This window comes from Pithys albifrons, chromosome 8 (genome assembly GCF_047495875.1).
Source record: "Pithys albifrons albifrons isolate INPA30051 chromosome 8, PitAlb_v1, whole genome shotgun sequence".
Classification (NCBI taxonomy): Eukaryota; Metazoa; Chordata; class Aves; order Passeriformes; family Thamnophilidae; genus Pithys; species Pithys albifrons.
The window spans coordinates 36,351,032-36,495,210 of NC_092465.1; the positions used below are offsets into that span (position 1 = coordinate 36,351,032).

Below are 144,179 nucleotides of genomic sequence, written 5' to 3' on the forward strand. Positions count from 1 at the left end.
GATTTCTGGGACCAGTCTGCCTTGGTTGCATCACCATGAAAACAAGAGCTGTGTCTGAGGTGGAGCAAACTGCACTTTGAGTTGTCATTATTACCCTTGGGCAGCACTCCTCTGTAAGTTCTGAGTTTTAGTTAACTAAGGGCTTTCTGAAATTGCCTTTTGGAGTAATGTCAGTCTCTTTCAGACACCACAAAAGTTTTGTCTGTTTCTTCCAAGTCAGCTGATCTAAGGGGAGCTGCTAATCCCAGCGGCAATGAAATTTGACCCATCTTTGAGATGTTGATTGTTTTTCTCTTGCTGAAGATAAGAGCCTTATCTTCATCATGTTTGGGTGAAGCTGCGCTCCAGTATTCCAGACAGCAGAAGAGTGTACCCTGAGCTGCTCGAATCTTAGGAAAAACTATAAGATCCTTGAAAATGGATTTTCTCTAACCTGGGAATAGATATCTAACAGTCTTGTTGTCAAGCATTTTATAAACTTTACTGGTCAAAAGGCTGTCTTGATTACAGCTTATAGACAAAATGTGAAAAAGAAGTGAGGTGCCAAGTTAGAAAATTCAGAATTAACACTAAACTTGCCTCCTTTTTTACATTGCCTTGTTTGAAATTTTCAATTACTTTTTTACTAGTATTTTTTCCTTACAAAATGAAAAGTCTTTATTAGCTTTTAAAACTCGTATGTAGGATGTTAATTGTCACAAAACCCATTAATTGATCATGAACACTTTTGTATGCTCTGGGATTTACTACCACCCCTGGGTAGTTCAGTTGTTTTGAGGCATGTTTCTTTTGTTTCATGAAACTGCAATAGGGCGTGAGGGTTTGTATCCAGAGCAAAATATTTACCTGGTAGAACTGAATTGCTCTTGGCTCTCAGCCAGACTGAACTAATATTTTTGAAGAAAAATGAAACTACATCTCAGTTTGATTCTGATGCTTTTTGAAATTTCAATTAAAATACAAAAATTAAAATCTTAATTTTTTGGGTTAACTGAAATTTGCTTTTTGCTTTGTGTTTTGAAAACAAAACACCCACCCCTCAGAAAAAAAAAAAAAAAAGGAAAATTTTAATTTGAAAGAGGAAAAATAGATATATTTTTTTAAATCCTGAAATAGTACAAGTGACTACTTTCAGTACTTAATAGAATCAGATTTTGAGCAACTTCATTTACAATATTTCTTTATGCTTTTTTGTTTGTTTGGTCTCCCTCCAAAAAGTGACATTCAATCAGATTCAGGAGGAGGTTTCAAATTATAGATAATGTATTTTCCATCCAAAAGTATGAATGTATCCATGTTTGTTCAGATTGGGCTTTTGTCAGTCAAAGACCAAGAGGAGAACAGGCTGAATTTTGGAATTTTGTATCTCAAGCCAACCATGAAATTAATGCATTTCATTCCAAGCTCTTTGTGTTTTCCATTAGATTGCATTGGCTCAGGGCTCAGATCTGGGTGTTCTCCTTTACCCAGAAACACTTGTTTTCTGTGAGTGAGGATAGACTGCAGGGTTAGGACTTAGGAATAAGATTTCATTGTACTGTTAAGCACAGATTTCATACTGTTTTTCATATTGATTATTCCCTTCTGCAGGAAATAGTTAAGGTTTGGTAGGTTTCTTGCCATTTTTAGCACAAGGGGTGCTCAGAATCTGTCCTTGCAGGACAAAATCAAGTAGAAAAGTATATGAAAACAAAGGGAAAAGATGCAAAGACAAGAATTAATTCTGCTTTTCAGGTTGACTTTTACAATCCAACTACAGCTACTGATAAACTCTTTGCAGCTTTATCTTTGGAAACAGATGAAACTGTCCTTGTATTTCCTCCATGTTTAGCTGAGTCTTTGGCTGGTAGGTAGAGAGGATGACAAAAAAAATGAGTGTGAAGATAGAAAAAGGCCAAAAAAAAGAAACATCTGATCATGTAACTGGCCTAATATGAACTTGCCATCATTATGAAGGCTGTGAGTTAAAGTTTTCCAGATGTTCTCCCTACCTATTTTTACTCAGCCACGTTACTCAATACAAAACTCGTTTTGTTCAACATGAGGGCCCTTCTCAGAGACACTTGTAACTGAAAGGGAAGAATTTTGGAAACTCTGCAAAGTGAAATGGTCAGTGAAATGAACAATGGAAAGAATGGAGTAAGTGAGTTGTAATGGGAAAAACTAAACTTCTGTGGACAGGGAGGGTGAATTCTGTCCTCTGAAGTGTGCTCAAGGGAAAGCAGCTTCAGGAGTGTGGTGAACTGGGGAGTCGTGTCACGTAGTTGGGAGAATGTTACTCCTGCAGAGAAACTGGGGAAAGAAACAGAGAGCAAAAATCCAGGTCTCTGGTGTAGAAAGGACTTGGGACCAAAGAGGATTGGGCAGTTTGCATCTCAGGAAGGCACCGAGTTGGATGGAAAAAACCTGCAAGCAGGAGCACACATCTAAGGGCACAATGGGCAGATAGGAGGAGTCTATTTTTAGTTCCTGTTCGTGCCTTGACACTTGGAATTGTTTTCCTCTAAAAAAATAAATTATCGAAGTTTATATTGAATCATTCCTGTCACAATCATGTGAGTTAGTAAGGCTGAATCAAAATGCAGTACCTGAATCTGAAAATATGCTACAAACTGCTCCCATTAAAATTTAAAATACCCTTTTCCCCAAACCTCCTCTAAAATAGAACATAGTGGAAAAAAAACCCAGGTTCTGGCTGTCACTTAAATAACAGAATTCAGGAGAGCTGATGTGTAAGACTTACACTTGATTCTTATTCCTTTCACCTTCTCTTTGCATATACTCAGGTGAAGATCAACCCTAGTTTTGAAATTCTCAGCTTTTCTTGCTTTGAATCACAGTTACCATGTTTTCTAAACAGTCTGGGGTGTTCTTGAAATGCTTCATTGGATCTGAGATTGACTCAAAACAGCAGATCTGAAAGTGTAACTGAGCTTGATTTCTGTCCTGCAGCAATGCAGGAGGTTTGGGTGATGGGGCATGTCTGGATGTTGTTAGTTCATTTGCATGAGAACAAGAGAACTTCAGTGTATTCCCCCACTGCACACTGCAAACAAAGTATATTATGATCTCTGGGTAATTTAGTTTCATAAAGTTGTTGGCAGTAAGCTGTGAACATAAATTATTATCTAGCTCTGCAGTGATCTTGCTTGATAAACTAACACCTGTGTAGTTTGATTGCTTTTAGCAGAGCTTCCCAGCTGTGACAAATGGCTCATTTTGGGAGCTCTCATTTTGGGGTGCCCATTCTGGGGCACATACAGGGCCCCAAATGCTCTTAGCACTTCTTTTCTGAAGGTGAAGCATTTTGTTTTAAGCCTCTGAAAATGTAGGCATTTATCTTTCTTTGAATCTCTTAGTTCTGGAGATTTGCAAGGCCATAGACCACTGATTTTGTTTGATTTTTACAGTACAGTGGGATTGTGTAATTAATTTTGTTTCTGGTGTTTTGCACTTGTGAACAGTAAGAAAAAGCTCCTCATTTTAATGACCACTTTGCTCTCCTTTGTCCTACTCCCTCTCAGTGTACAAAGATGTAAATGAACACGAAACAAAAGGCACTCTACCTTTCTCTAAATACATCAGATGTGATAAAGAAGCCAGAGCTACAAGTACTTCTTCCCTTTCTCCCCAGCATTTGAGCTGTGCTTGTCTGAGTGAATCTTCTGCTTTCATGGCTTTACATTCCTGATTTTTCTGATATGTGTCCTTCCTCCAGAGCCCTTGCCCAAACTTTCTTTCCTGAATAGGTGATGCAATTGCAAGTCACGTACTCGCAGGCAAGTCTTAAACTCAGGCATTGTGGCTGTATTTCCATAAAACCTTTGGTCTCTTCTCTTTTTCTGCTATTCTGTGCTTAAGTTTCTTTTTCCTTATTGATTCAATGTTTTCCTGATTCTGCCTCTTCTGGTCTTTATGTTAAGGGAAGAGCATACTTAAAATCTATCCAAACCTCAGAAGGATTCCAAACCACCCTTGGCTTCTCTAGGGAATACCTGTTATATTTTCTGGCCTTAAAGTGTCAACAGTTCATGACCTCTTTTTACCAAGTTAGCAATGAAACAAATAGGTTAGATGTTTTCTCCTGGTTTTGGCAGAGGAAAACTTCTTCATCATGGGGGAGTCTTTAAGAAGGCAGATGGTTCTTATACTGGAGGCATAACCTTATAATCTCAGATGGTCTGAGGTGGGCCTAATCAATTTGTGCAATAAAACATGGATGGAAAAAAGGAAGACAGCAGGGTCAAATCTATAGCAGTAGTCAATGGAGCATCCTTGGGAAAGTAGTTTTTTGCCTGTCATTCTGTCATTCCCCCATATAGCATTTAACCCTTAAAATGTACAGCTGCCACATTAGATCTGCATATATGTACTGCAGATCCCTGATACACTGAACCCAGTTCATGATGTGGTTTTGCAGCCGTTTGCACCTGCAAGATCCCACTCTACCAAAAGGCATGGTCCAGTTTTGCTCATTTCTTATTCCCTGTGTTCAGGAATGGCCTCATGGTGAAAGAAATAGGTGGGTTTTTAGCTGGATCCAGCAGTCGAATGGTGCAGCTACACTGAAACTCACGTGGTAGAAGAGGGAAGTGAGGAATTAGCAGTTCAGGTGCTGAAACTGCCAACATGGTTTGATTCTGGTTCAAACGTGTATACCCAGGGCCAAAATTCACTCCCTGGTGTTGCAGAGAAAAAAATGAAGTGCTGAATTTTCCCTTCAGTGTAGCCATAACAAAGGGTAGAGCGTGTCAACTTCCAAATGCTGTGGATGACACCTGAGGCAACGTAAAGCTGACATAATGGGAAATGTGACTTTGTAAGAAAGCTGGGTTCTGAACTGCACTTGTGGGCTCATGTGTGCTTGTATATTGAGATGACCTTCCTAGTACAAGGTGTAGCTCTTTGAAATCCAAAAATTCATTTATAAGCATGTCTTTTCTTTCTGGGTCACTACAGGCTAGAGCCAAGCAAATAGAGGAATAACTAACAAAAACAGTTCCTAGTGCCCTGTATTTATTTTTTCTGTTTGTCTGAAATCACAGTCTCTCAAACTCCTGTGTATCAGAATGATCATCCCAGGGTGATGAGGGAGCTGGCAGAAGAGCTTACCAAACCACTCTCCATCATCTTCCAACAGTCCTGGCTCACTGGGGAGGTCCCAGATGATTGGAAATTGGCAAATGTCACCCCAATCCACAGAAAGGGCTGCAAGGAGGATCTGGGCAACTACAGGCCTGTCAGCCTGACCTCGGTGCCTGGCAGGGTTAATGGAGCAGATCATCCTGAGTGCAATCACACAGCACCTTCAGGGTGGACAAGGGATTAGACCCAGCCAGCATGGGTTTAGGAGGGGCAGGTCCTCTCTGACCAACCTGATCTCCTTTTACAACCAGATGACCCACCTGGTGGATGAGGGAAAGACTGTGGATGTGGTCCATCTAGACTTCAGCAAGGCCTTTGACACTGTCTCCCATAATATACTCCTGAAAAAGCTGGTAGCCCATGGCTTGGACAAGTGTACTCTGTGCTGGGTTAGCAGCTGGCTGGAGGGCTGGGCCCAGAGAGTGCTGGTGAATGGAGCTGCATCCAGCTGGTGGCCGGTCACCAGTGGTGTTCCCCAGAGGTCAGTGTTGGGTCCAGTCCTGTTTAACATCTTTATTGATGATTCAGATGAGGGGATTGAGTCCATCATCAGCAAATTTGCTGATGACACCAAGTTGGGAGGGAGTGTCGATCTGCTGGAAGGCAGGAGGGCTCTGCAGAGGGATCTGGATAGACTGGAGAGATGGGCTGATTGCAATGGGATGGAGTTCAACAAGGCCAAGTGCAGGTCCTGCACTTTGGCCACCCCAACCCCATGCAGTGCTCCAGGCTGGGCACAGAGTGGCTGGAGAGCAGCCAGGCAGAGGGACCTGGGGGGACTGAGGGACAGGAAGCTCAACATGAGCCAACAGTGTGCCCAGGTGGCCAAGAAGGCCAATGGCAGTGACCCTTCCCCTGGACTCTGCATTGGTGAGGCCACACCTTGGTTATTGTGTTCAGTTCTGGGCCCCTCAATATCAGGAAAGATACTGAGGTGCTGGAGCAGGTCCAGAAAAGAGCAATGAGGCTGGAGAAGGGACTGGAGCACAAGTGCTGTGGGGAGAGGCTGAGGGAGCTGGGGGTGTTCAGCCTGGAGAAGAGGAGGCTCAGAGGTGACCTCAGCACTGTCTGGAACTACCTGAAGGGAAGTTCTGGCCAGGTGGAGGTTGGTCTCTTCTCCCAGGCACTCAGCAATAGGACAAGGGGGCACGATGAGCTCAAGGTCTGCCAGAGGAAATTTAAGTTAGAGATCAGAAAAATATTCTTTCCAGAGAGAGTAATCAGGCATTGGAATGGGCTGCCCAGAGAGGTGATGGATTCCCCATCCCTGGAGGTTTTTAAACTGAGGTTGGATGTGGCACTGAGTGACATGATCTGGTAAATGGACTGGAGTTGGCCCAAGGGTTGGACTTGATGATATTGGAGGCCTTTTCCAACCCAATCGATTCTATGGTTGTCAGGTATCTTCTTGTAGGAAAAATGGTTATGTTTTTCTTAAACCACACTGAAGTTATCAGGTAACATTGTTGGTTTGCTTCTCCCAGATCTGCACAGCTGTAAAGCCCATGTTAAAGCAGTGAGGTTCTCTACACCTGATCTGTGTTCCACCCAATCTCTGTCTCTTTCAATTATCTGGATTCAGGCCTTTCCCATGTATTTCTCACCCAGGTCTCCAAAAAGCTCTCCACATTACACAGGGTACCCAAACCCATTGCTCTCTCTTCCCTATCTTTTACTGTGTGCATGACTGTCCAACCTGGGGCTATAATGAGCTGCATAGGAAGTATTTTTGTGGTAGTGGTGTCAATTTAGACTAATCTCAAATCACCATATACAAAGAAGTCATAATTATTACTGTCAGTGATTAGAAAAATCCTTTACAGAAGAATGTTTCCAGCTGCACAAGAAAGTCAGTATATATATATTGGGTTTATGGCTCTGAGCCAATTGAAGCTTTGATCTCCTGGCTTTCAAAAGATGCCTTGACATTTTAGTTCTTTAAGAATAATAAATGGGCATGCTTCTCCCACAACTTTTGTCTTAATTAGGTATTTTCATCCCTGGATAATGAGGAGCATGATTCTTTATGAAGAGTGTAGTGTAGAGTTATAGGGAATATATGATAGTCACAAAGGTCTGTAGTCAGTTAGGAGATAACATATGGAACATTTCACCTTATTTCAGATATTGGCCTTTGAAATGTTACCAAAAGATTATGTTCTCTTGCATCCATTTATTTTTCCTGGTGAAAAATTTATTTTTCTTTTAATTTATATTTCATTTATTTGAGGAGGGATAGCATTTTGGAACACTTACAGTGCTTCTATTGACTGCATAATCTCCAGACACAGAATAAAAAAACTATGCCTTTCCACAGAATTTGGTCTTCCCACTTCACTTCCTTTAGTGCAGGTTTGCTTGTAGCAGCCACAGGCTGTGCCACCAGCAAGCATGCAAATGCCACATTGGAAAGCACTCAGAAGCACACCATGAACAGCCTGGTCCCTGTGCAGTTAGGAATTATAGAATGGTTTGGGTTGGAAGGGAACCTTGAAGATCATCTCGCTCCACCCCCCTTTCATGGGCATGGACACCTTTCACTAGATCTTCCACTCCAGGCCCCGTCCAACTTGTCCTTGAACCCTTCCAGGGATGGGGCCTCTACAGCTTCCCTGAGTAACCTGTGTTGGTGCCTCACCACTCTCATAGGGAAGAACTTTTTTCTTAATATCTAATCTAAACCTACTCTTCTTCAATTTGAACCCATTCCACCTGGTTTTGTCACTCCTGTAGTCTTGGGGTGATTTCTCTAGCAGGCCTTGCTGTCTTCCAGCTGGTGTCTGGCCTGTGTTGCAACCTCTGCAGCAGCAGTCAGAGACCTGCCTGAGTGAGGTGTTGCAAGGGTGCCTAGGCAAGCACTGCTCTGAAGAGAGGTGGGCGGAGGTGGGGCTGCACCTGGGACTTTTAACAGCAGAATAAATGGGAAGATGTAGGGCAGTGCTGTACAGTCAGGCCAGCACACCTGTGCCTCTGTTATCTTTCCCTGTGATCTGCAAGAATATATTGCCAGCATCAGATCTTGAAGAAATACATACAAGCAAATTTTTGTTTTCTCTTGTGTTCTTCAAACTTCAGTTACCAACCAGCAGCTTTCAAGATGGCAAGAATTTCGACAGCTTGCAAAGTGATGAAGACTCTGAAAGGCAAACTGAAGTTTTGCAACGTGTCTGCTGATCACTGGAGTTTTCCAAGGACAGGTCCCAGGCTGCTGAGCATCAAGGTAACAGTGCCTGAACTACTGTGGTTTAACAGATGTGTTTGGCATGCAGAGATAGCTTGCTGCAGATAACAGGGCTTACCTGTCATGATGCATGAACCAGAGGAGATTTGTCTGAACTCTAAGCCAGGGGGTTGCTTGGCTAAATGGTTTTACTAGCTAAGCACACACAGTTTTTGTGTAGTCTGGAATGGAAATTATAGAGTAGATTGCCCCAAAAGGTGGAATTTCAGGGTTTCAGTCAGTTATTATCTGTTATTGTTTTAGAACCATCCCACCCTTCTATTTGATACCTAACAGAGTGGATCTTTCAGTCCGTATGAGCATAAATCGGTTGGATATTTAAAATCATGCATCCCTTGAATCATGTGCCTAATCCTATTGAATCCATACAGAATCTGTTCTCAGTGTATTGGAAACCATGATGGCTCTGAGATTAATTGAAGAAGTAGACATCTCTTTGTGAATGCATCAGGGTGCCAGTTCTTGATTTACTGAGGCTGAGACCCCTCAGTTTACTTCCCCAATTTTCTTCTGCACTTTGTTACAGGAATTGCATTTGGCCAGTTTTGCTGATGTAACCTGGATGGGTGTGGCAGAGTATAGGGGTGAAATGGGACTCTCTGTATGAGCTCTGTAGCACTGGCAGTGTTCTATCGGCATGAACTTTGCATTGAAAAGGCACTTTTGCACTTGTATCCTGTTGAATGAACAGTGTAATAGAATTAGCAACTGGAGGAGTGGTGTTTCAGAGGGTGGTAGGAAGGAACATTTAGAGACTTGGGCTGCAGGTGCTGCTTACCTGGCAGGGTTTAGAGGGCTGATCAGTATAATTTCTGTCTGCTGAGGACTAGGGTTTTGCACACCTGTCCCACTCATTTTTCAGGAGTTCTTGGAACTCCAGGCAACAGACCTGACAGAACAAGGGGGAATGGATTCAAACTAACAGAGAGCAGGAACACATTCTTTACTGTGAAGGTAAAGAGGCACAGGGTGCCCAGAGAAGTTGTGGATGCTCCATCCCTGGAAGCATTAAAGGCCAGGGTGGATGGAGCTCTGAGCATCCTGTGATGACAACAGAAGTCCTGCTTGTGGACTATAAAGCCATCATGGTTGTCATTTTCCACAGCTGCACCATTTGAAGTGGAAGTAGTGCTCTGACATGAGTATGAAGTTCCTTGGTTGTTCCGCAGGCTGGGGAAACTATCTTGGTTTGACAGTGACCACACATTACAACTGTCAGAGCCCTCAGTTGGGGCACTGCTGTCTTCTCATAACTTTCAGGGCAGGCACCTGTATGCCAGCTTCTTTTGTTCCATTTTGAAATCTCACCACTGGGCTATAAAGTGTCTCTTGGTGTGACAAAACAAATCATGACAGTTTGAACAATCTCTTCTCTGTGGGTTTTGCTTCAGATTGAAACGGGATAGGAGAAAATGGAGACAATTCCACTGCCAGTATTTCTGGATGAGTGGAACCTGTGAATGCTGTTGACAAGTGTCACAGTGTCTGGGGGACAGTAGCCCAAGATTCATACTTGGCTTCCTGGTTTATGACTGGGATGGCCTGTAGCATCAGTTTGCTCATACTGTGCATTGTGGAACAATAGTCCATGTGTGTACACTCAAGTTCACCAGAGTTTTAGAAACTCTTGGGCCAATGAAGCAGGGCTGAAGAGTTCTGCTGGGATGCCAGCCTTGCTTGTCTCTGTTGTCTCTGATACCTCTCTTGCTTTTTGGAGCTGGTTCAGTTATTTCTGCTGCATTCTGTAGGGCATGGCAATTGAGCATTTTGATTCATGGAAAAGTGATTCAAAGACACTTCAATCTGTGGTTATCAGTCTGCTGCAGGAAAAGGCATCTTCCACTGGTAAAGCCTTGTAGCCCATGATTAGGATTGTTGGTCCAGCTTTTGATGATGAGACACCCTCTTTCTTTACGTATCCTGGGTTAGTTCTGGTAGTCACCAGTAGGGTAGATCTGACGTATTCTTATAGTCATGGATTAGCATTTGAAGTTTGGATTTAAAATCCTGAATGACAGATTGATGGTGTAAGGTACATGTTTTGTCACTCATTGAGGAACTAAACAGTAACAGATCTACAAAGTCATATCTCATAACACTGAGGCATCCAGTTAAGAAGTTTCATGCACATGCCTACTCTGATGGAGTTACAGTAGTATCTACCTGTCTCTGCTTGTAAAGCTAAAAGGTGATCACTTAAAGCCAACACCACCAGTGCTGAAGGCAGGGAGAATTGCTAAGAGAGAAATGACAGGTGAAACCCTTGGGAACTATTTTAACCTCAGTCCCAGCAATTGCAAATACACTCAAGGTGGGTTAAAGTTAATTGGACTCTCTTTCAAGGTGTATGACAGGATCTCTTGCAGGGCAACCAAGATCTACTGTGTATCTGAAGTGCTGGGTCTGCTGGAGCATTTGTACCTGCACTGTGACTACCTGACTCACCAGGTGCAGTGCCAACCAGCCCCAGATGTCTCTTTTCTAACAGTTATTATATGACAGCTTCTGCCCTGGCATTGACAGTGGGCAAACTTGTTTCCTTTTTAGACTTAATTATTTGAGTTCCATACCTGAAGGAGTTTGTGCTATCCGAATGGATGGAGAGTAAGAAGGTTGAGACCTGGTGTGGTTTAGGAACTTGTGGCTCTCGGAATACAAAAACTTGTCTGGGGCATTTGCTTAAAGACAGTGACAGGCTTACACACCACTTTTCCTTGGCACATACAGAAGCAGAAGAGAGTCTGTAATATACATATGCAAGGAGTAAAGCACCAGGCCTGAAGAAAAAATAAGTAATTTTGAAAGATTTTCATAGTTTTGCATAAGAGTGTGGGAGTTAAGTGTCTGTATTCTGTGCAGGTAAATTCAGCCTATGTGGGGAAACACCACTGTAGGTGAGTGCTCTGAGATGTAGGGATTCACCAGTCCATATTTCCCTATTCCATCCAATCCTTCAGTTCTAAAGAAGAGATGGAATATCTACAAGTGAAAGAGGGGCACAGAGAGCAGACCAGGGGCACCTTGGGACTCTTGTCGGGATGTTTAGCATCACTTGTTTGGGGGTAATCAAGCTTCTTTGTAATTCAGGAATGGGCAGAGACTGTGGTTTGAAGCTGTTATCATTTAACACACTTCTGAGGCCAATGTAGTTAAATGGGGATGTAGAGAGTAGTATAAGCAATAAATAGCTGGCTTGTAACAGTATAGCTGACTCAGTAAAGAGAGGATTGGGAGAGCTATAAAAACACCAGCAATGAGCTAAAAATACAGTTAGAAATGACAGGGAGAGGAGGAAATTTTTTTGAACAGTGGTTTAAGAAACTGTATCAGATTACTATGAAAGAACTTTTCAAATGTATTTGAGGCAGGTGGAAAGTAACTGGGAAAATGACTGAGGGATGTGGAGAGTTGGGTAAGGAAGTGAAAGTTGAGTCATAAGCTACTCCACTACTCTCCCCTTGGAGGTGAAAATTAAGGGGAGGTAAAATGGGGCCTGTTCCCATAGAGATGGGCCAACTTAGTGAACTCCTACTGTGGGGGAGAGAAGGGATGCTCGTTTTCTTGGGTGCTCAGTGACTTGTGCAAGGTGCCTCATCTGTCTTCGTTCCCCCTCCTCCTTTGGTTTTTGCAATGAACAAATATTTATGGCATTATTGTGAACAGCCTTAAGGAGAGTTCAGGTTGTAGAAGCTGTGACTTTTCTACCATGTGTACATACCTGTGTTGAATTTCTGTCTTTCCTTTGTGTTTGGCTTGGATGGTAAAGGAACTAATCCAGAGTTTCTCCCTCAAGGCAGCCTAAGTGTGAATCTTTTTTGGTCTATCCCAAGACACCAACCTTGATTCATTCTCTATTCTTGCCCTTTCTTCTTCTCTTAATGTTAGGCAGAAGAAAATGTGCCATAATAAAAATGTATACATACACACAGACACATATATACATATATATACACACCCACATGCACACACGTACATAGATATAGATATATATAAAGAGTTGGCAAAGGAATTCTTGACTGTTAGTGATATCCAGATAGATTTCCAGCCTGTGGTGTCAAAGTACTTGCAAGAAAGCTATTTCTTTGTTGCTGGTTATTTTTTCTGGAGAGAATGGATGTAGCACAGTCCTGGCACCAGCTTTTTATTGTAGAAGAAATCTGGTGGCTTTTGGCTTCTCCTGTGCTTCTGATATGTCAGCAGTTCCATAGCTAGCCAGATGTATGAGCCAAGAAACATGAGGCAGAGACTGTTGCTGCATGGAAACATGATCTGTCTATTGTTATCTTTTGACTTGAGGGAAATAAAGTGGCCTGCTCTTGAACCTGAGTCTCAGCTGTGTCTCTGCCATATGTCAGTGCTCATACTGGCTTCAGTACTTGGCACACTTGTAGTCCTCCTGCAGTTCAAGGTTCAGCTTCACCTTGCCAAGATAAACTGAGAGATTTCTTTGGAGGAGAAAAAGTGGACATACTTGACTGGTTACTCTCTGACGTAAGAAGGAAAATAGAACTGTTCACTTTACAGTACAGTAGTTTATAGAAGACACACATTGAAAAGCAAATTGAACTGCAGATATTTTGAGATTTTCCAGCTCTTTATCTTCCAGTTTGTAGATGGGAAGTGCTACTACAGCAGGGAACTAACTGGAACTAATTTAATTTGTTTTTTTCCTTTCTTATTATGTTTGGTTTTTTTCTTAACTCTGCAATCCTTTGTTTACTTCATATGTGAAGTGTTCAATGAAGTGGGACCTGAACTAGTTAACTCTTCATGTTGCTTTGACAAAATACACAAAATCTAGCAACATCACAGCAAAAGCATGGCTCTTTCTGTTAGCCATCTCCATCCTCAAGTCTCTTGAAAAATCCTGCAGTCTCTCTAGAGCATAGGGCACTCTGCTAAATGTGAAACTGCTGATAGGCAGGGAAAGAGAAATCAGATTGCAAACAGCATGTCTTACATTGGGGATGTGTGGAAGAAACATTTAGATTACAACAGAGATTTATCTGAGACTGCATGGGGATGCTTCTGAGAAGGAGGGGGACAAAGGGATCTTTGGACTGTGGCAGGGTTTTGTTGATAAAGCAGGCAGGAGAAAAGAATCCAGAGTAGTTGTGAGAAATCACAAGGATTTGTCTGCATGTTCCTGCACAAAAAAAAAAGCATTTTCAGCCCTGAACCTCTTGAGACCTGCAAGCCTCAGAGAGGGGAAGGGACCCAGCCTGGGCAGACAGCTCTGCTGTCTGCTGGCTTTTCAGTTTGAGCCTTCTATTGGCAATGAGAGGGGGAAGCTTTTACACTGTGTGGAGGGGAAGGGCACAGCAGTGACAAAGCACTGCCCACATGATGTGCCCAGGGAATGGTCAAGGCCAAGCTGTTATCTGAGAGTCCAGTGATATGCTATGCAGTTCTGTGATCGCCCTGCCCTCTGTTTGTTTAACTCATGTTCAGTCACAAGGGGTCTGAGTTTGTTGATAGCTCATGTGATTTTCTTAAATGAAACATGAGAATCACAGAATCAGCTAGATTGGAAAAGACCTCAGAGATCATCCAGTCTAATCTTTGATCTAATGCCACCTTGCCTACTAGACCATGGTACTAAGTGCCACATCCAGTCTCTTCTTAAATACCTCCAGGACAGTGAATCCACCACCTCCCTGGGCAGCTCATTCCAGTGTCTGATCATCTCTCTGTAAAGAATTTCATCCTAATGTCTATCTTAAACCTCCCCTGTCACAGCTTAAGACTGTGCCCTCCTGTCCTACTGCTGGTTGTCTGGGAGAAGAGACCGATCCCCACCTGGCTACAACCTCCTTTCAGGTAGTTGTAGAGAGTGATGAGGTCTCCCCTGAGCCTCCTCTTCTCCAGACCAAAGAACCCCAGTTCCCTCAGCCTTTCCTCATAGGACTTGTGCTCAAGTCCCTTCACAAGCCTAGTTGCTCTTCTCTGGACCTGCTTCAGCACCTCAATATCTTTCCTGAACTGAGGGTCCAGAACTGAACACAATACTCAAGGTGTGGCTTCATCAGCACCGTGTACGGGGGAAGGATCGCTTCCACAGTCCTGCTGGCCACACTGTTCTTGATCCAGACCAGGATGCCATTGGCCTTCTTGGCCACACTGCTCATTCATGTTCAGCCTCCTGTCAATGCAAGGCTCCAGGTCCCTCTGCCTGGCTGCTCTCCCGCCACTCTGTGCCCAGCCTGTAGCGCTGCAGGGGGTTATTGTGGCCAAAGTGCAGGACCCGGCACTTGATCTTGTTCCACGTTATACTGTTGTAATCAGCTCATCTGTCCAGCCTGTCCAGGTCCCTCTGCAGAGTGTTTCTGCCTTCCAGTAAGTCAACACTCCCTCCCAACTTGGTGTCATCAGCAAATTTGCTAATGGTAGACTCAATCCCCTTATCTAAGTCATCAGTACAGATTTTAAACAAAACTGGGCCCAACACTGATCCTGGGGGGTTGCCACTAGTGATGGACCACCATTGGATGCAGCACTGTTCACCAGCATCCTCTGAGCCCAGCCAGCCAGCCAGCCAGCTCTTAACCCAGCACAGAGTGCACCTGTCCAAGCTGTGGGCTACCAGCTTTTCCAGGAAGATGAGAGACATGTCAAAGGCTTTGCTGAAGTCCAGATAATGGTTAACATCTGCACTGGAAATGGAAACAAGAATAATTGCTTCCAGAATGTTCAACAAACCAGCCACTTAATTAATACTTTAATTAATAAATCAAGGAAGGGAGGGAAACATTTGAACATCTGTCCTCTGCTAGACATGAACATGCAGGCAGGTTATGGCTCAGAGATGTTTATTCTGCATTACTTGAATATGGTATGGGGACTTTAATAATACAGTGGGGGCTTCTGTTCAACAGACATGTTTTCTGTGTTGTCTGGTGCATGGAAGGACAGGTGGGCTGTGGTGGGAGGAAGGCCATGCAGATTTCTGTCAAATACTTTATTGAGGGTGAGGCTGTAAAGCTCAGACTGTTTGCTTTGTGGTTTAGCCCTCAGTAGTTAAATGGATCTTAAAGACTTTTCTGGTAATTCCATCATTGTGGACTTTGCTTCCTAAAGGATTCTGCCTGGCAGTGGTGGCAGTTAGGACTGCAATTCAGGAGATTGCCCCAACATGTTCCAAGTGATGAGACTTGCTTGAAGTGGAGTAGGGATTCAAATCTATGGCCTGCTGGGGGATGGAATCCAACCCCTGACACCAAGGCTGGGAGAAACTGGTTCTGGCAGTCAGTGTCCCATGTGGACAGTGTGGGTTGGGTTTTTTTAGGCACCAGATCAGTAATTGTTGGGTTAGAACCACCTTGAAGGGGGTATATGTGTCTGTGTGTATGTCATGTGTGCATGTGTGTGGAGGGGGAACGGATGGATCGTACCTCACGGAGGTGAGGTGGCTCGTATCTCTCATAGCAGGCCCCTGGAGCCCACCTTAGGAAGCCCTGGAGCAGAAGTCAATCAAAAGCAGCTGGGCAAAACTTCAATACATCACACCTCCTGGAGCTCCTAGCCCAGGCTTGGATTGGCAGGGATAGTGAGAACACTGCACCTCACCCTGGCCTGGAACCCCAGAGTGGCCAGTGGCTCAGAGGTCCTGCCTGGGGGTTGAGGCTACAGGGACCAGAGCCTATAAATCCAAAGTCTGAGCCCATTGCATTGTGGCTTTGGGAATGGGGTGTTAACAATTCTCAGCAGGCTTCTAAGAGGGCAGAGGTCCTGTCCAAAGCCCAGTCAGAGGCCCACAGGCCATCTCTGTGCTTTGCCATGCTTTACGTGTGTGGCAGCTTTCTGTAGTGAGAGGTGCAGTGAGATTAGGGAGCTGACCAACCTATCACTTTAGTTTGGTCTAAACCTGGGGGATTCAGCTGCAAAAGTGCTGTTTATACCTGGGAAGGGAGGGGATTTTGGTGGTGTTGACTAAACCATCCAGTGGCATGGGACAGTTTATAAAATGATGGGTAAACCTTTGGAGAATGACTGGATGTTTGACATTAATGAAGAAAAAATGGCAAAGCTTAAAGCATTCCAGATGCACAGAGTTCAAGTGCTTGGCAGTGCAGTTTGATTTTAAGTGCATTTTGCAGTACATTAATAATTGATCTGTGTGGTATTTGTAACTGCAGAGGGGCTCTAAATGAACGTTTCTCATGATGGTTACAAAATGTTGAACAGTGGGAATGAAATTTCTCCTTGCTGTGATTGTTCATGTAGTTTACAGCTGATGGAAAGTAGCTGTCCTGCTCCTTTCTGCAGCAAATAGATCTTGATTTTTCCTTTAAATGTCCCAGTAAGAGGAATTGTTCTGTAAAAAAAGCCAATAGGAAGCTAAATCACGGTGACAGATGCTCCCTGTGGACACTCTTGGGACATCGTCTGTGGTGCAGACCATGAGGGCTTTAGCACTGGTGGTCACTCTGCTGAAGCTGTGTGCCCAGGAGGCAGCTATGCCTTCCATAAGTGGAAGTTTCTCAGGGCCCTAAAGGGTCATCATCCAAATTCCTTCAAGCCCTAAAATTTGTTGGCAGATCTGTTTTCAGCTTTGCTTATTCTTTCTCTCTCTGAGGGAATCTCCCTACTCATTCTTTCATTTCTGCCGTGCATGTAGTCATTTTTATTAGAAGCTACAGTTCTGTGATGGTTTCTCATCCAATGCCTAGACAGGCTTACTTTCAAAATGAGGCCAAAGAGGATGTGTTTAGTCTGGTATGTGCAAAGATCCAGCTGTGACACTGAATCCCTTAAGGACTTTTATAAAATTACCTCTGTGTCCCATTTCCCTTGGCTGTAAAATATTGAAGAAGCCTGTAAGAGATCCCACAGTTAGTGCAGGACTCAGTTCTGCTAAATACTCTGGCAGAGGCATGATTTCCTGTAGACTGCTTGTTTAATAATTACCTCTTCCAGGACAATTTATGCCTCTCCCTGAGGTAACTGAGACCGTGAGTGTCCAGCTGATCTATGAGTTGTTCTGGTTTTGTATCTGTCACCAACTATGTATACCCTTACTTTTAGCAGCTTAGCTGTACAGTGCAGTGGAAGTTACAACAGCTATCAAAGGTCAGAGCTCAGAGCTGGATGTGAGCCAGGAGACTCAGCAGCAAGTCTTAAGCAAACAGTGAGAAGGGAGTCACAGGGTTATGATGTTGGTTAATTGCAAGATATAAGAAACTAACAAAGTGATGTGGAAGAAATGAACAGTGATGTGGAAGTGTAATCACACAGGAATAGCAGCATGTGCTCTGCTTGCAGTGAGGTTTGCCAGCTCATTAGGAGCATAATGACTCCTAAGTGTTAAAAAGAAAATTTCCATTGTAAGTCTGGTAAAAGAGATGGTATCTTGGCAACTGGTAATGGGAGAGGGGTGGGAATACTTAGTGTGAAGCATGAAAGGCAGGTGTCCCAGGTGGTACCTGTATAAACATCAAGCTTTTTCTTCCTGTATTTGAGTCTCTTCGTGTGCCTTTCTGTAGGTGCAGACAGCAAACCTGGTGCTGGAAGATGGGACAAAGATGAAGGGCTATTCCTTTGGCTATCCATCCTCCACAGCAGGGGAAGTTGTATTCAACACTGGTCTCTCCGGGTAAGGCAACAGCAGATGAGATACAGGCATCAGTGCTTCTCTGGAAGCTTGTTAAAGTGTCAAAGCTGCATTTTTCAAACTTGTGGGGTCCTCATCCAAGCAGGTACTTTTATATATAATGCTACATTGTAGTCCAGGGATACAGAGACACACATAGTTAATGAAGAAGCTTCAGACAGTTCTCCTGGGTGATAGTATATATGGTGATAAGGACATTTAAAGACTGATCCAATTATGACAGTGAGGTATAGAGAAATGTGATCACTTCTCCCTGAAATGCAGCTATTGCAGAGTCAGAGGAGAGGACCTGTCTGTTCTCTCTCCAGTGCCCAGATCAAATATAGAAGTCTGAAGCATCTGCAGCCTTCTCGGTAATGGAACTTAGCCTCCAGTTTTTAAATCCCAAGGTTCCCATGTTGGTCCCCTGTTATGACCCATCCCTTATGACATTTGTTGGCTCATACTACAGATAAGGATACATTGAACTTTGTGCCCTTTCCAGCTAAAGGGTAGGACCAGTTAATTTCCTCATAGCAGCCTTCACAGTGCTATGCTTTGCATTGGTAGGTAGAATCATAGAATCACAGAATCAGTTGGGTTGGAAGAGACCTCCGAGATCATCAAGTCCAACCCTTAATCCAACACCACTTTGATTACTAGATCATGGCACTCAGTGCCATGTCCAGTCTTGCCTTAAAAACCTCCAGGGTTGGAGAATCCACCACCTCCCTGGGAAGGCCATTCCAATGCCTGACCACTCTCTCTGTAAAGAACTTCTTTCTCATATCCAACCTAAACCTCCCCTGGCAGAGCTTAAGACTGTGCCCTCTTGTCCTACTGTTGGTTGCCTGAGAGAAGAGACCAATCCCCACCTGGCTACAACATCCTTTCAGGTTGTTGTAGAGAGGGATAAGGTCTCCCCTGAGCCTCCTCTTCTCCAGGCTAAATAACCCCAGCTCCCTCAGCCTTTCCTCATAGGACTTGTGCTCAAGCCCCTTTACCAGCCTCATTGCTTTTGTCTGGACCCGCTCCAGTACCTCAATATCTTTCCTGAACTGAGGGGCCCAGAACTGAACACAACACTCAAGGTGTGGCTTCATCAGCACTGTGTACGGGGGAAGGATCACTTCCCTTGTCCTGCTGGCCACACTGTTCTTGATCCAGACCAGGATGCCATTGGCCTTCTTGGCCACCTGGGCACATTGCTGGCTCATGTTCAGCCTGTCAATGCAAACCTCCAGGTCCCTCTGCCTGGCTGCTCTCCAGCCACTCTGTGCCCAGCCTGTAGCGCTGCAGGGGGTTATTGTGGCCAAAGTGCAGGACCCAGCACTTGGCCTTGTTGAACTTCATCCCGTTGGAATTGGCCTGTCTCTTCAGACTGTCCAGGTCCCTCTGCAGAGCATTTCTGCCTTCCAGTAGGTTGACACTCCCTCCCAACTTGGTGTCATCTGCAAATTTGCAAATTATGGACTCAATCCTCTCATCTAAATGATCAATAGAGATGTTAAATAAAGGTGGGTCCAGCACTGATCCCTGGGGACACCACTGGTGACCGGCTACCAGCTGGACACAGCCCTGTTCACCAACTCTCTCTGGGCCTGGCCATCCAGCCAGCTCTTAACCCAGCACAGAGTGCCCCTGTCCGAGCCACGGGCTACCAGCTTTTCCAGCCGTATCCTGTGGGAGACAGTGTCAAAGGCTCTGCTGAGGTCCAGATAGACACACCCACAGCCTTTCCTTCATCCACCAGGTGCATCACCTGATCATAAAAGGAGATCAGGTTGGCCAGACAGAACCTGCCCCTCCTAAACCCCTGCTGGCTGGGTCTAATCCCTTGTCCACCCTGAAGGTGCTGTGTGATTGCACTCAGGATGATCTGCTCCATAACCCTGCCAGGCACCGAGGTCAGGCTGACAGGTCTGTAGTTGCCCAGGTCCTCCTTGCAGCCCTTTCTGTGGATTGGGGTGACATTTGCCAATTTCCAATCATCTGGGACCTCCCCAGAGAGCCAGGACTGTTGGTAGATGATGGAGAGTGGCTTGTTAAGCTCTTCTGCCAGGTGTCTCATCACCCTGGGATGGATCCTATCTGGTCACATAGACTTCCGAGGATCCAAGTGTTTTAGTAAATCACTAACTGTATCCTCCTGGAATTTAGGGAGTTATTCAGCTTCCTGTCATTGTCTATCAGCTCCAGAGGCCAGTTGTCCTGAGGGCCACCTGTCTTGCTGGTGAAAACTGAGGCAAAGTAGGTATTAAGTACCTCAGCCTTCTCCTCGTCTTGATTAAATATGTTCCCCCTCGAGTCCAGCAAAGAATGGAGGTTTTCCTTGCCCCTCCTTTTGTTATTGATGTATTTATAGAAGTGCTTTTTGTTGTCCCTAACAATTGTTTTTAAGTTGCACTTTTGTCTCTCTAATTTTCTTCCTACAAGACCTAAGTCCCTAAACTCTTCATGAGTAACTAGAAAGGTGTTGATTATACACCAGTGTTTTGGCTACTGCTGAGCAGTGCTGGCAAAGCACCAGTACTGTCTCTTAACATTCCCTCCGCCCTTCCTCCCCCTCCAGCTGAGGGCAAGATCCTAGGACGGGACACAACCAGGCCAGACCCAAACTAACCAAAGCAATATTCCATACCATATGAAGTCAGCTCAGATATAAAAGCTAAAGAAAGGAGGATGAAGGGGGAGCATTAATTGTTTACAATGTTTGCCTGCTTAGGAACTGCTCTGCTTGCTGAAGCCCTGCATTATGGGAAGTGGATGAACATTGCTTGCTAATGGGAAATAGAGAATAAACCTTGTTATTTTCCTCTTTGCATGTACACACACAAACTTTTGCTTTCGCTTTAGTGAACTGCCTTATCTCAACCTATGAGTCACTTTCCATCTTATTCTCTCTCCTTTGTCTGGCTGGAAAGGGGAGTGATAGAGAGGCTTGGTGGGCACCTGCCATCCAGCCAAGGTCAACTCACTACACCTAGCATGGTTCTCTGTCCTCTTGAGTGGTACAAGCCAGTGGCTGATTTAGGATGGCAGCCAAAAGTTGCCAGTGCTTTTTTTTTGAACTTCTTGAACAGAAGAAATCTGCCCAAAGGAATGAAGTTTTTGGTAAGGACAGAGACATGTCCATAAGGAGGTCAGACAGCTCTAAAGTTGTTGGTGCTTGAGTTTTTTTCTGCAGTCATTCAGAGCTGTCCTTGCTCAGCTGCCTTGTGTTCTCCAAGTTCTTTATTTTGGAGAAAGTAATACTCACAGGATTAGTTTTTAAATTATCTCCTTGATGAGAATGTTAAATTGCTGCAGAGGGGAATCTGTTTGCAAAGTTTTGCACTAGGAGGCAATTATTTAAATGTTTGGACAGTGTTAATTACTGGCTGTGTTAATATACCTCCCAATGAGCCACTGTTTAATATAGATCATAATGATGGAGGGCAATAGAGTTCCCTCCTTAGTGATAGACTATGGGCAATAAACCTCAATCACAACACAAAAGTCAAGGAGGACCTGATGAATTAATTTCTCCTCCACATGCTACTGTGGCAGCAGAAGCTGTGTTTGTTTTCTAGTGATTTGGTGAGGATGCCTGTGAAAGTGAGATCTCTTCTGTGCTGGGAAGCATATGAGCATGGAGGGAAAATTCAAAATGTATTGTTGTATCTTCAGAGTCATTTCCAGAACGTGACCTTGATTGATTCTGAGAAAAGGAAGATAAAGAGTTAGCAGCATTGTTGCAGAACATAAAAGGGGTAGATTTGTTACCAGGGGCTGATGTCCATTGAAAGAAACACTGTAGCTCTGCCTCAGGCTCCTGAGCACAGAGATTGAGACCTGTGTGTGCAGAGGAACACAGCGGCCTCTTCTCGCTGACACAGGAAGAAGTTAAATGCCTGTGTGAAGGAGGGCTGGGGCATTTTCCAGCCTGCCTGGGCACAGCAGTTTGTCAGGATAGGGAGCAAATGGTTAGTGCAGGGGTGACTTGGGCATGGCTGTTCAGCCTCAGACAACTGCTTCCTGTAAAGTGGATGTTTCCAGGTGCTGAGTGGGATCAGCATGGACTCTCCTGGGGTGATTAATACGTTGCTCTGTCATAGACCTGGAAGGCAAAGCACTTTACATGTGTACAGTTCTCAGGCTTGAAGTAGCTAAACTTGACTGAATTGTGGTCATAATACTCTGGAATAGAGGGCAGGAAACACTCTTTTGGGGTTGAAAAGTTGAATGCTCATTAGAAAAGCATGAGGATGAACGTTTCAGAAACATTTGCTCAAAAAATAAACCTAGTGTTGCAGCCATCTGTTCACTATAGGAACAAAAAGGAAAAGAGGAGATTTCCGATTAAGAACAATTACAACCCATAAAACATTCCCATATTTGAAATGGCTCAGTAAATGCATTTGCCTCCAATAAGTCTCTGTGTGTTTCCTGTGCTATTTTCATGAGGGAATGGATTGATAGGAATTTACTGAAATCAGAAAGGTCTTTGGGCAGGCACAGTAAGGATTAGACCTTGCAGCATCTTTAGCGCTCGTGTTTCCGAGCCATGCCCAGATTCACCGGCTCTCTGTCCTTGTTTGCTGATTGCAAAGGACATGCAAAGGTTAATTACATTAGCTTTTGTCAGTAACAGTCTTCTGGAAGCATGACAAATGGACTTAGAAGGAGAGAGCAATGCCAAGCATGCACATGCCATGTACCCGGTACTTACTACAGTTCTGTGATCACACTACACTTTCTGTGGTTGTTTACCTGCAGCAGGAAGCATAGATTGAAACAGCAGGAGAGGCTTACCTGAAAGTATTTCCTGGCCATTGTTCATTTGACCTGTTATTTTTCACAGCTGACTGATGTACTCTGTTGTCTCTATCTACCAGAAACCATTCTGGGTTTTGTGAAGAGTTTCCCAGTGTCTGACAATTAATCTCCTAGCAGTGAGTCTGGTGTTCCATAAAAATGTCTCCTGTGACTTGCTGATATGTGGTAGATGGCAGGAGTTGCCAATTATGTATTGTTCAAGCAATCATGACAATAATAAATTATATTTTGTATAGGGCATATTCATCCTGAAGTGCCTTTATGCATTTGGCTCGCTATTTTTGTTGAAAACTTCATCTATTGCTAAATTACAGCTGCTTTCTGATTGAAAGACAGCAACTGTTTAATGGATTGCTGCAAAGTATGGAACAGCACAAGAGAGAAAGTGAAGGTCTGTGTATTAATTTGAAGCTGAAAATAGAAGCATGTAGACCACATTTACACAGTCCCTGTATTTGGAGTTGAAAGAGAGACTGAATCTTCTAGATCCAGGGCTGACACTTTGCAGAAGCCTAGGTTTGGTCCTCTGCTGAAGCAAAATATTCCAATGTGCTTTTAGACCTGTCCTTCCTGAGGAGGACATTCAGGCAAGGGCTTGAAGAAATTGCTTCTCCTTGGAGTTCTACCTGGGCTAAAGACAGGATATCCTCTGGGGCTTTGTTACCAGGGTGGAATGTTGAATCCCAGAGCATTGTCTTCAACTTGCCTTCTTTGGGGATACACAAACCACCTTCTAAGCACTTAAGAGTCTTGTCATAGGAAATATATGATGTCCTGTGGGTGGGAAACTGGAGACTGCCTATAAGAGAGGCCAGGCCTCTGCTGGGACAAACGACAGAAGTGGGATTTTGTTGACAAAGCAGGCAGGAGAAAAGAATCCAGAGTAGTTGTGAGAAATCACAAGGATTTGTCTGCATGTTCTTGCACAAAAAAAAAAAAGCAGTTAAAGCCCTGAACCTCTTGAGACCTGCAAGCCTCAGAGAGTGCCACATCCAGTCTCTTCTTAAATACCTCCAGGACAGTGAATCCACCACCTCCCTGGGCAGCTCATTCCAGTGTCTGATCATCTCTCTGTAAAGAATTTCATCCTAATGTCTATCTTAAACCTCCCCTGTCACAGCTTAAGCCCATGCCCTCTTGTCCTACTGCTGGTTGTCTGGGAGAAGAGACCGATCCCCACCTGGCTACAACCTCCTTTCAGGTAGTTGTAGAGAGTGATGAGGTCTCCCCTGAGCCTCCTCTTCTCCAGACCAAAGAACCCCAGTTCCCTCAGCCTTTCCTCATAGGACTTGTGCTCAAGTCCCTTCACAAGCCTAGTTGCTCTTCTCTGGACCTGCTTCAGCACCTCAATATCTTTCCTGAACTGAGGGTCCAGAACTGAACACAATACTCAAGGTGTGGCTTCATCAGCACTGTGTACGGGGGAAGGATCACTGCCCTTGTCCTGCTGGCCACACTGTTCTTGATCCAGACCAGGATGCCATTGGCCTTCTTGGCCACACTGCTCATTCATGTTCAGCCTCCTGTCAATGCAAGGCTCCAGGTCCCTCTGCCTGGCTGCTCTCCGGCCACTCTGTGTCCCGCCTGTAGCGCTGCAGGCAGTTATTGTGGCCAAAGTGCAGGACCTGGCACTTGATCTTGTTCCACGTTATACTGTTGTAATCAGCTCATCTGTCCAGCCTGTCCAGGTCCCTCTGCAGAGTGTTTCTGCCTTCCAGTAGGTCGACACTCCCTCCCAACTTGGTGTCATCTGCAAGTTTGTTAATGGTAGACTCAATCCCCTCATCCAAATGATCCATAAAGATATTACCCAAACCAAAGCCTTTTCTTCTCCTCAGTGTCAAATGTTTAACCACAGATGAGAAAGCCAAGACATGTTCCACAGATGTGTTTGCTTTATTTCTGAGAACGCTTTCACATGAATACTGTTTCTCTGTTTCTGTCATCAGGAATTCAGACCTGTCTTGTTTTCACTGGCTCTTTTGTTTTCACTTTGACTCCAGACCAATGTACTTTTCTTCTATTGTTTCTTCATCTAGATACACTGAAGCCTTGACAGATCCCAGCTACAAAGGACAGATTCTTACCCTGTCTAATCCCGTAGTTGGGAATTGTGGAGTTCCTGACACAGCTACTTTGGATGAATTTGGCCTCAATAGGTTTCTGGAGTCTGATGGGATCAAGGTAAAAGTGGGAGATGCAGAGTTTATAAAAGAGTGGTGCCAGCAGCCTGACTGTGTGTGTAAGAGTTTACTTACTGGCTCCCTTATTCGAGTTAGAAGGAATCAATGATCTTCAACCTTTCTTTTTCTTCTAGGTATTGTCCTTTGGAGTAATGGTTGCATAAGACTCCGTCTTGGTTTCTGTGCCAGGACTTGTGTCTTCTGAAAGCTCTGTATTTCCTATGAGTGATAGACATGCTACAGTTTTTGTGAACTGCTGTCCTGGATGGCTTTTTTTCCCCAGATTCCTCTCTGCCTCATATATTTATCTGTGTTTGGGCAGGACTGGTAGCCAAAAGAGATCAAACACCAGAAGTTTCAGCATACTGACAGTCTTCTCTCTGTGCCTGTGCTACCACAAGGAAGGGGAGGTGACAGTTGTGTGGAGAAGGAACCAGAATTTACACCGTGGTGCCGGGATGTTGGTTAGGAGCATGGCTATGTCCAGGCACTGATGGCAGTACTGAAAAATGAAACAAACCCATGTAGTTGCAGAACCAGTGAAATGCTTTATCTGTTCTGAGGTGAAATGACTATTTTATACACTATCTAACACCACTGGAAAATGAAGCTGTCTTTTGAAATGAAACATCACTTAAACGTGAAAAGTTTTCTTACACAAAAAATGAATCAAAACATTTTGTCTTAAATTTCCATCTTTTTTTTTCTAACAAGAAGTGTTTTCTCAGTTCTGTACAATTTGCAACTTTGGTTACCTGGAAGCCATGTTTTTCTATGAATTTCTTAAGCACAAAAGCCCAGGTACAATCATGACAGAGTGTGAAGTGTGTCTGTGATAGGATTTATGGTGAATAAATAGTAAAAATGGAAGGTACAAGGCAAATACAAAGTGATCCTCCAATGCAAAATTATGTTTCTTCTATCCACAGGTGTCAGGTTTGTTGGTGCTGGACTACAGCAAAGAGTACAGCCACTGGCAGGCTGCTAGGAGCCTGGGAGAGTGGTTGCAAGAAGAACAGGTAAGCAGTCTAGAGGTAACTACACTATGAGAACTGACCTGTATAGGAACATGAGCTTTTAATTTTGTGCTTTTCAGGGCAAAAACTAGATTTGAACAACTAAGCTATTTATGAGTGGGAGAAGGGATGAGAAGTGAACAACTTGAATTGAGGCAGCCTTCGTAATACCTCTGTTAAGAGCTGGAGCTCCCTAAATAAGGCCAGGCTGCATGGGGCTTTGAGCAACTTGGTCTAGTGGAAGGTGTCCCTGCCCATGGCAGAGTGGTTGAAAGAAGATGACCTTTAAGGCCTCTTCGAATCCAAATCAATCCTTGATCCTGTGACATGTTCTCATGAAAGTGGTCTGGCTGCTCTCTTCCTCTGTCTTAGCTGCTTGTTCTCTGACTTAGCATTGTGTTTTCTTCAGGTGCCTGCTTTGTATGGAATTGATACCAGAATGTTGTCCAAATTAATTCGTAACAAGGTATGATCTGCTTCCCTTGATCCAGTTGCATTAACCTTGCCAGTGCTGGGCCTTTTTTCTAATAGTGCAGTAAGCCTGGGCTGCCTTGACTGCTCAGATCCATCTGCTCTTGCAAAGGCTCTGTCTCTTCTGTAATGCTGGGCAATGTTCTGATCCCAGGGAGCTCCCTCTCCTTGGCTTTGCTCTGGGTTTCCTGTACTACATAAGTGAGCCAGCTGGTGTAAATGAAAGGCCTCTGGTAGTGTCAGGCACAACATGTTAACTGTAAGAGTCAGAGAGAGCAACAACTCTGTGAGATATAAATGGATTTCAGTTTATAGACAGTGCTCCCTTTGGTCAATGGAAATTCTGCTCCTCTGAGACAAAGGAATGCCTACAATAACATAAGCTGGACTCCTAACTTGGGCTGTTTTCTTTGGCTGAATCTTGATAGTATTTTTAATAGTAATTACTTTGGTTTGGTTTCCAAGAACTGGCAATTGAAGGACATGAGCAGGATTATGTTATGAAATGGAGGTTAATGTGAAAGGACACTTCACACTGGCTGAAACAGTAATTGAAGCCAGTCTGAATTAAATGTGCCTTTGAGGCTCTGGGAAGCTGCTCTTTGCTTTAGGTGATCAGTTTGCAGCCTGCAGTCAAACCTCACACCCCCTTTTATTCCACAGAGCAAAACAGGAATGACCCAGCTTGAATAGAACATTTGTAGAACTTAATTCTTGTGGCAAGATTTGGCATTATTCTACTCTTACAGATGGCACACAGATGAATTTAACACAATAAAAAATGGCAATACTTCCTTAAGAAATAATAGATCAATATTCCTTTTATCCAAAGGAAATACACTTTCAATGGTTTTTATGTAATTTAGCAGTGTATGGTAGTAATGCCCATTATACTGTGTTAGTGTACAGCTTTTAAAATAGTGCACAATGACCTTTTCACCCAGTCTGCTCAGGCTGAAAAAAACACTTAGTATTTCACTCCATGTGTGTTTATAAATTGGGGGTAAGAATTGGGCTTCATTATGGTAAATGCAGAAATGAACTTGTTAAACTGAGCTAAAGGTAAATGCAGGGCACCATTTGGCTGAATGATCTGGGAGCAAAGTAAGACCCAGATTCTTGCCAGAGAGCAGGGGCTAATTTAGAGCTTTGTCAAGAGCGTTTATAGGGCTCAGGGCATGGTGGCACTCAGCAATAAGGCTCTCAGGCACCATGGCTTTCAAGTACTACTCCCAAGAATCTGACTTGTCGAAGACAAGGACATTTTCAGCTCTGCTCCACGCGAAGTTTGGAGCAGCTTTGGGTGTAAGGTGCTAATCAAGGAGACATAGGACGCCAGCCACTGTTAAGAGCAAAACTCTCTCCTTAAAACTTACCCTTAGCAGTGGGCGTGGCAATGCAAGATGTAGGCTCTTGAAACAAAGAATTACACTCAATAGCATAAAGTTATTGAGCAGAACATTCCTTTATTACAGCACTAGGAATATGGGAGGTAATCCCACCAAAGATATCTTCCCCAAAACGTAGGTTTTCGGGGTACAAATACATAGTTAGAGTTGAAACTCCCCTCCCCAAGTCCACGTCCGGATTATGTAATAGACCGTTTTTTCGAGTTCCTCTGGCTGTGCTTTCCTGGAGCAAGGCAGCCATCTAGTGCCCTTTCTCTTCAACGATGTGTTTAGTAAGGGGTCTTTTCACCCCAGATGTCTTTGAGAAGTCTTCATCAGGTGTCCGTTGTTTGACCTTTCTTCATGGCATGCATTTGTGCTTGCGTGGTTTAATTTTGATGACTCTAGTGTTGATTTCATAGCTCTAATGAGCTACAATTGTCTTTTGGCTTTATATTTCTTTAACTGCACCATGTTTACCAATTTAAGTCTCTAGGACAGATAGGACACTTGATTTATTTCTCACAGCTGCAAGATTAATCTTTTTCACATTTTTCTTTATCCAAAGCTCAGCTGGTTAAAAAAATAACTATAATATGTTAGCACCAACTATGCTAAACAAGGTTGGATATAAAAAACCCAAATCACCAAATTAGTACAAAAATACAAAATTAGTACAAAATCAAAAGATCATATGATTATATGGGGAAAGGGATAGAATCCATTTTCTGGGGCTGTGTCCTTTTTACAGGGTAGGGTCCCTTTTTCACTCTTTCTTGCCCTAGGAAAATGGCAAGGATACTTCAGGTATGGTAAACCAGGGAAGTATCTCATAGGAGAGTCAATAAACCCAAAGAGCAATCCCAGTGTGGGTGTTAGTGAGATATCCACAGGCTGAGCTAAGTTAACATATTTGATCATGAACCTGGTTTATGACAGAAGTTACCACAAAACAGTGACTTCCTCTGTTTTACTTTCCCCTTCCATCCTTAAAAAGTTCTGTACTGCACACTCTGTCCCCATACGTAGAAAAGGTTAAACCTACATTAATTCCACTTACTCCAGGAGTGAGGCAAAGCCAAAGCATAAATTACTTTTCCACTGAGAACTTTAATGGAACAGTACACTGCTAGTAGAGCAAGAGTGTCCTACCTTCAGCCAGGTGGTAACAGCAGTACAGAGCACAGGTTGCTGGAGGTCATTTTTATTTTTAACAATTTGCTCAGAAAACAGCTGTGCTGACCTGTCTCCTGCACAGATTTGCCTTACACCAGTTCTGCTGCTTTGTAGCTGTCCACATGAGTCCGTTTGTGAGTTTCCGAAACTAAAAAACTTCAAACATCTTAGTGGATTACTCCCAGATCTACACAACAGTTATTTGGGGATCTGACAGCAATTCAATTTCATGTCACTACACAGCTTGCCAGACTGCCTGTTAACAAATTTTACTGCTAATAATGCCTCTCCCCTGACTGAGGGGTTATAAACAGATTTTTGATACCAAGGAAGGCTCATAAACTTGTGAAGATGCTAAAAAGGGTTATAAGCTGCCAAGAAAGTGTGTTTAAACAGCTGTTCTGGTTGCTGTGCCTGTCAGCACCTTGTCCCGCTGTTCACAGCTTCTACTTTGCTCATTCTCTTTTTATTTTTCTGTTGTATTTTCACAGGGCACTGTACTTGGGAAGATTGAATTTGAAGGTCAACCTGTGGAGTTTGCAGACCCAAATAAGCAAAACTTAATTGCAGAAGTTTCAACAAAGGTGAGAAGTTCTTTAGTATCAAGTCTTGTTATAATCTGATAATGACAGAGGAGCAAAGAGAGCTCTCTGTGGATTGCAGAAAGAATTTTAGGTTCAAATATTCCCTGAAACAAGATTAAAACTCAAACAACGTTAAATATTGGTACCAAACCCTGATATTTTTATTTTATTAATTGTAAAAGAGACAAAAAGAAAGCAAAGGAAAAACAGAGAGATGTTGGAAAAAGCCAAGGTTACTTTAAAAGCATAGGACGGTTCTACCACCATGTTCCACCTTTCTGCTGAGATGGAGTGGCGGGGGTGAAGCAGTTTCTGCCTTTCTTTTTCTGTTTTTCTACCACTTGTGATGGCTATCTTCTGGCCCCGTGGGGGTCTGGCAGCTTGTTAGAATGCAGCCTTCTGGAATGCAGCTGCCATGCATGGTCTCTGTTGCTCACGTTTTAGCCGCGTTCCTGTTGGGCACCCGCTGGGCAGTGCAAAGTCACGATTCCGGAGGTTTCGGCTCTCAGGACTAAGGTGGGGTGCAGAAAAAGGGTTTTTCAGAACTCAGGTGTGTAGCATGGCTGATTTCTGAACTCTCCAGGCTGGCAGCACTTCAGGTTGTGACCATAGGCTTCACCGGTGGTGGTGAGGAGAGGTGGCAGTGGGGGGGAAAGGTCCAGTCTCTGAAGGCAGAGAGACTTGCAGATCAGGTGCCTCTCTTCCTCTTCTCTCCTCTTCTGCTTTTGCACAGTTTTTGCTTCACTTTGTATGAGGTTTAAGACCTTTTGCTATGGTTCATTTTGCACAGAGCCTTCAGGTGTCCAAAGAGATAACAAAACCAGACACAATGATAATGACATTTTTTGAAGCATTTTTCTTATTAGTAGTTTTCTACAGAGCTCTACGCTCCAGGTGGTAACTGGTCCCCATTTGCTCTGGAGATCAGCCATTTTTTCTAAACAAACAATGTGGGGATGCTTTCTAAACCATGCACCTTTCTAGACCTTTGACTGACTGTCATCTCAACATCCTCCTTGTAGAATTTCTGTGGCTCCTTACTTGCATTGTTGAAGATAAAAAATTAGCTGTGTTGAGCTAGATGTGCTCTGAACCATACTCTGATCAGAAGATTGTGTGTTAGAGACAGGACTAACAAGCATTGGGGATACAGTTAGACCTGGTATATGGTGGACATAAGAAGAATTAATTAAAAGAATGGTTGCTTTTCTTAAATAAATTTCAGGAAACATTTGGCACAATTTTGTTGGGGTGGTTCCAGAACTTATTTCTAAATTTTAAAAGGAGACCAACTTAGGAAACCCCTGGGTCTAATATGACTGCTGTTAGCTGCTTTTCCCATACATCTGTACAGATCAGCAGTTAGCTGTTAGTTGGACATGCAAGTCTTGTTTGACCACAAGCTGAAAACAAAATTACAAATCATGAGGATATAGCAAAACAGGCCCATACTAAATAAAGTAACTGTTGTACCAATTCAAGGGCTGATATCTTAAACTGTGGCCCCTTTGGAGATTTAACTGGGGATAAAGTATACCCTGGGTATGATGCTGAAATTCGTGGTAAATCCCAGTTGATAAAGAACTGCTCAAAGAGTTTTGCTCTGTTAAGCATCAGGTATTTGTTTTTATTAATGCTGCTGGGAGAGACGGGTTAGCTCTGCATGACTCACTCATCCTCCGGTGCTGCGGTGCTGTGCAAACTTACATATTTTATACACTTCTCTACTACATATGCAAAGGAGTGGGCTAAGGAATGTAATGCATATGCATGGGTAAGTGAGAACTCTCATACAAATGCATAGCTGGGCGTAACTGGGGCAGTGCCTTGGTTTGTGCCTGTGCAGTTCTTTTCTTAGGTGGTAGTCTTGTTTACTTCAGCCTCATGAGTGGTTGTTTCAAGGGTTCTTCCTCGCTTAAACTTTTGACCTGTTCTGCTTGACTCATGCTCTGTTATGTCCTTCTCCTTTGGAAGGTCCCTAGCTTGTTTTATCAGTTCTCCAGCTGCTTTAGCTGAATTCTGATTGGATAGCCTTGAATAATGTCCTGATTCAGCAGGTGGGACCAGTTTATCACTGTGTGGGGGTGATCAAAGCTGTGTATTCTACCCCCTCTAGTCATTTCCCAAGAACAATGGGCCATTTGCAGCAGCTGCCCAGGGCACACCTGACCCCTCAGGTTGTGAGCTGGGTGTGAAAGACACCTGTGAGATAAGAGCTGTGATAACTCCCCTCCAGGGAGTCCTTAGCACCTTCACACCCAGCCTGAGGGGGCATCTGCTAATGGGTCATCAATGGTCCCAAAATACCTCATGGACTCATAGAGTTAGATCACCTATTGTGTGACTCCCTGCCCTGGGGGAGGGACTGGGTGCTCCCACCTGGACCTGGGGGTACACATCTTGGGGTAAGAAGACCTCAGGGGTCACTCGTCAGATCAAGAGGAGGACCAAAACCTCAACAGGAGGAGACCACCACTTTCAACCAGACTGTGACCACCACTCTCCATCAGACTGTAACTGTCAGCTGCACCAACAGGTTTTCCACTTTGGACTTTTACTCTGGACTTGGGGGAACCACACAGGGTTCAGCACAGGGGCTAACAAACCCCTTTGTGCTTGTGCCCCAGGGTGCTGGGTTATACTTCTGGGGTTTTGTGGGTTAAAACCAATTTTTTTTCTTTGTGCCATTGCATTTATTTTGATATTGTTATTAAATTGTAACTCTGACTTATAATCTCTTTTGTGTTGCATTCATTTCTCCTGCCGGTTTACCTTTGAACCTGCACAATTAAGTTCTATTTTATCTGCCAGGCCTTGCAGCTTCTTGAAAAAGATATGTTTGCAGCCAGTGAATTCCATAGCTGGTAATTTTTCACATATGTACAGTCCCTCCCTCCCCCTCCCCCTGCCTTAACCAAAACTTAAATCTTATTACTAAAATCCCCAAAGTTATACCAAAAGCCTAAAATGAAAATTTAAGCCAAAGTATCTTATTTATACAGTTTCTTATCAGGTACTTAATCCCACCAGCTGAAGTAAGAACTGTGTGTGTGAGTCCCTTTTGCAATTTCCATGGTTACTATGGTGTTTGCAGCTCCTTCAAGACCAGTGAGGCTCTTGAATCGCTCTGCAAATAGTTGCTTGTGTACTGTTTTTTACACAAGCTGTTGTGTTAGTGTCATGGGTGGAAAGCAGTCTTGAACAGACAGGTCAGTGAGCAAGTGGGAATTTGAAGCAGTCTCCATCCAGGCTTGGATTTACAGTAGTAACTGGTGACCTGGAATGCAAATCTCATCTTTGGGGATCCCACAAATTCATGCCAAGCCTCCACTGTATTTTGAGTCATGGCATTGTTGCTACACAGAAGGATGGCAGTGACTTGATCTAGAACTGCAAAGTGCAGGTGGAGTCATTTGGAGCAGTATCTCAGAAATAGGTAAGGTTGCTGATGCTAAACTCTGCAATTACTAAGACAGAATTTCTGTAAAGGGGGTGAAAATAGCTTCTAAAAGGGAGATATAGTAAGATTAATGGTGCTTTGGTGGTCTCATTATGTTTATAACTTCATCTTTTAAGCTTAAAAAACAACATCACAAATAAGGCTGTAAATGAAGTAAGCTATTTAATGTTGATAATTACTGAACATTTGGACTGTTTCCAAACAGTGATGTTCATGTAAATCAGGATACAGTAAGATCAGGAATCTACTTATCAATGATACATTAGGAGTGATCAATTTTTTAATTATTTTTCACCCCCATTTTTTTAAATGCTCGTGATACAGACTGTGTTTGGTAACATTACCAATCAGGGGTACGAAATGCAGAAAACTGCCAGTATTCTGCAGGAACTTTTGGAGGGGTTTTTTGGTGCATGTGATTGTCAGGGTCAGAGCAGATAAGAGATATTTAACCACTCCAATCTAAAACGTTACTTCTCTCCATACATGACATGCAGTCCCACGTCCTCTGTTCTCAGCACTAGTGCCAGCAGGAGTTTCTCCTCTCCCTGACTGCTGGCTCGCAGCCTTCCCACATCATCTTTTCAGACTGAGTTTTCTGTAGGCTGTGCAGTGAACAGGTGAGGGAAATCCTCTAGCATTAGAAGGAGTAGATTTTAACAGTTCTCTGATTCAACACCCATTCTGGTTTCTGTGTACACATACTCTTGGCCAGATGAAGGGGTTGAGTCAGGTCTCTGCAGTTTACAGAGTGAAACAAGTGGGGGAACAGTTGTGGAGACAGCAACACCTAAAATTAGTCTTGCTGCTGAAGAAAATGTAACAAATCATTGCTAATAACTGGGCAGGGAAGAGTTTTAAGAGTGAGACAATTAAAGTACCTCAAAGTAGTTTTACCCCACAGCTCCCTCTGCCCATGAGAAGAGCCAAGAAGAACCTTTGAAGGCAATCTTGGCTTCATCATGTTTTGTGAATTTTTAAGTATGTATGTTGTGAGGAATTGAGGGGGGTCTTCAAAGCCCTTTTTAAAATGGGGAGTGAGTTTTTCTTAAAGGTCTCTGACACACAACACTAAGCTTCTGTGGGAACTGAGCACCTTAATCTTCTTGAGATTTTGGAAACCCACCTCCCAGAAGCCTGAAGGACATCAGTTAGAAGACCTGTATGGTATGATTCCTGTGCAGTGATAGAGTTCTACCATGGACGGTGGAAGCAGAATCCACTTGTGTCTGAGTGACTGTGAAGATGTCAGGCACATATTACAATTCACTCTGTCAGGTAGGAGTAACTTTTGTTTTATTATTAAATCCCTTGGAGTGAATTGAAGTGAATTGATACTAGATGAGCAGTTTTTACATATATATAATATATGGTTTATTTTAGAACAATTTGGTTGCAAAGGAAACAGCTATATAGCCATTTTTGTTGTTATTATCTATAGTAGCTTCTCCACAGACACCCCCTTTTAGCAGGGGAGAAGTTTGTGTGCCCCCGTGAGGCTGTGAGATATGCTGGTGGTGGTTTGTGCCTCCGGTCTCCCATGCCAGACAGGTCTCAACTAAAGGGTCAGACAAAGTGTGTCCATGGGCAGGATAGGCTTGCTAGCCCCCTGGCAACCATTCTAGGAGAAGGACAACTCTAACTCCAAACCCAGACAGATGGAGCTCACTTACCCCTGCAAGGCTATCCATCTAAGAGAAGGATACTCTAACTAAACCTGTGTCCTGAGGACTTTGCTGTTGCCGTCCAAGCTCTCCGGGCCGTGGCAGATGAACCTCAGGAGTAAAGGGTGGGGCCAGTTCTGCACACGCTGTGCCTCACCTAAAATATCCACTGCACACTGCACAGGCTCAAAGGACATATCCACATTGTAAAGCCCTGTAGTGACAGGTGAGGAATGAAATGGCAGGTGATAAGGTGCACTGGAAACCACAGACCCAACCCTGCAAGCAGGCGGTTCAGGACACTGGTCGCTCGAGACTGACCCTGGAGAGGACAGTCTGGTTTGGCAGCATTCTGAATGACCAAGCAGCCTTTTTCAAGGAGACCACTACTTGCTCCACACAGAGAGGGGCCTAGAAAAATGGCCTAAACAAAGCTCATCTCCACCCTTCACCCGGTTGGCTAATCACAGCCAAAGGGCAACTTCTGATGCAGTCAAACAAAGACAAAGAGACAAAGCCATACACCAGTTTTGCCAGCTGACTGGCAAGGTCAAGCACTCCATGCTAAATTTCACGAGCTTGTTGTGCGTTGCTGGGAACAAGGGGAACTACCACCAGATCTCCGTGGTGCAGCCATGATCATCCTGTACCAGAAGAAAGGAGAAAAATCAGACTGCTCAAATTCCGAGGTATTACTTTGCTCTCCATTGCTGGTAAAATCCTTGCAAGAATATTCTGAACAGATTAGTACCCACTATTGCAGAAGATCTTCTACCTGAAAGCCAGTGTGGTTTCAGAGCCAATAGGAGCACCACAGACATGGTGTTTGTTCTCAGACAACTGCAAGAGAAGTAGGAAAGGGAACAAAGGATTCTATGTAACTTTCTTTGACCTCACCAAAGCTTTCGACACTGTGAGCAGAAAAGGCCTGTGGCAGATCTTGGAATGTTTAGGATGTCCCCCCAAGTTCCTCAAAATGATCATCCTGCTACATGAGGATCAGCGTGGACAAGTCAGATATGGCGATGCACTCTCTGAGCCCTTTCCAATAACCAATGGTGTGAAACAAGGTTGGGTTCTTGCCCCAGCTCTATTCACAATCTTCTTCAGCATGATGCTCCAAAGAGCCACAGCAGAGCTCGATGAAGAAAACGGCATCTCCATCCGATATCGTACCAATGGAAGCCTCTTCAGCCTAAGGTGACTGAAGGCCCACACCAAGCCCCTGAATCACCTTGTCCGTGAGCTGCTTTTTGCTGATGATGCTGCCCTCGTTGCTCACACAGAAGCAGCTCTGCAGCACTTCACATCCTGCTTTGCAGAGGCTGCTGAGCTTTTTGGGCTGGAAGTCAGTTGAAGAAGACAGAAGTTCTCTACCAACCTGCACCTCAGAAAGTCTTCCATCATCTCCCTATCACCACAGGTGAATCAGAGCTTAAGTCAGTCCAGCAGTTCACCTGTCTGGGAAGCATCATTTCCTTGGACAGTTAAGATTGACAGAGATAGAAAACAGGTTAGCAAAGACATACAGAGCTTTTGGAAAATCCCATAAAAGAGTCTGGTCCAACAAACACCTGAAGAAAAGTACAAAGATCAGTGTCTACAGAGCCATTGTACTGTCTACTCTTGTATATGGATCTGAATCCTGGGTCATCTATCGCCACCACCTGAGTCCTCAAACACTTCCATCAGCGCTGCTTCCGTACGATCCTAAACATCCACTGGACTGATTATGTGACTAATATGTCTGCTCTTGAACAGGCAGGGGGCACCAGTATCAAGGCCATGCTGATGAGAATGCAGCTGCCTTGAGAGGAGCCCCGAAGAGGAGATACAAGGACTCCCTGAAACAATACCTCAGCCTTGGCCATATTGAGTACCATGGTCCACTCTGGCCTCCAGCTGGAAGACATGGAGACACACCATTCATAATGCTGCTGCTTCTTCTGAAAACACACACAGAATCAGTCTCGAGCAGAAAAGACAATGCAGAAAGAACTGTGCCTCGTTAATGTTGCCTAAGGAGTCTTTCCACTGTGCCTTTTGCAACCAGACTTGCCAATCCTGTATTGGCCTTTATAGCCACCAGCACAGTTGCAGCAAGCATGGATAGAGCCCTTCCCTAATCTTCATTCATGAAGCCTGGCCTTGATGACCTATATATATGACGGCAATATAAAGGCATAGAAAGCCAGAATTTAGGTGTTTTGGTTGTAACATAGTCACCAAGAGAATGTGTAAGGGAAAAGAGAGAAAGAAAGAGACAAAAGAATAAAAATTTTATAGTCACCATTCAAAGGTCTCTGGCAGAGTTGGGTTGTTGTGGTCACTGGTGTCTTGATCCATCAAGGAGTGGTGGGGGAGAGAAGTCCATAAAACATACCCTGAGAAACCCTCCTGGTGCCTCCTTGTGGGTGTGTGTGTGTGGTTTGTTTTCCAGACACATGATGTTTCTGCAGGGGCTGGAAGTGCTGGGTTTTCCAAAGTCATTCTAAGCTTGGGGGGCAGTGAATGGAAAGAATATTGGCTTTGAAGGCACCCCTGCCAAGAAGCCCCCTCCAGGACAGTGATGGGTGTGTGGTTCATAGGAGGTAAATATCACACACCTAGAGAGTGCCACTAAGTCTCCCTTAGAGAAATGTCACACGGGGAAAGAAGCATCACACACCCAAGACCTCGGCCCTAGGGCCTCGCAAATCTAACATTTGTGGCTTCTTGTCTCCTCCCCTCAGCCTTATCTTCAATGTCCTGGCAGCAACTTCTTTGGACAGTGGTTCTTACACAGGCCATGCTCTTGCATCCTAGAAATCTTTGCATCTCAGTCTTTGAAAAAATAAACATTCAAACAAGTGAGTTAGGCTAATACAGAGGGAGGAGTTGCAATATTCTGGTAACAAACTTCATTTTGAGGGGATGACTACTTCTGTCTGGTAGCAATTCTCCTATGAAAAGATTCAGTTTGTCACCCTGCACCAGCCATACTGGATATGGATTTTATAATCTTTTCATAAGGGAGTCCAGATATGAACTATAAATCCCAGGGAAGCAGATTAAAAAGCAGTTGCTTAGAGTTTTGGGGTTTTTTAAAGGCTTTCTTTTTTGTGATGCCCAAGAGAAAAGCCACTTTGGGGAAAATACATTTATCAGTATCAGCTTTCAGCAGCTGAGCATAATTGAAGGTAAGCACAGAGTTTGTTTTTAGCAGGAAGAAGGCAGCCTTATTATGTGCTTATTGATAAATAACATCCCAGCCTTGTGCTCCCTGCAGTCATGTAACAAGTAAAATAATTCAGCAAGCTTCAGAAAGCAGCTGTCCATAAATAGCCTTACATCAGTGGTACTGCTGTCTGATGGTGTGTCTGCATGGTGCAGTATCAAGGCACATATACAGTGGTTTGGCTTCACTCTTTTCTGTTCTGGTTGTGATGAATAGGTAGCTCAGTGTACAAAGCACCATGGTCAAGATTTGGGACTAGCAACAATTTAGTTTGTGGAATAGGTAAAGGAACAGCAGCTGGAAGAGGAGGAGAAGTACTGAGATAAAACTGTCAGGTCCACATGAACACACAGCATGCTAAGTGATGTGCTTGGCCTGGTCTGTACTGCCATGATGCACTGAAGGCTGCTCACAGGATATTTCTAGCTGTGGTGTGCTTTGGTCTTACTGGGAGGGTTGGGGTGGTGGTTACTGGGATGGATCTGTAGCTGGTGCAAAGCAACCTTGCTCCACTGGCATCAGCTTAAGGACTGAACTCCAGCTGAAAATCTCTCATCAGGTATCTAGCCTGGTTTTCTGTGAGAACTGGCTTTCTTCTATACTGCTAGTGAGGTGAAACAGGAAAAAAATCCTGTCTTTAACTATGGAAACAAGTGATTACTCAGGAATTGGTTTATTGCTTTAATCAATAGTATGTAAAACAACATTACAACTTCTGCAGAAAAATGAAGTCAGCACTAATGTCTGCACTGTTCCTTCAGATTTTCATGTAAATTGATAAGAACCAGTTGTTTGTGTAAAGTCATTCTGTTCCCCACCTTTCCTGTATTTCGGGGATAGGGCATCATCTGTCATTTACAGGATGATCTGTCTTTTTATAGAGAGTCAAGGTTTATGGCAGAGGGAATCCAATTAAAGTTGTAGCTGTTGACTGTGGGTTGAAGCACAACATTATTCGTCTGCTAGTAAAGGTAGGTCAGTGCTTGATCTCCCTTTTCTCTCGTTTTGCTTTGACAAAAGCCTCACCTGTACTCACTAACTCTCCTTCCACCTGCACACATCTATTCTAGTAGCAGTTGCCCTCCTAAAATCAGGTACAATTATTAGGATGATTTTTATGGACTAGAAATGTTTTCTGGACTTGATCCACTGTACTGAGTAGATAAGAAAGAGGACCTCAGTCGTGAGAAGAACCCCTTAAAGACGAGTCTTTAAAAGATAAGGCACAGCTTCTCTAAAGAATAACCAAGGAAGATCACCCCAGCATTGTAAGAAATGAATAAATGAGGGGAAAAAAGCTTTAGTGGAGGTGGTTAATATTTGAAACAGGCCCAAGAAAATTGTGGAATGTTCATCCTTGAAGATATTAAAAACACAGCTGAACCAGGCTCTCAGCAACCTGCCCTAAAGTTGAAGTTTTCTCTGCTTTGAGCAAACCTCCTGAGGTTCCTCCATCCTGAGTTATTCTTTGACTGTAGAATTCCGTGAAAACCTTTTCCTGTTTATAGAACAGTGATGCACCAGTCCTCACTTCTTTAGCCACACAGGAAGAATGAAGGCAGTGTCCTCTCACTCCCTAGATGACAGGGTTTCTCTGATTCTGTTTTTTAATTAATGTGAATTTTTGTCTCAATTTTATGTGCAAGACTATTTCTGGCATGCTATAGAAAAGAGCTGTAAAGCCCTAATTTAGAAATCAGGATGAATGCACTGTGTAAAAGTGAACATATTTTACATGTATACATACACTGAAAAATAAATTCAACCTTTGGGACATGAAAGCATAGAAACCATCTCTGACACAAGGTCATTTGTTTCTCTTCTGCTGTCAGTTGTTGTTTTCTAGTTGGTTTCTTGTTGGTTTGTTTGTTTGGTGTTTGTTTGTTTGTTTGTTTGTTTGTTTGTTTTTAGCGAGGTGCAGAAGTGTGTTTGGTTCCTTGGGACCATGATTTCACCAGCATGGATTATGATGGGCTCATAATTTCTGGAGGACCAGGGGATCCCATGAAGGCCCAGGAGGTGATTCAGAATGTCAGAAAGGTACAATGCAATAGCCATAGACTGATTATACTTGCTTATATGCTTTTTTTTTTTAAAGTGCCTGAAATCCAAACAATTGGTTGTATTAACATGTTACAGGCCAAATGTTGTTCAGTCATTTTAGCTGCCTGGGATATCCCTTGGGTTGCTCCACTGGGAGTTGTCTCCAGCCCGGCAGTTACAACGAGGCTATACAGACCTTGGAGAATAATGCATGGTAAACATGATGACCACAACTACCTTAGTGGTGCCTTAAAGTACCCCGTGCTCTTTCAGGACCTCTGGGGATTAGGAAAGAACAGCACTGAATTCAGGGCTCCCACTTGGAATAATGCTGCACACTAAATGGCTGTAATGCAGTGTCATTTCTTATTCCCCTCAACTAGTCTGACATTAGGCTGTGCTCTCAGGCTTCCCTCTAAAGCAAGGGAGAGGAGGAAACTTTCCTTCCTAGGCTGTTGCCACTCTGGCATTCAGATTTTTCCTGAGTCTGTGAAGGAACCATGTGAAGCATGGTTTATAATGGAATTGCTAAACAGAGACACTCAAATATCTCTCGAAAACCTTTTCATTTTAGGTCCTGGAGAGCAACCGCCCAGAGCCCCTGTTTGGAATTAGCATGGGACATCTAATCACTGGAATAGCAGCTGGAGCCACTTCCTACAAGATGCAGATGGCCAAGAGGTGCGGCAGCTCTTCTGCTTTCCAGGGCCTAGACAGACCAGTTCAGCACTGTGAAAGGCCAGAGAGAAGCAGTGCTTTGCTGCTGACCTGCCTCAGCAGCAGCCAGCATGTCAGTAACATTACTACCTCATCCCAGCCATTCTCCTTGCCTTTAATTTAAACTGTCATGTCATGCACTACTGTTTTTGAGGGTGTTTTGAAAGTACCTGATATAATTGATTCCCCTCAAACTGAACAGTAGAAAAGTTTCTGCTAGCTCTTATTATTTTCATAATAGCTGCCAGTATTGAACAGCTACAATTGAACTGTTGTGTGTAGCCTCTTAGGTACCAGTTCCTCCTAATTGTGGCACTTGGACACATCTAACATTCCTATTTTCTGACTCTTTTTTCTTCCAGAGGCCAGAACCAGCCCACCCTGAATACAGTGAATGGACAGGCTATCATCACTGCTCAGAACCATGGCTATGCCCTCGACAGCTCTACGCTCCCACCTGGCTGGAAGCCGCTTTTTGTGAATGCGAATGACCAAATGATTGAAGTGAGCTTATGCTTTATTCCAGATACTTGCACACAGAAGCCTCTTGTGAGCAAAGACTCTCTGGATTTATTTAATCTCCTGGAAGTTTACTGTCAGATTACAGTTAGAGCTGAACTCGATGATCTGGCCATCTACTTTACTTGGAGCCTTGTCTTAAAGCCCACAATGGGTTAGCCTTTGCCACTGTTTTCTGTACCAGCCCAAAGTGTAGGATTGTCACAGTGACTTCAGGATTGCCCTTTAACAGCTGCCTTATTCATTTCCAGGATTTGGTGGTGCTCACTCACTTACCATTGCCTCGGTGCCACAGCACTGCAAGCCTGTTGCCACCATTTTGTTGTGTTGGTTCCGTGTTGCTGAGCACAGAAAAGAAAATCATTGCAATCTAATTTGGTTTGCTATTGTAAATAGAATTTCAATGACTAAAATCACGAGGGAGATAGGCTGCCCTTAGAGAACAGCTTACAGGATCTAAGGTAGAAGTCAAGTGACACCCATATTTGAGACAGATCTCAGGCTTTGTAATTGCCCATTTTAAATCTATTCCATGAAGCCCAGTGTTGTGGAAGTTAGTGAAAGCTTTTTAACTATCAGGAAATCATTGGAAAAAGGGTATTTTCAAAAGCTGTTTCTCCCCTAGGAATATGCCTCTCTCTCTTGTTTTGTATAAATGCCCCTCATCAAGTCTGACAGATTGAACAGTGTTGCTCTGAACTACCCAGCTGATGATTTTAGAATCAGTTTTGTTTGTCAGTTGTTGTTTTCTTTATCCTTACAGATATGTCTAAACAGAGACATATGTTACCAAAGAAAATTAAATGAGTTTATTTTAGCTATGTTGATGAACTGAACCCTCTAGTTTCCAGGCCTTTCACGTTGGCTTTAGCTGGAGTTTGGAGACACAGGTGATAAGGTTGGACATGAGTCTTCTTGACCTAGTAGTGACCTTCCTTTATGTGAACTAAAAAAACATTTCTGTGCACAGCAGCAGTCTCCTAAAGCTTCACAGACAGACAAAGGACCATGTTGGTTTAGCATGGGATGCACAAACAGGATAAGGACTGGATAGGGTGTCATGTGCGGTCTGTTGCATTCCTTGGTTTGAAAAAGAAAAAGCGTTTCTTGTGGCTGACCTGACCCATCACAGTCAAACAGGGCCAACACAGGTTTCCAAATATTGACTAGCAATGAAGAGAATCTAGTAGGAACATGAGCATTCAGGGAAAATGTGACAGACTGAAGGAAGTCTTTACTCTGAGGGCATAAACTCACACCATAATGGATCAGTTGTGGTCAGTAGCTCATCTCTCATTCCTGTCCTAGGCCAACATCCCACTCTGCAGCTCTGAGAGATGCTGTGGCTCTTCATAGACTGTTGGGACTCCTTTGTTCATTCCTAAGGGAAGCAGGTTGTATCAGGATTATTTTTCCCTGGATTTCCTCATGAGGGACTTCTTTACCTCATCTGGAGTTGGGGATCATGAGCAATGACATCTATAGGGTAGTCTCTCAGTGGATCATGCTTCTTGGTGCTATCAGGCCACTCAAACAAAAAATCATTTTTTCTGGCTCCAACTGAAACTGCATGCACTCTTTAAACTCAGTTTAGGTCCTTCGTAGCTATTGTTTGTCCACAGCAGTAGTTCACCTTCATCACTCTGTCCAATCCAGGCCAGAGATCAAGCCCCTGTATCAGCATTTAAAGTGAGTCATGGAAATCAAAACTGTGATCAAAAACCATTTCTATGTGACAGAATCAACCAAATTGGGGTGATAAAACCATCCATTTCATTACAGCCTTCTCCCAGGTGATCCTTTTTTGCCAGCTTTCCTTCTCTGCCCAGTCCAGGATTGACTCTGGAGGGTGACCAGTGTATCTACTCTGTTAAGTTCTTCCAGCTTAGCAGTGTTTACTGTTGCAGTGAAAGCAGTCTCTCCAGTGTGCCCCTTGTCCACGCACAGCTGAGGGTTACACAGGCACTGGAGCGTTAGCAGCAGAGCAAGAGCCTCCATGGCTTTTTGGATGAGATATGGTTTGAAGATTGTGGATGAAAGGGGTGTAAATTTGACAGGCCCTGGAAATTTACCAGTCCTTTGGCCTTCAGTGCTTACAGGGTTGAGGTGTGGCTTTCTCTTGGCTTGTTTGCTTGTCAGGAGGTGTCTAAGAGAATTGCTTTTATTCCTGCAGGGAATGATGCATGAGACCAGACCAATTTTCACAGCACAGTTCTATCCAGATGCAAATCCTGGGCCGAGGGACACAGAGGTAATGCATGAGGGCTGATCTGTGCTTCCTTACGGGTGGCCTGGGGAGTGCAGACACGTATCAGCTCCAGTGAGAAGTCTTTATGTTGGTGATGGCTCTACGTCTTGGTTTTGGAAATTTCAGGATCCTAACAGAGGGTCCAATCACACATAGGCTTGTGTCTGCTTAGCTTGATCTGCAGCTAATTACAACCAATAAGGCATCTACAGACTTCTGTGTGCCTTGGATCAATGATTCCATTAATGGTATGTGTATGCATTGAGTGCTGGTGGGATTATCTCTGTGTTGGAAGTTACTGAAGTGCTTCAGCTTTTGCAGGATCAAGCTCAAATCTCTTGCAAAAGGAATAGGATTCCATCTTAACAGAAAAAATACTAGCCAGATGCCTTGTAATAAAATCAGTAACTTTCTAATACATTTTAGTTCCACTTTCAAATTTTATAATTACTGCAGAGTTATGTCAATGGATTCACACTTCCTCACTCTGGTTCTCCTACGTGAAATCAAATTTTAATCCCCCATCTGTGACTTTGTGCAAATTATGTAACAACTGGTTGCATAGTCAGAGAGTATGACTGAGCAGCATCAGGGGATGTGAAAGGCAGAGGAGACCTGTCTGATATAAATAAACTGTTTAGCATTTCCTGAGAGAGGAAGATGGGAGAATACATAGAAGTGCTTATTTTAATCTTAATTTGATGATGTTGATTAAATCTGCAAATAAATCTCTTGATGTCAAGAAGTTTCATAGGAATCTGATTGACTAGAGAATCTCAGAGAACTCAAAACAATCCTCACTTGTGTGTTTTTTTCAAGTCTGTGCACTCCCACTGCTGGGATGGGTTTGATAACATAATGCATGTCCTGATTGGCTTGTAGGACCATCCATACTTTAATAGATAATTCCCAGCAGTCAGTCTCAGGGGCTGCATGGCAGGACCTCTGCAGGTGTGGGTCAGGTGGGAAACCTGTCCCACTGTGTGTAGCTGCCTGCCTGCCTGCCCTGGCTGGAGAACACTTTTCTGACAGCTGCTCTGGGACCTCCTCTGGAAAGACAACACTGATTTAGCACAACTGATGTTTAGATATCCCTTTTCAGGTCCCTGCTCTGTAGCAGGTCCCATTCCAGATGGTTCTCTGAGCTAGTCTAGTGTATGTTCTTCTGTGTTTTAGCATTTAAAGCACGTTTACAAGTTGCACTGCCAGCCACAGAGACGCAAAGCTCACAGACGTGATCGATGAGTGTTTTCTTCCTGATTATGACCTCACTTTCTTGAATACATTTTTGTCAGAGGTGTCAAAGTTGTTAAATAAATTTCAAATAATTATTTTCTCTTCTCAGATGGTGTAAATCTACCTGCTGAAGGCAGCAGAACAGAGCTCTTTGCTTGAGCTCACAAATGGCCTGTTTTTTCCTTCTTTTCTTGGTATTTATTTAGTTCCACTTTGGTGGTTAAATACATGTGTTTATTTTTCCTAGTTCCTGTTTGATTCTTTTATTTCCCTGGTTAAGAGTGGGAAAGGCAGTACCATTTCCTCAGTCCTGCCCAAGGCTGGAGTGACAGCTTCCAAAGTGGAGGTCAGTATATAGATAATTGTTTTTCATGCCTGTCAATGACGCTGGGACCTCGTTAATTCCAACTGAACCCACAGCACAAAATGGCACGGAAAACTGGTCATGGAAGTCAGAGGAAGCTTCCCTTATAAAAGTCCTGACAGCTGCTTGTCTCACAGTCATCAGGCCTCTCTCGTGTTACTAAGTCCCTTTTCTCTGAGAAAGATTTATATTCTGAATTTTCATGGATTTTTCTTTGCAGTTCTCCTAAGGAAGGTACTCTCATAGCAGTATAATGAGGTGCCCTGGGATAATATGGTCATAAGATTTTGTGCCTGTAGCATAATGTTGGTGCTTGGTTGCTAGCAAAAAAGTCTGAAAATTCCTGGTGTGAGATGAATTTCATGCAGTTTTGCTATCTTAGAAGGCAGCTGGACTTGGTGGGCAGCCAAAGCGAGGCACAGTTATCTGTAAACACATGATACATTAAAATGTTTATTGTATGCCCTATGCATGAGTCAACTGTTTCTCTGACCAAAGATATATGAGAGAAGTCCAGTAGAAATACTCTTAGGAGTAAAAGTGCAGTGGCTTTTCTTCTCATTTTAGAATTGATGTTCTGTAATTTAAGACTGTTCAATGCTGCACAGTCTCTGTTCAACATCCACAACGACAGGACTCATTTTTTTCATGTTGTTTTGACACTTGTAGGTCTCCAAAGTTCTCATTCTAGGATCCGGGGGCCTGTCTATTGGTCAGGCAGGGGAATTTGATTACTCTGGATCCCAGGCTGTGAAAGCCATGAAGGTGAGGAGATACTCTGAAAATATTAACCTCATGTAGCTTACTTTCTTTTCTCACAGCTAACCTCTAACTATAGCAACAGTGGGGCAGGGAAGCTGGTGAGGATAAATAACTACAGGGAAATTTAACCCTTTTTGTTGGTGAACTTGTATCAGTGAAGTAAGTTAGAATTATCTTCCAAAGAAATATATTCTCGAGGTTTCCACTGCAGTCTTTGAGCAGTTTGTTATTTGTGATGTTTGCCTGGACACTCCAGGCTTCTCAAACTAAATGGAGAAGAAGAGGAGGAATATAGTCAACTACACCTGAGCTGGAACTATGGAACTTCTGGACTATGTCAACACACTGCATGGTAGATAACAACAGCTGAATAGTTGGCTGCTGCTGTATAAAAGATTTTGAACCCCTTACCAAGGCGGGTTTTCTAAATGGTATTTATTTTGAATGGAACAAACTTTTTCAAGGTCAGGTATGTCAGGTTTTGTTTCCAGAACAGGTCCTAGAAAGGATAGCAGGGCAAAGGGTCATGCTAGGAGAAGGTGTAGAAGGATAGAAGTGTACTGCAATGGGGTTACTACCGGTAATGTAAGAGTTACCTGGGCCCCCAGTTTCTGTCTAACTTCTTGTGAAGAAGGAGGAGAGCTTGTAGAAGTATGACAGTTTCAGAGCAGAAGTAAAAAGGCAGAAATTGAAGGAAAGGGTTGCAAGGGCAAACTACAAGTGCAGAAAAATCCATAGTCCAAAACAATGGGGCTAGAGGGTGTGATATCTTTTCCCTCACCGCTGTCATGGAGACTACCCAGTTTAGGGTCATTTATCTAAACCTGCTATGTTTTCTATGAGGATTTTATATGTTTTTTCCCTTCCCTCTTTCACACATTTCCACGGAGTGTGCTTCAGTGAAAAAAAATCCAGTTTCTCACGGGGAAGAAAGGCCAGCAGAAATTTACAGCTAGTCTTTAAGACAGTATTTTAAGTAAAGAAACAAAGGAGAAAAAATGTTATCCAACACCTGAATTATGCACTCAGAGCTCTGAGTGAGAATCCCACTGCTTCAGGTGAACTGTTTCTTTGTTCCCCCAAACCAGTGACACAAACAATCACAAATTTTGAACAAACACAGGAAAGTCCTATGGCATTTTCATGAATATTGTGAACTGGGGGGAAACAGCAATTTCTCTGCTGGTCCCAGCAACACTTCCTGTAAGTAGCATTTTCTCCAGAGATGGATGACTTAATCTACCAGGCTTATTCCTGTTTCTACTCTATTTTAAATATTGTAACCATTCCTGTTTTTAATGGGAGTCACCATTCTTTCTTAACCTTTACAACTTCCATATAGCAAATCTTTCTCTTGAAATGCATTTTGCATCTATAATTAGTATTGTTTGCAAATGATTTTTGTTTGTAGAAGTTTACAGCCTTACAAGAAGTTGATGAAGATTCCAATGAGTTCCCTTAAAAAAACGAGATCACAGCCTTTGCACTTTCCAGTCCACCTTTTCAACAAACCAGTAAATCACTGTTTTGTATCTATTTGTGGTTGACACTCATTATTAGCAAAGCTTTGTTGGTTTCCTCACTCTGTGCTAATATTCCATGAAGGATCAGAGTTGATCTGCCCAGCTCTGGCTCAGACTTTTCTAATAATGAGCAAATTGTGGTGAACTTCTATCTGTAGCCAAGAGAGTGGCAAAACTCCCACTGGTATCACAGGAAACAGAAAAACTTTATTATCTCTCTATCTCAATTTCTTATCTGTGACAGAGAAAAAGCAGAGTAAAGTTTTTGCTAACCTTTGCCTTGTGTACAGAGGCAGAGTTTGTCTTTTAATATGTGCAAAATCAAATAAAAAAAGTTATGGGACAAGATTTTTAAAGTCATAACACTGGGAAAATTAAAGTATGTTTAAGTAAAGCCAAAGCAAAAAGTGTATTTCTGTTACTATTACTAGTTGATACAAAAAAATCTGAGAAATACTTGGATACCCATGATCAAAGACCTACTGCTTGGCAAGGAAAGATTGGCTTTTGATTAATTTTTTTGCTTTGGCACTTTTAATCTGATTTCCAACAGAAGACAGACGTGATTATGCTGAACTTTGTTCCTGTCTCCTCTATGTAACTCCTAAAAGTGTTAAACAATTTCAACAGATTTTCTGAATTGGGTGGGAATGCTAATTTCCACAAGAATCACAGACAGCAGAGGCACAAAAGTAAGGAATTTATATTAGCTCAGCCTCATACAAGAGGCCAGAAATCTCTTATGGGACAGGATGTAAGGAATGAGGCTTTTTTAATTCTGTTGTTGGTAAACTGCTTGTTGAACCCCATCTCTTGCTACTGCTGTTAGCTATTCTATACCTGTATTTAATGCAGATTTTAATTTTTCAGGAAGAGAATGTGAAAATTGTCCTCATGAATCCCAATATTGCTTCAGTGCAGACCAGTGAGACTGGCTTAAAGCAGGCTGATGCTGTCTACTTCCTCCCCATCACTCCACAGTTTGTCATAGAGGTTATCAAGGCTGAGCGTCCTGACGGAATTATTCTGGGCATGGGTGGCCAGACTGCTCTCAACTGTGGTAAGTGTGATACAGGTGCCTTGGCCCTCCTTACTGGCAGATTCCTTTTTTTTTTAATCAAATAACAAGTAAAGTAATAAAGAACAGGACCAGAGGAAATGGCTTCCAGTTACACAAGGGAATGTTTAGATTGGATATTAGAAAAATTTTTTTCACTGAAAGGGTGGTAAGGCATTGAAACAGGCTGTAGGTGTTCAAAGGCATGTGGATGCGGCACCTGGGGACATGTTTTAGTGGTGAACATGGTTGTGCTGAGTTAAGCTTAATGATTCTGTGATCCTACCACATGTTAAGCAGAGTTTATTTGTGCAGGCATGTGAGACTCACATGCCTCATACCTTGCATGGGTTACTAAGAGACACAGGTAGAGACTTGGGAGGTGTGAGTCCCTGCTAAGCTGTGAACATAACATCTGACTGCTGGGTTTGATATTTGAAAATGATTAATATGTCCTGCTTCTTGGCTTAATTCTTAGTTATCATAATTGGATTTGGGATATTCAAACCACTTTGAAGCAGAGATCATTTAACTTCTTGGGCCAGTATTCATCTGTGCAGCTTTGCTCTGTGTTGCAGGTGATGGCCAAGCAGTAACTGTACTAATATCCCATGTTTTACTGGTTTGAGGACAGAAGATTTCATGTTATATTTCTGAGATCTAATACTGAAAATGAATAATAAAATTACCTGTTGATGAGGCCAAACAAGTAGTCAGCTAGTCAGATACCTTTTGAATACTTTCTTCTTTCTAAATTTTTGAAGTTTTCTGGATTCTTTGCTGTGAGAGTGGTGAGGCACTTGAACAGTTGCCCAGAGAAGCTGTGAATGCCCCATCCCTGGAAGTGTTCCAGGGCAGGTTGCATGGGGCTTGGAGCAAACTGGTCTAGGAAAGGTATCCCTGCCCATGGCTAGGGAGTGAAATGAGAGAATGTTTAAGATCCCTTCCAACCCAAACCATTCTGTGATTCTAATGTTATGACTCCTCACTTACTATTAACCCTCAAAACTGTGTCTTTGTTTGCTCTACAGGAGTGGAACTCTTCAAGCAAGGAGTCCTGCAGCAGTATGGTGTGAAAGTTCTGGGTACATCAGTTGAATCCATCATGGCTACAGAGGATAGAAAGCTCTTTTCTGATAAACTGACCGAGCTAAATGAAAAGTTTGCTCCCAGCTTTGCAGTGGAATCGGTAAATCAGATAATTTTGAAGATGTGATTGCTATTACCCATTTGAGTTAGTGAAGGTATTTCTAGTTTTGTTGAGTGAAAGCTGAATGCAGCTGTGGATTCTTTAGTGTATATTTTTGCATCATCACTTCTCAGGGATCGATGCTGGGTCACTGATCTAAAATGAGGGAAAATGCAATTAAGCTCTTGGAAAGCCTCAGCTAATTTACACATTGAGAAGAAAAGTAAATTTGGTTGGGGTGACCAGTTCTGCAGCACAAAACTATGTAAGATGTCAGGGGTACTTTTCTATTTTTAAATCTTCCACAAGCTATTTAGACTTCAGTGTTTAAGTCCTCCAAATCAGCAGTAATGAAATATTTCTTGAGGATGGGAGTATGAAAACAAAAAATTGATTCAGTGGAAAGTCCATTTGAGTTTGGAGAAAACTGAACAGGTCTGAAACCAGGATGTCTGTTGGAGGGGTTGTTTATGCTGAAGTCTCTGGAGACAAAGTAGATAAGGAAAATGGCAAAGTCTGTGGGAAGTCAGCAAGGAGTTCGCACATAGCTAAAGACAGAAGTCACCCCCCTGAGTGGATGATCCAGTTTTCTGCTGTTTGGCAGAAAAAAGCAATTTTAAAAAAGTCTTTGGATGAAGTCCTATATTACAAAAACTTTTATTATTTTCGTTTTATCTTTGGGCAGCTTATTGTCTTAGTGATGGGATTTCCAGTTAATCATGTAACCAGAGTTGAAAACTTTATTCATCTGAAGTTTTATCTATCTCTGAAATGTATTCCCCTCTTCTTTAAGGTTGAAGATGCTCTGAAGGCAGCTGAAAATATTTGCTTCCCAGTCATGATACGTTCTGCCTATGCCCTTGGTGGTCTGGGGTCAGGCTTATGTCCTGATAAGGAAAGTTTGCTGGACCTTGGTACAAAGGTTTGTCTGGAATTTCAAGCTCTGGGAACAGAACTGAACATATGATTTTCTTAGACACTCTTCTAAAAATCACAGGCATTGGAATTGTACATACCCTACCTTTCACCTTATCTGTAAAATGCTGCCCTGATTCCTTCTATTGCCTTCTTTTCATAATTCCTACTGACTTAGGGAATGAAAATGGCTAAATGACAGATCTGTTAAATTCATTACAAACAAGTCATAATTTGAACAAGTTTTTCAGCAATTTTGGTCTGAAATGAATCATATTGACCTATACTCACCTACTTTCATGAGTAAATGGCACATGAATGAGGTCAAGAAAGTTGTAACATTTGAAATGCTGAGTTCTAATGTAGTCTCAGGGACAGAAGAGCTGGGAGCCTTAGGCCTCTGCTATGTTTGCTTCTAAATGTGGTGTTTTGGCTAGATGAAAAGCTCATGTAGAGGTTTAACAGGATGACACTTCATAATTTGACATCTACCAGCCATCCCTGACTGTGAGGACAGCTCTTTTTCTTTAGGAAATCCAGGATTGTTGTTTAAGAATTTGCTGTGAAAAGTAAACAGATAATTGGGGAAAACAAATAAAAAACTTTTTCCTTGGCAAAAAATGCAGAATTTTAGGAAATAAAACCTATCCAAGGGTCTCTAAAATTACTGTGTTTGTCTTTTCCTGGTTTGCTGAACCTCTTAATCTTTCATGTCTCTCTAGAAAGAAATACCACTGATGATGTTTTTGTGTTCGCCTACCCGGCTGCCTCGCAAACACACTTTGGGTCTAGTGTGCCCAGTGCTGAACAAACACTGCTGGGGCAGGGTCAGCCGTGGGCAGCTCAGGGAACAGGACTGACAGACGTGGGAGGAGGTAGTGGGTGCAGTAAAACCCCATCTTACAGACTGACAGTGAGTTGGAAACACTAGGCTCACACATAGGCTTTGTTTAGAGAAAGCAAAAATTCACAGGAAATGCTGGGAATGCAGCTGCGTGAAAGGTTTATATAAAAATATTTTTCAATGGGAAACCCATTTTTTCAGTAGGAATGCCTGTTATTAATCAGCATGCCTTGATTTTTTTTTTAAATGAGCCTGCTGCCTTCCAGCAGACCCAGATTCCTGTCTGCAGGGCTGCTCCCCAGCTACTCCTCTCCCAGTTTATACTTGTGCTGGGCTTATTTCATCCTAGGTGCAAAATCTGGCATTTCTACTTGTTAAATGTCATCCCATACCCTAATGCTCCAGTTGATCTGGACCCCTCTGCAAGGCCTCCTGTCCCTCAGAGCGAACAAAACCTTCCAGTTAAGTATCGATATTTCAAAATGTACAGTGAAAACCCATTTGAGTTTTGCTGAATTAACTTACATTTGGATGCTCATTTTCACAGCCCAGCAGAAACTCTGTTCTCTTCAGTTATGATCTGTAGTAATTCATTGAACAGCCTTTACAGGTACTGGATTCTTAACTGTTTATAGTTCAGATAACAGACCATAGCTAGTTCAGGTAACCTGGCATTTAGTTCATGTCTCCCGAGCCTGCTCACTGAGTGAAAAAAGACAAGGGACACAGGAGCAGTGAGGATTGTCTTACAAATGTGGCTGGGTGTTCCTGCTACATCACCACAAATTCAGTGCCTGCTTAGGCTGGGTGTGGAATGCCATTCCTCAAACTTTTTTATTTTTTTATGTGTGATTTCGGCAACTGAGCGAAGGGCAACATTTGAATAACAGCTTGATCTAATGACCGAAGGGACCAGACTGGAAACAGAGTTAATGGACAACATTAAAACAAGAACCTTTACTAAAGGATGGATTGATAGTGTGTCCATTGCCTTCTTGGATTTTTAGTGTAAATTGATTAATGTTTTCTATCTAGTATTAAGGCCACTTATTCATTTAGATTATGCTCATTTACCAGCAAACTGCATTTTTCATTTTTGCCTCATGCACTGAATGCTTTCAAGATTAGTTTAAGAATAAATCATGACTCTTGCCTCTGACTAGTATGCCAATAATAAGCCGCATTACTAGTGCTATTAATTGTGGACTGTTTGCTGGCACCCACACTCCCCATCAATCTGTCAGTTCACATTCTGCAGTGTGTTCCTACTGAAGTCCTTGGAGCTGCCCACATAAAAACGTGTGTCTGTCGCATGATTGAAGCATTAGATATTTTTGTATTACTGTTTGTTATTTATATGCCACTGCAAGCACACCTTCCCTACCTTTTTTTCCCATCATATCACATAATAATACCTTTCAAAAGAAGCTGAAGCGATTTAAAACAAAAACAAAAACAAAAAAAAAAAAAAAAACAACAAAAAAAAACAGAGAGAGAGAAAGTGTTTGTTATCAATGGTATAAACTTTACATCTTTCATCTTTCAATTTTCTTGTTGGTCCGGGATGTTTGGAGATAAGTCCCAAAAATCTTAATATGGTAATATGGAACATGTTCTAATAAGGGATTTGGTGTTTTTCTAGGGGGGAGGGGTTTTTTTGCTTGTTTTGTTGGTGTTTCATTGGTGGGGTGTATTTTTGTTTGGTTGGTTTTTTTTTTGTGGTGGTGGGTTTTTGGTTTGAAGTCTTCCCTTCCCTTCCCTTCCCTTCCCTTCCCTTCCCTTCCCTTCCCTTCCCTTCCCTTCCCTTCCCTTCCCTTCCCTTCCCTTCCCTTCCCTTCCCTTCCCTTCCCTTCCCTTCCCTTCCCTTCCCTTCCCTTCCCTTCCCTTCCCTTCCCTTCCCTTCCCTTCCCTTCCCTTCCCTTCCCTTCCCTTCCCTTCCCTTCCCTTCCCTTCCCTTCCCTTCCCTTCCCTTCCCTTCCCTTCCCTTCCCTTCCCTTCCCTTCCCTTCCCTTCCCTTCCCTTCCCTTCCCTTCCCTTCCCTTCCCTTCCCTTCCCTTCCCTTCCCTTCCCTTCCCTTCCCTTCCCTTCCCTTCCCTTCCCTTCCCTCCCCTCCCCTCCCCTCCCCTCCCCTCCCCTCCCCTCCCCTCCCCTCCCCTCCCCTCCCCTCCCCTCCCCTCCCCTCCCCTCCCCTCCCCTCCCCTCCCCTCCCCTCCCCTCCCCTCCCCTCCCCTCCCCTCCCTTCCCCTCCCCTCTATTCTCTTCTTTCTCCCATTTACTTTACTGTTTATATTCCCAGGCATTTGCAATGACTAACCAAATTCTGGTGGAAAAATCAGTCGCTGGCTGGAAGGAGATAGAGTATGAAGTTGTGAGAGACACTGCTGATAACTGTATTGTTGTTTGCAGTATGGAAAACATCGATGCCATGGGAGTCCACACAGGTAGGCTTGGACACAGGGGCAATTGCTGAAAATGTCTCATTAACTTTTCCTATGTAGTGCCCTTCTGCCTGCTGTTCTTGATACAGTTTTGTGATTGATGAAGAGGGCTCTATAAATACTCTTCTGATCTTGGATGAAGCCAGCTAGGGTATGAAACAGATATTGTTGAGCTAAATCAACCTCATTTCTAGCAGCAGATTGGTAAAGACAGTGACCTGTGAGACCAGAATTTACTATTTCTGAGCTGCTTCTCATCTTCCTTCACTTCTACCTTATGACAAACAGGAGATTCTGTTGTAGTGGCTCCAAGCCAGACACTCACTAATGAGGAGTTTCAGATGCTGAGGGATCGTGCCATCAAAGTTGTTCGACATTTGGGCATTGTGGGAGAGTGTAATATCCAGTTTGCTCTGCATCCAACTTCCCTGGAGTACTACATTATTGAAGTTAATGCCAGACTCTCCAGAAGTTCAGCTTTGGCCTCCAAGGCAACCGGGTAAGATTATTTAAAAAACCCCAAATGCTACAGAACAAACAAATGAATAAACAAAACTGAGGGGAGTAGAACAAAAAGAGGGAATTACAATAATGGATTTGAATCCATTTAAATATGTGACAGCTAAAAGGAAGACAAGTTCCTGCATCTGCTCTCCATGCAGTTAAAACATGGAGTTGTAGGCTAAATTTTCATCAAGGAAGAACGAAGTTGGCTCAGGGAGAACTCTGGAGTGGTCAGGTCAGTAGGCAGCAGATTGCTACATGAGAAGCTTCTAAAACAGTTGTTGTCACCACATGCTATGATTGAGCCTTGGAGAGCCAGTCCTACTGGGAGATGGAGGAAGGGGCAAGTGAGCTCTTCAGGAAGGGGCAAGTGAGCTCTTCAGGTAAGTGAGCTCTTCAGGTCCCTGCTGATGTTCTTATTTACAAATGGAAAAACTCCCAGGAGGTGTGTATGGGGGAACCTAATAGCTGTCCTTGCAAAGCACATCCACTGTATCCATATGTTGGCTACAAATCACCCCTGGAACCCAGAAGACACAGTCTGTCAGACTGATGCAAGTGGCAGTGCTGACTACTTCTGTTTTGTTGGCTAATCATAAGCTAATCAAGGTAAGAATGGTCAGAGCATTCTGTTTAAAAATTGGCTTCTTAATTGCACTTTGCAGAGACTGTTGAGAGGCACAAATTAATCTCTAATTTGCAGTTCTCAGTGCCTCTTGTGGTTGTTGAAGAGCCATAGCAGGCTGGAGATAAGCCATGATGTTGGTCAGTGGGCATTTTATTGCTTCCTTTTTAGATGACAGACTTGCAGCAAAACATACCTATAGGTGTGTGCTCACTGTGGGTGTGACAGCTACTGAAAGTGGTGTCTTTTTGGATAAAAAAACCAAGGCCCAGGTCTAAGGAGGTGGATCTGCAATGTGTTGAGGTGGAAGGCTGGATGGGTCATTGGGTCGTGCTGTGCTTGAGCATAGGAACCTTCCATTGTATTGAGGATGCGCAATCACTTCACATCTGTTTAATTGGATCCACTTCTAGGATTTGCAAAAAGGAGTAATTCTTACTCTACTGTTCTCTACTTCTGCTCTATGGCAGGTATCCATTAGCCTTCATTGCTGCCAAAATTGCCCTTGGGATTCCCTTGCCAAAAATCAAGAATGTGGTGACAGGAAAAACCTCTGCCTGCTTTGAACCCAGCCTCGATTACGTTGTTACCAAGATACCTTGCTGGGATCTGGACCGTTTTCAGCATATGTCCAATAGGATTGGAAGTTCCATGAAGAGTGTAGGGGAGGTGAGTGCAAGACTCTCCCCTTCTCTTTCATTTCACCACTTGGGAAAGTAATTTCTTTATCTTGGAAAGCCTCAGAACATCTATCTTCAAGGGCCTAATGAATTTGAGGGTATTTATTCAGCTCAAACAATTTTTAACCAGTACTATAATTAATTGAAATGCGTTAGGACTGTGTAATCTTGGGTATCATGGTGTGGATTCATAAATGGTTTGACTTCTAAGGGAAGAGATGACTACCTGAGGTTGACTTCATTCTTAACATTTCAGGACTCAGAGTAATTTTTCAGTTTGAGGTACTTTAGTGATGGTTAATTAGAGTAAAACCTCATGAGTTGTAGTCTGTTAAGATTTTCAGTGATGCTTATGAACCACACCTCTCAATTGTTTCCAAGTTATTTGTCCTCTGTGTTAAAACCATGTGCCAGATCTCAGCCTACTTCTCCTCTTGAAATTCAAACACAATCTGTAATCTTGCTCTGAGGTTTTGACTTCTCACAGTGATTAAGTCTCTTATATCAGAATTTAAGGTGTCTGGACAATTACAGTATTTCAGACCATGTTTTAAGAGAAGAGAAATGAAGCAAAATGGGTAAATTACCCACTTAGTTAATTACATATCATCTACAGAAGCAAAATAATTCTGTGTTATTTCTGTTGCCTTTTTTCCTAATGCCTTTCAAGTAGCTATTTTATTAAATTATTTTTACATGTAAGACCTTCCTAACATCATTGTTGTTGTGAGACAACTTGCAGGACTGGAAGGATTAATTAGAATTTGATTTTCCATCCGCAGTTTTGGCTTTTCATGGCAATGAGGTGGGGTTGGTTTGTTTTCAGTGAGCTACTGCTTCCCGATAAGCCTCTCTTCATGGGGGTCTGGGGAATGTTCTGTAGAGCTGGGGTTCCTGAATACAGTTGTCTTGTGCAGCTGCAAACACTTGCTGGCCATATACATTTGTAGGAGGAAGTGTCAACTCCTTCATATGTCAAAGAACTGCCTGAACCTGTGTTCTTCTCCAGGCAGGATGATGAGTAAAGACAGGAGAGAACTACAGAAGCAGTCAGTGCTCTAACGGTGCAGGTCTGTGACTGCTGCAGGGTGAACATGAAGCAAGAATGAGGAAGCTTAAGGGATACAGTTTGCAGCTGGTAGAGGTACTGAGCAGGAAGGTTAGTCTGCAGGACCTGTGAGCAGGAGGGGCAGTCCTTGAAGCAAAGCGTTTCTTTCCACTGTGTCTCTATTATAGTTGACAGTCATCTCCTCAGGCTTGAACTTGAAGCCAGATTGCAGCACCTACTGCACTTTTATTAATTGAACAGTCTGGCCTGATCTGGCTTTTCCTGAGCTCTGTTGTGCTAGGCAGTGGGCCAGGAGCTGTGAGAAAAGAGAAAATGATGGTATTTTTTTCTTTTGACATTTTTCAACATTGTGTTTGAGAAGATTTTTATGCTGTTAGGGTTTCACTGCACTTGGAAATAAATATGTGACGTTTGAGAAAGGGCTCTGTTACCTTGCAGATTGCCAGAGAGAAGGGCTTGTTTTCTCAATAGATGTGATGTCAAGACTGAAGGAGGGACACTTCAGTGCTGCTGTGCCAAGGAGGAGTAATCATTTCAGAGAGCCCTCACCGGGGAAAGTTACTGTTAAATGTAATTTGAAGGAAGAGGAGTAGGTTCCTCCTGAACCTTAAAATTCCCACAGCAAATTTCTATCTCTAACAGGTTGTTAAGTAGAATTATCTTCCTATATTACTATTTCCATGCTGATAGATAATGGTTCTTCTCTGTCAAAATGCTTCAAAGCAATTTACGGGGAAGAGCAGCGACTTCTTGTATTTTACAGACAGGGAGACAGAAGCAGAAGGGAGTTGCTTGTCTGGAACTCCCTAGTGATGACATAGGCAGAGTCAGACCCAGAAGTGGGACTCCCAAGGCTCAGTCAGCTGCATTTGTCTTAAGGCCATAAAGACTATCATACAGAGGAGTCCAAAGTGTGTCATCTTTCCGTATGTCTGCCTTCATGGTTTCAGCTTGCACTCCTCTGTTAATGAGGGTACAGCTCACCACAGCTAATGTGTAAATGCTCTCCATTACAGGTCATGGCTATCGGACGCACTTTTGAAGAGAGCTTCCAAAAGGCCCTGAGGATGTGTCACCCTTCAGTAGATGGCTTCACTTCACATTTGCCTATCAATAAAGCCTGGCCAGCCACTGTAGATCTCCAGAACGAGCTCTCGGAGCCATCCAGCACTCGAATATATGCAATAGCCAAGGTAACAAAGATAAAAAGACCTGGACCTTTGTCCCTTGAAAGCTACCAGCTTGGGTCAGCTGAGGTCACAGAGTTTTCTTCACTCCCTTGCCTTCCTCTGCCAAGCACAGTGGCATCCTATCCCTGTATAGAATCCTTGCTGATGCTTCCTTCATCTTCCACGTTCAGGTAATGTATTTGCCTTTTTGTAGTACAGTCTTAGCCAATGCTCAGGTGCATTCCTGTCTCCTGATACTTCAATTTGTAGCTGAGCACTGATGGAGACCTGGAACACTTTCCTCTCCTATAATATTATATTTGTTGGTTAAACACTGATTAATGTTAAGCCCTGATTTACACTAGTGTAAGTGCCAGTCAAAACTGGCCAGTTTTGCAGATTTCAAAGGTTATCTTTTTGACAACTGAAAGAAAGAATGATAAAGAATAGCAAGCTGCAGTTTGGGAGAGCACTGTCTATTTGCAATGGTTGCATTGGTACAGGTTTGAAACTAAAAACCCAAAACTACAACTACACAGCTTTATGTTTAATTTCACAGACAATAAATCCTCTGTTCTTTGAAAGTCTTAACTTCCCATAGCATTCTTTTAACCCCTCTCCTGCCAAACAGATCAAATCACTTCAGCCCTCAAGGTGTCTGGGTAATGGGGAGGGTTATTGTTAGGGGACCTAGGGTGTGAAATTATTTCTTCCTTTGTCTCCTCAGTGTTGGACTGTGTATATCACATGGTAAATGTGGGGTTAGTCAATTCAGAAGGTAGGTGTGAGTTCACATTTCGTTTTGCTGCAGCTAACTTTTCCATCTGTCCATACCCTCTAGGGAGAGAAGGGCACAGTTGATGTTTATAGCTCCTACTTGCCTGTTGGTTTGCGTTTTCTAAGATTGCAAACTTTTCTAGCAGGGAATTACTCCTTTTTGTGCCTCTGACTTTGTGTGGTGGAGTCTTTAAGCCCTTTGTATTGGTGTGTAGGAACATCTCATTACATCTCCACTTGAGTGTGGGGAGCTGAGGCTGTGCGGTGTTTTCTGGCTTTTCACGTAGCTGTTCCTTTTATAAATGGCCTGAATGAAGAGCACAAGTAATGGGAACTGACTGAAGGAACACGGCTCCCCAGGAAACACACACAGACACACAGACACACACAGACAGACACAGACAGACACAGACAGACAGACAGACACAGACACAGAGACACACACAGAGACACACACAGAGACACACACAGAGACACACACACAGACACACACACACACAGACACACACACACACAGACACACACACACACAGACACACACACACACAGACACACATACACACACACACACACACACAGACACATACAGACACACAGACACATACAGACACACAGACACACAGACACAGACACACAGACACACACACACAGACACACAGACAGACACACACAGACACAGACACACACACAGACACACAGACACACAGACAGACAGACAGACACACACACACAGACACACAGAGACACACACAGACACAGACACACAGACACACACACAGACACACAGACACACACACACACAGACACACACACACACAGACACACACACACACACACACACACACACACACACACACACACACACACACACACACACACACACACACACACACACAGTGGTGGTCACCCAAAAAGCCTTTATTTCCTTTTTCGAGCAAGTTTTAAGGGCTCAGATAAGGGAGTGGCTTACAAGGGGTGTAAACTTGGGAAAGATTGGGTAATACATTGGTGAGTGGCCGTTAACATCCAATGAGAAAACATCTGAGGGCAGGGTTCAAGAGCCAGGCAATGATAGGCTCAAGAGGCGGAGACGGGCAGCCCGGGGGACCAATAGTGGCTTAGGGATAGAGGCTGGACAGGCAGAAGAACTGGGTGCCTGTCCGCCCACGTGGTCGCAGTGACAGGGTTCTAAATATGGTCGTTGTGGCTTGCACCTGCCAGCAGGCTGCAGACACCGCGGTCCCGGCGCGCTGCTGCCTCCCGCGCCACTTGCCCAGGCGTGGTGGTGTTTCCCAGCGGGCAGCCGGGGGATCTGCCACCTCCGTCACTCCTGTGGATGGACGCACCGCTCGTACGGGTGCGGTGGTGTTTTCCCAGCGGTGGCGGGGTAGTTTGCCGTCTGCGCCGCTCATGCGGTGCGGGCACTGCCCACACAAGGTGCGGGAGGGGTCCTCGCCACTTCCCACGGCAGTGGCAGGGGTCGGGGCGGCCCCCTGGGAGCACCGCGCAGGCGGGACCGCTCCAGCCTGGGAAGGGTGGCTGGCACCGGAGCCTCCCGGGACCGGAGCTCATCAGGAACACTTCAGGGGGATACATGGGGAAACAGGGAGATACAGAACCGTGGTGTGGGAAGGGATACATAACTTCTCAGGATTCAAACACATACAGAGAAAAACACATTAAGCTCCAACAACAGGTCCCGTATTCCCACAATTCCCCTTTTTCTGTTTTCTACGGCAGGGAATGCTTGGGTTGACCTACAAGCTAGAACACAGCTTATTAAACACAGATGTTGGCAATGAACACAACTATAAACAAACTTAAAATAACACAAACATTTTTTTGAAAGAGGGGAGAAAAGCTTTTCAACAAAACCCCAAAATTTTATTCCAGGAGCAGGTGCAGGAAAAGGCTGTCTGGTGTTGGCAATGCAGAGCAGGATGATGAGGCTGTCAAGGAGTCCAAGCTGAAAGACATATGCTTAAGACAAAAAGTGGTTAACATAAATGATAATGCAAACACAGCTAACATAATATCAGAGAAACAAGCCTATAATTCAAATGAACCATTTCTTCACTCCTGTAAAACAAAAGGTTAAGCTTCTTTTAGAGTCAATGCTAGAATATAAACAGCAATTAATCAGGCATTGATGATAGTTGCCAGTGTCTTTTTGTTCTTAAGCAGGTGCTGACTGTTGTTTTTAATTTATCGGTAGGTGGGCTGTACTTGAGGACTCTGGGGATTCCTTGCTGAGATTCCTGGGTCCAAAATGCTTTCTTGTTCTTCTCATAAGTGGTGGTTTGGGGTGAATCCAGAGGCTGAAGCCAGCTTGATAGTAGCTTTAGGTGATAAAGGCTCTCCTTTTTATCAAATAAAGACCAGCAATTATGGGTCCAATGCAGCCCTTTTGGGCATTTGGGGCATGGGCTCGGTGGTACTGGAGGTGTTTTCTTTTTAAGGTCAGGGCAGCCCTTTTTAAAGTGGCCGGTTTGCTTACAGTGATGACATGCAGCCTTTTCTTGCTGTGGAGCTACTAAGGCTTTAACCATTAGGAAGGTGGTGTGGCAGTAAGGCTCCACCCAGCTCTCAAGCTGTTGTTTTCAGTGATTTAAGAATATTTTATTTTCGGTAAAGTCCAGAAAATCTGGTCAATGGGCGCCACCATCTTGGAATGGATGTTTACAACTGGCACTTCCACCCTTCCAGGGGGAGAAGCTACCATTGCCCGAACTGGAAGTAGCCCGGTTGCCATGTTGTTTGTAGTCCTGGGGGCTTTCTAGTACTCTGTCCTCCCAGAGGGGGCAGCCAGAGTCAGAACAGGCACGCAGAGCTCAGACTGGTCCTGGCTCGGCTCTGCCGTGGCATGGGGGTGGGGGGCATGCAGCGTGGGACCGCCCTGCTTTCCTGGGATCAGGGGCTGCCAGGCTCCTGCATGGGTAGTCACACGGTGCCCTCTTGTGAATCACGACCAGTACCGTGGCTCCTGTGTGCCACGTGGTGCAGGGGAGGGGAGTCGTTTGGGCATGAATTGCTGCCATTTTGTTTTTGTCTGTCGTGGTGGGAATCACCATCTTGGCTTTGTGAGGGGAGCCAGGCTGCACATGGTGATGGTGTAAAGGTGTTTTCTTGTCCCAATGGCACAATGACCACAAATGCTATCTTACCCTTCCCAGTGTTCCTCGGTCAAAATCGTAAGAATAGCCTGCCAAGCCACAATGGCTTCTGCTGCCTGTTTTTTGCCCTGTTGAATGGCTTGCCAGAGCTTAAAGACGAGTTTATCCCAATCAGAGTGGGTGATTTTTTGTGGGATTACATAGTTGTTTTTTGCAACCCACTTAACTAATGATTTAAGAGAAGCCTTGTCAAGAGGGTGGCCACAGCCATGGATGATATATTTAAGCTGGCTGTACCCCTCTTGCTCTTTTTTTGGAAGTCATATAGCAATTGTGGGGCTTAAAATGGATTTTGGGGTAAAAGGGATGCAATTTTCTCACGGTTGTGGACCCACCTTTTCTGTAGGTCTGTTCTTTTTCTCCAGTCTCACTGCTTGGCTGTGAGGTTTGCTGTTGGTCCAGGGAGCCTCACCGCTCTGCCGCCCAAGCCCGTAGGGTGTGGGGAGTGTTCTTCACAGAAGAATTCTCTTTCCAGTCCCTGTATGGGGCAACAATTAATGGGAACTGACCAAGGGAACACAGCTTCCCAGGAAACACACACATACATGATAGTTGTGACCCAAAAAGCTTTTATTTCCTTGTTCGAGCAAGTTTTAAGGGCTCAGATAAGGGAGTGGCTTAGAAGGGGTGTAAACTTGGGAAAGGTTTGGTAATACATTGGTCAGTAGCCATTAACATCCAGTGAGAAAACATCTGAGGGCAGGGTTCAAGAGCCAGGCAATGATAGGGCCAAGGGATGGAGACAGGCATCCTGGGGGACCAATAGTGGCTTAGGGATAGAGGGTCGATGGGTGGAAGAGTTGGGTGCCCTTCTGCCCACATGGTCGCAGTGATGGGTTCTAAGCATGGCTGCTGTGGCTTGCATCTGCCCGGCAGGCCACAAATGCTGTGGTCCCAGCATGCCACCGCTGCCCATGCCGCTTGCGCAGGTGGCCGTGCTGCACAAACAGGTGTGGTGGTGTTCTCCAGCCGTGGCAGTTTGCTGCCATGCTGCTCCTGCTGCTCCCACACTGCTCCCGCAGGCACAGTGGTGTTTTCCCGGCAACGCTCCGCAGCCTCACCAGGAAAACAATTCAGGGGGATACATAGGGAAAGAGAAACACAGGGAGATACAGAACTGTGGTGTGGGAAGGGATACATAACTTCTCAGAACTCAAACCCATACATTAAAAATGCATTAAGCTCCAACAACAGGTCCTATATTCCACACACAAGATGCTCTATAAATGTGTGGCTTGGCCAGCTGTTGACTCTTTGCTTTTCAAGCTGAGGAAGTGCATGTCTTCATCTTTCAGCAGCTGTGTTTGGTCTTTATTGTAGCTTTTTCTTTCTGAGGGAAAAATCTTGCAGCTTGTCTCTCTGAGTGGCTTAGACAGCTTTAGGAAAGGCTAATCTTAGCATGTTGTCAACGCAGGAGATGTGGGGAGATGAAGGTCTGTTTGGGTCCCACATTGGTGGGAACATTGGGTATTCCCAGCTGCTGATACATCCACCTGGAGGTGTCAAAAGCAAGATAAAAGTCCTAATCCCTCCCAACTGCCTCTGGCTGACATAGCACACTAATTCATCCCCATGAACAACTGAGGCAAGCTGTGTCCACCAGAGGTGCTTCTGGCAGCTGGGACTGCTTGCTTGAAAATCCCTTTCCAGCTTTCTGACATTTAAAAGCCAACAGATAGTCCCCATTAGACATCAGCTTTATTTGGAAAAGGATGGAGCTTTGTTGTATGTCTTCTCCCTCCCAAACCCCAGTATTCAGTTCTCCAAGGCTCTTACTTTTTTTCTCTCCTTTGTCTGTAGTATGATGACAACAGTAACTGTTCAGGTGCAGGGGAAGGGAGTTCAGCTGCCATTCAGAGCTATTGCTGTTGTGGTGGGGGTCCCTGTTGTCATGTAAAAGAGGGCACTGAGAGAGGCTGACTTAGATGAGACTTGCTCCTTGGCCAGAGTGGCTGAATGCTGCAAGGATGAAACAGCCTGATGAGCAGGAATGCTTAGGTTGTGTCAGATCTTTCCTGTGCCTCTTAAGATTGTATACAGTTGGTCTCTGAAGACTCAGGTGGTGGATTTGATCCATGCTCTGTTTCACAACAGGGCCCAGGTCTCCTAGTTGTCTGCACTACAGATGTGTACTGTGCACTTGTGCTGCTTTCCACAGGCAGACAAATACTTTCTTTGGTGAGGAACAGTGAGGGAACTGAAGGAAACAAGGGTGCTGGCCCTAGAGAGACCATGGGCAGCTGAGCTACCCTCCATTGCTTGGCCTAGAGGCCAAGTTTCTTCCATGACTCTTGGTGTGAAGGCAGTCCTGTAAACCCCTTGGTTTCCCAGCATGGGACCAATCTCTAGTCTGTGGGATGCTCTTGAAGGTGAGCAGGGCTCTAAAGTTATGCTGTCCTGCTGTGGCTCTTTCCTCCTCCTTCCATGATGTGTTTAGGCTGTATCTTCATGTAGGTTTGAATACAGTAAAGCCATCAGAGTGTTGTCCAGGGCTCTGATCAAGTCCTAAACAGTGCTGTCCTTTTTTGGCAGGCCTTGAATAACAAAGTCCCTGTGGATGTCATTCACAAGCTCACAGCCATTGACAAGTGGTTTCTGTATAAGATGCGCAGCATTGTGAACATGGAAAGCACCCTGAAGGAAGTGAACAGGTAAAAAAAGCCAACAGCTTTGCCCTAGGACACAACAGTCCTTCTGGGAATCCTTCTGCTGGGAAACCTATGGTAAGCACAGATGCAGTCAATGCTGAGGATTTCATTCCAGTGCCTGGAGTAAGCAGTGGTATCTTAAAACCCAGTTTACTGCCTTACACATTAAGCAGAAATTTCTGAATACACTTTTTTTGTTAAAGTAAATGCTTTGAGTACTGAGACATCTTGACTGTTCTCAGGGATTATGGAAGTTCCAGTTTATTTTGGAAAATCCTTACTGCATCTCCGAGACTAAGACTGGGAATGTGGATGGTCTGCAAGGAGTAATAGCAGGCTGCACTCATGTACTTAGGACAGAGTTAGCCTTAAAACTCAGCACAGGACTTGTCCTGACTTACTAGACTTGGAGGCCACACACACTGCATTTTATTTCCAGTCTGGACTGTTGATTTTTAAGCTTTTCTGCCTTGCTGTGATCATAAGGTGTGTGTTGCTTTTGTACCACATTTTCAAATGTCTATACTTCCAGACATATTTAAATACAAATCTTCTTCTTCCTTCAAGAAAAATGACCATATAAAAGTGATGCCGTGACTGCCCCAAAAGCAGGACTCCAAGCCAAGTTAATGTGGGATAAGATAAACAGGTACATTCTTTAATGTCCAGGCTTAGGGCTTTTAGGAATACATGATGACATCTTCATGCCCCCTTTCACCAGAACACTGATTTCCATGGGTTTTATAATATTGCTTACTTAATCCCCAGTTTACACATCTCTCAGTCTAGCCCCAGTCCCACCCCTGTGCTATCCTCCAGGATTTTGGGCTGGGGTCACTGGAACCCTCTGTCTTCATCAGTTCCTCTTCCTTGGGCTTTGGAGTTCTTCCAGAATTCTGAGTTCTGGGTCACTCTGACGTGTGTTTATGTTTCATTCTGTAGGCCTTTCTGATATCCTCCAATCTTGTACCTTGAAAAAGAGACTAAGCAACTAAGAGAATTTGAGCTATTGATAAATGCTGAGGGTTAGGATGTATAAACAATGAACTTAGGCTGTCACAATATTAGCACGTTATATCTACATTTGCTACAGTTACTGTGTTCCTAAAATCTACAAAATGTGAAAATCAAAAGCCAAAAACCCCTTGGGCATCAGAAGCAAACAGGAAAGCTGGCAGTAAATTAAAGTGCTGGACTGTAGTTTCCATTCAGCCTCGTTCTGACTTGAGTTTTCCCTTCATGGTTTTGTGAGTCTGGAAGAGCCTCCTTGCTGAGTTATTGGTTGTATGTTGGCAGCTTCTCTGCTTCTGGTACCCATTGTACTCACACATGTCACCACATGATGGCACTGGGAGAGCACCAGAGCCAGGGCATTAGTTAACCTACCATCATTTGCATTTTGACTGGCTGGTTTTATTGAGCAGCCCTTGCTCTCCCTTGTGCCCCAGAACAAGCTGGATCTGAAGGTAAACAAAAATGTGGAGGGAGATGTCGAACAGAAGGAGTAGCTTGATTATTTTCAGAAACCTTTTGTATGACTGCACAAATTTTTGCCCTCTAACATCTGTGTCACGTTGCATTGGTCTCTGGCCCCTTAAATATGTATGTGCAGCTCCTGAGGAAGCAAAGTAACATATCAAGAATAAGCCTGAGTTCCTCACTGTTGGAGTCGTGTGCTCTGGGCTGAGGCACTTGGGACCCCAGAAGCTGGCCACATCCTCAGCTGGTATAAATCCAACATCACTCCACAGAGGCTAATTTTGCCAAACTGTCCTGTATCACTGAGGTTGCTTTCCCTTTCTCTGCAGTGGACAGCAAGTGATTAGACTGCTAGTTCTGTGATCAGTAGCTGGTACCACTTCCCATAGTTTTTACTCCTTCTGGTGACCTAAGCAGCAGGCTGTACAGTCAAGCAGCCAAAGAGAGCCCTCAGGCAGTATTCAGCCTTGCATTTGTATCAGACACAACGAATGTTGCATTCCTTGGAAGTGGATTCATGCAATTCAAATCAGATTGCTAGTGGTATCATAGAATCATCAAATGGTTTGGGTTGGAGGGACCTTAAATATGCACTCATTCAACTCCCCTGCAGGGACACCTCCTACTAAGTGAGGTTGCTCAGACCATCTAACCTGGCCTTGAACACCTTCAGGGATGAGGAGGCCACGGCCTCTCTAGTTAACCTGTTTCAGTGCCTCACCAACCTCACAGTAAGAATATTTTCCTAATATCTCATCTAAAGCTAATGTTTGCCAGTTATTCCCCCTTGTCCCATTCCTACATGCCCTTGTAAATATTCCCTCTCCATCTTTCTCGTAGGCTACCTTCAGGTACTGGAAGACTGTAATTAGGTCACCTCGAAGTCTTCTCCTCTCCAGGCTGAACATATCAAGTACCTTCCTCTCATTCACTACTTTGGCAGATTTTCCCTCCACTATCATTACTCACACCTTTCCAGGGAATCTGTTTTACCTCCCCACCTGCACTGGAGGGGAGGAATGGACTATCTGGCCACATTACATTGATGGCACATTGGCACAAAGGCAAAAAGCCAGGGAAAAACACTTGTGACCTTCACTAAGAAACTAGTTCAGTGAGCCACATCAGGAAACATCTCTGAAATAGCCAAGGGAAAGCTAATTGAGTGATGCAAATGAGACTTGGCACACATGTGCTCTTCCTACAGCCAGCTGTTTCCAGTTCCCGGCACACCTGGCATGAGTTCTAGCTGTGCTACAGGATAATTTCCAATTGAAAAGAATTAACTGTGATGCAGTCATTGCTTTAAGTCTTTCTGTTGAAATATAGTTCACCCAGAACCAGAAAGAGTTGTCCTGTTCCTGGGCATTGTTGCTTTTACAAGCTGTTCAGGCCAATCCAACCCTTCCTTTTTGTCTCCGGCTGTGGTGTGGTGTTCTTTGCAGTTAAGGTTTTGGATGTAGTTAGGGTAACATTTCTGCCAAGAGTCTTGATTTGGGTCCTGCAGAGCTGTTGTAGAGACTGGTAATAAGGAGATGGTCGCTGCCAAGGGGAAATTTAGAGCTAGAACAACTGGGTATGACAGACAGATAGGGAAGGGGGTTCAGAGGCAGGTGGAGGCCTTAGTGAACAATTCAGCAAGCAACTTTCACACACCACATGCTGCCTTGCATCCTCACCATGTGCAGTGGTTCAGTGGTGAGCAGAAGACCTCACTGATACATGCAAGGAGTCCGTTTAGATGTGAGAAAGGTTGTGTGGGATAATGTAATGGAGGGAGAACTTTCTGACCTATAAATGTGCATTCTCTGTGGTGTTGAGGCAAGGACAGCCATTTGCAGAGACAGTAGGGACTGGGGAGGACATTCTGCCCTCTTTACTTTTGTCCCAGTGAACTTCTTTCCAAAGAAGACTGGACTTGTTGCTGGTGACACTCTATAGCTTTGTCATGCTTCAGCAGTGTTTCCATTTGACTCTGCCTCTGGGCCCTCTAGGGTGGAGAAGGAGTTGTTTCAGGTTATGTGATGGGGCTGCAGGAAAGCAAATGTCCTGAGTTGGAATGGGAAAAGAAAGTAATTTGGAGAGTACTTGTGAGAATATCAAGTAATATCACAGATGTCAAAGATGTGCCTCTTTTCTCCTGTGACCTACATACTTTTCATTTTAAGTGGAAACTTACAGTTACCTTTATACCTGGATGAAATATTTAACTCCAGCCTGCCCTACCACGCACATGCATACACACACATAAAACCACATACACATACATGGAAAGGGCAAGCACCATCCTACGTGGTCAGTCCATGAATAGGTGATGGTGTATGGAACAGTGTCACTGCAGTAGGACCTGCTTTTATCAGGAAATTCTTTCCCTAGATTTGGCCTTGCCAGTCCTGTGAGCAAAAACTGGGGGGAATGGCCTTGCAGTGTTCATCACACTGACAGCTCCTGAAGGAGATGGAAATTTGGACAGACCATGTCCGAGACAGTGAGAAGTGAGAGGAGACTTTAAGGCCAGAGTTTATGGACCCAGTCCAGAGTAAATCAGATTTTAAGCAGGATCCAGTAATGCCATCATGCCCAGGAGCACAGCTGAAATCCAGACTTGGAAGGAGCATTTGGGTTGTGCTTGACACAAGACACTGGTGACCTGGGGGAAAGGGAAAGCCACTCTTGGAATTTGCATCTTTGCAAATGTTCTTTGACCATTTGCAGTGAAGATTTGTTTGGTTGTGGCATCTGTTTCTGATTTTGTGGTACTATGACTGTATGCAATGAGAATGTACAACAAACATGATTAAACAGAGATTAAAAGGTAGACAGCTATGGTGAAATCATCACTTATGCCTAAGTGAAGTGGGGACAGAAGTCTAGTTGAATATCAGATTTAAATATTGATAAAGTAAAATTCAAGTGAGAAAATAGGAACATGATAAATCCCCATTTTGAGAAGAAAATACAGAGTTGGTGAGCTTGCCCAAGATCCCAAAGACAGCCTGGCAGTGCAGTGAATTGCACTCTGTTGCCTTCAATCTCAACTCTCCAAAATAACCTTAATAAAAATTATGGCATCAGTCATGTTTTGATAACTTTATTTTCCTCCTTTGTTTTGGAGGAAAAATGTCCTTGCTCTGTGGGTGTCGAGTGAAAATACCTCCTGGCCTGTGGCTTGCATGAGAGGGGTAAATGCAGGCCTGAGTATTGCTCTTGTTCTTAAAGAGACACTGGTTAATAGAGGGGAAAGCAGACAGAAGTGGAAGGGTGAAGACCTGCTTCAGCCCAGCATTTGTAGCTGGGTGCTCTGCTTAGAGGCCTGTGAGAGAAGACATTATTGGAAGTTTTCAGATCTCATGTCCTTGGGTCCACGGAAGGTGTGCTTGGAAAGCTGCTTGCTGGAAGCATGACTTAGACTTAAACATGACTGTGGTGGAGTAGCCACAGAAACACAGGTGCTGGAATGAAAACCTGGCACCAGGCAGGGGAGCTGGGAAGCAATGCTGAGAGAGAAGCTCAGACAGGCCATCAATAAGCTGTGCTCTTTTGCAGAGGTTGCTGTATCCCTGCTCTTCTCAGCAGTGTTTCTGTTGACCTGTATGCTTTTGGGACAAGTCAGAGCATGTCAGGCAGGTCTTGTGTGGGCATCAAGCAGAGCTGTCACTGACATATTTGTAGACTTGTTTCTAGCTAACTGGAGAGATTGCTTTTGTCTTCTTTGTAAACCATGGGACAGGGAAGATTCAGGAACATCTTGGGAATGCAGTACATCATGTGTGTGTGTGGCTCAGGTTCGCGAACGCAGATTTGGGCAGGGCTGTCCCCACGTGCCCTTCCAGCCTGCGCAGTGGATTTTAGGTGAGGCTCAGTGTGCGCAGAACTGGCCCCACCGTTTCAGTCCTGAGGTTCATCTGCCACGGCTGAGCGAGCTTGGACAGTGACAGTGAAGTCCTCAGGACAAGAACCTACAGCCCCCGGCATTTCCCAGGAGGTCTCCCATCCAAGTACTAATCCGGGGCTGACCCTGCTGAGCTTCCGAGATCTGACGGGATCGGATGGCAGGGAGGCATTTGACTACCTAGTACATCATGTGAATATGGTACAAACAGCTATTTAGCACTGTTGGTTTTGCTTTGTGTGGATCTGACTTGGGACACTTTGTATTTGTCTTATAGCATCATTGGTAATAATTTCACAGTTGTGTTTTCTTTCAAAGCATCTGTAAATTTGTGAAAACACAACATGCATGTTTTTCTTGATACCAGGGATATACAGGCATCACCAGAAAAAGCCATTGGGGAATCTTTCTAACCAGTATGTACAATACCAGGAGAAGGGAAGTCTGTGCCATGGCATCCCAACAAAGACTTAAAAGCTCTCTTTTATTGGTGGTAGAAAATAAGCTTTGAGGAAGCATCTGTGTCCTGACCCATTTCTTGACTATGTTTTGGTGTAAGCTTCTGTTTAAGTGCATCACTTACTGAGTCACTCAGTGCTCTGAGTGAGTCATTCAGGTCTTAGGGCACAGTGCAAGTTTCATGTTACTTAAAACAAGATGTCCATAATGGGAGTTATTAGCCAGGTGACCAGAATGTTAATTGCCGATGCTGGAGTGACAGTTACTAGGTGTGTGAGATTTGTTGTTTTACTGCTCCTGCTTCCTTGAAAGCTCCTTTGACAACTTTGTGTCAGTTATCTCATGCCTTTCTCAGGAGGACAAAGCTGATAACAATCTGTTTCCTTGAGAAGAGAACTGGGGAAAGAATTTATATACTGATCTCATTATTTTAATTGTAGCATGTTCAAAATCTTGTAAATATCAGGAGTGATCAAGGAAGCCACTAGGAGCCTTGAAGCAGAGCAGGACTATGAGGAAAGGAGAAAGAATAGGTCTTTGCATGTATTCTAGCCTGAAATCAAGCAGGCATTTGAAACTCACCACACCTATGACTACTGAGAAATGAAACGTGCTCTCAGAACTGGGAATAAGGCATTTTGCTTCCAGTACTTCTTGCTTTTAGTCCACTTTGCTTGCCAAAGTGAAACTGGTCTTTAGGTTTAGTCTGGGCTTAAATCCCTCCAGAGGAGCTGAGTTCAAGACAGGTGGGTTGGACTGGAGTTTTCTCATCTTTGCAGCTGCTCTGTGCATATCCAAGCCACTTGTGTAGCTGCTGAGATGAGGCAGAGGTGACCTGCAGTGTGAGTGTCATGGGTGGGAATGGAAGGCTTAGACAAAATTTATGAAAGAAGCCCTGCTGTTGAGTTACGAGGTGCAGAAAGGACTCTCTTGCTTTCTAAATCCTTCTCAGAGGAGTCTAGGTGTAACTGAATCTAGCCTTAGCCTCAGATTATGTCAATGGTTTGAATTCAAAGAATGACACAGGTGTTTGTACCACTTTTGTCCTGTGGGTTTTAATGATTGGCAAAGTGAATATACAAAATTAATATAAAATGAATAATTTATTATTAAAAATGGTCAAAAGAATTTAATCAGAATTATTTACTACACAATATAAAAGCTAAAACTACTAGTAGGATAGTATAAGATAGGATGGTGAAATGTATTGAAGCAAGTATTTAAGCAATTGTATCAAAGCTAGCAAAAAGAAATTATTATAGAGATTTGATGTAACTCACCCATACCAAAGCTCATGGGGAGATGTCTCTTGCTCAGCCTTGAGGAATATCCTTGGAGAGCATCCTCAGCCAAGGAAGGAATCTCCACATATACACCCAAGAAAGGTTATGTCAGAAGAACCTGACTGTATGAAAGAAGACTGGACTTGTATAGTATAAAGTGATTGACTGGTAGTCACAGATCTATAGGCCAGCAGACGGGCTTATCTGTCAAATCCTGTTTCAAAAGCAAGATGTATATTTGAAGTCTAATGATCCAGGATGATTTTAGCATAATTTAACACCAAGATAGCATCCTGGCTCTAGCAGTTGAGCTTGCATGGTAGCTTTCATGGTGGCTTTCATAGTATGCATTCTCTGATTGGGTTTTTAGATCATATCAGGGTGGGGTTATCCTGCCACAGTGAGCCTGTGGGCTTACAGGACACTTGATAACTGACACAGTAGCTGTGTCCCAAATGCTCCCAGCTCAGGCTTTGGTCTCTGTTCACAAGATATTCCTGATCCTTTTGATCAAGACCCATTCACATTTGCCTAAGTAATATGTGGATGGGCATAAATTTGGCAACATACAGAAAAGGAAGCAGATCCTGATTTGATACACAAGAAAAAAAGTGTTTCCTCCCATCTCAAGCTGGGACTTCCTGCTGGCAACTTTATTTAGCATTACTCCTGAACTGCTGTGTAGAGGAGGTTTGGCCTGATCCCTTATGCACAACACACTAGCCAGAGAGCAGACAGGCAGGCAAGGTCACGGTGACCTTGAGGCAGCCTGAGAGCCAGGTACACAACCTCAGACCCGGGGTAAACATTGTCTCGCTGGCGCCAAGGGGGTCGTGGCTGCCTCCTGCACGCAGCTTCTCCCACCAGTCAGAGCAGACCACTGCGGTGTGGGCAGCGACTCCCAGCCTATCAAAAGTTGTTGTTGTCCTCGTGTTCACTCCAAAAACCTAAATAACTTGTTTACCCCCGAATAAAGTTTGAACGTTCCTCATTTTAACCTTAGCACGTGGCTCTGTCTCTATGAGAAAACACACATGTGATTAGAAGCCCGAAACCCGGGGTAACGTCGGGGCTGCTGGCGAGGACGAGAAGACCCCTCTCACAACTCCCTTTCCCAACACTGCTAGATCAGATGAAGCTGGTGAAGTGTAAGAGAGGGCCATGCTAAATAGAGCAGGCTCTCCTGATAATTGCAATGCTGCCAGTGTTCCTACAGTCACTTAATAGATTTACCTGAGCCCTCTGTGCCAGGTGAAAATTTCCTATTTAAGGGGAACTTACTCCTTTTCTTTTTATCATTTATTACTAAAGAAGTGAATGGATGGAGTTCCAAAGATGACAGGATGGCATTTTAAACTAAAAGCAACAACAAATCAACACTGGAAGCTGAAATAGAGTCACAAGCAAGGTTGGGGAAAGGCTTGTATTGTTTATAAACTGCAAAATGTGCAAGGGACTTTAGCTTTCTGAGAAAGTGAACAGCCACTTAATGATTATGGCACTGTACTAAAATCTAATCATCTGGTTTTGAGGCTCTGAAACTCCTGACTTTCATTTTGAAAGGCAAGTGTTACAAAAAAGAAGCATTAGAGAAGTCTGAAATCATGGCCACTTAATCCTCCCTTGTTTCAGAATTGATCCTAAACCAGTGAGGGAGTTTAGTCTTTGGAAGACTTTTTACTCCCTGTCGGAAATGTAAGTGTTGCTTCAAGGGCAAGAGGGAAACAGCAAGGTAGGACTGATTCATTAATTTGGGAATAGCCAGAAATGAGAATTTTTTTCTTTTTATGTCTGTATTTCTGGTGAACTTGAAGGGTTATGTGCACTCAGACATTCAAAAAGATCAGCCTGATTCTGCCTCTTGTTGGCCTTAGTGTCTCCAGCAAGTCTAAAAGTCTGTCCTTGAGCAAAGGCAGTGGGAATGCTGAATCTTAGAAACTGACACCCCTGAACCTCTATATGTTTCAGTTTTGCTGTCTGCAAGATAAGCATACTGTTTGCATGCTTCTCTATATTATTTCCATTAAAGTCTACATATAAATGCTAAAAGTTATCTTTATTAGTAAATGAAAATTATTCTATTATAAATGTGTAGGTCCCATACACATGAAGAGGCAACCTGATTTCCATACCAGTGCTAAGGATTTGCAGTTCCCTGATCCAGCTCCCTTTAAACAAGATGGAGCAATTCTGCTGGCTCCTGTTATGTATTGGGAGTAGCAAAGGAAACAAATGCATGGAAATAAATGCACAGTTTCATTTCCCTGTTAGAGACTTGGGTTTTCTTTTGCATACTGGTTGTTCTGTACAAGAACAGTTACCTTTCTGCATGGATTAGTAAGTGGCCTAACCTAATTTAAGATGCTAGCCCTAGGCAAATGAATCATGTAGGGAAATAATCACTGCTTTTATTTACCACCCTGCTGGGGGAGTGACAGTGAATGATATTGTTATAATGAGGTACAAAAAAAGGAGTGGAAAAAACTGCAAATGAAGACAGTTTTCAGTGTCTGTCAGTAATCAAATGACAGCCAGCTATGTATGGTCCTGAGGCAGAAGGGAGAGAGGACAAGAGAGTAAGCACCACTGAAATGGGCTTGTTTTCTTGGGGTCATGTTGTAGTTTGGAATTATTATGTAAATTCTCTCCCCTGCCACTAACTGCCCATGTCAGTAGTTAACAAAAAAGTAGTTAACTGCTGATCACTTGGGTGGGGGCAGGTTTGTCTCCTTTGTTCTTGGGGACGACACACAGCTGCGAGTTGGGGTGTGTGTGTGGGCGGAGGAGAAGCCGCTTGCTGCTGCTGCCCACCCGGTACTGCTTCTGGCCGCTCACTGCTGCTGCTGCCGCTGCCACTGCCGCTGCCGCTGCCACTGCCACTGCTACTGCTGCTGCTGCTGCTGCTGCTGCTGCTGCCTGCCCCAGGACTGCTTCTGGCCGCTCACTGCTGCTGCTGCCGCTGCCACTGCCACTGCCACTGCCACTGCCACTGCTACTGCTGCTGCTGCTGCTGCTGCTGCTGCTGCTGCTGCTGCTGCTGCTGCTGCCTGTCCGGTACTGCTTCTGGCCCCTCGCTGCCGCTGCCGCTGCTGCTGCTACTGCTACTGCCACTGCTACTGCTACTGCTGCTACTGCTGCTGCTGCTGCTGCCTGCCCCGGGACTGCTTCTGGCCGCTCACTGGTGCTGCCGCTGCTGCCGCTGCCACTGCCACTGCCACTGCTACTGCTACTGCTGCCGCTGCTGCCTGCCCGGGACTGCTTCTGGCCGCTCGTGTTTCTGTTTTCTTGGACAAGGAACACAGGTGAAAGAGACAGAGTTCATCTGAAAGCTCACCACTCATCTGTCTCGCTGGAGAGGGACTGGAAACTCACTCCGCAGCCAGCCGGGCTGTGACACTGACACTGCTTAAGTATAACTTTCCTCCCGGAGGAAAACCTGCTGGGGTTTGTTGTTGTTGTTGTTTTTTCTTTTCTCTTGTGGTGTTGGGGAAGCGGTTTGCACTAGTCTGTTTATAAATAGCAGTTAAGAACAGTTATCCTTCTTGTATTAAATTCCTTTTTTTTTCCTTAAATTTGATAAAGAGTGGTGTGATTATTGTAGAGAAGGCCCCTTTGGTTTTTTCCCCTCAAACTAAGACAGGTCATCAGGTCTGGTCACTCATACTTAAGGAATGCTGAGTCTTGGAGAGAAATTGACTGTGTCAGCGTCCTTTGTAGCTGGTCATGGCCAGTGGCAGTTTTGCCAGAGAACTGGTGGATTTCATTTCATTTGCTCCTGTGAAACACCCACCCCGCCTTCAGTTCTGCTGTCCACAGTTTGTGTAAGAAATCCTGCCTCTGAAGAAAGCAAAAAGGGCTGAGGGGAAGCAGAGGATTTTGTGGTGGTTGTGTTAGTGCATGGGAACCACAGTCCTGAATGTTCTGTGGTGCTACAAAGTGGATCTTGCTTTGCAATATCTGAAACCTGAGAAGCTCAACCTACTGGATTAGGAAGGACTGTTTCATAGAATCATAAAATGATTTATGTTATAATGTACCTTAAAGATAATCTAGTTACAACCCCCTGCTATAGGTAGGGCCACCTTCCACAAGATCAGGATGCTCATAGCCCCGTCCAACCTGGCCTTGAACACTTCCCTTCCACAGCTTTCCTTCTGACTCCAACAGAGCGGATTTGCTGGAGTAAGAAGGGTGATGTGATGAAGGGTTCTGGAGAAGATCCAGGGTATAGGTGGTAGTACTCCTGCCTAGGGTTCTCTGAGGGCAGAGCAGGTTTGTTGTGGTGCTAGACTGGGACACAGTGTGGAGGATGGGAGTTACAGTGAGCATTTTGGGAGACAGTGTGGAGGGTAGGAATGACAGTGAGTATTTCCTTCCTGCAAATCCTCTCTGGCTTTCTGCTGTGCTATTGCTGACAGATGGAGTGCCCTGTTCTCATATTAAAATGCTGGGAGAGGTGGCATTGGAGAATTCATAAGTGCCATTGGGGAATTCATAGAGCAAACCCCACCTTACCCAGGGATTTGAGCCCCTGAGTTTGTGGACTCCAGTTCTGCTCTCAGAACAGCTGGTTTGACACTCGTGTGATCCTCACAGGTTTAACACTAGCCTGACTTCACCAAGGGCAGCAGTGCTGCTCTTGTGCCTAAGCCAGTGTGGAAAATATAACCTGATGACTCTCTTTCATGCTTCTGCTTCCTGACACATTCCAATGGAACTGTCTTGCGCCTCTTATCCCACTCAAATAAAATAATACTATTTATTTAAAAGTACTGTCAAGCAAAGGACATAATTCAAAGCTCTGATTTAGGGAAATTGCGTGTTTGTTAGTAATTTCCTTTTTGCTGATTCAGAGCTTGCTTGTTCATAAGATATTGATTTATTTAAGTAGGCAAGGATGCTCTTGGCAATGATGATGTAAAGCAGACCATGCTGATAAAAATACATAGGCTTTGGTATGTTTTTGCAAACCCTAGGCTTAGGGGAGGTATCTTAGAAACGTGGAAAAGTGGAAAAAAGAGTAGGAGAGAAAAGAGTGGAGAGAATAAAGAAGGAATAGAGAAGATGAAAAAAGTCAAGAGCAAAACGGATAGGAAGATGTTGATCTGCAGAGATGGCAGGGGGAAAACAATGTGTTTGAAATAAACAAAAAAATCATAGGACTCCTGAAAAGCAAAACCAGGAGAACAAGAACGTACGGAAGTATTGAGAGATCCTGATTGCAAGTATGAAATCACACAAGGTGCCCCTGCTTTACCTGATCTATCCCCCCTCTCCATTTTTCTAATGCAAGAAGCAGCACAAATCAGAGGGAAAAAGGTACATCGAGACTCTCAGAAGGAAAAAGCCACCCTGTATGTGAGCCTTTGAGGGCCATTTCTGCTGTGAGTCTCTGAAGTCAGAAGCTTTTTCCAAAGACTGTCTATTTCTGAAGTAAGGCAGAGCATCCTTAAAAACAGAAAGAAAGACTTGTTTGGGACAAATTGTAGTGTTTTGAGACCAGTTGTCTCCCAGCTTAGCAGGGTTGGGTCACAGTTATGCCTCTGAGTGGCTTGTCCCAGAGCTTCAGGATTTTTATCCCTTTGTGTGGAGTAAGTAGCTGCAACGAGAGGCAGGATATGCATTATCCAGCCCAGTCTGGTGAGGGCTATATTTTAAAATTTAGACTAGGAGGAAGAATTTAAGGAAGATATTAAGTCAAAGTTTGGGCATGAAGTTATCCAAGAGAGGAATCAATGCAGGTCCTCTGTGGAGGCTGAAATGGTAAATGACCATATGATTGTTGTGCATACAGTGAACTTGTACTAGCCTGATAGAGAGTGCTGCCTGGGAGATGGTGGACATCATCATGAGTCACTCATTTCTGTCTCAAAAATGCAGAAAAAGAAAAGCTTTACCTCATAGGTATTTGTGGGGGGCACCTAATGCAGAAAAAGTCCTTCGTGTGTGAGTCTTCTTACTTTTCTTGCCTTCATGTGCCTAATCATATTGCAACTCTATGCAGTATAGAGGACATAAGCTCTAATGTACCTTACAGGTATTCCTGTAAATCTTCATGCATGGGTGTTTTTCTTATTTAATCTCAGTGAAACAGTTCCAGAAGAGACATTGAAAAAAGCCAAACAGATTGGGTTCTCTGACAAGCAGATTGGGAAGTGCCTGAGGTTGACTGAAGTCCAGTTCCGTCAGCTGAGACTGAGGAAGAATATAGTGCCCTGGGTGAAACAGGTATGTGGTCCTGGTGCAGGCTTCCAAGAATGCAAGGGGCAGGAAACCTCTGTGTCTTTAGAAACAGAGGCTCTGTTAACATTCATAGGATTTTTGACGTTGACATGAGGAGAACACATTTCACCCATGTAGCTGTTCCTTCTGCACTGCAGGCATCAATGTAATGTCATGAGCATTCCCTAAGAGAGACTCAGAATATTCTTGTTCATATTCTGAGTGGCTGAGGAGGAAACACAGATATGTGGCTTCAGGAAAAGGCTGAGAATGTTTGCCTACCATGGTGTGACCATGGAAAGCATAATATGTCTTCTGTCTTGCTAGTAACTTTTTATAGGCTAATACTTTAATTGAAGTCTGTTATTGTTATGGGTTCATTTGCTATTTGCTTTGATAGCATGAGCCTAATGAAGTCATCTGGTATTCAGGAATGCTGCATTTAAGGGATATTTGTATTAAACTGCCACCTGTGGTTTTTCTGTCCTTAAAGGGAAAAAATCCCAACCCAAACTACTGAATGTTTCTGTAAAAGCTTGTCTGTATCCTCAGGCCCAATTCCAGCATATGTTTCTTCTTGTGCCATGAAGTATGTCACAATATTAGCAACAGTAATGAGCAGCAGGCACTTAACATGGTGCTGGTGACATAAGGTCACATTCTGCATTATTCACTAGGATTTGGACAGCCAGTGAGGATTCCTGAAAGTACTTGAGGTTTGGACAGAGTTTTAAATGGTATAGCATATAAAAATTCATGTCAAGACTGCTTTAATATTGTTCCCTATTCAGTATTCTGTGCAGAAATGTTTCAGGTGATCATTCAGGGAACTCCAGCAGTTGCTGGTGTCCTAGATGGACTAGTCACCATGTGTAACATGCAATGAGTAGTTGACACAAATAGTTTGTAAACCACATAGTAGGCAAATTGTTCTGGCCTCTATGGTGACTAATTATGTAAGAAGTCATTGAAAACTACATATGAGGGGTAGTTGAAAATCACTCTTGCTTTGTGTACCATTTAATTATTAAAGCACAAGTTATACTGTAACATAAATACACAGTAATTGTGCTGCTACTCACCACCATCTCTGAGTAATATTGTGTGCGTGTTTGTGTTCAGTGTTGGGAGTAAGATGGAGTCAAAAGTAGAGTATGAAGATTCCATATGGCCCAGCTAAAGAGGGCAGGAGACCTGAAGGAATGGAGATACGTGTAATTAATGCTGCCAAACAAAGTAGTGAATGAGGGCCTTGGTGAGTAGAGAAAGTTCCTGGACTTGTGTAGGTGTTTCACCAGAGAGATGCAGAGCTAAAATTGCAGCTTAGAAAGAGAGTTGTGTTGAGTAAAGTGTAGGGTCTGGGGGAAAGGTAAGGCATATGCTGCACAGAACAGTTCAGATCACCTTCATGTGAGGGGAAAACAATAGGACAGAAATAGCAGTGAAAAATGGAAGAGGGAAAAGAAAAAACCCAAAACATCTACATATAGGAAAGATCTTGCACTGGCCAAGTCACAATCCTTCCTCTTCTTCCCCATACAGATTGACACACTGGCAGCAGAATACCCAGCAGTGACTAATTACCTCTACATCACATACAATGGGCAGGTAGGCACCTTCAGAAACAAATCTTATGCTGTCTGGTTTGATCTCTTTCACCCATGCCACATTATTTCTGGAGATCTTGCAAATGTCTTGGTCTCTGTAGCAGTTATTTTGGATAGTATTGTTACAGAAGACCTGGTGTTACACATAACAAAGGGCTTGGAACTTTTGCTTGCTCAGATCCTGATCTGGTGCATTTTGTGTCAATGCCCCTGTGTTGTTGTTAAGATCCTATCATATACCACCTGTACATGCACAGGTAGGTGCTAGGAATGCACAAGTCATGTTTCACTCATCTGATCCCAGCATTCATTTTTATGTGAATATTCACAGCTCCTTAGGCTGCTTGAATAACCAAATCACAGGTGTTAGGTCTCCTTTGGTTTGGGTACAGCACCACGAATTCCAGGAGAGTTACACTTGATTTACACTGCAGTAAATTAGATCTGACTTGAGCCCTGAAGGATCAGACTGTTGGATATGAGCTGAGCACCAGAAACTGTTTATTCTGAAAAGCACAGAGTTAAGGGGCTGTGGAGTACATATCTTAATTAAATTTTTTCTCTCACTTTTCAGGAACATGATGTAAAATTTGATGACTGTGAAGTGATGGTGTTGGGCTGTGGACCATATCACATAGGTAAATCTTTCTTACAACTCCTCTGTTCTCTTTATACCCTCAAACCTTCTTCAAATAAGCTTGTGGTTCATTTGTTCCTCTTCTCATATGGTGACAAAACCCTCCAAAGTACAGCACATAGGGCATCAACTCCTAACACAAGGTTTGCCTTTTATACTTGCTTGAAGACTTCATTTCACACCCTGGGAAAAATCCAGGAGAACTTTATTAGTTTTCAGTTGATACTTAGTTGTGATTTCTGCAAAGTTTTATGGTCTTTATTAATCTTTTTTATTTTCATGTTAGGGTCTTGAGAACCTGAGGCCTTGTATAGAAGTTTGTTGATCCCACACCTACCTTGTATGTTTAGTACCATCTCATGATGAGGTTGTTACACATTATGTGTTTTACAGCTGCAAGTATCGGTGACTCTGAAAATGTTTTGATCTCTTCAGCTGCTTTTGTATAAGCAATTTTCTGTGTGCTGTTTTTTTTCAGCCTACTCAGATCATTACATAACACAGGAACTTCTTCATGGCTGTGTGTATTGGGTAGACAGACTGCTGAATTCTATATATGATGACTTTCACTTTTTCTATTAATGGATCCCTCCAAATACCTTGCAGTTATTGACAAGGAAAAAATGCCTTGTTATTCAGAAATATTTTTGCTCTGTATCTTGCAACAAGTGGTGATGGGTTTTGAAAGCTGAAATTGAAAACTTTACCCATTTGTTTTGCATGGATGGAGAGGCTGCGTGCTGCACTCCTGTTGCATTTGTAGGATGTGTCTTTTGAACTCAGTTTCCAGGATGAATGTTGAGATGAGTGAAATCAGTAGGAACACTCCACGATTATGCTTAATTTTTTTGTGAATCCTTCTGACAGTCAACATGCTACGTGACGTGGTTATAAAAAGCATGAAAAAGATCTCAGTGTTCTTTCATAATTTAGTTGAATGCATGTGCATACATTTTGCACTGTTCACCTGAAGCTCCTCATTGCTTAGATTAGCCATGCAGATCTGATCTTAGTCTCACCTGCTCTGTAGCTTTGATTAAATCAAGACCATCTTTGAAAGAACTTGCAATTAAATACAGACTAAAGGAAACCATTACTTGAATCTCTGTAAGACTTTTTTCTAGGTGCAATCACCAAAATGATTTCTTTTTTTTTCCTCTCTGGTTGTTTTTTTAAGGTAAGTAAGCAGAGTGCTTTTACTCTGTGCTTTCAGAATTGTAATCAGAATTCAGTGGGATCAACTTAGCGTTCCCTACCAAGTTGGAGTGAGCTAAATGATTTGGATGGAAGTTAAACATAGTAGAATATTTTTTCTATTTCCTTAGTGAAAACTTGAGTTTTGCATTGAAAAACTGCCAACCTTAGGAATTTTATTTGAAAATATTTTGAAATATATTGCAGGAAAATCTTGAACATGTTGACACTTTTGCAAAATAAAATTATTTGGGTGAAGTCTGAGGCAATTTCAAGTCATGCTATATTCTGTGTTTAAAAAGAAAATTATCCAAACTGAAGTGTATTCTTCTCAAATTTCTCTTTAACTGATATGCCAAGTAGAAACATGATGTGAATCAGTGCAATTACACAGTCCTGAATTTCAGGGCTTTTTTGGCACACCTTTCCTGCACACATAAATCCTTTGGCTCCCAGAGAGCCTGAGCTGCAGTGAATGACCTGTGCTCCATGAAGTGTTGCTCAGGTATTCAAGACAATTCTTGTGCTTCTCCTGCTGCCAGGAAGGGATCACCTGTCCTGTAAGGGGGTTTGTTTGTATAAGTCAGCCCTGAAAACAGTATAAATATCACCTGCATGAACCAGCAGAGTGCTCTGTAAATTTTAAGGTGTGCACTTATATTTTAATGTGATTGAAACCTGAAAGTGAGTTCAATAACTTGCCTGTATTGATGTAGTCATTTTCGTCTGAGAAGCAGTGTCTGGTTATGTTACAATGGTCCTTGCTAGGAATACTATTTATTTTCTGTCTTCCCTTTTCTCATGTTTGGACATGACCATTACTGGATGTCCCAGGAATACACTTAGAATTATTCAGCTGTTTTCCCAGGTTGCATCTGAAGCAGTCAGATGGGGGTTGCTGATGACCATTGTGTTACACAGTTGAGATTTTTTATGCATATAAAAGTACCTGAATAATGGAAGTGGAATGCAAAAACTGAACAAGGATCTAGTGTGCCTTCTGGGAAACATGCAGCTTCAGATTTTATTTCTGTCTCTTTTCTGTGAGGCTTTAGCTGAGGCTTAGACATGTTCCAATGTTCTTGTCTGACAGAATTATGGAGATAACTTGTGTGCCTATCAGTGAATGATCTGTGCCAGTCACCTCTGACTAGGTGGTAGAAGCAGGAATTAAATGCAGCCTGAATTTCTGATGTCTGTTGTCACATAATTATAGCTAAAAAGTAATATCCGTGGTTAATGATAATGTAAAGCCTGTGAATGCAGCGTGATGAGGCCAAGATTTTCTTGTAGACTGTAAGCATAACTCATGCTGTTCTTCAGTATGCATTGTTCTCTGTTTATGTTACCCCTCTTAGATGTTGGAATGCAGAAATTTATAGAATAGGAGTTGTTTGCAGAAGTCTTGATTCCAGTGTTCTCTGAAGTCACTGCATTGCCTGAGTCTCAGTTGCTGCAGCTTGCTCAAGACTAATCACTAAGTCCTGGTGCTTGCCCAAGCACGAGGTGACTCCCTCTGTGACTCTTCCCTTTCAGGGTAGCCACGGTACTTACTCAGAGTTCAGGATGGTAGGACATGCCTGCCCCACAGTGTTGCCATAGGCATTGTGAGTTTAAACCAAGGTAAAAGGATCACAAAGCTGCTCTGGAGGTGTTGTTCTACCAGCCTGCCTTACCTATAGTTAGTGCACAGGAAGGTCAAACCCACTGTGGTGTAATTTTTCTGTTGTTGATTTAACCGTGCTCTGCTCTTCTGGAAGGTAGAAACCATTTCAGTCTTCTGTTCTTTACACTGCATGTGTAAAAATGCTTTGTGTTTCCTGGAATAAAGAGCACAGTCTTATAACAACAGGAACTCAATTTGGTCAACTCAAGCTTTTGCCTCTTTAGTTTATCCTGGAGCACACTGGTTGGGAGGCAGCAGTATCTGGATCATGAGCAAGAACAGCTGTGAGTGTTTATGAGCGCAGGATGACAGACGTGTTACAGAGGTCTGACACTCCTGAGCAGCTGAGCCAACTTACCTGTTGTGCTTGGAGATTCATGTTTGTGGAGGATTAATTTCCATAGAAGGACAATTAACTTTCTTGGTCTGAGCTGACAGGATGCAATGCTGGCTTCTTCTTTTATTTTCTTTTTTAATCTTGAGTGCTGAGAATATCTGTTTATGTTTTCTTCTCTGCATCCTTCCTTTTCTTGCCCCATTTTCCATCTCCTGGCAGGCAGCAGTGTGGAGTTTGACTGGTGTGCTGTTTCCAGTATCCGCACGCTACGTCAGCTTGGCAACCGGACTGTGGGTGTGAATTGCAACCCGGAGACAGTGAGCACAGATTTTGATGAGTGTGACAGACTGTACTTTGAGGAGCTGTCATTGGAAAGGGTCTTGGACATCTATCAACACGAGGTAAAGAAAAACAGAAGCACTATAAAAAGCCACAAAGCAACACAACCTGTTCAAAATTCTTGTCACTAGCTTGCTTTAGCAGAGTAGCTGGGGGCGAGGGGAGAGAGCTTGCTCACAAAAGCTGTTTGATTTGGATCCCATTGTTACATTTTACACATTGTTGATGCTCCTAGCTGGCTGCTCAATAATGAATGCCAAATAAAAATTAAATTATTTTGCAAGATGCCATATTGTGCAATATTTACAAGCAGATTTAATTTGCTGTGGTCATTTATTGCACAAATTGTTCTGTCCTTGTGGTGCTGGGCTTTAGAAGTTTAGCATACCCTTGACTTGAAGCACAAGTCATCTGCCTGAGGCAATAGAACTAGTTTTGTGCATCATGCTAATGCTCAAGAACTTGCAGACTTGGCCTTGCAGTACAATGACAAAGTTGTGGATGTGGTCCAGCACACAGGCAGGCAGACCAGGAAGGGGTGTTGGAATTGCCATCAAACCAAAACATGTTCCAGCTCCTGATCCAAATATTGACTGCACTGCTCTTGTAGGCGTTTGCAAGTGTTCAGAAGTGCTAATCTAAGAGATGGACTAGAGTCCCAGACTGATTTGTTAATGACAGTATATATAATGTCAAGAGTTGGCCCCAATACAGAGAGTGTTTCTAACTGGTAACACGCTCATCTTGGGTTTGTGGCTGAGGCCACAAAGGTGGCTTTAAAAGGTGCTTACAGGAACTTAACTTACTTTGAAATTCAGTGCAAGTTGGCCATCTAAGTTGCTGAAGCAACTTTGCAGAACCCAGGGGATGTTAAACTTAGGATTTTTCTTGGTTTCTTTTCCTGATCCATGAGGATCTGAGCTCATCTCATTTGAGAATTGGTGCAAGTTTCTAAAAGGGTTTTATAATCTGGCTATGTTTTGATCACTCCCACACTGGAACTGAGCGAAAGCACATCAGAACTCAAGTTTCAGTCTCGAGGTTTGGTTCTTCAGCCATTTGCAAAATACTGGCTAGGACCGTTTTTAGATTGCATGTTCATACTTTCCTATTTGTACATGTTGTTTTATCTCTTCTTTATTTTTTTTTTTTATAAAAACAGATACTGTTGCTGGAAAACATAGATTTAGGACAGGCTCTCTGAACTCAAAGACTGATTTTTGAATGCCATGAGGCTCAGCTCTAAAAGCCTCAAACTCTTGTTTGCTTAACAGAACTGAACTTCTGAGTGGGAACAAACTGGTGTGACAGTTTGTCAGACAAGTAACACTGATGAAACATAGCATCTAATTATCACAGGGTCAAAGGGAAGGTATGTATAGGTGATAAGGCAGCAACTGATCATTTTAACAGGGAGTGCTAGTAATTAGTGGATTGGGTAAGAAAAATGTGTGAAATGAATAATGGATATATATTGAAACCTGCATTGTCCCGTTTGTCACAGCAAGGCCTGGCAAATTTCATGGAGGTGATGCAGATCTCAAGGTCTAACAGCAGCATTCTATGGTATCCAGAGCTGAAGAGGGAGAATACTATTGGCAGTTTCCCCAGCTCATCCAGCCATGCTCATAAACTAGGCTGTGCTTATACTTCTGGGCATGTTTTTAGCCTGTCCTGCTCGTGAAGTAAACCAAAATGTGGCTGTGAGAGGAGAGAGGAGGAAGCAGGAACTGAGGTGGTGAGAATAAACAGGAGGATAAGAGAGATGGTGGGAGTTTGCAGACTCTGATACTCTGGCTTGGGTGTAAAAACAATGAATTTGATGTTTGCTCTGGAGGTGTTAAAGCCATCAGGGTCTGAGCCTAAACATCCAAAATCAAGGTTGTGCTGTCAATAATTCTCAAGATGAATAGTTAATACTCAGCTCTTTTACTACACTTTTCTTCAGTGGCAACAAAAAGAAATTGTGTCATTATGTCTAATTTAAAAGTAGGGAAACTGAGTCTCTGAGAAGTAGAGCAGCCTGCACAGAGTCATGCAAAAGGACATGGGCAGAGCTGGGGACAGAGCCCAGACCTCCAGCACAATGTAGTCCAAGGTATATTGCTTGTTATATGTAATTTCTTTTTTAAGAAAGGAGTGATCCAAATCCTATTATCCTGTTAACAAAATACTTCCCCAGGCAAATGCAGTTGCAAGTCAGTCTCTAAGGAAGTGATCAAGTTAAATTTAATTTGATTTTGAGATCCTTCACCAGTCCTGCAGACAGTCATCTCTCCCAGCTCCATATACAGAGCATGAATAGTGGCATTATTTCAGACTGTTCTTTTAACCTCTCCTGCTCATTGGCCTCCTCTGCTGTTCTAATAGACAATGAACTGTGACAAATACTTTGAAAAGTCCTAGATAGTTGGCAAACTGTAGGTAAAACTGTCAGCAAACAAGGGACACACCTCTGTGCCCTCAGTGGAGATGATTCATCAGCTCCCTAAACATTGTTAGGATTAGCAGAAAAGTTTGGGCAACTGTTAAGTTCAAATAAATAGGTGCACTGACCTGACCCAGTTTTTGTGATTAGACAAATGAGGCTGCATTGAGGAGCAAGGTTACCAGCCAGACCAAGGCAGCTGGAATCTGCCTACCAAGAGACACTCACAGCTTCACACAGCCTTATCCCAGGGATGTACTCAGCTGTCCTTCCTTTCTCTTGTGTCCTGTTTTACCTCCAGCTGACATTCACAACTGCTCTGACTCACCAGAGACTGAGCTCTGCATAACAGAGCATTGGAGAGAAGTTTATTTTACTATGAATGTGCAAGGTGAGGTGGTAGTCTGTGAGGACAATAATTTTAAAAAAAATACAATCCCTTCCCTCAGATTTATTGGCTTTTTTTTTCCAGAGAAGATGTTATCTTTTTCTTTTAATATCTATCTGCTTGAGGGCCTCTACTGGTTCTTTTTCAGTTCCTAAAATAATTCTGAAACAATTCTTAAAACTAAAAGAGGCTGTTAGGTACAATTTTAATGGTCTAATTTGTTTTCAAACTCAGGGAAAAAGAAAACTAATGATATAAAACAAAGGTAGTAATAAAAAGAGTGATTTTTGTAATAAAGGGGAAAAAATTCCCCCTAGGCTTCTTTCACTAGATTATGTATTGCATATATTTTAAAGATATCTAATGGAAAGAATGTTATTTGTTTTCTTCATAATTAAAATATAGCTGATGAGAGAGTGATATGCAATGGCATCTCTGTCTGCCCACATTCTCAGTGTAGCTGTCATTTTCTGGCAGGACAGTGGCCACTCTTTGGGTGGAAACATCCTTTGGGAAAGAACAGCAGAATTTTAAAAGAACTGAAAAGCAGCTAGGTTCAATTTATGTTCTTTTTGAGTAAAAAGTAATATATGATTCTTTGCTATCTGCTTGAAGAAGCCATCTCCTCTGTCATCCCAACTTTGATCTAGGCAGTCTTTGGATTTTAGAGGCTTAGTAAGTAGAATTGTTTTAAAGGAAGAAACAAGCAGCAGCTGAGGAGAAGTTGTTGGCTGGGACATTGACATTTCAGACATGTTGGGGATAGATCAAGATGTTGGTTACCTTGGCAGCAAAGCCAGGCCAACTTGTTATCCAACAGAAACTCTTTCAAGCTGCAAGAAGGGGTTTGCTTATTCACTATCTGGTTCTCATCCATGTGGAATGGTAAGGGGCCCAGAGAGAATTACTCTGTTTTGGATGGGTCTGGAAGCATTAAGGAACAGATAGCTCTTAAAGTTGGAGATGGTGATCTTCAATGTCATGAGACAACCCTGTGTGGGCACAAAACAGCCTCTGTCCTTGCACCACCCTCTAATAATGAGGCATTTTTCAATGCCTGTCCTGAGCTCTCTCAGATGGTTGCTCTTGGCCAGCAGCAGCATGACATCCCAGAAGTGACTGCATGGTGAAAAGAAAACAAAATAATCTCAACACTGTGTATGAGCCTTCTAAGCAAATAATAACCTTGTAGACTTTGTGATAATAAGTGCTGTTTTAAAGCCAGACTTTTTTTAGTGGATTTTTATTATGGGAGGAAATTAACCACATCAAAGTTGATTGTAGTAGCATTTATCACTTATTTTTTCACAGTTTCTTGTAGTCCACCCTGCTCTCACTTTACAGATTTGCCACTCCAAATCCCTTTAAATGCCTGTTGAAGGAGTTCCTCTTCTGGGAAGGCCAGTGGGGCTGATGTCCTTCAGGAAAAGTGTACTTATTAATTAAAAGAACATTGTTACTCTACATTTTAGAGCCAAACTGTGGATCACTTGCTTTATGTTTTTCATTTATTAGAAATGAGTTAAACTGTAAAACACATTTGGCTCACAAGGGTCTTCTCTGCAGCTGTACTGTGGACCAGAACCTCATTTGGGCAAAGTTTCACCAGCTTTAATTTGGAAGTAAAGTGCCTGTTATTTAATTACCCTCAATAATAACACCATCTAAACATGATTCATGTCCTCATAGTTGTAGCAGGTACTCTAAGGCCTTTTTCTGCTATTGAAAAGTTTCACATCTGACTAGATTGTACTTGAAAGCATTGGGAGTTCCACATAAAAAAAAGAAGCCTGTATTTGAACTGAAGGAAGATGTGTGTTTGCAAGCAATCTCAATTGTTTCTTGCAATTTATTCTTTATTATTTCCTCATTTAAAGTGTGTTGGTTTCCCAGTGACAGACATGAAATACTCCATTTTATCTGGAGGATCCTGTGCCAGCTGTCCTGCCTCTGTTGCCTCTGAAATTGAAGTGCTTACAAATAATCTGTGTGGAAATGAGCACATATGACAGTTTGCTGAACTACTTGTTACTATCAAGGGAGCTATCAGGAATGAGAAACTAGGTGGGAATAAGGAGCATGGATTAAAATAAAGGACTAAGTGTGTCCAAAGTAATCCATCATCACATGCTAGGAAAGGTGGTTTGCTTAGCAGTGTTAACAGGAAAAACCCCCAAAACATTAATTTCAGTTGTTTCCCATTGCCTCTCTGCTGGAGATTACTGTCTTGCAACTCAAATCTTAGTCTCTCTTCTATTTTAAAGCCATTCCCCCTTGTCTTATCACTGTCTGCCCATGTAAAAAGTCATTCTCCTTTTTTTTTTTATAAGCTCCCTTTTAAGTACTGGTGTTGCAATAAGATCACCTTAAACTTCTCCAGGCTGAACAATCCCAGCTCTCCCAGCCTGTCTTCTTAGGAGAGGTGCTCCAGCCCTTTGATCATCTTTGCTGCCCTATGCTTTGTCTTTGTTCACAGCAACCCAAAAGGGAACACATTCTAAATAGTGGATTCCTGTTTGTAACAGCTCTTACTGTTAAGTTAACTTGGACACGATACTGTGCTTCTTTCTGTCTGCCAACAGGGCTGCAGTGGCTGCATTATTTCTGTAGGAGGGCAAATTCCCAATAACTTGGCAGTGCCACTGCAGCAGAGTGGAGTGAAGATCCTTGGCACAAACCCTTTGCAGATTCACCAGGCAGAAGATCGCTCCATATTCTCAGCTGTTCTGGATGAGCTGAATGTGGCCCAGGCTCCCTGGAAGGCAGTCAGCACACTCGTGAGTTGGTGTGTTAGGCTGAGCTGGCAAATTGTGCACAGCTGAGGGTTGGTATGTGCATTGACTCAGGAGGGACTGACTCACTGATACATTTCAAGATTCCAAAGGCATTTAACAATTTTTTACTCCCAGTGTTGAAGAACTTTTTGGTCCCTGTAAAGCAGCACTGGGAGTGGGTGGAGACTGGAAGGGAAGTGTCTTTAAATTGTCGGGCTAGTCTAGTCTATCCTGCTGGCCTTGAGAACTATTCTAACAGATGAAGTTTGCAAAGAAAAAGAAATATTTTGGCAATGCTTTTTTGTCCTACGAAGCTCTATGGACAGGGAAGGTCTGAAGGTACCGACTCTGAAAGCAAGTTCAGCCCAGGCTGCAGCCCCCAACTTCTTTCCCCACCATCTTACTGGTGGGCAATGCAGTTAGTGTTGAAATTTTAAAATGTTTTCTTGTTCACAGCATGTTTTTCCTCCCTTTCTTTAGAGTGACGCAGCTGAATTTGCAAGCTCTGTGAATTACCCATGTTTGCTGAGGCCCTCTTATGTTCTGAGGTAAGGCTCAGCCATCACAGCTCAGCAAGACAGGGTATGAACTCCAGAAGCCTCTTTGAGACAAGGGATGTGTGGAAAGCTTTGTTAGGGGTACATGGCATAAAGCTGCCCGTAGAACAACTGATCAAACCAATAAAGGAAGCCAGTGGATCCCTTAAGTCCATCAGGTGTAGATCAGAGGTAGAACATAAGCATGTCTATTTAGTTGTATTACCTTCTTCATATCTAAAGGCCAAAACCACAAACCACCTGAGATATTCCTTAAGGTTGCTGAGACTGTTACCTGTACAATTAAATCAGAAGATTGTTTGCCACCAGGAAAACCAGAAGGGAACTTGCTGACACTATTTATTGGGATTGCCATCTGCTTTCAGAAAATGACCATTCCTCTTTTGAATTCAGCTTCTTGCTTGCCAAGCTTCTTTGCTTACGGGCATGTTTTGTGTCCCTACATGGTGGCAACTGTTTTTCATTAACCAGACATTGTGTGGAGCCCCACATTTCCAACAGCTGGACTTTCTGAAGAAGTTACACTGGTGTGTACACACAGCAAACTCACATGTTCTGAATGATCACTCTTTGAGAAGTTTCTTCATAGCTGGGTGACTAAGCACAAACAGGCAGTTTGCTGGGCACAGTTTACAGGTGTGAACTAATTGAAGACATATCAATTTTGGGGGGAAGGAGAGGCAAACACAGTTTTTATTTAAAAAGAAGAATAGGAGAAGGATTTATCGTATCTTCAGCCCTCAAGGAAATATCTTTTAGAAGAGAATCTAGAATGTGACTTTTCTATCTGGTTTCTAAAGCTTGCAGTGGGGTCGCAAGGAAAGTCAGAAAACAGCCCTCAGGTCAGGAGTATGAGTTAGGAACTGCTCCTGATGTAATTCTCCAGATTTTTAGGGAACACTTAGTTTAGTCTATTGTTTTCATCTATATTAAATCCATTATAGGCCCTTTCCATGTTAAGTATTTGCCAAGGCGTGTCTGTGCAGGTTAGGGGGACTTCAGGGAGAAAGATGGAACTAGAGAATGTAAAACTTGAAGAACCAGAGAGTGAAAAGCCCTCACGCAGCACTCTGTCTGTCCTCTATTTGCAGAGCAGCAGCAGGTCCACAGCTAGACTTCTTCATCCTTTGAGCAAATCTGACCTTTAATATTTGCCAATTTCCTTGGAAGACAAAGTGCATTTTCACATCCGTTACGTACTGTGTACCATCTCACATCCTCTGTGGTGCTACTGACATAGCCCCATGGATTTAACTGAATTCTATTGATTTACATCAGCTGAAGAGGTAGTCCAGTAAATATAATCACCTGTGTCTATTTGTTTTAGGCTGAAGTGACTGATTTTGTGGGGTATATCCTTCCTCCACTTTTCTCCACAGCCTCTTTGTGCTTGCCCATCAAAGCAAAGGGGAAGCTGTTCATCAGTGAAATGGCCAATGTAACATCTTTTTTATATCATTGTCTTTAGAAGGCACTTGAATCACTGGCTCTGGACCCATGTTCTCCCAGATCTTCCTCTCAGATATTACTGACAGCTACATTTCAAATGCAGCTTCCAGATTACAGTGTCTGTATCTACTGTGCCTCTCCCTTAAGGAATAAGACCTTAGGGAAAGAACACAGAGAAATGGCCAGAAAAGAACAGCCTGCTTTCATCTGGATTTACATTGTCAGAACCATCATCAGTGGCCTGTGCATTCGTCACTTCATCTGTCACTGAGGAGAAATTGGGCTAAAGTGAGAAAAGATTCTTTTTTGGCCTGAGCTCACAGCTAACCTGTCCCATGGGAAAAGTCAGGGCCTTAGTGGAGCTGTCTAGCTGATGAGCCATCTCCCTGAGCTTAAGGAAAGGTTCAAAGGCTTGGCTCAGGAAAGCAATTTGTCAGTAGTGCTAAGGCTACATAGCCACAGTTCTTCATTTGATTCTTGTTATGGTTCTGGAGATCTCCTGTCTTGTCTGGGAAGCATAATGGAGGGTCATTAGGTACCAGTTCCACCTCTCTTTCAATCAAGAGTGGCTTGAGTCAGGAGCTTCCTTGGACAGGCTTTAATTGGCAACCCTGTGCTGTGGTGTCTAACATTGATCACAAGAGAAGCTGACCTGATTTATCTTTTTTTCCTGTTCTCACAGTGGGTCTGCAATGAATGTAGTATTCACTGAAGAGGAAATGAAGACGTTGTTAGCAGAAGCCACCAGAGTCTCTCAGGTATCTGTCTTCTACCTGTTACTTCTCTACTGTGTTTTAGATCTCTTTGTTTCTTTGTAGTGTATTCCTCACTCTTTCCCTTCTTTGCTTGGGGAGGAGGCACTGAAATTGTCGTTTGACTCCTCAGTTTGTTCCCTAACAGGCTCCCTAGCATGGCAGCCTGTCCAGGCATCCTTACTGACACCACTGGGATTTCTGCATGGATCTGGGATGGCACTTGGCTGTTGTACACAGGCCTCCATTTCTGACCAGTAAATTATGTGAATAGATATAGACTAAGACCCTTCCTGCCCCAGCCAAGCTTGCTGGTGGCAGGTTTTACTAACCAGCATGAACCAGTAACATCTTTCACTCACTTTCTGAATTGTTTTGTCTGGCTTCTTTGAACAACTTATACTTCATCTTGGCATCTCTTCTGAGGGCTTTTTCTTTTTTTTTTCCAATGGTCACTGTTCAGAACAGTCCTATGGTACCATAAACACTGCTGTCACAGGAATGTTGGAGGTAAAAAGTAAGTCAGAGAGGGACTCTGAAAACACAACTGGCTATGGAAGCCAGACATATTACTGCTTACTTAGGATTTCTCGGGTGGCTACAGTTTGAACAAGAACAAAACCATGTGGTTTTTAAGTATATGAGGGAAATTATGGACGTTTAGCTTTTCAGCAAGAAATGGTGAAATGAAAGGGAGATACCTTGCAAAGTAATAATATCCTGAAGGACAGGTCAATGTGGAGGCAAGAAGACCTCTTACTATAGTCTTGGAACAAGTTTTAGAGAAAAAGTACCACTGTTACTTTCATCAGAAGAAATTATTTAACTATTTCTCAGAAGACTACAGGGTCTTTGCAGCATGTAAGAACCTATGCTACTCTGCCAGGTTCTTAGCAGTGATCAGCCTCCCAAAAATGACTAACTTCTCTCTCTACTTAATCTGAAGTACTCTGCTTTGTGTTTATACTCACAGAAGCAGCCTGGGCAACAGCCTTAAGCCCCTGATGCCCAAAGAGGCAGAACAAACTGTTTAGAGACAAAGTTTTTAGTCAATAAACAGCAAGGTATTTAGTAAGACAACGTTGGGGAACCCTCCGATTAGGATTGGACAAAGAGCTCCAAAGTCTACAGTGAGAAGCTACAATATTTATACATTTCTAGTGAGGGATTACAATATTTTTACCTACATATTCATACACAATTATGATATTGCAACATCTAGTTATAATATTCATAGCAGGCGGAGTTGGGGCGGAGCTGTCCATTTTGAGGAATATTATGAGGGGAGATCCTGTTACTTCATCTGGTGGTGGTCATATTTTCTACTCTTCATCCTCACGAACTTTTCAACTTGGTCTGGTTTTGCTGACTCTTGCAGTGGGTCTTGCCAAACATGGTACTCTGGATTTCTTATCTTCTCTCTTGGGATTAACCTGTTTGCTGTATCTTTGTTTATACATACTTTGCCCTTGTCTTGGATGGATCTTAAATTATAACTCCCCTGAAAGTTAGATGTCTTCAGTAAATTGAACCTTATCTCTTGGAAACTCCCCTGAAAGTTGGGTGCTTTTAGTAAAATCCCCCTAGGTTCTGGTTTTGCTCTGCTTCACCCCATTCAATGGGACAGATCACTGTCATGTTGCTGGATGGCTTTATGATGACAATGGGTGCCCTATAGGAGCCTGAAGCCCAGGAAAGTGCCCCTTGGTCACCTTAAGTTGTCACAGCTTGAATAACTTGAATTGGGCAATGCCGCCTTTCATTGCTGAGAGGTCTCATCCCTGGTGTGGGAGGCCTTGATGGGAGTTGCACTTGTAGAGTCTTGGCAATATGTGACGTATTCTTTGGGGAAAGAGAAAGTATCCTCATGGGGTCCTGTATCATGTCCAGTTCTGCTACACGAGTAAGGTACTGACACATGCCACAAAGATGACCAGTTGCACACCAGGAATTTTTGGGTGCTCTGATTCTGATCTTGATCTGGTTCTGGTTCTGCTGCAGTTCTGATCTGTGAAACGAGGTATACATGTTATGTTTTTGCTAGTGTAGTCACTCTGTCAAGGGAAGACTTCTTCCTTTACCCAGTATTGTATACTAATAAAAGTTATGGTATAGTTGAAGTTAAGGTAGCCAAAAAGAAACCAGAAAAAAAATACTGTGTTCTGCTTCTAAATTAGGAAAGACTTTTCAGCTTTGTTGAGGCTTTGTGGTCAGTGAGTGGTCCACAGAAGCTACCAGTATTAGATGTAATCATCTTTGTGGGACACTGGCTTCATTTTTCTGGTTACAAAGCCTTACCTAATTCTGCTCCATCCAGCAGAGCATTTCCAGGTGTTGTTCTGTTGTTTGAACTACTTTGCTGTTTTGGTGTGGTGTCATTATGGCATTTATGTTGTCAATAATGTGCAAAACTTCTTGTGTGAGTTGAGACAGATTGAAGTAAAACAAGGTTGTGTGCACATAGAAAATCTTCCAGTGAAAAACTGCATCAAGACAGAAATTTCCAGGAGACAAGCCACTAATTTTATGGTACAGTGTCCTTGCCTGTGAGTTTACCCTTGCACTGATAAATGGAAGGAATTGTGTCTTCTAACTTTTGGAGTTGCATGATAATTTTTCACAAGAAACCTTTTGAGCATGCACACTCATTTATTTGATTTTCTTCTCTAATAAATAACAGGCAGTTAATAGTGGATGGGACAGAAGAAGCTGGTCAAGAGGAATGAAGATTAGATTTTTTTAGAGCAGGTATCTGGAAGGAGAAAGTATTAGAGAGAAGTGGGAAGTGTGTGGTAACACTCCAGACACAGGCAGGAGGAAGAAGAAAGAAACAAATTTGTACCAGGGAAGGTATTGAGAGCCAATGGCAGGTTGTTCTTGGCCAGCTATAGGTAATGGCAACCTCTCCCTGGGAGACTTAGGAAACCAGGCAGAGAAATTAGAAAGGAATGGATCAGTAGCCTAAAATATGTGACTAAACCAGCAAATAGCCACTCTACGGAGTCATAAAATATGCCAGGGATCAGATACTTTGTGAAGCAATGTGTCTAGGGAGGTGTCTGGGAGACTCAAAAGGAGGAACAATGAAAGATCTTGGAGGTAAGAATCATCCTTGAGAGACAGGATCAGAGGTCATTGGATCCATGCACATGTCCAACTGTCTTCTTTTTGCCATGATCTCACATGAAAGCCCTTTGTGGTTTTGCTCCAAATTTCATGGCATCATTATGAAGAACTCAAACTTTTGCATCAGTGGTTTTGGGGAAATCATGCCAAGTTTTTGCCCATTATATCCTTTAAAAATTATCTGTGGAAATAAGGATATTAATAGGTTGGTCTTTTGGGATTCTGCTTCCAAAGGGGCCTGGATGGTCTCTAGATACTCTCAGACAAAAACTTCTTTATTTTTCCCTTGTCTGGATGACAGGATCACCCTGTGGTACTCACTAAATTTATTGAAGATGCACGTGAGGTGGAAATGGATGCTGTAGCTAAAGCAGGAAGGGTAAGTATTTTGCTTTTCTTTAATATTAAACTTGTTTTTCAGGATTAGAGACCTGCAAAAATGTGTGGTTTGAATGATTTGCTCTACAGCCATGGATTTGTACTGACAAGGGCAGAGAACATGAGGAATTCATTTTAAGTTCAAAACCATTGTGCTCGAACAGTTATTTTTTAAGCATTGCTTATCCATGTAAGTGAATCGTTCAGAATATATTTTTACTGCATTGGTGAATCACTGTCTTCAGGAATTGCTTTAATCAGAACTGTATCAGCGTGTGTTATGAAATTACCACAGTTACTTTACTATTACAGCTTCACCTTGCATTTCATTACTCAGCAAAGACAGTTCTCACAAAACCCTCACTAACTTTCAATTAACAGAAATATTCTGTTTTCAATCTTAAGTTTTAACCAGCAGACATAATAACTTTTTTTTTTTGTATTTGAGATAGTGTGCCTTAATGCTGTTCATTCAGTTTAAGTCCTTAGGCCTGAATTTCTTCCACTTGTTTTTCTCCATGATCAAAACACCACATGAGTGGACAAAAAGTAATACACCAATGATATTAGTCCATGCTAGTTTCTGTTGGGTAATGACACGTTTTTTGTGTTCTGACCATCAGAACTTAGACAGCTGCTTCAAAGCCTGCTTGGCTTTTACCTTCTGAGTCCATATGTGTTAGAAAGAGGAAGGAAGCTTTAGTATCTCCAGGCTGTGGTAGGTTTTATCATGTTTGTGATTTGTTTAACCATAGGAAGACACTGACATGATCTCCTTGTTCATATGTGTTATGCCTTGGTTCAGGCATATTCTCCTCAAAATCTTGGAAAATTTACTTCCCCCCTTCACCCCCTGACTGCACCCTCTTTTGGATACAATTGTTCAGGATGCTGAGGATGAAGGAACAGTTCATGAGAGAGGGTGAGATGACCAATTACTCTCTCATTACTGTATGCAGGTTATTTCACATGCTATTTCAGAGCATGTGGAAGACGCAGGTGTTCACTCTGGAGATGCTACCCTCATGCTACCCACACAGACCATTAGCCAGGGAGCCTTGGAGAAGGTAGGTGTTGCACTTTACCTCCATCACCACTGGAGAAATCAAATCATCAATGTGTTTTTGTTTTTGAAGGCCAGTGTGGTATGTGTCACAGTGCCCCTGTGACTGGCTTTACTCTGCACAGCCTCATTTGAACTGTATACCATTGATTTAAGCAGTAGATATGCACACACAGACCCTTCCATAGCAGTAGAGGATTGTCTAATTCACACATAGGCCATGGCTCATTTTCCCACTTTTTTTTCTCCCATGATCCTTAAATGGTTATGTCAAGTATAAGACTTTTGGGCTGCCTGTTTTTCCAAAAATAATGTCAGGATGAATGAACCTCACTTAATCTTGACTTTCTCCTCTTTCAAGAATAAATGTGGTGATACCAAGTTAGTTGTCAAAATACAATTTTTAAATAAAATATACCATTGCCTATGATGTCATCCTGTTAAGGGTTTGGAATCCAGCAAAGTCTGTAATGGAGTTATCTGTGCTCCAACTCTGTTTTCAAGAATGTCCAAGGCCTTGCTTCTGAGAATAGTTGTCTCCTGGAGCAAAGTTATTCAACACTTGTACCGACAAACCTGGTAAATAAGACTTTCCTCCCAGTTTGCTGCAGAGTGTATCTGCTCAGGCACCTCCCACTGCTGTGATGGGGTAGGCATGGAGGTGAAAGACTTTCAGGACACTTACAAGGCTGAGTAGTTATTCTCAAATGCCAAAACATTATTAATTATTTCACCAAGAAAGGTATAAAGGCTCCAGTGTGCAGTGTAGGGATTGCTACAGTGCAAGGCTTTGATTTTCTCTCCTTCTCTTCCCTGCTTTCACACACACACACACACACACACACACACACACACACACACACACACACACACACACAGACAAGCTGATTTTTAATCTGCCCTCCAAAGGTGATTCAGGCTCTAGGTAATGAGGATAATTAAACATGTTTGCTTCTGAAAGATAATGCTGTTGCCAAAAGGAGTGTATAGAGAATAAAGCGGGTCAGAGAGAGATGACTTTTAAAGGAATCCATATGTGAGATGATTTATTGCCATGATGCTGTCTATTTTGTGAGATTTATTTATTCTATATATACACACATTTTATTTATTTCTTTTTTATAGGTAAAAGCTGCTACAAAAAAGATTGCAAATGCTTTTTCCATCTCTGGTCCGTTCAACATCCAGTTCTTGGTGCGAGGCAATGATGTGCTGGTAAGAGCTGTTCTGACCATGGCAGAAATTCAAGCTCTCCTTAGGTGCATGGTTCCTGCATCCCTGCTGTGGACACTCTGTGGCAGCAGTAGCTGTGACAACCAACCTGCCTTGTCTAATCATGTTGACTTACCTGTGCCCTAATCACACAGCTCTCCCTGTCTCTGTGGGAGAGAGCATGCTCCCGTGCCTGTTCATTCAGGGTTAAGTGAGTCTTGTTGCCTTGTCTGTCAGCATGGGCTTTGTTTCACTGTAGGCTGTTGTCCTCACCAAAATTATCAGTTTGGAATAGAATGGACAGCACTGAGACCTGTGCCTCATCCTATAAACTGAACATTGTGGCTTTTACATCTCTGATATCCTCTCTCATCTTTAGCTATTTTGGTGTTAAATTAAGCCTTCCAAGGGACTGAGAAGAAAGCAAGACAGTGTAAGTGTTTAAGCCTTTAATATAAGCCATTGAGACGGTTGTCTGAATGATCCTAGTAGCTCTTAGTAACAGAAGTACAGCGGATGTTTGACCCTTTTTGGGTAACAGATGGCTTTCTGTTGCTAATGAGAGGAGGTCAGAGGAATGAGAGCAGAGTATGACTGGAAATAGTGAATGGGAAGACAACCTGATGTGGAACAGAAGAGATGCATTATTGGTGAAAGATCTGATTAGGGCTGTTAGTTGAGTTAAAAAAGAACAACTTACTGTTGTTCACATTTTTTTATGTTTCACACATGGTTATTCAGAAACTGCACAGAGAGACAGAGTGACGTTTTTCATTCCTTGCTTTCCCTCATCTGCGCTTGTCTTTTCTCTGCACGGCCCCTGCTTTTCACTTCTACCTTAACTTACCCATTCTTGCTTCCCCTCACTCCCCTTCAGCAATTTTTTTGCTAGTGAACTCCAGGATGCCTTCTCAGCATCTTTGTTACTTAGGTCCCTGAATGACTTCCACATTCACTTGAGGGAAGTCAGTAAGGACAGTCCAGCCTTTCAGGAAGTGCCACTACCATGCAAAAAGAACAGGTTGGGCTGCTAGAGATTGTACCTAAAGCTTGTGTATGTTTCCAAGCCTCTTGCACATTAATTAAGGGTAAAGTACAGCCCAGCACATTTTCTGAGTGAACTCTGGCTTGCCCTCAGTTCTAATATTCAGACAGTAGAGAGAATCCTCAGTTGAAGAACATCGATCTGCTTGTATCTCAGGCTGGCCACTCCCCATCCCTCATCGCTGTTTTAATATTGAACACAATTTCTGTGTCTGTTATTTGGCAATCTGAAGATCATTTTTGCCAAGAGGACTTAGGACTGATTTCCAGAAGTATGAATCAATCTGTTTATTCACTGCACAGTGCCTGACCCTAGTATTTCTCTTTTTATATCCCATCAGGTGATAGAGTGCAACCTGAGGGCTTCACGCTCCTTCCCCTTTGTATCGAAGACTCTGGGTGTGGACTTCATCAATGTGGCCACTAAAGTGATGATTGGAGAAGAGGTTAATGAGTCATCCCTCCCCACACTGGAACATCCTATTATTCCATCCAGATATGTTGGGGTTAAGGTATGGTTACCAAAATATCCCACCACAGAGCCAGCATGTTAATAGACAAGTAGTATTTCAATGCCTTCTCCAGGGACACCCCCTTGTCGCGGGGGAGAAGTTTGCGTGCCCTCATGAGGTTGAGAGCTATGCTGGTGGTGCTTTGTGCCTCCGGTAGGGTCTCCCATGCCAGACAGGTCTCAGCTGAAGGGTCAGACAAAGTGTGTCCACAGGCAGGATGGGCTCGCCAGCCCTCTGGCAACCACCATAGGAGAAGGACAACTCTACTCCAAACCCAGGCAGATGGAGCTCACTTATCCCTGTAAGGCCATCCATCTAAGAGAAGGATACTCTGACCAAACCTACATCCTGAGGTATTCACTGTCACTGTCCAAGCTCGCTAGGCCGTGGCAGATGAACCTCAGGAGTAAAGGGTGGGGCCAGTTCTGCACACGCTGTGCCTCACCTGAACAATCCATTGTGCAGGCTCGAAGGGTTCACCCCATTGCAAAGCCCTGTAGCGACAGGTGAGGGCTGAAACGGCAGGTGATAGGAAGCAGCTGGAAGCCGCAGCCCCAACCCTGCATGCAGGTGGGGCAGGATATGGGTCATTAGAGACTGACCACAGAGATGACAGTCTTGTGGAGTTGCATCCTGAACGACCAAGCAGCCTTTTCTAGGGACAGCACTGCTTGCTCCACACAGAGGGGCCTAGCAAAGGTGGCCTAAACAAAGCTCATCTCCACACCCGGCTGGATAACCGCGGCCAACCGGCATCTTCCATGCGGTCAAACAAAAACAAAGAGATTTCAAAGGCAGACACCTGCCTGCAAAGGTGTGCTCAAACTAACACTGGCATGTTGGAACATCAGATCCATGCTTGATACTGGGGATAGTGGACGTCCTGAGCGTTGTTGTGCTCTAATTGCCCACGAACTGTCACGACTCAACATCGACATTGCTGCTCTCAGTGAAGTTCGTCTTCATGAGGAAGGGGCAGCCTTAAAGAACATGGTGCTAGCTACACACTCTACTGGTCAGGCAAACCCAAAACCTAAAGACACCTTCAGGAGTTGGCTTCATGGTTAAAAGCTCCATTGTCTCTCTCTCTATGTCCTTTGTCCCAAACGAAGAAGGAAAACTGGGAGTAGAGAGGCTCAGCGTGTCCCGAAAGGCAGCTGTGACTTCTGTCTCCCAGGTCGCTGCCGTGATGGCGAGGACAGCAGTGACACTGCTGGTGATGGTGAGGCCGGAGCGGTGGCTGGAGCCCCAATGCTGAAACCAGGAGAAACAGCAGTGGCAAGAAGAAACTAGCTTACTGCACAGAAGCAGTGAGGAGCAGGAGAGAAAGGTTTCTCTCCAACAGCTGGCACATGTGGCTCCAGCCTTCCCCCAGAGCTGTGGGAATGTCCCCAAGAACAAAAGAGGCAGTGCAAACCCGTTCCTTGTTACACCTCACCCCAGTCTGCCCCCCACCCAAACGATGAAGAAGCAATTGGTAGCAGTTAACTACTTTTGTTAACTAATGGCACGGGGAGTTAGTGTCAGGGAAAGAATTTACATCATTTCAAAACTACAACAGCAGGGCACGTCTGCAGGATGGAGGATCACCCACTGCCTTCCAGAGATTGTGCTCTATGGTGAACTCGCCACGGGCTGCCACAAGAGAGGAGCCCTGAAGTAGAAATACAAGGACTCCCTGAAAAAATACCTCAGCATTGGCCATATTGACTGCCATGAATGGTCCACTCTGGCCTCCAATCGGGATTCATGGAGACACACCATTCACGACGCTGCTGCTTCCTTTGAGAATGGACCGAGAGTCAGTCTTAAGGAATAAAGACAACACAGAAAGGACTGTTCTTCGCCAGTATCGCCAAAGGAGACGTTCTGCTGTGCCTTTTGTGACCGGACCTGCCTATCCCGTATCAGCCTTTTTAGCCACCAGCACAATTGCAGCAAGCGTGGGTAGTGCCCTTCCCTAATCTTCGCTCGCGAAGCCTGGCCATGATGATTTCAATGCCCAGAAAGAACAATTTACTCATTGGCCAAAGGTCAATTTGACCTTTTGTAGTTTCTGTCAGGATAATTGGAAAATTATATTTAGATTTTTGGAAATGTTAGGGAAGAATCAAAGAAAAATTATCCAGTGATTATTAACAAAATCAATCGCCCTTTATTTTTTACTTCTAAGCTATTCTGAATCGTGTGTGTTAACTGCATAATAAATTTGCACTGGCAAAATTGAAGACTGCAGCTGAGGCTATTTCATAATACTATCTAATAAATGTGTGGACATATACAATTTTGTGTTGTGAGTGCCCCCCAGATTTTATCATCAGGATCTGGGACATGTAATCAGAACAGTATTGCAGAAAATCTAAAGGATAAGGAGAATAGCTTATACTGAAATTTTCAAGCTTTTAGAGCTTCCATATCAAGTGAAAACTGAGAAAGCAGAAAACACCTAAAGTCTTTCTACTAATAATATGTTCAGACTTAATAATAAAAAAGCCAAACCTGTGGCCCAAGCCAGGTCAGGTTATTGGCAATCAAGCAGTCTAGAAGTAGCTTTACATTTTATTTTGATGCCACAGATAGGCATAATCTGAAATTGGAACTTGAGAATTTTTTTTTCCTTTTGTGAGTCTTATTTTTATAAATTTGTATTATTCAGCCCTAGGTCTTCTACACTGTTGTTAGCTAAATTGTCAAGAATTTTTTCTCTCCTGGGAATGCTGGCTACAGAGTGGAGAACCCAACTATATATTCTTGAAAACTTCCCACAAAGCCTTTTATACTGCTTGTGTTCTGTGTGCATTTGTCAAATATAAAAATTGCTAATACCTCTGGAAATGCTAAACTTTGAAAAATATTCCAGTTTAACCTGTTTATCATTATTCATGCATAATATTTTCTGTCCTCTCACAGTTTATTGCTAGGAACATTTGCATAGAAACAGGATCTTGTTTCTCCAGCAGGTCTTAAATGCTCTGAAAAGAGAATATGAAATTCTCTTCCTCTTTTTCAACATAGCTGGTCCTTTGTGGATTTGAGTCCCACCGTTTTAGCTTTAGTGACTGGAATGCTGTTTGCTTGTAGACTGGTGCTAGTATCATGGCCTGGCCAAGATTAAGTCCTGGATAGAGTATGACCAACTAAGTTTTAAATAGGATTTGGTACCAGAGTCTACTCCTGCTGATACATTTTTATGTTCATGGCAGACAAAAGTTAGGGAGCTGGTAGAGGGCTTTGCTGCCTGTTGCCATTCAATACAATATGTGCATTAAAATAATCTACCTTGACTGCTATATCTTAGCTTGAGATCTGGAGTTGGCCACTGTAAAAATTTTGTCTTTAATTACAGTAGAAACAAAACTGATCTAAAAATCACAGAGGACATTTTTTTAGAAACCTTTTGAATATGTGCTGTTGCATTTTAGCTGGTCATTGCTGGGTGTTGGAAACAGCAGCTGCCCTGTCTGCAGTGTTCCTGTCGGAGGCTTCCAGGGACAGAATTATGTCCGTGGATTTCAAACCAGATAATCTTTCTTAGGCAGCAAGGATGCTTTTGTCATGAAAATGCCATTAGTAGTTTAAGATGTGGAGAAGCCTTATAGAAAATTATTCCATAGCAGGAAATTTGCTCCATATTTGTCACATGTAGTCATTGGTTAACAGAGAGTTTCTTTTCCTCCCTCCCCTCCCCAGTGTTATTTTAAATAACATTGTCTCAAATGAGACAAGAGAACTCAGAGGTTGCAGTGACCTTACTCCTCAGAGTTTAATATTTTCATACTAAAGGTTAGAAAATATTATGAGTGTGTATTTTGGGGAGAAGAGGAAAAATAGCGAAATAATTTGCAAAATTTCATCTCTTTTACACTAAAAGAGTGTCTTCCTGTGGAATAATTTTATTTCTGTGAATGAAAAATTTCATGGAGAACTGTTTTCTCAGAAAAATCCATTGAATTCAGGCAGCATTTCTTCTTGTTCCATGAATTAGATGCTTCATATTCTTTCTGTTTTAAAATGTGCCCTTAAAATGATACAGATAAATGGATACAATTGGAATGTGAGCAAGACTGCAAGAGTTAGAAGAGTTATTGGTGAAAACATGTTTATTTATTTCAGTCCATCATCAAGGTGCTGAGGGAGCTAATTTGCCAGTACTCTTTTGATTATCAGACTTGACCACTGCTTTTTTGTTTAAATTATTGTCTCTTTCTCTCAAGCACAGCTGGAACTTTTACATTTTTAAAATGATCCATTAAATTTTCTTTGTTTTCCCCCCTCCTTCCTCTTTCTTTTGCCAGGCCCCAGTGTTTTCGTGGTCTCGGCTGAGAGATGCTGACCCTGTCCTCAGATGTGAAATGGCCTCCACTGGCGAGGTATCTTTTAGATTTGCTTTTTATTTTTTAAACAAAGTTGACCTTAAACATCAGTCTTTGAAAGTGATGTTATCACTGTGTTAATCATGATGGCATCTGTAGCTTCTTCAGAAAATTGACAACATCTTTCTTATCTTTAAAAAACAATGTCCTGGAAAACCCAGTTTATTCAGCCACTGGATGTCCCTCTTTACCTGTATGTCAGCTCCCTGAGCTGGACCTGGTTGGTGTGACAGCTTGAAATGAGTTTACCTGACAGCTGTCATGTTCTGGGAGGTTCTTCCTGCATCAGTCTGTTTTATGAGTCATCTGCTTCTGGACAGTCAAGTCTTCACAGCTTCCAGCCCCCCCATCAACACGTGCTAGAATCAAGACTCTAGGCCATGAGTAGTTGGTCTAGGAACATGCTGGTTAATGAAGGGCAGAAAATATGTGTGGAATTTCCTTGTTGCCTGGTAACAATCAAGGCATGTCCTAAGGTGCAAAAGGTGAGAAAGAGTGAATAAAATGTGATGGCTGTGGTAATGACTGTTGGTAGGATGAGAAGGCTGGGCAGCTCTATCCACTCTTGCTATAGCCGGGCTGTGAGGTGCTTCTGGAATATCTCTCAGTGTACACATGGCACACTATAAGGGCACAGGGCTGTTCATCCTCCTGCCTGTCAGCACCCTCACCCTCGGGCTACCAGATTCCATCACCTGAAGAGACGTTAACTCATGTAGAACAAAGACAATGAGTTATTGCTGAGTTCTCCAGGGCTTCCTTAGATACACTCTAGCAGTCTCTAAACTTACTTGCTTTGTTGCTTCTCATAAGAGTTGCAGTAGCAAAACCTTATTCTGGGCCAGAATGCCCACTTGGGCAGTGATTAAATGGAGAGGCAATTAGATTAGGCTTAACTCTGCTCTACCATAACTAGGCAGGTAGCAGAGGCTGGGCTACTCCATTGAATGTGAGCTTGGATGTGTCTACAGCTGTTTTCATTAGGAAGTATTTACCACTGCAGTATGAAAAAGCATTCTACCCAGATGCAAGTGAGGAACAGCCTTAGGTCTCCTACATCTCTCTATAAATATTTTACTCTTTGTAATGTACGGGAAATCAATATTGTAGAACATTTCCTTTCAGTGTAGTTAATGGGCAGAAAAAAGTCAAGTGGCTTCTCTGACTTCCTCATTTTCAGAACAAAATGGAGAACACAGACAACCTCCCTTCCAAAAAAAAACAAAAACAAAACAACCCCAAAACAACTCTATAGAGAGTTAGAGTTTACCGTGGTCATAAAGGAGAGATTATTAACTTTCATGAGTTGTAAAGACCCATATTCACAAATGCCATAAATTGTGACAGTTACAAAAGTCTTTCTTATGAGTAAGGATAATAGCTTGCTTTTGGTAAAATGCTCCAAGACATTTTTCACACACGTAGCTTGATCTGGTCTTGAATTTGTCACATCTATCTCTTTGAGTATTGTGGCTGTTTTGACCATGAAAAGCCAGTCTTGGCAGACTGTAAACCCCCTTTCCAAGCCTACAAGACAGGGGGCTGTCCGTCACCCGAGTAAGTCCAGGATATACATAGGGTACACTGTAGGACAGTCTGAACATTCAAGGATGAGTTTTTAGAAGAAAGCTGGGATGTTAGTTATCATGACTTTTTTTATCCCTTCCCTTGTGGAATTTTAATTTGTTTAGTTGTTCTTTTTTACTTCAGAAGATCTTGCAAATCGTAATTTGTTCTTCGTTCCTGAAATACTGGTTTCTGCTCACTATGGTAACAGTGAGGCCATGAATGTGAGGGATAGCTTTGAGATGGGAAGGACCAGGAAAAGGGGAAAGCAATTCCCGATCATCTCCTTTATCCCATCTCTATATGTCAGTAGATTTGTTGTTTCAAAGAGAAAAACCTGCGACAGTTTCTGCTTCTGACTGTTTCTCAACAAATGTGGAACTGGCCAGGAAAAGTGAGGGTTGGTTGGTTGACTTTTGGTTGTGAGGTTTTTTTCCTAGTTTTTTCACAAAATCTCATGCATTCCTCTTTTTGTCACCAGAATTCCAAATTTTGTCAAGGAACATGGTTTAGCTCTTTCAGAAGATTGTTACCATATGACAGTCTGTGAGCAACTCAGGTCGACAGCCAGTTCTGAATGCTGGAGAACTGCTAAATTATTCTTACTGGTTTCTTCCTCAAATTTTGGTTTATATGTATAAAAAATTATTATGAATTGGTGTGATTGCTTTGTTGTTTTCCTAAGTAAATACTACAATTTTACTTGCATTTTGTATATCTGTGCACTTCTAACGGAAAAGAATCTTTATATTCTGTGGTTTTCCTTCTCAAGAAATGCCAGAAGTACATGAGAGCACAAGTGCTGCCTTACTCAGGTTTGTAGTGCACACAGAGGAACTTACCTGTGTGCAGAATCCTCGCTGGTGTTTAAGCCATATGTAACATGGTGTAAAGGAGAGCACTCGGGACTCTGAATCCCAAGGACCTGAGTTTGAGTCTCAGTAGGGCAGTTAAATGCCTCCCTGCCATCCGATCCCATCAGATCTCGGATGCTAAGCCAGGTCAGCCCCGGTTAGTACCAGGTGCTGGAGACAGTCCCGAGGACTTCACTGGCACTGTCCAAGCTCTCTTGGCAATGGCAGATGGACCTTAGGACTTAAATGGTGGGGCCAGTTTTACACATGCTGAGTCTCACCTAAAATCCACTGCACAGGCTGGAAGGGCACGTGGGGAGAGCCCTTCCCAAACCTTCGTTCGCGAAGTTTGGCCGTACGTACCTACGTACGTATAATGTTAAACAATTTTCAGTACACTCCCAAACATTAGAGCAGAGGCTGTGTACTGCATTCCAATAACTCAGAGAATCAGTTGTTACTTCTCAGTGTGCTGTTTGAAACTAAAGTGTTGCTTATTCCTCCTTTACCGTGTCATTAAAATTATTTGTCTGCAATGACTTTTTGATTTATTTCCTCCCTCCCCATGCCTGCAGGCTTCATGCAAATGCAGTCTGACTTCTCTAAGCAGAATGAATAAAGTATGTTTAAAAATTCCATCCCTCTTTCTTTTTAAAGCAATTATTTTTGGGTTGTTTTTGGTTCTCCCCTCATGCTGCTTTCTTTGTGCCTTTCCCCAGGTTGCATGCTTCGGGGAGAATGTGTCCTCTGCCTTCCAAAAGGCTATGCTTGCCACAGGGTTTACATTTCCTAAGGAAGGGATTTTGATTGGAATACAGGTGAGTCTTAAAGCTGAGAAAGGATTGACACAGTGGAACTCAGTGGCTTTTGCCTTGTTTTCATTCATGTAGCTTTATGGCTTAAGTGCAATTCATCCTGAAGTACAGTAAGACCATCAGGAACAAACACTCTGGAGAGCTCTTTATTGGATTCAGTACGACTGGCCTGATTGGTTTTCCCTCTGTCTCCTGATAGTTTCTACTGTGAGCTGCAGAAATTTGCTGGGGGAAACCCCATGGAATTGCTGCACGCAGAGGCCCGGGATCAGAGTGCTAGAAACCACCTTTCTGTGTGGAACAAAACCAGTAGTCAGGCAGTTTGGAGAAACACTCCAACTGGAACCTGTGCCCCCCCAAATGAGAGTTATGGCAATGTAACTTTCATCATCTCATCATATAAACTTCCATCATATAATCATATAAACTCTGTGTGTTGCCTCTTGCCCTTTTGAGACGAGTTCCCCTCCAACCCCCCAAACAGTGAGGCAGTTTCCATGCTGCAAAGACAGACATGCTAGGCTTTCCCTGGCAAGCTTTCTCCATGAATGCATGTCTCGTTCCAGGCAGAGCTGTAGCATCGTTGTCAGTGCAGAAAATGTGATGTTTTTGCAGTGTTGTGTGCTACTTGTGTGCCATGAGGCCTCCACAGGTGTGGCACATTCTTCTCACTGGAGTCATGATGGCAATGTAATTGAGTACAGTAGTGTGAGGGATTAAAGGACAACAGTCTTCACCTTTCAGCCCACCTTTTCTGACATGATTCCTTAACCCATTTGATAATGGTGACCAGCCAATATTGTTCCCTACCCTGCATCTCCTGTCAGCAAGTAGGAGCTCAGAAAGAAAAAGATAATGCTGTAGTTGTGTAGGGATGTTTCTGGTTTCTGCACCCTACAAGAGCAGGCCCAGTGACTCCGTGCCAGACTAGAACTTGGACTTTAGGGTTTCATCTCTTGCTGTCACCATCCCTGAAAGTTGCTCTGTGTGACAGAAAGTTCAAATTATGTCATTATAGGAATGTTCTCCAGTGCAAAAGCTTCTGCAAAGAGCTGTTACATGAGGGAGTTCCTGGTGGGTTTGCATTGGGAACAGCCCTGCCCCATTCATAGCCCCAGATCAGGAAGGAGGATGTGTGTTTTGGGAGAAACAGGGGGCTTAGGCAGAAAAAACAAAATGCTTTGGTTCTTTATCAAGGAGTAGTTAGCAACTGCAGAAGGTGCTGAAGTCATGAACACTTAAAAAGTTTGGGATCATAGAATCATAGAATCATAGAATTGATTGGGTTGGAAAAGACCTCCAAGATCATCGAGTCCAACCCTTGGTCCAACTCTAGTTTATTTACTAGATCATGGCACCCAGCGCCACGTCCAATCTGTGTTTAAAGATCTCTAGGGATGGTGAATCCACCCCCTCTCTGGGCAGCCCATTCCAATGCCTGAGCACTCTCTCTGTAAAAAATTTTTTTCTGATATCCAACTTCAATTTCCCCTGGCAGAGCTTGAGCCCATCGTGCCCCCTTGTCCTATTGCTGAGTGCCTGGGAGAAGAGACCAACCCCCACCTGGCCAGAACTTCCCTTCAGGTAGTTATAGACAGTGATGAGGTCACCTCTGAGCCTCCTCTTCTCCAGGCTGAACACCCCCAGCTCCCTCAGCCTCTCCCCATAGGGCTTGTGCTCCAGTCCCTTCACCAGCCTTGTTGCTCTTCTCTGGACCCGCTCCAGCACCTCAATATCCTTTCTGAACTGAGGGGCCCAGAACTGAACACAACACTCAAGGTGTGGCCTCACCAATGCAGAGTACAGGGGAAGGATCACTTCCCTGGTCCTGCTGGCCACGCTATTTTTGATACAGGACAGGATCCCATTGGCCTTCTTGGCCACCTGGGCACACCTGGGATGTATTTATGTTTCTCAAAAACTCAGACACTTCAACCATTCTTGGGCCCCATAAAACCAGCTGATTGCCTCCTGCCATTTTCACACTGTGTAATAAGCTTATCAACTCTGTGATTGCTTAAACCTGATAAAACAAAAATATAAAATAGATGAATTTTCCTGTCAGAGAACTGGGGTGTGAAAAATGTCTTGGCTGTTTGTGCCGGCAGAGAATATGAAGAAAGTGTGTGAGAAGTGTCCAGAAAGGAAAACAACTTCTGCTAACACAGATTGCCACTGAGTCCTTAAATATACACATGTACAAGTATTAGTGGATGGCAGCTGTTGGTCTGTTACCTTTAATTAGCAGAAAAGTCTTTGCTTGCTACCTAGATAAGGTTTAAAAGTTCAGTATGAAAGCCTGGGCAGTTGGTATTGTATGTCTACTGTATATCTAATCCCTGCAGATTTAAAAAACAGCATTTTAAAAAGGAGAAAAGCAAAGCCAGGAGAGGGAAAAAGGAGAGAGTCCAGTGTTTAAAATACAAGCCTATCTTCCTGGTAGCAACTAAAGGGGAACAGGCAGCAAAAAGCAATTTTAGCTATAGAAAGCATTTATGTAAGTTTTGTGTCAGTAGATGTTAAACTGAGCTAAATGTTTTTTGTACAAAGGTGTTAAGAAAAAAAAGGAATGGAAAAAAACTATTAAAAAACCCCCAAAAGCTCAACTTCAGAAACCTTTTAAAAGAAACAAGATTCTGTCTTTTTAGTGAGTGGTTTACCATTTATTTTCTTGCAAAAGAAACTTGAAAATAGCAGATCAATTGCTTAGAGGTATCTCTGCATCTCAGCGTATTTCTCATATAATTAAACTCCATAACAAAAAGCGTAAAGGTGCTGCTGACAACCAGATATTTGTCCCTCTCTAAAGTTTGCCACCTACCTACTTTTAATGATCTGCTTTGAAATAAAGGGGAAAGAAAGCCCTGTGAGAAGAGAAGTTTGAAATGCTAGCCTAGGTCTGACATGTAGGCTGTGGGTGGGTGATCTTCCCTGACTATTTGGCTGGAGCAAAGGGGAGAAACAAGAGGCACAAAGAATGAGGAGGCATTAGACAGTCTGTGAACACTGTCAGCACTGCTCGTATTTTAGTCACAAACATGAGGTCATCTACCTCAAACAGTCAAAGTTGTCAGTGTATTCTCAGAGAGAAAATACAGGCTCAAAAGAACAGGTACTAGGTGGCCCCTCTCTTCATCCCTGAATGTTTAAATGTCATTGCTGGAGGGGGGGGTGTGACAAGGTCAGTGTCCCTCCTTGTGCTGAAGCCTCTGGTTTTCAAACCACAGGGCAGTTTCTCCCAGCTGTTCTAGTGCTCTGGGTATTGATTCTTGTCAGGAACACATACACAAGCTCCCTTGGTTGTCTCTGAAGAAAGTGCTGTGGTTCATCTGCAGTGGATGGTGAACTCAAAGCATACCCCACTCTCAGAGGTTTCATTGCTTCACGACTAACAGCTCACTCTGATTTTTAAACTAAAGTTTTAGCCCTTGCAGAGAGAGAAATAAGAAGCTAAATGGTCTTGTATTCTACTTCCCTCAAAAGTATCTAGGCTCCTATTTTGGTTACTTGGTATGCTGCACCTTTATGCCATTGCTGTTAAACATGTTGAGGTGAGAGGATGCTGCCTTCCTGGAGGTGAGAGTCAACTGGATGTACTTAGCAGGAGTAGAAAGGGAGATCTTGTCTTACTTGCAAATGTTTCACTCTGGGGTGTTTTGCAAATCAAGAGTCAAATGGCTGTGCTGCGATCTGCAGTCCAAACTGGTTCCAGTATGCCCAGGTAAGGAGCCCAGCCTTGCTGAGGGGCTTCCAGGTGTGCTTACAGATTGCAGTTCCAGAGGCAGTGCAAAGGTGTGAGTAACAAAGAAATGATCCTCAGGATCAGACAGGTTCTGAGGGACAGCACAAGGCAGGTTGTTGTGTCAGCTTGGGACCACAAGCCTGCTGGGTTGTACTTAGATGTGAGCACTCTCTGACACTGCACAGGTTGAGAATCCCCAGGATTTTAGAGGCCTGGGTTTTTTTTCCAGGGTAGATGGAGTACTACTTCCTTGTCAGGCAAATTGATCTGTGGCAGTTTATGTGAGCTGACAATCTGACCTCTTTTCACAGTCTGGAGAAATGTGTGACGCTGAAACACTGAGTCTGTCATTAAATAATTTATATTTTATGCAAGAGTAGTTGAAAAGCTGATTTTTTTCCTTTCCTAATTGGGCTATTCAGTGATAAGTCTGGGATGGAATGCATCTGTCTTACATCTGTGCTGGTGATGAGCACGAGATGCGGAAGGCATTAATGAGCTATTTTATTTTTAAATCCCAGGACTCAAAGTCTGTTGTGTCAAGGTAACCTTCAGCCTTAGCTCCCTACGTACCAGAACTTTTGCATCCTCCACAGTTGATTTGGATGCAGAATTTAAGATTGTCACAGGGAATGAGCTGGCTTCATTTTGTGCTGCTGGATCAGTGAGAACTGGTGTAGCTGTATGGAATGAACTGAAGATGTAGCCCTTCACAAATAGCGTGGCTTCCTGGCAAACGTGAGAGAGGTTATCAGAAATGGAACTTTTCCAATAAAGGAAAAAATATTTCCTACAATAAATATCTTCCACTAAATAAATCTGCTTGTAATTTTCACCTTTAGTAACTAATGGTTTCTTACACAGGTTATTTCAGCCAGCTTGTAAATGGAAGGTTGCTCTGATGCAAGCTGACAGATGTAATTTCTTTTCATGCAGAGGCTGTTTTATGTGTCAAAGTGTTCAGTACATGTTTGATAGAAGTTTGTAATACTATTGTGAAAGACAATGCTCCTCACCAGAAGGCAAAACCCTTTTCTCAGACTGGGAAGCTGCCAACCCTGTCACAATATATATTTATGTTTTCCACTTAACGTACAGAATGAGCTGACTTCCAGAATGAGGTTCTTTCCAGAGTGAAAGAAACTTTTCCAGAGTGAAGGAACCTTTTCCACCTTAGGGAAAAAAAACCTGTTTAATTTCTTTCTTTACAGAAAAGAGTTCACCTTCAGAATATTGCTTTCTCCCCAGCAGAGGTTAAGCTATAAGGAGCACCAGCAGGGATAAGGGAGCTTGCAATAATATTGCTTTGCAGATGGCCAGGCTATGCTAAGATTAAAAGCAAGGTTTGGCTTGCCTTGGCAGTGAGAAGGGCATGTTGTTGCATCTGATCTTTGCACTGTTGTATCTTCAGCATCTCAAAGACACTTATTCTGCTATCAAATTTTCACTCACCTTTGCTCTAAAATGACTTATTCAAGTGCAGTTGTCTACAGGAGGTTGTCTTACCTTTCTAAATTATCTTGGATCTAGGTCTGCATTGTGAGAGAGTCTTTCAAAGCTGCCCTATGTATCTGGGCATTCAGGTCCTTTTGGGAATACAGTGTCCCAGTCTCCTGAATGGTTTGGTGTCTTCCATTTCCATATGCCTGTGGCAGTCAGAAATTAACTCACACATGTACAGGCTCCTATTCATATGAATGTGCAAACAAAACATCCAAAAGCAGCCCAGAGCCCATCCATATATGTTATCTGTCAGAAGAGAAAGCCAAGTGTTTGGGAAATAGTGTCCATAGTTAAATCCACCCCTCGGTCTCGTGCCCATTTATAGGTTGCGTCCCGGCCAATGCACCAATTATCTGTCCTGGGCTGAGCTGGCAAAGCGCCAGCTGTCCAGGACAGAGTGAAAAGGGTTCCTCCTCCCCCCAACCAGCCAAGGGGAAAAGAAGAGGGAGAGAGGAAAAAAAAACTTCCAAAGCCAGCTTTATGCTGAAACTAACTACATGTATTTATACAGAGAAGAGAAAACTAAGAGGATACTACAATATAACACACACTTACACAAGTCATGTATAACAAGAAATAACTTTCCACTTCCCAGTAAACACAAATTCTACCATTTTAACTACAAATCATTTTAGAGAAGTTGGTTCTTCAGAGACAGACTTAAGCAGAGAGAAAAGCTAAGAACAAACATTTTAGTTCCCTCAGATAACATGATGTTAAGCCGGTGCTCTGGGCTTGGGCCTCCCCACCCCTCCTGGGACAGCAGAGTGTCTTGCTGGCACCACAGCTGTGAAGAAACTGAACTAAGCCACACACACACACCAGCTCTTACACCTTTTGAGATGATGCAATATGGTATGGAATACAATATTATTGGCTAGAAGAAGTCAGGTGTTAGCTAGCTCAGCCCAGCTCAAATCAGCTGACAATCCTAAGCCTAGCTGAACTTTTAAAACCTAAGTTTAGGCCCACCTGGCTAAACCCATAACATCATTGATTGAAAAGATACTTAATTAAGAATAGAGGAGACTCTAGTTAGTGTATTTCAGAAGGAAATTGCCAAGATATTTTATATGCAGTAGTAAATTTTCTGTAGTTGCAGTCAAACTTAGTATGAGAACACTTACTGTGGTGGTGTAACAAAATATGTCTAAGCTGGGAGTGTCTTGGGCTTCAGGATCCAGACAGTTCTCTTGGGAACGGCACTGAATGTGCACATGCAGAGGTCTCTGTGCACACACCGGCTCTCTCTCACAGGAAGGTATATTTGCCTCCTAGCACAGTTTGAAGGAGCTTCATGTTGCCCAACAAAGCACTGGTTCTACTCCCCGGCTTTGATGCTGCATCTAAAAACTTTCCTTTTTCAGAAGTCCTTCCGCCCCAGGTTCCTCAGCGTAGCAGAACTTCTGCATGAGGAAGGCTACACGGTAGGTGATTTCAGTTATTTAAAGCTAGTGAGTTTTCAGAATCTGAAACATCCTCAGCCCTCTGCAGGAACAAGTTGGAATTGCTTTGAGATAGTGGGTAAAGGATATTTTCAATGTACAACAGGGATTTTTAGTTGAGTGATCCATGAAGTGAGCTAGTATCACAACCCTGGTGCTGCTATCAGCCTGCAGCCAGAATGGACATTATAAACTCAGACTCTAAGTTCTCTAAGAAACAGAAATGCTGACAGGATGCCAGGTATGGCAGGAGACAAGGAAGGGAAAACCTTCTGTATGGAGAAGATTTTTAAAGTGCTACGTTTTCAGTGATATTCACAAGCTGCAGAGATATGAACTATGGTGTTTACATCTCTCTTGTAACTCTTCTGCATCATTTGGGATCCATGGCTCTATGGAAAAGCAACTACTGACACAGCCACAGGAGACTGGTGAGAGCTTTTACAGGTCTGCCTTTCAAAGCCCCGTGCTAGGTATAAAAAAAAAAAAAATAAATTGGTAAAAAAAATGATGAGTGATTGAACTTAAGCCCTATTGAAAGTCAGAGGGCTTTAGTTTTTCCTAGGTCATTTCACAGCTTCTGAATGTATTACTACCATTCACTGGCTATCATCCATCAGGAAATCCCAGATAACAGAGTCATTCTGTACTCTGTGTCTCTCTGTATGGAGAGACACCTTTGTTCTGAAAAATGCCCTTCAAAATGAGGTCTGACATCCAAGCCTGTGTGTTGAGTCAGACCACATGAGTTAAATAAAAAGACTTGGTATTAGGAAGCACACAGTCAATAACCTCTTTTTTCTTGACAGCTTTATGCCACAGAAGGAACCTCAGACTGGCTCAATGCTAATGGTATCCCAGCAAATCCTGTGGCATGGCCATCACAGGAAAGGCAGAGTCCGAGCCTCCCACTGGTCAGGACGTAAGAATAACATTCACCTAATCAAATTTGTGTTAACATTCAGCACAGCAAATACAAGGACCAGATTGCTAGTCCTGTTGAGATCAATGGGACTTCAGATTCAATCCAAAAGTTTTGGTTTTTCTGATTCTGTCTGGAATTGCCACAGCAGGGAGGTTTCAGCTTAACTAATGAACACCTCATTGAATAGTCCTATTTAATATGGTTTGGATGTATTGCTCTGTGTTGCATTTTCATTGCAAGGGTACATGGAATCTGAATATTTAGTCTTTAATGAGTCAGTCATGCCTTTAACAGGGTTGTGCTGGACTGTATGAAGGCCGAATATTGCTTTACATTGCTGATTAGAACAGAAATAAAGCCAAAATTCCTGAGTTGCAGCTTAGTGCCTTAACCCCTCAGCCCTTGTTTCTTGGGGTGAAGGCTAAACTCAAATGAAATTTTTCAGTGTTGTTTATTTCCCTGCCTGTGCTATTCATCATAGGTCTTTACTGGGCAGGACACACTGTGATACTGTCTTGTGCATTGTCTCTTCAGGCTGGTAAGAGATAGGAAAATAGATCTGGTGATTAACCTGCCCAACAGCAACACCAAGTTTGTCCACGATAATTATGTGATTCGAAGGATGGCTATTGACAGTGGGATTGCTCTTCTCACTAACTTCCAGGTACTTCCCATGTTGCTCTTTCTCCTCTTAGATATAGCAGCCTTCAGAACTTGCAAGCACTTGTGACCATAGATTCCAGAATGGCTGGACCCTCATTATTTTGGGCAAATAATGTGTCTGAAAATTATGACAACACATTGATTTGAATGTATTTTCTTTTTTCTAAAATAACGTAGCTTTTTTTGCAAAAATAACATTGCTCCAAGTTAAAAAAAATATCCTGAGTCTTATACTGCAGATGAAGTTGTGGCTGCATCATTTTCACTTCAGAGCAAACCTCCCACATAGCATTGCCTGTAACATATTTAAATTATATGTGAGAACAGTCTTTTAGTGGGATGTTTTTCCAGTATGATCCTTAAACCTTACAGCCCTTACAGTTGGTCTTTATTGAATGATCTTTGGGGCAGTCCAGTTCCAAAGTGGAATTGCTGCCTGTCCTGTTGTGGTCCCCAACTGCCAGTCATTACATGTTTCTAGCTCCTGACAAAGCCCTTTCACAACACTGATAGGGGAAGAGATGTTTGGTAATGCTGCCAGCAGTACTTGGCCTTCCTTTGCAAGTGACTGGCTGCCACTAAAGAGCCTCATCTGGTTCTCATTAAGCACAGCAGTCAAACCCTCATCGATGTCTGTGGGCACTGACATGAAACCCAGTGACTTGAATTGTTGTCCAGCTGTGCAAAATCTTCTGGTAGGATTAGAGTTAATGGAGAGCACAGACAATGCCAAACTGTACCTTCATAAATAGGATAATGTCAGATGTCATGAGAAGGAATGGGAAATTGAAGACCCATCCATCCTTTACCCACTAGCAAAACACACTCTGACAACCAGAACAGGCCCCCCCTCCAAAATTTATTACCACACATTCTTGATGCAATTTGTAGAACTGTTCTGATGACAGAGTTATAATCTTTGAATTTGAGAGAGGAAGACAACTCTCATTGTCCTTTTGTTTGGGCTGCAGGGAGGAGCAACAGCTCTCATGGGACAGAGCTGTCTAGCCAAGGAAATCCAGCATATTTGTGTCTCTCCAGCTGGACAGGCAGGTTCCAGAGGGCTGTAGCCAGCACCTGTGCACAGTCACCTGGCAATTGATATTGATTTGAATGGACTCAAGGACTAGACTCACACAGGGTAGTTTCAGAGTGACAGAGTAGAAGTGTGAAGCCTGCTCTATAACTTAGCCTTCTGCAGAAAGTTTTGCAATGCTCAGTCCTCCTCTGCTTTGTATTGACAGGTGACAAAGCTCTTTGCTGAAGCTGTCAAATACTCTGGGAAATTGGACTCCAGGAGTCTCTTCCACTACAGACAATTTGATAATGGAAACGCTGCATAGGAGAATTCTCGCCAACCTGCAATCTTACTGCTTCTGGCACCACAAAAGAGAGGGGACTCAGACCATCCAATTAGCCATCTTTCCATGTATTTTGTAGCATCTGCACCAATTGCTTTTCCAGCTCACACAAATTAATTCCTAGCCAATACTTTTGCTGGCTCACTGGAAAGCCATCCTCTCCTTAGTCTCTCCGCTGTCTTTGCTGTATTTCAACATAGGATCAAATATTAATGACTTAATAGATGGGTAGGTTCAGACACCACCATAACAGAGAAGATAAAAAGAAACACAGGTGATCCTGCATAGAAGTTGTTCTTTCTTTTCATAAGCAAACCTACTCCTTCTTAGAAATGCCTTCCTTGGATCCATACTCCCAGCTATTTTCATGCTGGGCTACTAGAGTCTGGCCCCAAACTCCCATAGAAAGACATGTAGTTTTCTCTTTCCATTGCTGATTATTGATGATTTTATGACCATAAAACCAAAACAAAACAAAAAATTCCCCTCCTTGATCTGCCTGATGATACCATGGATACAGTGATGAGTATGATCTGGCCTCTTTAAAGACAAATAAACACAGATTCCCCACAATTCCCTGCAGCAGCTGACAAGCATGATGCAGCTGCTTTTTGTGTGGTTGTTAAACCTGAAGAATCATCTTTTTGAGCTTGCAGGTTTGATGGGAGAAGAAGGCTGCATGTGTGTGCCCTGGAATTGCTTCCAAGTTCTGCTTAGTTCTTCAGGCTATTATCAATATTATTTTTTAAATTCTGTTTCAGTGTTGTGAATTCAGGTGGCCCCTGTATCATAAAGGCTCTCTTTCATCTTTGTGTCTGGCTTCAAATGCAGAGAACTCCCTAAAGACTTGTGTGTGTTGCTGTCCAATGTTTTATGCCATGACTGAGGGCATTAAAATTGAATCCTTTTAAAATGAAGTGTTACAGTGCTTTATCCCTCCAAGTTAAGTGATCCTGGCACTTTCATTCCCACCTTCTTTGCTCTTTTTCAGACCTGGCAGCACCTGGAAATGCAGTCTGTCAAGCAGACACCCATTTGGCACACAGGTCCCAAGAAACTTATTGTGTGGAGACAGAATCAGGGTGAAGAGACAGTCTGGGTTTTTTTAAATTAATGCTGAAACTTATCAGGAAGGATATAAAATTTTATGAGAGCTGTTATTGGTACATGCAAAGGATTGGGCATTGGGTGTGATGGCTTTAGGTGCCATGGCACTCTCTGAACCAATACTGCTAACTGCCAGGACCAAATTTAGAGACAGATTCAGGCTTTGTTTCTGAGTTGGTTGGCATTCCAAGTGCTCTTGTCATATTCCTTTAGTACTAACTTTTGTGATTAACACACATGCCTGCTGTACGATGGCAGAGCTCTGCACTTTTAGAGATATTATTAAAAAAAACCACAACAACAAAAGAAAACCCTCAAACAACCCAAAACTCAGAAAAGCCCAAAGGCATCAATTGTTCATCCATTCAGGTGTGAACTGGATGACTAATGGTGGTTAATGAAGCAGAACCCTAAAGGCACCTTCCACATATTTTTTCAGTGGCAAAAATCCCATTAACAGCTGGTGTCATCTCACATTCACACATTATGCTATGCTTTTACCTCTAGTGATGAACAAAGTAGCATCTTAAATCCTGTATATTCTTGTTCTTCTGTTTCTATTTTGTCATTTCTCTTATGAGTTGAAAGTGAAATAAATGTCTGGATTGTGACAGCTACTCCTTCTCAAATTCTGCATAGCCTGGATTCTGCCCTTCTTTTTTAAAGTTTGTTTTAAAAGTATTAATGAACACTAGTCTGTTAGGAAACCATCATTCTTATATCTGATAGTGACCACATCATTTAGTGTGGAGCTGCTGAATACCTCAGAGGTGAGGAGGTGGTGGGGAAAGACCAGCAGGGCAACGGGAATGCTCTTTCTCCACAGCTTCTGTACTCAGGAGAAGGGAGAAGGGAGGGACATGTAAAATATGAAGAACCAGATGACAAAGCAGTGGGCTAAAAAACACTGAAGAGATGGGAACTTTAAAGAAGGGGCTCTCAGTGTTGGAAAAATGGGAAAACATTTTCTGCTTTGAAACAGCACTTCTGACAGCTAACACTGTGGGTGTAGCTGTGTATACATCTATGCATTCCTGTTAGTGCAACACCTGCAGGTACTTGATCCACAGCTCCTTTGGTGTCCACAGGCTCTCATACATTTGGAGTGGAATTCAGTAAAAAAACTTACCAGGGATCAATAGGTAATGAGTACTCTGAAATTATGCAGTATCCTTAGTATTTTGCTGCTTGTGCTAAACCCTGGGCCCCTTCCCCCTCCTTTAAAGCAGGTGACAGTAATGCTCTTCCAACACTTAGACACATCTATACAAACACCATCTCCTGAGCTGCGTTTTTCTCCATCTTCTCCTGGTGTCTCCTCCCCACTCCCTGTTGAAGAAAAAATTTCTTTTTATTCTGACAGATGGAAGGTGAAACTCCAACTCCTGTCATGGTCAGAAGTCAAGAAATCATCCTTCAGCTTACCTTGGGCACAAACTGATGCTGCCTGAATTTGTTTCTTGACACACTTTTCTTTTTTGTGTGGACACTAGAGGAAAAGATTTACAAGTATCTACAGTTATTGGGATCAATGCAGAGCTAAAATTTAGTTACAGTTGGTATCCTTTGTACCAAGCTCATCTCTGCTTTCAACAGATTGTGCCTTATAAATGTATAAATCTTTTTCTTAATAATCTTGGGGAAGGTGACAATGACAGATGAAAGAGGAGGCTGTTCAGAGCAAGAAATGTGCTCATCTATGAGCAGTCAAATATTTTTTTAAAATGTCTTAAAAGAGGGTTCATAAAAGAGATGCATGAAAGTATAAGAGACAGTACAACGCACAACTTTTGAAACAAAGCACAGGAAGTGGTGACAAGCCGTGATGAAATATCAAGGGAACTAGTTTTTAGTAGCAAAGATTTTTCTTTTCTTAGCAGTCATCTGCTGAGCTGATCTCTGAAGCTGTAGTTCTCCTAGTGTGCTAAATGCTGGGAGGCTCTGGAGGCTTGATTTTGCAAGAGACACTGTTGAACAGTGAAGTCAGACACTTTCTCCAGTTGATCACCTTCCTGGATTAACTCCTCTGGAGTTAACACCTTTTACATTACTTGGGGATTTCTCGAGCATTCAGCCCCTGCAGAGATTAGTAGCAAAACTGGGATGGTTTGGCATGTTGAAAGCAAGAGGAAAAGAATGTAACAGAAAGGACAACTTAGTGCTAGCAGTTTCTGCTTCCCTCTTAGAGCTCTTAAAATACAGCAAGTTGAAAGCATATGCTTTATGTAAGTGGGAAAAAATAGTGTAAATTTTTAAGACATTTCTTTTATCTGAGACCATTTGAAACCATCAAAATCAGGTTTATGAAAGTCCTAGGAAGTAGCCAAGTAGGAAAGACTCCAGAAACTGAAAGAGCTCTTGGCAGTGAGTGGAGAAATGAGTCTATCTTGACCTGCAGGTTGTTGGGTTTTCCTGAACTGGATGTTGCCACCTGCCTGTTTTCTTTCCCTTACACACCAGTTGAGAGAAACTCTTTTGGAGTTTGCAAAACTGAAACTGAGAGTCCAGTGCATTTGTTGCAAATTATGTTCAAGCTTTATGATAATGTATTTTGGGGAAAAGCTGAATAATTTTGAGGGAGTAATGCTGGTGCTTTGAGATTACCATAATCTTGGATGAAGCCTCTGCGCTGTGTAAAATAATATCCAAAAGTAGCAAGTGCAGCTGTTTTGCACAGAGCGTCAAAGAGTGACAAAATTTGCAGTTCTGTCACAATTAATCCTCTCAGGGAAAGTTTCTTGTTATTAATGGTCAATTTTTTTACTCCTATACCGTAAGGGTTCTGCTGTATTTGGGGGTTTGGTAGTTTCTCTGAAGCTGCTTACACTAGAGCAAAGCCAGCATAATGCTGCTGTGTTGATTTTACACTGCTTTTAGTTTCTGGTGTAAATGATAGGTGAAGACATTCATATGGAAAATCAGATGTTTTTTTTCAGGAAAAACATTTGCTCTTCCATCTCTAGACAATCTAGTTCTTTTTTCCTGACTTCCTGAGAATTACTCAATGCTGCCAAGGTCTTGTCCTTCAAGATCTCTTGTAGTAATGAGACTTTATTAGAGCATAAAGTGGTCCTCTCCTATTCGTTGTCTTTGAGAGGCATAAAATTCATCCCCTTCTGACAGAAGCACTGGGAACAACTCGGTAAAGTGGGTTATGTTCTGACTAAGCATCATTGAAGTGTTTGCTGCCTTTCAGGATTTGTGGGGGACAGAATGGTGGAGGTGAAGCTGTCAAATGTGGCTTTTGTTGAGAGTCAAGCTCGAGCTTTTAGTCAAATTTTGAATGCATTGATGTGGCCAGATGAAAGCACATAGAGTCTTCTAAGTGCCAGCAGGGCTGACTCCTTACTGTTTCCTAAAATAGGCATTGAAACAAAACGTGGCTGATAGAGCTTGGCACAGGTAAGCAAAGAAATCCTGTAATGGTGGAGAGGAGGAGGTATATGCCTGTGTTGTCATGGACATCAGTAACATACAGTATAGCAGTGCCATTCCCCATCAAAACACTGGACAAACCAGACAGAAAATACAGACTCCAGGGACACTTGGGCACAAACCCCAGAGAGCACAGAGAGAGTACAGGGGAAGACGGATTGACATTTAAATCACTAGTGGAATTCCAAATTTGTTTGCTCTCATTAGCTCGTAAAAGCTTTTCAGTAATTCCTCGTAGACAGGAGAACCTCAGAGCTTGTTACACTTTGAAAGGACTGGAAGGTATTTCAAGTACAAGAGCAATCCTACTGGGAGAGAAACAGATGAGTAGGGCATCAAAATGAGAAATACCAGAGTTAAACTGATGGTCCTTTTCTGTCCTCGTGCTCTCCTCATGCAGTTTAGGCTGGGTGAGAGATGCTGCTGGACAGGAGGCGGGGTAGTTTATTTTTGGTTTGAAATTGCAGCAGCATCTAGTGGAGGAACAGGGTGAACATAGGCCACAGCCACACTGACACAAGCCACATTGACACCTGCTTGTGCTGTGGTCTGGGTTACCATCAGTGTTACTCCTCAAGTAGAGCTCACATACAGCACACAAATGAGTGCATGGCAAAAGAGCCACTTTCAATTTCTGCTTTTACTACCGAGAATGTACCTGAAATGAAGCTGGAGACATCCAGCTGCTCTGAGATGAAAGTACCTGTGAACAGATAATAAAGAACTGAGACCTCAGCAGAGAGGAGTTATATAGAAATATAGCCAAGAATTCCTCAAAGATTGCATTTCTGTCTGGCGGGATCCAAACTTAGCACAATAGCTCTGGTTTATATATTAATGCCAACCTAGACATCCTTAACTAAAAGCTGATTTGATTTAAATTAACTGCAGGAAAACCAGCCTTAACAAACTCTGTTCATTATCCACCATCAAGAAAAGCCTATTAACAATAATTGTTGGGGTTTTAGTTTTTAAAGAACTCATAATTAAAATTCTATTGTCTCAGAAGTGATTAGCATTAATTACTTCCATGGTAGCTCTGGTGCTCATTATCTGCTTTAAATTGGGAGTGGCTTTTCGGCAGAATTCCTTTGTTTACCAAAATTCCTTTCTGTAACATTCCATTGCCAGAGGAAGTCCATCACAAAGGCTGTTCACTCTAAGGAATTACTGAAGAGTGACAGGTATTGATTTAATATACTATCTTCAGCAAATCAGGATGAACTCAAGAGAATCTCTTCTCCCAGCATTAAAACAGAAATGTTGTGAAGCTGAAGAAAGCACCTTCCCCACTGGATAGATTTTAAGGCTGAGTGCTGTATATAATTTCTTTTTTTTAAGAATGGTTTTCTGCTGCTAATCTCAGAATTCATCTTGTGTAGAGGGGAGGAGGTGTTACAGATTCACTCAAGTATTATAATAAATGATGATAGTTGTCTTTAGGTGCTATTATGCTGGTTGAACATGCTTTTCTCACCAATTTGCTTGGCTTGAGCTTGACCTTCCTGTCATTAGAGCTGTGACTTACATTAAGCTGGATTTGGATACTGGGTGGCACATGGAGATCCCACAGACTTCCTAAAGAGCCAGAGTACACCTTGCTGGCTTCCCTGGGGACGCCCCCTTGTCGCGGGGGAGAAGCTTGTGTGCCCTCATGAGGTTGAGAGCTGTGCTGGCGGTGGTTTGTGCCTCCGGTAGGGTCTCCCATGCCAGACAGGTCTCAGCTGAAGGGTCAGACAAACTGTGTCCATGGGCAGGATGGGCTCGTGAGCCCCCTGGCAACCATCCTAGAAGACGGACAACTCTTACTCCAAACCCAGGCAGATGGAGCTCACTTAGCCCTGTAAGGCCATCCATCTAAGAGAAGGATACTCTAACCAAACCTACATCCTGAGGTATTCACTGTCACTGTCCAAGCTCACTAGGCCGTGGCAGATGAACCTCAGGAGTAAAGGGTGGGGCCAGTTCTGTGCACGCTGTGCCTCACCTGAACAATCCATTGTGCAGGCTCGAAGGGTTCACCCCCATTGCAAAGCCCTGTAGCGACAGGTGAGGGTTGAAACGGCAGGTGATAGGAAGCAGCTGGAAGCCGCAGACCCAACCCTGCATGCAGGCGGGTCAGGATATGGGTCATTAGAGACTGACCCCAGAGATGACAGTCTCGTGGAGTTGCATCCTGAATGACCAAGCAGCCTTTTCTAAGGACAGCACTGCTTGCTCCACACAGAGAGGGGCCTAGCAAAGGTGGCCTAAACAAAGCTCATCTCCACACCCAGTTGGATAACCGCGGCCAACCGGATCTTCCATGCGGTCAAACAAAATCAAAGAGATTTCAAAGGCAGACACCTGCCTGCAAAGGTGTGTTCAAACTAACACTGGCATGTTGGAACATCAGATCCATGCTTGATACTGGGGATAGTGGACGTCCTGAGCATCATTCTGCTCTAATTGCCCACAAACTGTCATGGCTCAACATCGACACTGCTGCTCTCAGTGAAGTTCGTCTTCATGAGGAAGGGGCAGCCTTAAAGAACATGGTGCTGGCTACACACTCTACTGGTCAGGCAAACCCAAAACCTAAAGACACCTTTCAGGAGTTGGCTTCATGGTTAAAAGCTCCATTGCCTCCAAACTTGAAAATCTGCCGACAGGTCTTTCTGATCACCTCATGTCCTTACACCTCCTCTACACAACAAGCAACATGTTGTTCTTTTTAGCGTGTATGCCCCAACTCTCCAAGCTGACCAGTGGAAAAAGACAAATTCTACACAGACCTGCGCCGCCTCACCCAAAATGTTCCTGCAGATGATAAAGATCATAATCCTTGGTGACTTCAATGCCAGAGCAGGTAAGAATTCTGAAGCCTGGAAAGGAGTCCTGGGCAAGCATGGCGTTGGAAACTGCAACGACAACAGACGCCTCCTGCTAGAGTTTTGTGCAGAACAGCAGCTCACCATCACCAACACTGTCTTTCAACAGAAAGACAGCCTGAAGACAACCTGGATGCATCCTCGATCCAAGCACTGGCACCTCACTGACTATGTCTTAGTACAACAGAGAAATGTCAGTGATGTCCGAGTGATGCCTAATGCAGAATGTCAAACAGACACCGCCTTGTGCATTACAAACTTAACCTCCACTTCAAGCCCAAACCTAAGAGAGGCGGCATTCCAAGGAGGAGGCTCCAAGTCAGCAATCTTCAAACAGCCACAGTGAGAGACAGCTTCCAGGGAAACCTTCAAACTAGACTTAAAGATAGTCCCATAGATCCCTCTCCTGAAGCGCTTTGGCAACATATTAAAAATTGCATCCTGCAGACCTCTGAAGAGTCCTTAGGGTTCTCCTCCAAGAAAAACAAAGTCTGGTTTGATGAAAACAATCAAGAGATCCAGGAACTGTTGAAGAAGAAGAGAACTGCTCACCAAGCACACCTTGCTCAGCCATCTTGCCATATAAGAAAAGCTGCCTTTCATCTTGCATGCAGTGAGCTCCAATAGAAACTTGGAGACATCCAGAAAAAATGGTGGCTCCACCCAGCAGAAAAGACCCAACTATATGCACATTTGGGTGATCAAAGAGGATTCTATGAGGCCCTGAAAGCAGTGAATGGACCCACACACCAGGTTCAAAGCCCCCTACTCAGTGCAGATGGTCAAATGCTTCTCACAGATAAAACCTCCATCCTGAACCAATGGTCTGAACATTTTCAGACTCTCTTCAGTGCCAACCGTGTAGTCCAAGACTCAACAGTTCAGCACATTACACAATAACCAGTGGAAAATGTATTGAATGCTGTGCCTTTTGTGACTGGATTTGCCTATCCCGTATCGGCCTTTCTAGTCACCAGCAGCTTGCAGCAAGCGTGGGTAGTGCCCTTCCCTAATCTTCATTCGCGAAGCCGAGCCATGATGATGATGATAATGATGATGATGATGACACCTTGCTGGAGACCAGCCACATCCCATTGTCTGTCTATAGACATTCCTTGCTGGTTGGGATCTGCCCAAGAAAACCCCCTGGCTTTTGGACCTGCAGTGTCATAGAAGCTTTAACAGTTTTCTTCTCCAAGGCCCTTTTTAGCCATCCTAACAAATTCCAAAAGCTGTACTCAGCTACAGTGTTCCTGGGGCTCAGCTGAAGAGCAGGACTCATTGCCTCATGTTGTTTTGTGGGTCACTCTCTGAAACAAATCCTGCAGCCCTTCCGTGTTGTGCTCAGTGGAGGTGTTTAGCCTTTCATCTCTGATATTAATCCATAGCAATGAGCAGCTGCATAAAATCTGCTTATGCAGAGAACCTAATCCAAATCCACCCGCATTTCCACTTGTGTAGTTGTCCACAGGTGAGAGGATTACTTAGAAGGGTGTTGGAGTCCTTCAAAGGCATTGTGTAAAGAATCTAGTGAATGGGCTTGTGTAAGAACTGCATAAAACAGGGTTAAGTACAGGGGGACTTCAGTCCTAAGCTTTATTTTTGGAGGGTTAGAGTGCTTCAGCAGATGTATTTACAATAAGAAAATGTTTTCTTTCAATGCAGGATGCTGCTCATACAGGAAAAATACTACACAATTTTCATGCACTTGTCATTATATAAATTATTTAGAGTATTGTACACTGTAACAAATCTTGAGAGTTTAACAGACGAATACTTCCTTCCTCTGAATTGTGGTAATTTCTGGAATTGAATGGATTTAATTTAATTATCTTTCCCGTGGAAAGTTATCACTATCTATTCAGCTCTGGGAATTATTTGCCCTGTAGAAATGGAAGAATTACAGTGTAAGCAGTGTGGTCACAAATGATTTATATGGAGAGTCTCCAGGCCAGCTGAATTACTTTACATATGTGAAATTGTTAATAAAATGGATTTTATTAGAATGTGTTAATGGCATCAGGAATGCCCTCAGTTTCTCAGTTCAGCAGCTTGTCTGTTATAGGTGCTTGATAAGGAACTGCCTGAGGAAGACCAAGTCATTTTGGTTTGCAGTGAATCTTGAAAACTTGTATGGTAGAATCTGTATTTATAGTATTTTGTAATTAAGAGCACCACATATCGCTGTGATGGAGGCTGGTGAGGAGGACAGACAGTAGCTCCTGCTCTAGGACTTAGGTTACCTTCCTCTGAAAGGCAACACTTGGGGGAAGTTGGACAACCAGCTCATCTGGACTGCCTGACCAGAGCTGCTGCTCAGTGGTTTTATCACGTGGCCCATAAGCACATGAGTTGCTTTATAGCCTAAGGAAACATTATTTCTTTTTTTCAGGTATGTAAATTGTGCCAGTTATTGTGATTCACCTTCCCTGCAAACCTCCCTCTGTGTTAAGGTCCACTGGCAGTTTGGGTACTAACAAGAAGTAATCTTTTGGATGACTTCATCGTCTTGAGCAAATCAATGGTCTAAATACCTGGAGTCAAATGGAGTTTGTTACTCTGGATAAGGATCCCAGACTGAAGCTGCTGAGTTTTTTGCTGGCTAGTTCTCAGGTGCCTTGGGCACATCTCTTTACCTCTGGTATTAACTCCAGGCTGCAGTGCTGCCTTGCCACATTGGGAACTTGATAGGGAGAAGTATTTGCATAAAGAAGCCTTTTTCTTTTCCATGGTTTTATTTAAATGTTTTTTTTTTAAGCAAAGTGAGTAAAGAGCAAAAAAATTTTAGTCATCTTTCCAGGATAATTTTTATTTATACTTGTGTTAAAAAACATAAAGAAAGAAACTCCAAACCCCAGACTTTTCACAGTAAAATGCGTGGTGAATATTGCCACTTTGGTAAAAGTTACCATTCATTTTTCAATAAATTACCAACTTGTACTTCTGAATGTGGCAATAAAAGGAGATAAAAGGACAGAAGGAGGAGGAAAACTTCGGAAGTTTATGTTTGCTGTCAGGCACTTGGTGTTATGTTTCCCTCACAGAGAGTAACTTCATATCTCATGGTTATTGACTTCACCACCTACCTTTGAAAAAACAAACTTTGCTACAAAACAGCATCTTGTTCTAAAGACACCTATGCACGGGCTTTCCACTGAGGAAAATATTCTCTTTTGAATCACTGGATTAAGATTTTACAATGTTCCTATTTTTTGGCTCCTTCACTCAGTTGGTGTCTGAAAACAAGCAAGATCATGGATAAAGAAAACCAAAATATTTATAATTTACTCAGTCCAGACTAATGGATTCCTGAGAACTTTATGCCATGAAGCCTTCCCCCACCCTATTTATTTCTAGATATTTGCTTATTAACTTTTAAATACAGGAAGCTCTTCTACAATCCTGACCACTTATTTATATCCACCAGACTTCTGAGGGGCCATTGGATTTTGCCTTGGCATCCTGGGACAGGAAGCAGCTGAGGTCCTGAATTTTTCCATCATTTAACACGACTAAAGGAAGTTTCAGTGCTATTTTGAAAACAACACTTGTGGCAGTTCCTCTCTGAGTCAGTCAGAGAGCAGAGGAAGGGATTATGGTAAGCAATAACAACCCTGGTTTTTCTGTAAGGACTTTAATTACTCACCTCATTACTGGTGAGACCAAGGGAGGCTGGCAGCAATACCAGCTCCAGCACAGCTGCAAAAGATTTATTTTTCTCAATGATGAGTGGAAAAGGCTATAAAAATACTGTACATGGTTGTCTAATAAACTGTATTTTATTAGCCATTCTTACTACGAATGTTTACAAGGTAGTGTGCTGACAGACATTTTGATGAGGTAGTATTCCTTAGCTGCAATCATTCTGGAATTGCAAACTAGAGGATGGAAAGCTGGGAAACACAGTGTATGCATATGTTAGGTTGAGATTTACAGCCAAACAGTGAATAGCAAGCTTGGCAGCAGGTGCTCTGAGTTGTTACACCGCTGGCCTCACCGAGTCCCTTGGGCTTGCTCAAAGCAGATGGATAGTGCAGATTTGTGGATGTTTCCATGGATCTCCTTGGAACATCTCAGGCCCTTGAGGTGTGAAAGCAGACTGTCAAGACAACAGTGTCCCCTTCTTCTGTCCCTTCCTTCCCCTGGTGTCTGTGGTGGGCATGGAGGAAGGACAGAAAGGCCTGGACAACCTCTCCAACCCCTCTCATGGAACAAGCCTCTTGCAAAGTCAAGACTTAAACTTAGGGTGTTTGAGTCCCATTCTAACACCACCAAGTTCTGCCATGGTTTTGGTTTGGTTTGGTTTGGTTTTTTGTGGAGTTATGGTGCAATTTTCTGCTCCCAAACTGTCATCTTCCAGGTTGGAACTGTTTTCTAGCATGCTTCCAGTAACAATGCTGCACTTGCTAGGAATGCTGCTTGGTTACTTATCAAAGTAATGACAAGCTAGTGGGAAATTGGATTTAACCTTAGAAGAGGCTCTGTGAAAACATCTTTGGGCTTATTATCTCTGGTTCTCTGGTTATTGCCTGTCACACAACCCAAAATGTGCTCTGCTTACAGGCAGAAATGTTTTACTGACTATTTTTTTGCCCTCCCTCCTCACTGGCAATCCTGCAAATCCAACCTGGATTGCCAGGGTCATACTGTTTATTTTTTATGCCTAATCTCCAGTAATAATTCTTGCTGCAAGCAAGCCCCATTCTTTCTGCATGTGAGCCTACTGTAGGCTCTGATGTGCCCCAGGGCATCTGTGGTGATCCTGTAGTCCTGACAGCTAAACAGGGAAGGGGGCTGTGGAAAGCATGTAGGATGCAGAACAGTAGTCACCTAGAACCAGATCTCCTAGGAAATGAAATACATAAAGATTCAGATTGGGAAAAGTTTCATAGCTGCATGTTTTTGTAAATCATACTTTGTCCCAATGGCCATTTCAGGGGTCTTGATCAGATTCAAACCTTGCCTATTATCTCAGTCCCTCCCTTGCCAGAGGAAAAAGCAAGTAGGCCCTGTCTGTTGAGTGCTGTATGAATACATCTGTGAATATCCATTCTGGAGACAGAGTTTCTGACTTGAGGCCTTAATTCTCTTGGGAGACTTTCCATTAATTTCTTTGGGGTTATAGAGATGCCAGAGGATCATCTGTGAAATGATCAAATAGATTTGTAGCTTATCTTCTCCTGAGCTGATTATCTTTTTGTTGTTTGCATCTGGGAAAATAAGCATGTATATATCCTAACATTTTAGGATGCAAGCAATGGCTACCAGCTGCCATGGGAATGTGATGGATTCATGAATGGCACAGGAGGTATTCTGTGTATTTTGCTATTGGTTTTCCCAATGAGGTGAGCACCCAGTTAAAGTTGTGGCCCATGCTACCAGACATCTCTTTGCTAAGACAGGACAAACAGCACCAGCTCTGGTTGAGCTGGTGGAATAATTTGCACAGAATGTAATTATGCTAAGGGGATTTTTACCAGAACCCTTCTGCAGCATCCAAATGGCTGATGGATATGTTCTATGTTTTAAGGGCTTCTTTTTTTTTTTTTGTCTAGTTTTGGCAACAGCTTAGGACTTATATGTGACTCTTCTGTTTTGAATAAAAGTTGCCATTCTCATTTAACTTCAAAAAGTGGTCCTGAAAATGGTTTTGCTTTTACAAATAGAGCAGAAAACTCCTCAGAACTCTTAGTATGAGTGCTGCAAGAGTGTTTGTAAAAAATCAGGGACTGTTTTGAATAAAGTACAGACTATTTCAAACAGCTTTATAAAGATAATTTCTTCTGTGCTTGGTGCTTTAGCATCAGATCCCCAAACAAGACAGACAGAACAACTGGGCCATCTCAGTGTAACCTTATGTCTTGGGTTGAGCTGGCAAAATGCCAACTGCCCAATACAGAGTCAAAGCCTCCCTCCCCCGGCAGAGAAAAGGGAGAAAGGAAAATAACTCTCAAACCAGGTTTAAACTTAAACTAACTATATATATTTATACAGAAAAGAGAAAATTAAAATAAAACTACAATATAACACACACTTACACAAGTTAGATATAGCAACAATTTTCTACCTACCTCCCACCAAAACCAGATTTAATTTCTCTAGATTCATAAAACACTCTAAAAGACACCCGGCAAAGAACAGAAAGAAAGAATAACAATCAAATGTTTCTACTTCCCTGAACTCAAACAAAATGCAAAGCAGTGGCGGCCACAGCAAGGCCCAGGACAGCAGCAGCACATCCTGCTCTACTGCAGCCATCATGCCAACTGAGAAACCCCTCCTGCCTATCTCAGGTTTGCACCATCTGGTGTGAAATATTTCTTTGGTTATTGGAGTCAGGTGGTACCTGTCTCTCCTAATCTATGTAGACTCTCTGAGTTTGCTAATTTGAGGCCTAGCTAAAACTAAAGCCAAAACTACCACACCTTACCAAAACCAACCTCCAGCCAATTACAGAACTGGGTGTTGCTCACCATTAACCCTGAGAGGTAAGAAGACATTTTACTGAAAGCCAATATTTTTCTTAAAGATCACCTATCTAAATACTGAGTGAGTCCACCCTTATGTAATTGTGGGCAGGTAGAAGATTCTTTTTGAGAGAAAATGCATTGGAAAAAAAACAGAAATCCAGCAAAACTCTCTGCATTCCTCAGACATCAGTTGGGCACTCATTTCCTAATGAACAATCCATGTGCTTCTTCTCTTCAGTTCTGGGAGTGGAGTGTTCATTTGTCCAACTGAAAAGAGAAGGAAAATAACAAGAAGGGAAATTAGGGTTAGGTGTGTCAGTCTGTAAGTAGTGCAAAGCTGGAAGTTAGGAACAAGTTGGTCTTGCCTGTTTGATAAGCATGATGAAGATGGTGATTACACCTATCAACATCTTCATTGGAAGATGTAGGGCTAATCATGATGAAGGAATGAGTCACACCAATACAGATCCCTCTCCCTCCATATGCTGTGTGTAACATCGCAAGTGAGCAGTATGTTGTGGGAAGGGGGACACATGGCTAGTGATCTACAAGGAAGAGGTTTCTCAGACCTTATTATGTGAGGCTGAATTTTAAAAGCAGGAAAAGGTCTAAATCCCCAGAAAGTGTATACCTTTGGTGCTGAAGTGGAAGTTCTGTAGTCACTGAGCCAGTGTCAGGTGTGTATACAGCTGTGTCTGTGGTGAATGCTGTCCTGCCTCTAATGGTTCTCAGCACTCTTGACAAAAAAGGAATCTTCAATACTAATTCTAATACTAATCTGGTTCTGCCAGGAATTGCAGATCCAGTTTTCTGACTGATTATATGGAAGGGCTTGAGATCATAGGAGCTTTCTTAAGCCTACCTTTGTGGACTCAGGGATTAGACGTCCACAAAGGCATTCATCCTGCCTAATTCTTGCTGTCTAGAAATCACACATCCTGTGGAGAGAAAGAAACTTTTCTATATCTTGCTTGTCTGAAACGTCTGTCTTGGGAAGATACAAATCTCTTGGAGAGACCTGCCTCTATTCTGATGGTACAGAGTTATTCAGGGTAGGGGATGAAGCCTGTGAACATCTTCAACAGTGTTCATGAGTGGGCATAAAGTGTAGCTAAAACACAGTGTAACATAATGCCATTTAGAAAAAAGAAACCTAAGATCTTATGTAAAATAGTGGCCTTTGAGTTGGCTGTTACTGGTGAAAGAGATGGTGGCTGCAATGGAAAATCTCATGAAAATTTCAGGCCAATGTTTAGCAGAAACCCCAAAATACTGGTGGGATTGGAAGAGCAGTAAGGGACATCTCTCAGTGTTGCTGTATAAACCCATGGGTGGCCCACACCATGAATCCCTTAGAGTCTTCTGGTTTCTACATATGAGAGCATACAGTAGAATAGAAAGAAGCTCAGGAAAAGGCAACAAGGCCGATCAAGAGTAAATTTTTGTATAAGGAATAAGTTGGAAAGCTCTGTAAAAACCTTTATAGGAAAGAGAGGAGTGTGAATCAGATAGCCACCACAAGCTCATACATATTCAAGAGACTTGGAACATGTTCAGAAAACAAATCCACTGCATTAGAAATACACAACAGTTGTGCACTGCTGGAATGCGATGAGCTGAAAACAGCTGGAGGTGCAGCCACTTTATGTTCTTACATTAGTTACAAATTCTGGCAAAAACTCGTAGGGAGATGATTCTTTGCCTTGATGAGGTTGTGCTCTGGTATGAGGAACACATTGCTGTGGTGGTTTGGTGGTGTATATTTCATGAAGAATCTAGTAGCAGGAACCTGTATATGTTCCCCTGAGCTAACTGAAATCCTTACAGAATTCTCCTTGTGAGATCTCACACCTGTTAGGCTGCTCTGGTAGACCAGGTTTTTGTGTCCCAATCTATGCTTACAAATTTACGAAGACCATGAAAAATTTATCAAGTCTTCTTTTAGAAAGTGTTATCTTAGGGGAAAATGCTGCTCTTGGATCTCTGCTGGGGAATGTGCAGTGAAGGCAGATATTGAAGGTAAAACCTCCTGTGTCTTATCTTTTTGTTATTCAGAGTCTTTTTGAGCAAGATGTGAAAGAGAGATTGGACTGTTGCTGATCCAGAGCTTTGTGGCTCTAAGTGTAGAAGGGATATCGAGAGACTGAGTCTCAGGGCTGTTAGAAGTCATTATAGAGATGTCACAATTGACATCAGATTAATTGGTTTGGCTCCTTCTTTCAAGTGTGTGTGACCTCTCATAGCAAAAGTGTGAGGACAGGACTTTACGTCAATGAAAAATTTTCCTGCCAAAGGGCAGGGGGTGCACTCCTGTAAACACTGGATTTGCAGAAAGTCTAAATCAGGTCTGAATCTGGCTCGTGGGCAGCATTTAGACAAGACTTGGGACTACTGTGAATTTTGAAACTGATATTTTCATTAGATTTGAAATTATTCCCCCAGCACTCTCTGCTTAAAATTCCTGGGTATCAAACAGCTACTTCCTCACACATTATTGGCTTTTTATGTTGCTCAAGTGCATCCTTTTTGTCAGATCGCATATGATCTGATCACTTTCTGGCAATTTGTCTTATTGTAAATAGAGCCCAGTCCAGTCAGCCACAGTTTATATAACTGCTGTCCAGACAATACCCTCCTAATGACCACTTTCCCTGGAGAAACACAGTTATATCTCCCCACCCATTTCTGCCAACTCCATTTGAGTTTGCCACAGGGCCAAACATTGTCCCACTATTATTCTTGTACAGATGGGTGGGAGCCGCAAGATCCTGAATTGGAAAATTCCCAATCCATGGACAAGTGCTTTGGCTTACTTCTTTCTGCTGTAGGAATTTCCACTGATTGAGCTGGAGTGAAGAACTTTTCTGTACTTTGAGATTTTTTCACAAGCTTGAAGGGACATGGTTTCAGAGTTTGTGGAAAAGAGGTTCCTGTTTAGATAGGATTAGAAACAGGAAATGTACACCAAATCTTGCCTGATGGAGTGTTACCTGCAAATAATTACATGGGCTATGGGCTCACTCTTGCAAAAGGTATGATCAGAGTCCATTTAAGCTGCTCCAGGTGTGGGCAACCTGAGGATCCAGTGCAGGAGAGTGCTGGAGCACAGGGAGAGGTTTGCACAAGTGATAGCCAAGAGCTTTACCACCAGCTGGCAGGCAGTAGTAAGTTGTGTAGGCAAACACACTGCCAGTGGCTTACTGTATAAGAATCTCCAAAATTCTGCAAAATTCTGAGGTATTTGGAAGTGCTGGGTTCCCAAAATGTACCTCCCGGACAGCGGGATTGATGAGTAGTGCTGAGCATGGTGCAGCTGCTTTCTACAGGTATTGCCCCAAAGCTCATGTAATTGACCCCCAAAGGTAGGTAAAACCTCCCTCTTTCTCAAGGTCTTTGTGTGAGTTATTTAGGTGACTATGGGTATCTGACCTTTTATCCTGATCCTGTCAGAGAAAGGGGTAAGAATATCCTTGTTACTGCTTTCCTGCAGGCTTCCCTGAGCTCTGCAGTACAGGGGGATCTCAAAGAAAGGGGAACAATACCACAGATGCTGAATGATCTTCTTATCCCCAAGTCAGGACACTAATGTTCCCTCTCTCCACCTCCTCATCCTGTGCAAGTTTGGGCCAGTGAAGAGTAGGTATTTGCCAAGATGACTTCTTATAAGTAGATGAAAAACTGCAGTTTGGGAAAAGAGACAGATTTTGAAAAACTTTCAGCAAGCTTTTCAGATGTGTGCATGTTTAGGCATCTGCCAGAAGGCTCAATAAAGGGTCCATATTTACACAGTGTTTTATAAAAATATTGCTTCTTTTAATACATTTGAAGCAGAGAGTCTGAAATTGATAGGCAGAATTACAAAGCTGCAGGTTTGACAGCTTCGAAAGGGAGGTGAAATACTCCCAGGACTGCTGCTGCTGCAACCCAATGATCTCAGGTCACCCAGAAGACAGCAACAATTAGCCAAACATAAGAGCAGGTGCAAGTATTTAACTCTGTAACTGGTAGACACAGCTAGTAAAGTTGGAGAAGAATGGTCAGAATAGTCTGAGTTGAATGCTGCCTTCCCACAGGCAGTGATGGGTAGGACAATACAGGCTTAATGTTGTTCTTGCACAGGCTCTTGGCTGATTTTAGGATAGACATGGTGGCCTTGCACCTGTTTACAAAAGGTGATAAAGGTGTATTCTAAGAATAGCTGTAGAAATATTCACATGTATGTATGTAGATGCATGCAATTATGGACATTCAGAAAGTGAAGTGTCTCTCAGAAGAGATCTGAAGTGTTTAGAATTTATTTTGTGTTTAGGGAAACAAGGCAAATTGTGTGGGCTTTTTCCTTTCTCAAATAATCAAGTATTACAGCTTGTAAATATCCTGGTAAGGAAACATGCTGGCAAAATGCAGACATGCTTTCAGATTAAGCAGAACAGAAGGAAAGTGGGGGAAACCCAAAATGTCTTTCAAATGCCTTCATGTGGATTAGACAGACAGAAAGTTAGTTATTCCTCTGTCTTTTTCTGATAGGAATAGCATCATTTGTTGTCCTTTGTGGGGAAACCTCCAGCCCCTTTGCAGGCAGTGTGTGTGGGAGAGCACGGCTTGGTTGTTTTAGCTGGAAGCACATTGACAAGTTGGAGCTCTGTCGCTGACTAGATGTGTGGCCCAAGGGTCACAGTTTTGCTGGGGGACCATGTGTACAACACTGACAGGCAGCCTGTTTGGTGGCAGAGGTTTCCTGTGAGGTAATGAGTGAGAGAAAGGGATTCAGTTCTTCATGTTTTCGTTAGCATTTATTCCATTGCTTTTCTGCACATTTCTTTCCCAACAGTCTATTGTCTGTAATAAACTCATTGACTAAGCCTAATGGTGGGTTGAGGGCCAGGAATGTGTTGGGCTACATGACATGCCTCAGTGCCAAACAAAACTGTTTTGGCCCACAACACTTGGGAAAGGACACAGCTAGATAAATGTACCCCAAAGCTGTGTAAAATGAAACACCCATCAACTGCATTATGCTACACCAGAACATTTGAAAACTGTTAGGAGTGAATTTTAGTGTGAAAGATTTATAAATTCTTTTATGTTTTTAATATTCTGTGGAGATTTGGCTGATCCATCAGTTCTTTAAGTTGCACATGACATATGGCATACTGCAGAATATACTTGCATGTTTCTCCAGATACTGGAGCCAGCATACTGGGGGTGTTTTCAAGGTAAGTCTATGGGGAAATCACTGCTGAGTCAGTGGTTGTGTCAATGCCAAGTCCTGTGACTTTGGATCACAGCTTTCGTTGTTTGCAAATGGCCTGATTTTGCTCTGTTGCATCATTGATAGTAATGCTTTCTGTGAAGAGAAATGAAGCCCAGGGCTCCCTCTTGGGGCAGATGGCCTCTCAAACCTGGAGGTCAGGCTCCAATCTCACTGACAGAGGCTTGATCCACTGCAGAGTCACTACACCTTTCATCTTACTTGAGTGACTCTTGTCAGATGTGGGTGGGGGACAGAGAGCCCTGGGTTTGCCTCAATGATCAATGAGAACTTTGTGACTTGCTTCAAAGCTTTAAATCCTTCTGTGGATCTTGCAATGAATAAAACTCTGCCTGAAATTAGCCCCAGGTGATTAAAAGTGTCTGGCTCAGACAAAGGAGTCAGCAGTGCTCAGATTCTCAGAGAAAACAGTAACAGGGTTTTGGTCCTGAAAAAAGGGAAAGTGAACAATGGGACTCAAAGTAGTATTCTGGCAGAAAAAAATACATCCAAATCAGCAAATTATTTAAGGAGGTGAGCTGATTTTGCTACTCTCTTGTGTCAATGTCATCTATCTATTACTTTATTTATTTATTTGTTTGTTTGTTTATTTGTGAGGAAGGGATTCACAAAATGATGGATGAACTCCCAAAGTCTGCAAAGCTTGCTCATGGCAGTGGGTCCCACCAGTTGGATCAGACTTCAGGTGAGGAGCACTTGGATAGTCTGAGCAGGATCTGCCCTCATGTTAGCTAGCTGCAGCATTTCACTGCCTTAACTCACAGGACCTGGGAGAGATGATCACTCCTTTTTAGCAGATGACTTAATGAGTGCCTGTGAAACCTTCACACACCATCACTCTCAGGATATGACCCAAGTTCTGCTTCTAAAAAATGTAATGGGAAATTCTGAGTCCTTATATTGGTGGACAAACTCCCACTGGCTGGAGCTGTTGCTACCCGGGTGATTTGAGCGTAGCTTCTGGTCAGCACAGGCCCAGGCAGAAGATGCCATGGAACAATTCCTTGTCATCTCTAGAAGTGTCAGAACCTCTTCTGTACACACATATCTCTATGGCAGAAGAGATGGGTCTGGACCTCCTCTCCAGTGTGGGTACACTCCCAAGCCAGCTGTAAGTTGTCAAGTGCAGGTGTTGCTGCCAGTTAAAACCACAGCCCTGGAACTGCATGAATTTAACCTTGTTTTACCCTTCATTTTACAAAGTTTAGCCCTTTTTCAGAGCACAGTTCCCTGAGTACAAACCTCCAATCAATCTTATTTAAGATAGACACTTCTTCCCAGCCCAACTCTGTTTGTAAGAGAAATAGGTAATGATAAAGCCTTGTGTTTGTTCAGCTTTGTTTGGAATTTACAGCACTTTGTAAAAGATTTATTGCAGTCATAATAATTAATACCCTTGCAAATGGCTTCCTGTCAACAATACATTCAGACCCAGGCCTTTCTTTCATCCTCAGGGGGGCAATGTGCATTTAATGGGGAAACTGGTCTGGTCACTTTAGGTTCTTACTTATATCATGAAATGAAGTGCTTGTCTACCTGGTGCTGGTTCTTGCTTCTGTAAAAGGAAAACTGTGGAGGGTGAAGGCTCTTCAGGTGCAGGAGCTGTAGCCCATGTCCTGACTGAACGTGTAGTGCCCTGCATTGGGGAAGGGCAATGTGAGAGTTACAGCATGCGCTTTTTATGATGGTCTTAGTCTGAAAAGTACACTCTTCCCAGAAAATCAGCATCTTCACGAGGTCGTGACTGATGGGCCTAGATGTAAACATATGAAAACATTAAGGGAGGACTTTGCCTCTCACTCTTCACTTCCCCTCAGGTTGAGTTAGAGACTCCCTCTGCTTGTCTTTTCATGTCAAGACTTCTCCTAGATACTATGTAGTTTCTTACTTTTACTCCTTTATGGCCATATATTTCATGGTAAGGAGGTAGCAGAAACATCTCCTGTGCAGATCAGTTTGAGTATTTTCATTAGATTTCCCCTTTCTTTCTCACTGACATGCTGTGGAAATTTCTGGATGAGATTCTTGTCTTGTAGGACCTGGGCTGTTGCCCTTATGTCAGGTTTGTTCCCATCTCCTTCCACCAGTGCAAACAGCTCTACTAAGTGCTTTCTGCCCACACAAAACCAGGATACTGGGATTGTGGAGAAACTGCTGTTCCCCTGTACCTGCTGGTGCAGCACAGGTGTTCCCACTAGGGACAATACCAGTGTGGAAAACATCAGCATGGAAAATATGAGGCTATGGCTCTTGTTCACTGGTGCCTGTGAACTCACCACCACCATGTGAACTGACTGCAAAGGAGGAATTAAAGGAAGGAAAGATCCCTTACCAGGAGGCATAGATTTGCTGAGTAAGTTGACCATGTCCACATTCATCAGTCTATCAACTCTGCTCTTGGAGTTTTGATATCTATAGCTTCAGCCACAATGACCTGTGGTCTCAGCTGTGACAGTGAGTGTAGTTCTCTGAAGCACATTCCTGATGTGTTTTTGAAGTAATGATAAAAAGCTTGTAGGGATTTGTGAATAAATGAAATACAAAAATATTTCAAGTTGTCCTTTGGAGTCCGTAACTCCAAACAGCCAGAGGTTTGTGTTTCACCTAGTGCCTGGTTCCTAGTGTCAATCATTTAGTTCCTGCTCTCACAGTGACTACAGTATGGTATCTCTGAGGGGATTACCAGACTGGATGCAGAGTAATTAAAATCTTGATATTGTTTTGTCACAAGTATCAACAGAAGGGGGGGAATCTGTTACTTTTTAAAAACACCGTCCTTCAAGGAAAGAAATTGCCCTCTAAAAATAGTAGCCAACGCTTTCAGAAGTCAGTTGTAATTTTAAGGTGTCACTGTTGATTGATGCATCATTTCCTACATCTTAAGAACTGTAGGTTTCGGAGAAGTGATGTCTGCCTTCACCATACTGAGTTCTGTATAGGGACTGAAAAACAGTGCAGACTTAAAATTCTTATTAGAAAGGCTGAGCTGGGAAGGAATGGAGTATTTTTTAGGTGTCTAAATGTGACTATGGGTAAGTGGACGCAACCCTCTATCATGTTTGGAGTTGCCTGAAAGAAGGTGGGACAGACTTGATGTTCCAGACTGGTTTTTGCCTTCCTACTGGTAAAACTTCACACATCCCACAACCCCCACACACACCCCCATTTCTTTTTGCTTGTGGTTCAGAGCAAATCCCATGGCATGAGTGATGGAATAGTTTCTGTTGGAATGGACCTGGTCTAGTTCCAACACTCCTGCCATGGCCAGAGACACTTACCACTAATAAATTGGTGAGGACTCTTCTCCAAATCTTTCTCTCTCTCATTTTCCTTTGGATGGTTTCCTGGCTGATCAAGTTCCAATTTTCATTATTTACTATCACAAATTTTGCTGGTGAATTTTATCTTTATTGTAAGGCAGTCTTTACTCCCACTAGAAAAAAAAAGCGAAGAGAATTGGGATTGTTCAGCCTGAAAAAGAGAAGTCTCCAAGGTGACCCACCTTCAGCTTTCCAGTACCTGAAGGGGCTACAAGAAAGATGGAGAAGAACATTTTATAAAGCATGGAGTAATAGGACAAGGGGGAATTAATTCAAACTGCAAATGAGTAGGTTTATATTAGATATTACAAAAAAATTCTTCCCTGTGAAGATGATAAGGCAGTGGAATGGGTTTCCAGGAGAAGTTGTGCATTCCTCATCCCTCGCACTGCACAAGGCCAGGCTGGAGGGGCCTCTGAGCAATGTTATCTACTGGAAAGTGTTCTTGCCCATGCAGGGGAGTTGTAATGAGTGGTTCTTTAAGATCCCTTCCAATCCAGGAGACTCTATGATTCTACGATTCTGTGATTGAGATATAAAGATATGCTGCTGAAGTCTTAGGATGCATTCATGTTTCAGAAACCACCCCTCAATTTGACTACATCTCTCGTGGTTTCGTTCTGTCTCTGCAGGAAGGAAATGTCACAGGCGTTGGCAAGGCAGTGCAAAAGTAAATCCAAGATGATGTTAGAAGGGATGCCCTCCACATGGTGTCTAGCACCAGCACCAACTCTCAGCCTCCCCCTTAACTCCCTCATGCCCAAGGAAATAAACAGACTCTCGCCTCCTTCCCCTCCCTTCCCCTCCCTTCCCCTTCCCTTCCCCTTCCCTTCCCTTCCCTTCCCTTCCCCTCCCCTTCCCTTCCCCTCCCCTTCCCCTTCCCCTTCCCCTTCCCCTTCCCCTTCCCCTTCCCCTTCCCCTTCCCCTTCCCCTTCCCCTTCCCCTTCCCCTTCCCCTTCCCCTTCCCCTTCCCCTTCCCCTTCCCCGTCCCCTTCCCCGTCCCCTTCCCCGTCCCCTTCCCCGTCCCCTTCCCCTTCCCCTTCCCCTTCCCCTTCCCCTTCCCCTTCCCCTTCCCCTTCCCCTTCCCCGTTCCCGTTCCCGTTCCCGTTCCCGTCCCCGTCCCATCCCGTCGGTGGGAGATGTAGTGGTTGGAGTCTGCCAGGGGCACAGCGACCATGAAATAATAGAATTTTCAAAACTCAGAGATGCAAGGAGAGCCATCATTAAAACCTCTACACTGGACTTCCAGAGGGCAGATTTTGGCCTGTTCAAAAGACTCAATTCAGAGCATACACTGGAAAACAACCCTTAAAAACAAGGGGGTCCAGGAGGGATGGAATGTCTGAAGCAGGAAATCTTGAGTGCACAGGAACAGGCTATACCAGTGTGCCAAAATGCTACCCAGTGGGGAAGATGACTGACTTGGTTAAATAGGGAGATTCTGCAAGAAATCAGGGATAAAAAGAAAGTTTACCGACTGTGGAAAGAGGGCTGGCTACTTATGAAGAATTCACGAAGATAACTGGGTCATGCAGGAAAAAAATTAGAGAAAGAAAAGTGGAATTTGAAGTAAATTTGGCTAATTCAGTTAGGGATAACAAAAAGTCCTTCTACAAATACATTAATAACAAAAGGAGGGTCAAGGAAAACCTCCATTCTCTGTTGGACTTGGAGGGAAATATAGTTAACAAAGATGAGGAGAAGGCTGAGGTACTTAACACCTACTTTGCCTCAGTTTTTACCAGTAAGACAGGTGGCCCTCAAGACAACTGGGCTCTGGAGCTGGTAAACAGGGAGAGGGAGCTGAATAGCCCTCCTGTATTCCAGGAGAAAATAGTGACTGACTTACTGAGCCAGCTGGATCCTCACAAGTCTGTGGGACCAGACGGGATCCATCCCAGGGTGATGAGGGAGCTGCAGAAGAGCTTAACAAGTCACTCTCCATCATCTTCCAACAGTCCTGGCTCTCTGGGGAGGTCCCAGATGATTGGAAGTTGGCGAATGTCACCCCAATCCACAAAAAGGGCTGCAAGGAGAACTCAGGCAACTACAGACCTGTCAGCCTGACCTCGGTGCCTGGCAGGGTTATGGAGCAGTTCATCCTGAGTGCGATCACACAGCACCTTCAGGGTGGAAAAGGGATTAGACCCAGCCAGCAGGGGTTTAGGAGGGGCAGGTCCTGTCTGACCAACCTGATCTCTTTTTACAATCAGGTGACCCACCTGGTGGATGAGGGTGATGCCTTGGATTGCGTATCCCTGTGAAAAGAGACACACTGAAGACAATTTAATGGAGAAAGATATAGGGTTTTATTAGAAGAAGCTTCCACGTTCAAACCCAGTGGGTTTGACCCAGAGGTCAGGAAATCTCGGGGTTATATACCCCTCACAGACATCCAGTCAGAAGTTCCCATTTCTCTCTAATGCCCACCCAAAAGTCCTGCCAATCTACCCCCTTCATCATGGGGGTGCAGTTGGGCCTTCTCCTGTTGTTTGTCTTCTGTTATCTTGCAGGTGTCCTGTTCAAAACAGCTCGGCCTTCACAAGGCCTGCCAGCTCGTGAGAAAGGCACTTTAATATTCAGACTTAAGATCAGGGCAACTTAGCAGAGACTATATGATTCTAAAACCTTCTAAAATTACATTGAATTCTTAGGCATCAAGGGAAAGGCTGTGGGTGTGTCTATCTGGACTTCAGCAAGGCCTTTCACACTGTCTCCCATAATATACTCCTGGAAAAGCTGGTAGCCCATGGCCTGGACAAGTGTACCGTCTGCTGGGTTAGGAGGTGGCTGGAGGGTCGGGCCCAGAGAGTGCTGGTGAACGGAGCTGCATCCAGCTGGTGGCTGGTCACCAGTGGTGTTCTCCAGGGGTCTGTGTTGGGTCCAGTCCTGTTTAACATCTTTATTGATGATTCAGATGGGGGGATTGAGACCATCATCAGCAAATTTGCTGATGATACCAAGTTGAGAGGGAGTGTCAACCTACTGGAAGGCAGAAACACTCTGCAGAGGGATCTGGATAGACTTGAGAGATGGGCTGATTCCAATGGGATGAAGTTCAATAAGGCCAAGTGCTGGGTCCTGCACTTTGGCCAAAACAACCCCCTGCAGCGCTACAGGCTGGGCACAGAGTGGCTGGAGAGCAGCCAGGCAGAAAGGGACCTGGGGGTACTAATTGACAGGAAGCTCAACATGAGCCAACAGCGTGCCCAGGTGGCCAAGAAGGCCAATGGGATCCTGGCCTGAATCAAAAATAGCGTGGCCAGCAGGACCAGGGCAGTGACCCTTCCCCTGGACTCTGCATTGGTGAGGCCACACCTTGAGTGTTGTGTTCAGTTCTGGGCCCCTCAGTTCAGGAAAGATATTGAGGTGCTGGAGCGGGGCCAGAGAAGAGCAACAAGGCTGGAGAAGGGACTGGAGCATAAATCCTATGGGGACCAAGGATTGGACTTGATGATCTCAGAGGTCTTTTGCAACCCAATCAATTCTATGATTCTATAATTTTGTAACATCTTACTTTGGTCCCAGTGCTGTGTCCCCAGGTATAGAAGGATAAGACCAGCTCTTCGACCTGATACTTACCTCTGTGTCTCATATACATCTGTCAGTGGAATCCTGGATGTGGCATTTCAGGTGAAAGTCTGGATGTCTATAGGTAAGGATGGGAGAGGATGAGGCCTCAGGTTTTGGGAGTGTAATTCTGCTTCCAGCTGAACTTTAGAAAGCGGGGTGTGTTCTCTGAAGCAGATACTGCTGTGGGTAATGACCAGGTCTCACCTAACTGAAACCTCTTCATGCCACAGCAGCTGCCTTCCTCTCCCAGGAAATGATGGATTAAGTTATCTGTGTTGTGGTGTCACTGGATGTAAGTTTGTAAATTGCATGCATGTGCTTCCAGAAATATGAGATCCCCTACTGGCTTTTAAAGAACTGCCACACTACTAATGCTGATAAAATCTGCTTCTTGCAGGGGCTGTGTGCTGAACCGTAGTCTGCACTCAGACAGGCTCATGTATCAACAGGTGATGAGCACACATGCCTGACAGCAGACACTTCCCTTTAAGGGCTGCTGAGAGGGTGAAATATCTCTTCTCAGGATGTTTTGCAGTAGGTTGGCATGGCGATTGCAGGCAACAAAAAGCCATTTAGAAACAAAAGGAGGAAAGAAATCACAGAAAAAACCCTTTCACTTTCAAAAGGATGACTCTGTCAGTACCTGGTGTAGTTGTTGATCTTCTGTGTTGGCTTGAAGCTGGCTATACCCATTTGTACCAGGCCTGATACTCACATCAGCAAAGCAGCAGGAGTAGTGATGCATCAACAACACACAATTTTATCATCGTCAGCATTGACTTAGTGCAAGCTTGGCAACATCTGCCTGCCAAGGAATGGGCTGTGGCTCTGAGTCTGTGCCGCATGCTGATGCTGGCTTTGTTTGGCAATGAAAATGGTGTTTGCTGCCTTCTGCTTGTTGTCATCCAAGTAATTGTGGGACCATGCTCTCCCGTCACCATGTTGGAGAAGGGTTTTATTGACTTTCAGAGACTGGATGGTTTTGTGGTTTGTTTTGGTTTAGTGTTTGGCTACAGCAAAGATTTGCAAGTTGTTGTACTGTTTTCTGAAGAAAGTGCTGCAGGGCTCTTCAGAAAGAAAAGATAAAGCACTAGCTTTAGCAGAGAACTGGCTCCAGTCAAGCTCACACTCCTTCCAAAGTTGTTTGTAGCAAAGCTACAGCTTAGGGAAAGCAGTAGGACCTGGACTAATGGGAAAAGGGAGGTAACTCCATACTCTGGGGACTGGGACTATCATTGCTTTCTCCTCAGGATTCGAGGTTTGACTCCACCTCACCCCTCAGTGATGGCTCTACCAGAAAGCAAGAGCTCCTGGTGTGCGACTGAGCGAGGTCTCCTGTCAGCTAGACGGGAGGGGCTGCTTTCCCCTAACACCCAAGCATGGTAGCAGTCCTCCTGCCCTCATCACTCCCCTGAGGAAAAGCCAAGCAGCCTGTTAATTGACAGATTTGCAATACCGCCTAGAGAGGGTTGATGGAGTCCAAGAAACTTCCCATTTGCAGGAGTGATGCAAGGGGGAGCGTGGCAGCAGCAGGCACCAACCCCACTGACCAGCTGTCACTGCTTTCTGAGGGCCAGAGTGGGCAGCAGCCTGCACCTGCGTATGCTCCAGAATCACTGCCTGCTCCATCCAACC

General features: G+C 43.2%; 1 protein-coding gene across 1 annotated transcript; it reads left to right on the forward strand.

Moving 5' to 3' along the window:
* The first annotated feature begins 8,242 nt into the window (after positions 1-8,242).
* CPS1 (carbamoyl-phosphate synthase 1) lies at positions 8,243-118,134 on the forward strand. Its single transcript, XM_071562119.1, has 38 exons — positions 8,243-8,365; positions 17,869-17,978; positions 24,833-24,977; positions 25,906-25,995; positions 26,402-26,458; positions 29,519-29,611; positions 38,834-38,923; positions 39,864-39,992; positions 40,570-40,676; positions 41,075-41,216; positions 43,405-43,482; positions 44,963-45,061; positions 45,749-45,844; positions 48,235-48,424; positions 49,453-49,610; positions 50,404-50,532; positions 53,666-53,810; positions 54,096-54,306; positions 55,407-55,605; positions 57,702-57,878; positions 64,337-64,455; positions 77,652-77,793; positions 79,330-79,395; positions 79,969-80,032; positions 83,448-83,629; positions 88,966-89,160; positions 89,638-89,705; positions 91,846-91,921; positions 95,343-95,420; positions 96,379-96,486; positions 97,608-97,697; positions 99,080-99,250; positions 103,546-103,620; positions 106,763-106,861; positions 113,471-113,530; positions 114,358-114,470; positions 115,008-115,137; positions 116,381-118,134. Exons 1-38 carry the CDS (start codon positions 8,243-8,245, stop codon positions 116,477-116,479), a joined length of 4,503 nt encoding a protein of 1,500 aa, XP_071418220.1. The 3' UTR covers positions 116,480-118,134.
* The last annotated feature ends 26,045 nt before the right edge of the window (positions 118,135-144,179 follow it).

What these genes read in the sequence shown, in the direction of transcription:
- CPS1 (XM_071562119.1), top strand. Translation starts at nt 8,243, where the DNA reads ATGGCAAGAATTTCGACAGCTTGCAAAGTGATGAAGACTCTGAAAGGC. An exon ending in CTGTGGACCATATCACATAG is followed by an intron (nt 80,033 to 83,447) that starts GTAAATCTTTCT and finishes ATCTCCTGGCAG; the next exon opens with GCAGCAGTGTGGAGTTTGAC. An exon ending in GGAAGGCAGTCAGCACACTC is followed by an intron (nt 89,161 to 89,637) that starts GTGAGTTGGTGT and finishes CCCTTTCTTTAG; the next exon opens with AGTGACGCAGCTGAATTTGC.